Source organism: Mobula hypostoma, chromosome 6 (genome assembly GCF_963921235.1).
Source record: "Mobula hypostoma chromosome 6, sMobHyp1.1, whole genome shotgun sequence".
NCBI lineage: Eukaryota > Metazoa > Chordata > Chondrichthyes > Myliobatiformes > Myliobatidae > Mobula > Mobula hypostoma.
Window position 1 is genome coordinate 24928500 of NC_086102.1, and position 112155 is coordinate 25040654.

The 112155-nt window shown below is 42.7% G+C and overlaps 1 protein-coding gene across 1 annotated transcript; it reads right to left on the minus strand.

The window, feature by feature from the left end:
• Positions 1–13633: 13633 nt before the first annotated feature.
• On the minus strand, positions 13634–108153 carry LOC134347877 (C2 domain-containing protein 2). The gene is made up of 14 exons (XM_063050437.1): positions 107412–108153; positions 91766–91861; positions 86495–86614; positions 79640–79741; positions 78575–78691; positions 74849–74990; positions 74491–74599; positions 69292–69356; positions 61281–61396; positions 53826–53997; positions 51818–51931; positions 22896–23023; positions 20498–20816; positions 13634–17597 (listed from the first exon to the last, which is right to left on the minus strand). Exons 1-14 carry the CDS (start codon positions 107712–107714, stop codon positions 17389–17391), a joined length of 2112 nt encoding a protein of 703 aa, XP_062906507.1. The 5' UTR covers positions 107715–108153; the 3' UTR covers positions 13634–17388.
• Between the last annotated feature and the right edge of the window lie 4002 nt (positions 108154–112155).

The window sequence follows — 112155 nt, forward strand, 5'->3', positions numbered from 1 at the left end:
TGTCACCCATAGTTCAGTCCCTCCCCACCTACATCCGGGATACATCCCATGCACTTCAATAACTTCCAGTTCCCCAGTCCCGACCGCTTCATTTTCACTATGGATGTCCAATCCTTATACACCACCATTCCCCATCAAGAAGGCCTCAAAGCCCTCCGCGACTTTCTGGACAATAGACCTCACCAGTTCCCACCACCACTACCCTCCTCCGGTTGGCGGAACTGGTACTCACACTTAATAACTCTTTTGGCTCTTCCCATTTTCTTCAGACCAAGGGTGTAGCTATGGGCACTCGCATGGGCCCCAGCTATGCCTGCCTCTTCGTTGGTTATGTGGAATAGTCTGTGCTCCAAACCTATTCTGGTACTGTTCCCCAACTTTTCCTTCTCTACATTGACGATTACATTGGTGCTGCTTCCTACATCCATGCTGAGCTTATCAATTTCATCGACTTTACTTCAAACTTCCACCCAGCCCTCAAATTCACTTGGTCCATCTCAGACACTTCTCTCCCCTTTCTCAATTTCTCGGTTTGTCCACTGTCTCTCATAGCTACCTCGGCTATACCTCTTCCCCATAGGTGGCCTTAGCTATGTTTCACCCGTTTCAACGGAGACGGGCCCTGCCCTCCCAGGGGCCCCCGACTGACATGCAAAAATTTAATGCACAGCTCCCAGACGCCACAATATTCTCCTGCTATTGCCAGCCGAACCACCAGTGGGCGTTCGCTGACTGACATCTGAGAAAATATATTAAAATATTTACTTCACTTGTAAACATTGCTCCTAGCAAAGAAGGCTACTTTTCAATGAGAGGAAAATGAAACGCTCCTATCCTAGTGGTGCTGAAAAATGGAAAATATTAGACAACAAAGCAAAACGTCTAAATAGTCTCCCAAAAGTTACATCTTTCTTTGGTCCAGCATCTGTAAAAGGCCGGCCGACTGCAGTTGCTGCTGCTCCATCGTCACAGCGTGGGGCTGCAGTGCCAAGTGACAGTGTAAGTGGTACAGGAGATGTTGATAATCAGAGCAATGAAAATGAGAAGAACAATTCTACTCAAACAGATGGTGATAATGATGACCAAATTTTGTTTGGTGAACAAGCACCACAGCATGATGACAGTGCTACAACTGAGACAGGTGAGGGAGATGCCACCACCAGCACACCAGACAGAGAGAAAGCCCCACTAACATTCACAGAGACCGATCTGGCACGTTGGCCAACGCATATTACCAGTGACCAAAAGATCGACATTGTTCGGAGAGGTCCTGTTCAGTTTGAGGACATTACCTTTCCACAGAGCCAATCACGCCGTCGTTTTACCAAGGACAGATATCTTATGAAGATGAAAAATGGAGAAACCATTCGTAGGTCATGGTTAGTGTACTCAGAATCAACTGATTCAATCTTCTGTTTCTGCTGTACCCTACTTGGCAAGCAAAATCACAGTCTCACTTGCGGATGTTTCAGAGTATGGGAGCGACTCACTCTCACACTCCAGGATCATGAGAAGTCAAAAGCGCACCACGCCAACATGGATAGCTGGCGTGAGCTGGAAATGTGCTTAAGAATAAATAGATAGATATACTTTATTGATCCTGAGGGAAATTTGGTTTCGTTACAGCCGCACCAACCAAGAATAGAGCATAAATATAGCAATGCAAAAACCACAAACAATCAAACAACAAAAATGCAAACTATACCAGATGGAAAAAAGTCCAGGACCAGTCTATTGGCTCAGGGTGTCTGACCCTCCACGGGAGGAGCTGCAAGTTCGATGGCCACAGGCAGGAACGACCTCCCGTGACGCCCAGTGTTGAATCTCGGTGGAATGTGGCCGAAGTCCAACAGTAAAATGTTCAATATCTGGTCTACAAACACATTCCTCGATCGTAATATGACCCGGATTGCACCATCTGTTGTTAACCAGAACAGTAAGCACCCAACTCCTTTACGCTTACCGCTCTCAGTGCACTTCCGGTCAGCCGGAACGGTCTGGAAGCCATCCATGGAGAAGTTTTGATCGGGTATGTCCTCGTGCAGCCCTGTTCCAGTGAAACACATCACACTGCGCTCCTGAAATGTTCTCTGACTCCTGGCTAGCACCGTGAACTCGTCCATTTTATTACCCACCAAACTCCTCTTCTCCATAAGTCTCTGTTGGCTCGACCCGGTCCTCTTTCCTCGACTTGGTGATCCCCCTCTGCATCCTCTGTGTGTTTTCCTCCAGATTTCAGTAGGGGTGTCCACCGCTCTGCTCGCTAAACCGGCCGGTACTAGCGCAAGCAGCTGATCCCTGGAATGAACAATGCGACCATGTTCCTGTCCCGCGTGTCGGGATGTAACTATTTCCAGCGCTAAAAACCCAAATAAAACTCTCTCTACCAGCATGTTAGAGAGGGTGCAGCTTCGCCATGTTACCATGAAAAAAAATGCAAAAGATAACGCAAGTTAAAAGTAAGAAGAAAAAAAGTAAGAATCCGATCGGAACGGCTGTAACAGGCTGCATGCACGACCGGCGCGTACGCACGGTGCCATTGACAGTACGTACCTAGAAATGCAAATGCTGGAAAAAAAAAACACTGGAATGATGTCGTGAAGATGTTCGTTGCCATAGTCTGTCACCTTGCAGAACGAAACCTTGCTTTCCGTGGATACAATTCCACCCTACATGAACCAAATAATGGGAACTTTCTAGGTCTGGTGGAGCTGCTTGCCGAGTTCGACCCAGTGATGAGCGAACATGTCAGACGAGCAGAGAAAAAAGAGATTGTTGACCACTACATGGGGAAAACCAGACAAAATGAGTTAATCACACTTATTGGAGACAAGACACTGGAAGTGATAACAGAGAGTAAAACAATCACGTTACTACTTGGTGATAACGGACTGCACCACAGACGCTACACACATAGAGCAGATCTCTGTGACACTGCGCATTGTCACAGGCCAAGCAAATGTCGGAGCTACTGTTAGTGAGCATTTTGTCGGTTTCCTACCAGTGCTTGACACAACAGGTGCAGGCCTAACCCATGTTTTCTTAACACATATGGAGAAGTTAGGATTAGATATCTCAAAATGCAGGGGGCAGGCATACGATAACGGGAGCAAGATGCGGCGGTAAAATAGCGGGGTGCAGAAGAGTGCTAGATATTAACAAAAGAGCACTGTTCATGCCGTGCGCCAGCCACAGCCTAAACCGAGTCATTGTCGATGCTGCAAAATCAACAATGGAGTCTGTGAGCTTCTCTGGGGTGCTGCAATGTCTATACACACTATTCAGCTCATCGACACAGAGATGGGAGCTTTTCAAGGAGAACGTGCCACAGATGAACCTCGAGGCCATATCCAACACGCGATGGGAGTGCCACGTGGAAAGTGTGAAAGTGCTGCTCTACCAGCTTCCGGGTGTTGGCAATGCGCTCCTGTCACTGATTGAACATGCCACACAGAAAGGTGGCAGTGAAACCTCATCTGCAGCCAGAGGCCGAGACAGGAGATCATGTCATGGAAATTCCTGCTGACTGTTATTATCTGGTCCAACGTTTTACATGAGGTGAATCGTGTCAGCAAGCTGCTCCAGAGCCCACAAGTGGGAATCGATGTGCTACAGCGCAAGGTGGAATATGTTCTGAAATTTCTCAAGGAATACAGAGAGAACGGCCTTTCATCCGCCCAAACAGATGCCAGAGACATAGCTGAAGAGATAGGGATGCCAAAGGTCTTTCTTACTGCATGAATCAGAAAACCAAAGCGCCAGTTCCAGTACGAGTCCCAAAGTGCAGATCCTTCCCTGACAGTGGCACCCGAGGAACGGTACAAGAGAGAAGTTTTCCTTCCACTAGTGGACTCTGCCATCACAGGTGAGTGCTTCAAGCTGATGGAGTCGTTTTACAGTCTGTTTGGCTTCATTTATGGCAGAGAGGAAATGAAAAAAGCCACCCAAAGTTGCACACTGAAAGACAGCTGTGTAAACATGGAGAGGACACTTGGTAATCCAGGGAGCGGGAAGCGCAGAATCAAATATCGCTGTGATGATTGTACGTTCTAGTATAAATTGTTTGGTGACAATAAAGTATAAAAGTGATGTGGATGCTGAGGACCTTTTGCGCGAGGTGTCGGCTGCTGTCAGTGCCGTGCCTGCAAAAGAAACCACTGGCCTGCAGATCCTGAGCTACATTTACAGCAACAGTCTGGTTGAACTGTATCCTAACCTCACCATTGCTCTGAGACCCATGTTGACAGTGCCTGTGACTGTAGCGAGTGCAGAGAGAAGTTTTTCGAGGCTAAAGCTCATCAAAACTCATCTGAGGACAACCATGCTCCAGGAGCGTCTGTCAGCTCTTGCTCAGATATCAATTGAGCAAGATCGCTGGACAAAGATGAGCTCGTTAAAGCATTCTCAGCACTCAAGCACAGGACGGTGGTGAAGTTCTAGTGGTAAGTCTTTTTAACACATTTTTAGCAGAAATAAAGTTTATGATTAAAATAATAAAATAAACCACGTATTTCACTCAAAATGTGTGTAGGCGATAAGGTAGCTTTTCCACAAATCGTAATTTCTCTCTCCCGCTTGCGTCCCCTCTCTCTCTCTCACTCTCCTCCTGTTTGCTCTCCAGGCCTTACGTGAGCTGTCCGTGGTGCTGAAAGAACGTGGGGCGCAGTTTGTTGTAAACTTCCAGTAATTAACTTTCAGACACTATTCATTGAATAAATAAAGTGTGAATTTTCATTAAATATGACATTGCTTTTGTTATTAATTTAATTAGAGGGAAATTGTTTAAGCTGTTCTTATGTCAGCTGATACCTAACACAGACTAGTTGCTGAAAAGGGCGAGGCTTCTCACCCCAAAGCAAAAAATGTCATTGTTTCAGTTTTTAATTAAGAGAATTGTTTGGATTATATTAAGCTGTCTGTCCATTATGCTGAAAGTGCATATAATGCGTCAACGTTTAAGTCTGAAATTATACCATTATTGATGCAAACCAACTTGAATATTCGCTTTTTTTCTTTCTTTGTTTTGAGAAGCGGGGGTAGGGCCCCACATTAACTCTTGAAACGGGCCCCCAGATGCTTAAGGCCACCTATGCTCTTCCCACCCCGCCACATGCAAAAATACCATTCCCTATTCCCAGTTCCTCCGTCTCCACCGCATTTGCTCCCAGGATGAGGCTTTCCATTCCAGGACATCTCAAATGTCCTCTTTCTTTAAGGATCGTGGTTTCCCTTCTGCCGTCATCAATGATGCCCTCACCCACATCTCCTCCACTTCCCACACTTCGGCCCTCACCCCATCCTCCTGTCACCACAACAGGGACAGAGTTCCCCTTGTCCTCACCTACCACCCCACCAGCCTCTGGATCCAGCACATTATCCTCCGCAACTTCCGCCACCTTCAACAGGACCCTACCACTAAGCACATCTTTCCCTCTCCACCCCCTTCGCTTTCTGCAGGGATCGGTCCCTCCCCACGGATCTCCCACCCGACACTTATCCCTGTAAGTTTAAGTGCTACACCTGTGCCTACACCTCCCCTCTTGCCACCATTCAGGGCCCCAAACAGTCCTTCCAGGTGAGGCCACACTTTACTTCTGAGTCTGTTGGGGTCATCTATTGCATCCGGTGCTCCCGGTGCGGCCTCCTCTACATCGGTGAGACCAGACGCAGATTGGAGGACCGCTTCGTCGAGCACCTCCGCTCCGTCCACCAAAACAGACAGGATCACCCGGTAGCTACCCACTTCAACTTTGCTTCCCATTCCCATTCAGATATGTCCATACATGGCCTCCTCTACTGCCATGATGAGGCTAAACTCAGGTTGGAGGAGCAACACCTCATATACCGTCCAGGTAGTCTCCAGCCCCTTGGTATGAACATAGAATTCTCCAACTTCCGGTAATTCCCTCCCCCTCCCTATTTCACTCTGCCCTCTCCCACAGCTGCCTATCACTTCCCTCATGGTTCTGCCTCTTCTACAGTTTGTACTACCCACCGTGTTTTCCCCTATTCTTTCTTCACCTTTCCTGCCGATCCCCTCTCTGCTTCCCCTCCCCCACCCCTTTATCTTTCCCCTCACTGGTTTTTCACCTGGAACCTACCAGCCTTCTCCTTCCCACCCTCCCCTACCTTCTTTATAGGGCCTCTGCCCCTTCCCCCTTCAGTCCTGACAAAGGGTTCCGGCCCGAAATGTTGACCGATCTTTTCCACGGATGCTGCCCGACCTGCTGAGTTCCTCCAGCGTGTTGTGAGTGTTGCTTTGACCCCAGCATCTGCAGAGTATTTTGTGTTTATGATGCAAGACAACAAGCAACAAAGAACTGAAACGTTGACCACCCCTTTGCCTCTGCAGAGCCTGATGCAGCACACATGAAAGTGGTCATCGGGATAAGGGCAGCATCGGGTACACTTTTGCCCAGATTCTCTGGGGATTTGCTCCATCTTGGACCCCCAGAAGACAGGAAGACCGCCAGGTATTTGCTGAGATGGAGGATCGGGGAGCAGGGAGCAGGCCATAGCAGCCTTGAGAGCACAGTGCATCTGATATCCAAGCTCATCCCAGTTACTGACAGAGGCAGCTATTTCCACAGACACGAGCTTTGCTTGACGTTTTTGGTCCGCTCCAGGCAATTCTTGTTACACACCTCAGCTTTTCTGAACCAGATCCCCAATACCTTCATGAAGTCAGACCAGACGGTGAAGGGGATGTGGGATCGGTCAGTTAGTTGTCAAAGAGCGTGGCCTTACTCTTACTGTGATGACTGTGGCCCCCGATGCCAACTCAAACTGGTCATAGATGATGATCAGTCTGAAAACTGAATGTGGATCCGAGCAAAAGACAGCAATTTGACGAATGGTTTTATGAGGCTCATGTTGTCCTTGGGCACAGCTCCTTTTGGGACAAATTACATCACCACTGCAAACCATCAAATACACAAAATCATAGATAGGGTGAATGCAGGCAGACATTCTCCACTCAGGTTGGCTAAGACTCGAACTGGAGGTCCTGGGTTAAGGGCAAAAGGTGAAATGTTTAAGGGGAACCTGAGGAGGATCTTTTTCACTCAGAGGATGGTGAGAGTAAGAGAGTGGGACAAGCTGCCAGTGGAAGATGTGGGTTCAATTTCAACATTTGATCAAAGTTTGGATAAGGGTATGGTGGGATATAGTCCAGGTGCAGAGTGATGGGCCTAGGAAGGGTAATAGTTTGGCATGAACTAGATGGGCCACAGGGCCTGTTTCTGTTCTATTACTCTATCTGGGAGGATGCTCAAAGTAGGACTCTGTAAGGTCAAAGACAGGCCTAGCACCTTAATGTTCCTGGGAACATGTGCTATAGGTAGGATATGGGGAGTTGAATTTTTTATTATTTCTGATTTGCACTATTTTAATCTAACTATTCAATATACATATATACTTACTGCAATTGACGTTTATGTATTGCATTGTACTGCTGCTGCTAAGTCAACAAATTTCATGACACATGCCGGTTATAATAAACCCAATTCTGATTTAGGAGAACATCATAACAGTGGTCTGAGATGAAATTAATGAGGAATCAACCACCATGCTTTATGCGTGGTGGTGAGAAATAAACGGGGGATGATCACCTTGCTGGGATTGTACTTAGGGTTCCCTAGCAGTCTTTACGATTAGTTTTAGTTTTATTTGTCACACATACACCAAAACATACAGTGAAGTGCTTCATCCAAATCAAGTCATCAAGGATCGCGCTGGGTAGCCCGTAAGTGTGTCTCCACACCTCCTGCACCAGCAGAATGCCCACAACTCACTAACCCTAACCTGTACATCTTTGGATTGTGGGTGGAAACCCACACGGTCACGGGGAAAACATACAGACTCCTTACAGGCAGTGGAGGGAATTGAACCCCCATTGGTAAAAACTGGCCCTATAAAGTGCTATACACTGTTACCTTACTGCTCACCGCCAACACATAGTAGAGGAAAATTTTTGCAGGGAGGCTGCGGAGCATTGCAAGAATGAAATATTTGAAAACGTAGTGGATTTGGCACAGTACATCATGGATAAAGCCCTCCCAGCCACTGAGCACATCGACATGAAATGCTGTCATAGGAAAGCAGCGTCCATCCTCAAGGATCCTCACCACCCTGGCCATGCTGCTGCCATCATGTTGAAGATACAAGTACCTCAGGATTTTCACCGCCAGGTTCAGGAACATTTACTACCCTTCAACCATCAGGCTCTTGAATAAAAGAGGATAACTACACTCATTTTACAAACCCCATTTCCAGAAAAGTTGGGATATTTTCCAAAATGCAATAAAAACAAAAATCTGTGATATGTTAATTCACGTGAACCTTTATTTAACTGACAAAAGTACAAAGAAAAGATTTTCAATAGTTTTACTGACCAACTTAATTGTATTGTGTAAACATACACAATTTAGAATTTGATGGCTGCAACACACTCAACAAAAGTTGGGACAGAGTTAAAATAAGATTGAAAAGTGCACATAATATTCAAATAACACCGGTTTGGAAGACTCCACATGAAGCAGGCTAAGCAGTAGCAGGTGAGGTATTATGACTGGGTATAAAAGTAGCGTCCATCAAAGGCTCAGTCTTTGCAAGCAAGGATGGGTCGTGGCTCACCCCTTTGTGCCAAAATTCGTGAGAGAATTGTTAGTCAGTCCAAAAGGAACATTTCTTAATGCAAGACTGCAGAGAATTTAGGTCTTTCAACATCTACAGTACATAATATTGCGAAAAGATTCAGAGAATTCAAAGACATCTCAGTGTGTAAAGGGCAAGGTCGGAAACCACTGTTGAATGAGCGTGATCTTTGAGCCCTCAGGTGGCACTGCCTAAGAAACCGTCGTGCTACTGTGACAATTATAGCAACCTGGGCTCGGGAGTACTTCGGAAAACCATTGTCACTCAACACAGTCCGTCGCTGCATCCAGAAATGCAACTTGAAACTGTATTACGCAAGGAGGAAGCCATAGATCAACTCTATGCAGAAACGCCAGCGAGTTCTCTGGGCCTGAGCTCATCTCAGATGGACCGAAAGACTGTGGAACCGTGTGCTCTGGTCAGATGAGTCCACATTTCAGCTAGTTTTTGGAAAAAACGGGCGTCGAGTTCTCCGTGCCAAAGATGAAAATGACCATCCAGATTGTTATCAGCGAAAGGTGCAAAAACCAGCATCTGTGATGGTATGGGGGTGCATCAGTGCCCACGGCATGGGTGAGTTGCATATATGTGAAAGTACCATTGACTCTGAGGTGTATATTAGGATTTTAGAGAGATATATGTTGCCATCAAGGCGATGTCTCTTCCCGGGATGTCCATGCTTATTTCAGCAGGACTATGCCAGACCACATTCTGCACGGACTACAACAGTGTGGCTTTGTAGACACAGAGTGTGTGTGCTTGACTGGCCTGCTGCCAGTCCAGATCTATCTCCTATTGAAAATGTATGGCGCATCATGAAGAGGAGAATCGGACAACGGAGACCACGGACTGTTGAGCAGCTGAAGTCTTATATCAAGCAAGAATGGACAAAATTTCCAATTGCAAATCTACTACAATTAGTATCCTCAGTTCCAAAATGATTAAAAAGTGTTATTAAAAGGAAAGATGATGTAACATGCCTGTGCACCCTTTGCCATTTACTCTAGCCTGTCCATTAATTGTTCTGTAAAGGATGGCGTCACCTTTCAAGGTTCTAATCTTAACATAGAACATAGAAAAGTACAGCACAGTACAGGACCTTCGGCCCACAATGTTGTACCGATCCTCAAACACTGCCTCCTTTATAACCCCCACCTTAAATTCCTCCATATACCTGTCGAGTAGTCTCTTAAACTTCACTAGTGAATCTGCCTCCACCACTGACTCAGGCAGTGCATTCCACGCACCAACCACTCTCTGAGTAAAAAACCTTCCTCTAATATCCCCTTGAACTTCCCACCCCTTACCTTAAAGCCACGTCCTCTTGTATTGAGCAGTGGTGCCCTGGGGAGGAGGCACTGGCTGCCCACTCTACCTATTCCTCTTAATATCTTCTATACCTCTATCATGTCTCCTCTCATCCTCCTTCTCTCCAAAGAGTAAAGCCTTAGCTCCCTTAATCTCTGATCATAATGCATACTCTCTAAACCTGGCAGCATCCTGGTAAATCTCCTCTGTACCCTTTTCAATGCTTCCACATCCTTCCTATAGTGAGGTGACCAGAACTGAACACAGTACTCCAAGTGTGGCCTAACTAGAGTTTTATAGAGCTGCATCATTACATCGCGACTCTTAAACTCTACCCCTTGACTTATGAAAGCTAACACCCCATTAGCTTTCTTAACTACCCAATCTACCTGTGAGGCAACTTTCAGGGATCTGTGGACATGTACCCCCAGATCCCTCTGCTCCTCCACACTTCCAAGTATCCTGCCATTTACTTTGTACTCTGCCTTGGAGTTTGTCCTTCCAAAGTGTACCACCTCACACTTCTCCGGGATGAACTCCATCTGCCACTTCTCAGCCCATTTCTGCATCCTATCAATGTCTCTCTGCAATCTTTGACAATCCTCTACACTATCTACAACACCACCAACCTTTGTGTCATCTGCAAACTTGCCAACCCACCCTTCTATCCCCACATCCAGGTCGTTAATAAAAATCACGAAAAGTAGAGGTCCCAGAACAGATCCTTGTGGGACACCACTACTCACAATCCTCCAGTCTGAATGTTCTCCCTCCACCACCACCCTCTGACTTCTGCAGGCAAGCCAATTCTGAATCCACCTGGCCAAACTTCCTTGGATCCCATGCCTTCTGACTTTCTGAATAAGCCTAGCGTGTGGAACCTTGTCAAATGCCTTACGAAAATCCATATAGATCACATCCACTGCACTACCCTCATCTATATGCCATCTACATGAAAGAACTCCATCAGGCTTGTTAGACACGATCTGCCCTTCCCAAAGCCATACTGACTGTCCTTGATCAGACCATGATTGTCTAAATGCTCAGAGATCCTATCTCTAAGAATCTTTTCCAACAGCTTTCCCACCACAGACGTAAGGCTCACTGGTTTATAATTACCCGGACTATCCCTACTACCTTTTTTGAACAAGGGGACAACATTCGCCTCCCTCCAATCCTCCGGTACCATTCCCGTGGACAACAAGGACATAAAGATCCTACCCAGAGGCTCAGCAATCTCTTTGCTCGCCTTGTGGAGCAGCCTGGACAATATTCCGTCGGGCCCCAGGGACTTATCCGTCCTAATGTGTTTTAACTCCAACATCTCCTCTCCCTTAATATCAACATGCTCCAGAACATCAACCTCACTCATATTGTCCTCACCATCATCAAGTTCCTCTCATTGGTGAATACCGAAGAGAAGTATTCACTGAGGACCTCGCTCACTTCCACAGACTCCAGGCACATCTTCCCACCTTTATCTCTAATTGGTCCTACCTTCACTCCTGTCATCCTTTTTTTCTTCACATAATTGAAGAATGCCTTGGGGTTTTCCTTTACCCTACTCGCCAAGGCCTTCTCATGCCCCCTTCTTGCTCTTCTCAGCCCCTTCTTAAGCTCCTTTCTTGCTTCCCTATATTCCTCAATAAACCCATCTGATCCTTACTTCCTAAACCTCATGTATGCTGCCTTCTTCCACCTGACTAGATTTTCCACCTCACTTGTCACCCATGGTTCCTTCACTCTACCATTCTTTATCTTCCTCACTGGGACAAATTTATCCTTAACATCCTGCAAGAGATCTCTAAATATCAACCACATGTCCATAGTCATTTCCCTGCAAAAACCTCATCCCAATTCACACCCGCAAGTTCTAGCCTTTTAGCCTCATAATTTGCCCTTCCCCAATTAAAAATTTTCCTGTCCTCTCTGATTCTATCCTTTTCCATGATGATGCTAAAGGCCAGGAAGCGGTGGTCACTGTCCCCCAGATGCTCACCCACTGAGAGATCTGTGACCTGACCCGGTTCATTACCTAGTACTAGATCTAGTATGGCATTCCCCCTAGTCGGCCTGTCAACATACTGTGACAGGAATCCATCCTGGACACACTTAACAAACTCTGCCCCATCCAAACCCTTGGAACTAATCAGGTGCCAATCAATATTAGGGAATTTAAAGTCACCCATGATAACCACCCTGTTATTTTTGCACCTTTCCAAAATCTGCATCCCAATCTGCTCCTCTGTTTCTCTGCTGCTACCAGGGGGCCTATAGAATACCCCCAATAGAGTAACTGCTCCCTTCCTGTTCCTGACTTCCACCCATACTGACTCAAAAGAGGATCCTGCTACATTACCCACCCTTTCTGTAGCTGTAATAGTATCCCTGACCAGTAATGCCACCCCTCCTCCCCTCCATCCCTTTTAAGGCACTGAAATCCAGGAATATTGAGAATCCATTCCTGTCCTGGTACCAGCCAAGTCTCTGTAATGGCCACTACATCATAATTCCATGTATGTATAAACACTCTCAGTTCATCACCTTTGTTCCTGATGCTTCTTGCATTGAAGTACACACACTTCAGCCCTTCTACCTTACTGTCTTTATACCGTTTATTCTGCTTCTCTTTCCTCAAAGCCTCTCTGTATGTTAGATCCGGCTTTACTCCATGCACTTCTTTCACTGCTCTATCGCTCCAGGTCCCATTCCCCTTGCAAATTAGTTTAAACCCTCCCGAACCATGCTAGCAAACCTACCTGCAAGGATATTGCTCCCCCTCGAGTTCAGGTGCAACCCATCCAATCTGTACAGGTCCCACCTTCCCCAGAAGAGATCCCAATGATCCAAAAATCTGAAACCCTGCTCCCTGCACCAACTCCTCAGCCACGCATTCAACTGCCATCTCTTCTAATTCTTACCATCACTGTCACGTAGCACTGGCAGCAATCCTGAGAACGTCACCCTTGAGGTCCTGTTCTTCAGCCTTCTGCCTAATTCCCGAAACTCACACTTCAGGACCTCATCCCTCTTCCTGCCTATGTCGTTGGTACCAACATGTATCACGACATTAAATCATAGTTTAATGTACAGTACCTTACATTTTCGGTCAGGTGCCAGACGCTTGGAGAGATTTGGCGGGGGGCGGGCACCCGGCGCTCGGCTGGGGAACGTGGCCGAGTGGTCGACGACTTGGTCCGGCTCCCCCACCGGACTTAGTCTGGTGAGGAGGGTGTGAGGACACCCAGCAGGGCTAAAAAAAAAACCAAGACCTGACAAAGAGCGGATGAGCTCCTTGTGAGCCAACGGCTATCTTCCGTGGAAGAGATTAAAGCCTCACCATGCTATGCACCTAGTTAGAAGAGACATGATGAACTTGGGCACTGCACCGTGTGCCTGGACCTGCCCAAGGCCTCCGCCTAAGGGAGGGCCGAGCTTGAAGAAACGGCCATGGCTGGAAGCCGACACGGCCTTGGGCTCGAGTTCGGCGGGGGCGGCAGCAGGCGGTGCCAAGGTGGCCAGCGAGAACAAACTGGAGGAGAGGCTGTAATCGGTGCTGTCGCAAGATCGAAGAAGATGGAGGTGCACAGGCACCAGCCCCAAATTCCGGACGGCACCCACTGACTGACTTTACATTTCATATTCCATTTCATCTGTCACAGTACTGTTGCACTGCGAAAGTGCCAACCAGTGAATAAGATGACAAGCTAATGAAATGTGCTCTCACAGCACCCTTTTGTAGAGTTCTGTCCCCTACTACGCGAGATTGCTGAGCATTCATTAAGTTCCATATTGCCTGCAGCAGTACGCTGACCACTAGTTTGGGGTGCACTAAGGTAGGCTGTAAGTGTGCATCCTTTTTACGTGTACCACACTAACATCATACAAGAGGCAGATTGTGCTAAAACAAAGATTTGTGACCCGTCAACAAGTGCTATTGAACAGTACCAGAACTGACCACTGATGGTCTGCCTTTGAATGAGCAAAATCTTCCCAAAGGCACATTTCAGAAGCCTTAGCTTGCTTTGGCAAGCAGGACAATGCAACAATCCCAAAGGACAGGAAAAAAGGCAACAAGCAAATAAAGTCATGGTTCTCAATATTTATTGCAATAGTTATAAGAATTAAGACACTGTAGTTTTAGAAGGCAACTGGGTAACTTCAGTGTTTCTCTTTTTAAGCAAGACCATTAACATGCGGTATTTTCTTTAATTGTCAATAACTTAGTGTGCAATCCATTTTTAGTTTTGGTCCCTGGCTCAGTTCAAAAAACTTCATACTTACTTTTGTTCTTCCTTTACTATTTCTTGGTACTGAGGCAGCACTAAAGGAAGATTCCAGTTATGGTTCACAGGAATAACAAGCTTTATACTGAATCAGTACATTTTAAATACTGATTCTCACAGGTGTTACTTGTGTAGTCAGAGGGTTACGCAGTCCTTATTTCCACTCTTTGGTCATTATTTTATACACTGGTAAACAATGGGATTGACATGCATAGAGACAGAAGGATCGTGTACTTCAATTAACATACCTTTTCCTCTTCTTGTTAAAGCAAGATGGGAAATCTCTACTGGACAATAGTTCAGTTTGAAAGATTGACTATGGAACTGTACACAGTACTTTGATACCACATCATCTCTAAACTTAGAGAAGGTATCAGCATTGAACACCAAAAATCCTGAACTGACAAAGCCCACACAGAAGAGTAGGTCACATACTAAGAATAAGTTTAGACCCTGCACTAGTCGTAACACTTATATTGTCATTTAATAATAAAAATAAGTTCACTGAGTAGCGAGTATAACTGGAAGACAAAGAATAAACAGCATTATGATTTTTCCCAGAACTAACTAAATAATAGAAATAGAAATCATAGGGTGCATTGTTAGTGTGGTGGGCAAGTAATAGGAAAGACTCGTAGCAAAGCCTAAAAGGTCAGAAGTCTCTTGCTTACAGTAGGCAATGGAAGGGTATGGGGCGGGGGGGGGGCGGGGGAATAAAAGGCCAATTAATAATCTTCATCCAGTTCACTAAATAGGCAGCATTGTAAAAATGCAGCATACTGAGTAGATCTGCCCTAGGAAACTGCAGAGTCTTAAAGCTACACGTGGAATTCTGGATGAGTACAAGTCATCTTGTTTTCAGTTACACAGCTCATTATTGACTATGACAGTCAACTTTAGTTTGTGAGAAAGAGCAAAGTTTACCCATAGTAGCTAGATAACTAAAGGGAAATCAATGGCTGAATGAAGAGGCAGATGTGTTAATACAGCTCAAAACCTAAGCAGCACAACATTCCTACAACCCCTGAAACTGAGAACAAGCCAAACACCCTTCTGATTATTATTCAAATGCTCTTAAAAAAATGGGGAAAAATGGCAGTAGAAAATATGAAGCAAGTGCATAAAAAGCCAGTTGTCAACTGGTCACAATCATTATAAACCAAATAAACAGAGGATAACCAAGTAGGGAAGCTCATATGATGATACTAGGCATGTCGAGAATGAGGGGCACACACTCACACAATCCAACAAAACTTCCAGCACAGCCTGGGACTAACAACCCAGCAAAAACCTAAGGATGCTCCTGGACTGCCAGGTAATTGCCTTCCAAGCCAATTGACCAGCTTAATGATAGGGCACCTTCATAGCCCAAATACCAACAGTCCTCATGCCTTTTTGAGACAATTACCATCTACAGATGAAGGGAAGAGCTCACTCTTGGTCAAATATATATAAAACAAAACAGCACAGCAACAGTGATACTAGACTGATGAATAGGAACCTGTGGCAAAATGGTGGACTGGTGTGACTTCTTAATTCTTCAAGTGAAGTTTCAGAAGATTCCTTTGCCCCCACTAAAAAAGTGGCTCGTAAAGTGATCCAGTGCAGCAGCAGGCTCACGTGGCAAATGGAAACCCTCGTTTTTAAGTGTAATTCCCCACAGTGATACAAAAGAATGTCAAATATACTGAATTTATACTACCTCAGATATATTCAGCACAGGGAATATTTCCATACTTGGTCTCATCACACTTTTGCGGTTGGTTTTCCTTAAATTCATACTCCATAATCCTGTATTCCGAAATTGTAAACTATAGAAAAGCCACAGGTAGATTTGCAGTCAGAATATTCACCAATTCAGAGGCCGAGAAATGACTTCAATCCTCTAGCCTTGTAGTGTAAAGCATCAAGTTATTGGCATGACTTCATTTTTGCACATATCGAGTAATGCAAGTATTTGGATAATTTGGGTTAAATGTGATAAAATGGACACAAATTCCCAATTTCAGACTTAACAGCTACATACTCAGGAATTCAAACAATGCTTTTCCAATCAATTTCCATTGGGTTTGCATGAAAGGTGATAATCCGCTTACTTGACTCATTCAATTATCTCTTCTCCGATCAGTCTTACTGGCATCGCAAGGAAGTTCTCACAGTTAGTCAGCATCATTTCACTAGAGAAAGGTTTCAGGAAGTCTCAACGTGATTACTGCCACGATCTAAGAAAAGGACTCTGAGCTTACTGACCCACAGTTGTCACTGTAAAATGAGACTGGTATCATTTCTAAAAAATTACAGAAAAGAGACTGTTTGAATCATTCTGCTCACCAGAACCAACTTCTGAAGTGAAGACTGCTGAGAATGGGGAAAAAAATGACTTCCCTATATTTGGCTCAGGAAGCCTGCCTCGAAGGCTCAGGAACTGTCCCATTTGCCGAGGCCTGGGGAATTGTCTGTGGACCTGTCCCATTTGTTGAAGTTCAGAGAGCTAGCCTTGGAAACCATTTCTTTTGCAGAGGTCTGGAGTCAGTTTTGATGTGCAGAGGAAATGATGGAGGTGGGGAATAAGATGGCAGACAGAAGAGATTAAAGAAAAGCAGACACAGCAGTCGAAAGGAAAACCCTTGGCTTTCAACTCTGCTGCAGCCTTTTAAACTCTAGATGGCAATAATGAATTGAAATTACATTGGACAGTGAACCACACTGCAAAATTATTCTAACCTAGCAACAATCAGGTCAGATAGGCACAAATTTATTCAGGGAAGGGTGTATCCAAAACAGGCTTTACCTGTGTTTGGGATTGGGTGCATGATAAAACAAAGATGCCCTGTCATTTCCAAATTCTTGAACGATATGCAATTCTCATAACTGAGGGAAAAAAAATCCAGAGATTATGGAAGCCCAAATCCCTCCTGGGAAAAATGTTGCAATTTTTCCTCAAGCAAGTGTGAAGTAAAATTTTAAAATACGAAGTTTCCTTCTACACTGGAATAATCCTGATGAAGAAGCCTCTAACTGCAAGTCACATAAAACCTTGAGGCTTTTGGAGTCTGCACATTCCTTAGTCACAGTGCATTGACGTGGGACGGAGGGAGAGAACAGGAATAAAGGGGAGGGCCTCAAGTCCTCAGGAACCTCAGTCTGCTGCAATGCCATTAACTTTAACTTTGCTTTTGGATTTCGGGAAAAGCCTTTTAATTTGCTTCCGGGTCGACTTCCTCTCTTTCTCCAAGGGTGTTGGATGCTCCAGATAAACCAGGTCATTGTGTGACTGGCTCATTCCAGGCTCTTTCTGATGATGTCTGCGCCGGAAAAAGAATTTTGCACTGCTCCGCATAAAGCTGCCTATAAAAGAAAAACAAATCTCTAATGAGTCAGGTATTGCACAAGGAGGCAATGTCGAGACCAAAACATGTGGGCTCCCTTCCCTAAAAAAAAAGTCTTAAAGCACCTGTTGATCCACAATTTCCTTAGTAATTCATTATGGAATCTTTTACACAATGTGACAATGGATAAGAGCAGGATTGGTGCAATTTAACCAGAACTGTAGGTAAAACTGCTGTCGGGTTATGCCCTCTTCTCACTACTACCACTAGTCAGAAGCAGCTTTAATATCATTGATATACATCATGAAATTTATTGTTTTGTGGCAGCAATACAGTGAAACACATAAAAAACAATAAATTACAATAAATACATATATTACTTACTGTAATTTATTGCTATGTACATATAAAACACACACACACACAAATAATAAATAAGCAGTGCAAATAGAGAGAAAAATTAAGGAGGTAGTGTTACTGGGTGCTTCATTGCCCTCTCAGAAATCTGATGGCAGGGGGAAGAAGCTGTTTCTAAAATGTTGAGTGTGTGTCTTCAGGCTCCTGCCCCTCCTCCCTGGTGGTAGCACTGAGAAGAGGGCATGACCTGGGTGATGGGGTCCTTAATGATGGATGCCGCCTTTTGAAGATGTCCTTGACGCTGGGGAGGATAGTGCCCTTGAAGGAGCTGGCCGATGCAGCTTTTTCCAGTCCTGTGCCTCTGCACACCAGACAGTGATGCAACACTTCGACTGCTCTCCGTGCACATCTGTAGAAATTTGCCGGAGGAGACAGAGCTACAGGAGCCGAAGAGCCACACATGATGTTTTACGAAAAAAGCTTCTTCCCCTCTGCCACCAGACCCCTAAAGAATCCATGAACACTATTTCACTCTTCCTCTTTCACACTATTTTTATTGTCATGAATATTAACTTTTTATGTCTTGTACTGGACTGCTGCCACAAAACCACCAATTTCATGACGTATGTTGGTGATAGTAAACATGATTCTGATCTACTCTTTGGATGTGATGGTCAACCTCTCAACTGTAACTGTAACTGTACCAGAGGATGTACTGTAAGATTCTGTTCGTACAGGGTCAGGCTCTCCTTAATACCCTGTTTCCTTTCTTCTGTCTTTAAACACCTTGAAAGCACAGCATGGAAGACGCAGAGTTATACAGTATGAAAGCACCCTTTATCCTCTAACTCATCCATGCTGACCAAAATGTCAACCCAAGCTAGTCTCACTTTCCTGCGTTTGGCCCATATCCTCTTAAACCTTTTCTATGCAGGAACCTGTCCAAGTATCTTTTAAACAATGAAACATTGTTATTGCAGACACCTCTGGCAACTCGCTCCTTACCACCCTCAGTGTGAAAAAGTTTCTGCTTGGAATGCTTTTAAATCTTTCCTTTCTGATGTTAAACCTCCGACCTCCAGTTTTAAACTCCCCTAACATGGGGGAAAAAACCTTAAACATGTGCATGCAAGAGGCAACAGTCCGCGAATCCATGAACACTACCTTAGTATTCCTTTTTTCTTGCAATATTTAATTTTTAGTTTATAGTAATGTTGTCTTTGCACTGTACTGCTGCCAAAAATCATCAGGTTTCAGGTCAATTAAGACAGGAATAATAAACTTGATTCTCATTCTGGCTGTTATAATGGAGAGACCACACATCTCTACCCACCAAAACCTATTGTGTTAATCTTCTGTAGCTTAGCTCTTGGAGCAAAGAAATGCCTACAGGCATTGCTGTCTGATGTACGGAGGGGATTAGATGTCTCCTCGTTGCTGCCATCAGGAAGGAGGTACCAGAGTTTTAGGTCACATACCATTAAGTTCAGGAACTGTTATTGCCCCTCAACCATCAGGCTCCTGAACCAACTTAGATAACTTTACTCACCCCAACAATGAACTGATTCCACAGGCTAGAACTTACTTTCAAGGCCTCGACAACTCATGTTCTCAATATTATTAGTATTATTATTTAGCTTTTCCTTTTGTATTTGAACAATTAATTTTTTTGCACATTGTTTATTTCTGTCTTTTTGTGTAGTTTTTCATTAATTCTATTGTGTTTCTTTGCATATACTGTGAATGCCCATAAGGAAATGAATCTCAGGGTAGTATGGTGACACGTTATGTACTTCAATAATAAATAAACTTTGAACTTTGTACATGTAGTACTTCACCACTCACTACCAAAAAGACGCACAGATCACGCGCATCAGGTCTGTTGACTTGCCCGAGTATGTCTGGTTCACCAATGTGTGGTTAATTCCCAATGCTCAGCAACCCCTTCCTCTACTGTGAGGTCAGGGGAACAACCAGAACGACAGAACGTTGAATGTTATAGCACAGGAAAGGCCCATTAGTCTACAGCATCTGTGCTATCCAAGATGTCAACCTAAATACTCCCTCCTGCCTGCACACAGCCCACACCTTTCCACTTTCTGCTTTCCTTGTATCTGACTTCTACAATTTACGCCATGAACATGCTCCAGACACTTACCACTTTGTAAAGAAAATGGCATCATGAATCTCCTTTAAACCAGCTCCCTCTCCCTTTCACAGAGCCCTCTAGTATTTAACATATCCAACCTGGCAAAAATACTCTGACCACAGACCTTTCCTATGCTTCTCATAAGTTTAGAATAGACGAGGAACAGAATGGGTCACACCTGCATCTATTTCTGCTTCTATTTCATGTGAAGTTCCCAAAAATCCACACAACAAACTTTTATACCAAAAGAGCTCCCCAAGCTTCTCTTTCCACCCCAAAACTTTGAGCATTGGCCAGCAGGAGATAACTTTCAGGACTAACACAACTGGCAATCCAATGTTTCCTTTTGATTTTTCTCTAACATGGGCATGAAAGTAGACATTCCCAGTTTTTGGGACTCAAAAAACATTCACCTCTAGATTTTTTCACTGTTCCAGCTTTTGAGTTGTTAAAGGAACTTGTAGACTTCTGTTCAAAATCCAGGTCCTCCTGAAAGCCAGGGCTGCACTCGCCGAACTGTCCGTCAGCTCCAACTACTGACGGCAATGAAGCTGCTTCTTCAGCAGCGCAAATCTCAGCCTCGGCCACGCTTGCAGTTAGTGTTTTCTCAGAAGAGAGCTCAGTAATGTTGTTGGAGGAAGGGTGAGGTGGAGGTTCCTGTCTCAAGGATGCATCCATCGCAGCTGCATAGTTGGCTGATAAGGTCATTTGATCATCTACAGCCAAGGGAGCCTGGAGATGAAAAATGGAAATGATCTCTTCAAGATAATTCTAACCAATTTAATACGTAAAGACACACACTAAATACTCAGGCAAATCTCTGATTAATGCACAAATTCTAATTTATTTGCAAGGTCTGACCTGTGACATCAACTCTGCCTCTCTTCCTTCACATATGGTTGGACTTGCTATGAACTCCCAGCATTTTGCCTTTTTACTCAAATTTCGTAATACCATAAGACAGAGGAGCAGAACTGAGTCATTCCGTGTGTTTAGTCTGCTTCACCATTCAATCATAGCTAATTCTAAATACTAAATTCTTTTAGAAGCCCTCAGTTCTACATTTCTTTCTTCAGTATTACCTTTGATACTTTAGAAGTGGTGAATTGTGCAATTCACCACAAGTCATTGTGTATACCCAAGGCGAAGGTTGATAGGTTTTTGATTAGTAAGGGTGTCAAAGGTTATGGGGAGAAGGCAGGAGAATAGGCTTGAGGGGGTTAGTAAATCCCATGATAGAATGGTGGTGGACTCAATGGGCTGAATGGCCTAATTCTGCTCCTGTGTCTTATGGTCAATTTCAAGCACTCAGTATTGACAATCCAACTTAAAGCCAAAAGACCCTAGGAGTACAAAGTTTGTATGTGCCTGTCAGAATAAAAGGTAAAGATAACAGGTGTAGGGAACCTTGGTTTTATGAGATATTGAAATACTGGTTAAGAAAAAAAGGAGGTGCATAGCGGGGGAGCTGCAGAGCAGACTTGATGGGCCGAATGGCCTACTTCTGCTCCTTTGTCTTGTCTTGTCTTGTGTATAGGCAAGTAGGATCAAATGAGGTACTTATGGAATATAATAAATGCAAGAGAACACCAGAAAAATCAGGAGGTCTAAATGAAAGCATGATGTTGCTGTAGCAGACAAGGTGAAGGAGAATGCTAAGGGATTCTAAAGATATGTTAAGAGCAAAAGGATTGTAAGGGAGAAAATTGGTCCTCTGGAAGATCAGAATGGTAATCCACGTGTAGAGCCAAAAGAGATGGGGAGGGGGATTCTTAAATGGATTTTTCTGCATCTGTAGCTCCGCATCCATCTTCATTGGGTAAAGAAGATGGACGAGAGGAAAAAAAATACAGCCTGACCAACGGCCTGAAACACACCTTGCCTGTTTTAGTATGTACTGCTTTGAAGGAGGTTTCAGTTGTAGATTCTTCCCAATTGAGAATGGGGGTTGGAGAGGATGAGCACAGAGAAAACTCAGTGGCCACTTTATTAGATACACCAGTATACCTGCTTGTTAATGCAGATATCTAATCAGCAACTCAATGCATAAAAATAGGTAGAATGGTTAAGAGTTTCAGTTGTTGATGTTTGGTCTGAACAACAACTGATCCTCTTGACCATGTCTACAGTTGTTGTTCAGACCAAACATCAGAATGGGGGGGGGGGGGGGAGGAGGGGAGAAATGTGATCTAAGTGACTTTGACTGTGGAATGATTGTTGGCATCCCACAGGGTGATCTGAGTATCTCAGATACTGCTGATCTCCCTAGGATTTTCATGCACAGCAATCTCTGGAACTTACAGTGAATGGTATAAAAAACAAAATATCCAATGAGCAGCAGTTCTGCGGACAAAAATGCCTTGTTAATGAGAGAGGACAGAGGAGAACGGCTGGATTGGTTCAAACTGACAGGATAGTAACTCAAAATAACCACGCATTACAATAGTGGTGTGTAGAAGAGCATTTCTGAAGGCACAACACATTGAATCTTGAAGTGGATAGGCTACAGCAATAGAAGACCATGAACATACTCTCAGTGGCCACTTTATTAGGTACAGGACATACCGAGTGTTTCAAAGATTTGTGCAATACCTTGTTAATTCCTAAGAGCAGAAAAAATGACTGACATGACTGGAAAAAGTGTCCAACCCAGTAATAAAAACAAGCTTTCTCCGGATCAGAATTACCTTATAGGCATCACATTCTACAAGCAATAAATGCTCCCAAATAACATAAAATACTAAATGGTTAATGAAGAACGTTGGAAAATGAATTAAACATGATATTTCAGTGTTAAGGCACAGAACTTACCTTTGCAACACCAGAAATAACAATGGTACTTTTCTTGATGGGCGACTTCAGCTTCTGCTTTGCAGACTCAGTAAGCTGCCGAATTGCAGCCTCGGCCACTGGGTCGGTGCCACTCAAATGCAGGAGTTCTAAAACAATATAAGATTGAACTGAATTCCACACATTACTTCTGACTGGGCTGGTTGATGTATCCAGCAGAAAGGGTTAATGTAAAAGGAATCAGAAGAAAAACTTTGGCCGTTCCAAATTAGTTAAAAAAAAGGAACACATGAAGTAGAATCAGGTTTATTACCACTGGCATGTGTCATGAAATTTGTTAACTTAGCAGCAGCAGCAGTACAATAAATGATGATATGGAAAGAAAAAGAAAGTAAGATCAATTAGATTAAAAATAGTGCAAAACTGAAGTAATATATATTTAATAAAAAGTGAGGTAGTGTCCACGGGTTCAATGTCCATTTAGGAATGTATGGCAGAGGGGAAGAAGCTGTTCCTGAGTCATTGAGTGTGTGCCTTCAGGCTTCTGTACATCCGTAAAAATGAGAGGATGGCATGTCCTGGGTGATGGAGGTCCTTAGTATTGGACGCCACCTTTCTAAAGCACTGATCCTTGAAGATGCCTTGGATACTACGGAGGCTAGTACCCATGATGGAGCTGACTAATTTTACAACTTTCTGTAACTTCTTTCAGTCCTATACAGTGCCCCCCACCCCCATACCAGACACTGACACAGCCTGTCAGAGTGCTCTCCATGGTGCATCTATAGAAGGTGGCAGTCTTAATGACTTTGACTCTCTTACATTTGACAGAATCACATTGGGTCCACTGCCTTAAATCCACTTTTTCAACTGAATATACATTTGAGGAAAATTTTCAAATATTTCTTCAAGTACTAGAATCAGAATCAGGTTTAATTAATATCACTGACAAACGTCATGAAATTTGTTGCTTTGCAGCAGCAGTACAATGCAATACATAGAAAAAAAACTATAAATTAATCGCAAGAAATATATATACAAATTTTAAAAAGTAGTGCCAAAATAGTGAGGTAGAGTTCTTGGGCTGGCTTATTATCCGTTCAGAAACAATGGTGGAGAGGAAGAAGCTGTTCCTAAAATGTTGTGTGTGTCCCCTCAGGCTTCTGTACCTTCTCTCTGATAGCAGCACTGAGAAGAGGGCATGTTTGAGTGATGGGGTTCGTTGATGATGGATGAGGCACTGTCTTTTGAAGATGTCCTGGATGCTGGAGAAGCCGGTGCCCATAATGGAGCTGACTGAGTTTGCAACCCTCTGCAGCTTTTTCCAATCATGTGCAACGACCCCTCTATACTGGACAGTGATGCAACCTGTTAGAATGCTCCCCACTGTACTTCTGTAGAAATTGTTTTCTTACTGGCATCCTTGTAATCTATTTTTCTTACCTGTATTTACGCATATCCTAAACCTACATAATTGGCAATCAGCCTTTGAATGGTCAGTCTTTCAAACCGCCCTCAGAATTCTCTCACTTTCCACTACTCTCAAATTACTAATTAACACCACTTCACCACACCAGATAACTTCCAACACAATTTGTTCCCTAGCTGGCTCCCAAATGTGTAGATTTTTAAAAAAGCATCCAGAATATGTTCTATGAATCCATTCTCCAAGTTAAAACCCCAATTTTATTCAAAACTTTGTTTAAGACGTACAAACAGATGGCAAATGCCACCTACAATAGAACTGGCAGATGCAGTGAATATCCCCGTGTACTTTTTGCATACTGGAAGACTGGCAACTTTTGATGTATTTACGAACAGACTGGTTCTTATGGATAGCGTGTTTTAAAAAACGGGATGAAAGATCCATTTTAATTTCAGATTTCCATCACCTGCAGTACTTTAGTTTTATGCAATATAATTAGCTTCATCCTCAATACTCGATATCCAATATCAATATCTTCTATTTACTTACACACAGCAGCCACTTCATTAGGTACCTCCTGCACCTACTTAAAGTGGCCACTGAGTGTATATTTGTGGTCTTCTGCGGCTGCAGCCCAACAACTTCAATGTTCTCTGTGTTGTGCTTTCTGAGATGCCCTTTTGCACACCACTGTCGTAACACGTGGTTAAATTACTGTCAGCTTAAACCAGTCTGGCCATTCTCCTCTGACCTCTTTCGTTAACAAATTGCTTTTGTCCACAGAACTGCATCTCACTGGATGTTTTTTTTTAGTTTTTTGCACCATGCACTATAAACTCTAGGATTAATTTGCATAGAAATCCCAGGAGATCAGCAGTTCCTGAGATACTCAAACCATCCCGTCCAGCACCAAAAATCATTCCACGGTCAAAGTCATTTAGATCAGATTTCTTCTCTAATCTGATGTTGGATTCAAACAATCGAACCTCTTAACCATGTGTCCATGCTTTTATGCATCGAGTTGCTGCCACACGATAGGCTGATTTGGATAGTTGCATTAATGTGCAGGTCTACAGGTGTACATAATAAAGCGGCCACAGAGTGAGCACGTGTCTTTATCGTGGCAAGATAGTTCTGTGCTTTTCTATCAAATAAGATTTAATACCCAGACCACCGAGGGAACTGGTTTGTAGAGGTTGGTTCAAAGTTCTTGTTTAGATTCAGCTGGTCATGACAAACAGCTACGGAAGCACAGTGAAGAGGATTCTAACTGGTTGCTGCACAGCCTGGTATGGAAACACCAATGCCCTGGAATGGAAAAGGCCACAGAAAGTGGTGAATTCAGCCCTGTCCATCACAGGCAACACCCTTCCCACTATTTACATGGAGTGTTCCCTCAAGAAAGTAGTATCCATCATCAAAGACCCCCACCATCCAGGCTCTGCCCTCCTCCTGTTATCAGCATCAGCAGGAGGTACAGCCACATATCTGGATTTACAGGCTTTGTGGTTTAGAACATAGCCACCAAGGGGGGATTATTAAAATAAGCTCTTGCAAAGAGGCCAGAATGGAGGAATACAGGTAACTTGAGATGGCTCTGTGATGAGAGGCATTACAGAGATAGACAGACAAGGTCACATATATTTCTTTTTAAGTTACCTATCCAGAAGCCAGTATATAAAATTGCAGTCATAATAGGTGGACGGGTTCTGACAGAGGCAGTATTTTGGATGCTTGTATTAGAAATGGGACTAGCTACCCATTATCCCTCAGCCTGGAATGCAAACACCAATGACCAGGAACAGAAAAGGCTATTGAAAGTGGTGGATGCAACCCTGTCCATCATAGGCAAAGCCCTCCCTACCATTGAGTATATTTACATGGAGCACCGCTACAAGAAAGCAGCATTCATTAACGAAGACCCCCACCATCCATGCCATACCCTTTTCTCGTCACTGCCATCAGGCAGGAGGTACAGATACCTTCGGCCCCATCACAACCATAAGGCTCCTGAGCTGGCATGGATAACTTCACTCACCTCAACTCCTCACCCATTCTACAAACTATAGATTCACTTTCAAAGACTCCTTACAACTCATGATCTCGGTATTTTATTTGTACAGTTCGACTTCTTTTGCTTGTTTGCCGATCTTTATCTGCTTATATATACTACTTCATAAAATTCCATTGCATTTCTTTTTTCTTGTTCGAGTTACAATCTCTGCTTTCTAGTATGTATTTACTATTCAATCAATTGGTTACCTCATCATTACAGCCTTGCAAGTTTGAAGACCAATGCCATGTTTAAGTTTGCTGACGCCATCACTGTTGTTGGCTGAATCAAGGGTGGTGACAAATCAGCATAAAGGAGGGAGATTGAAAATCTGGCTGAGTGATACCACAACAACCATCCCTCACACAGTGTCAGCAAAACCAAAGAGCTGATTATTAAGTATAGGAGGAGGAAATCAGAGTTCCACGAACCAGTCCTCATCAGGGGATCAGAGGTGGAGAAGGTCAGTAATTATAAATTGCTTGGTGTTCTCATTTCAGAGGATTTGTTCTGGGTCCAGCACTTAAGTGCCATTATGAAGAAAGCACGGCAGTGCCTCTATTTTATTAGAAGTTTGAGAAGATTTGGCACGTTATCTAAAACTTTGACAAATTTCTATAGGTGCATAGTGGAGAGTATACTGACTGGTTGCATCACAGTATACTGACAGGAAACATCAATGACCTTGAGCAGAAAAAACCTACAAAAAGTAGTGGACCCAGCCCAGTCCATCACAGGAAAAGTTCTCCCCACCACTGAGTACATCTACAAGGAGCGCTGTCGCAGGAAAGCAGCATCCATCATCAAGGATCCCCACCATCTGGGCCATGCCTTCTTCTCACTGCTGCCATCAGGAACGAGCTACAGGAACCTCAAGGTCCACACCACCAGGTTCAGGACCAGCTATTACTCAATTATCAGGCTCCTCAACCAGAGCGGATAATTCACTCACTCCAACGTTGAAGTGCCAATAGATTCGACAACCTATGGACTGTTAATTTTCAAGGACTCTACAACACCTGTTCTCAATTTGCACAATCTGTTGTCTTTTGCACACTGCCTGCTTGTCTATCTTTGTGTGTAGTTTTTCATTGATTCTATTATGTTTCTCTGTATTTACTGTGAATGCACACAAGAAAATGAATCTCGGGGCTGTACATTGTGATGTACTTTGATAATGAATTTACTCTGAACTTTGTACATGTAATATTTCACCTCTGACAAGAAAACGATGCATAGATCACAGATTGTTTTCTATGGTGGGAGAGTCTAAGACCAGAGGACACAGGCTCAGAATAGAGGGGTATCCTTTTAGAATGGAGATGGGGAAGGATTTCCTTAGTCAGAGAGTGGTGGATCTATGGAATTCGTTGCCACAGGCAGCTGCGGAGGCCAAGTCTTTATGTATATTTAAGGCAGAGGTTAATAGATTCTTGATAGGTCAGGGCATGAAGGGATATGGAGGGGAAGTCAAGAGACTAGGGCTGAGAAGGAAAATGGATCAGTCATGATGAAATGGTGGAGTAGACTGGATGGGCCAAGTAGCCTAATTCTGCTTCTATATCTTATAGTCTTATGGTCTATCACATGCACCAGATCTTTAGACTTGCCCGAGTATGTCTGGCTCCATTGCTTCAGTCTGCTGGATTCACCAATGTGTGGTTAATTCCCAATACTTAGCAACTAATTCCTCTACTATGAGGTGAGTCAGAGAGACAGAACATAGAGCATTATGGCCCTTTAGCCTACAATATTTCTTTGTATTTACTGTGTATGCCTGCAAGAAAATTAATATTAGGGTAGTACATGGTGACATATATGTACAGCGCCTATAAAAAGTATTCACCCCCACCTTGGAAGTTTTCATGTTTTATTGTTTAACAACATTGAATCACAGTGCATTTGACTTGCCTTTTTTGACACTGATCAACAGAAAAACTTTGTGTCAACGTGAAAACAGATCTCTACAAAGTGATCTCAATTAATTACAAATATAAAACAAACAATAATTGATTGCACAAGTATTCACCCCCTTTAATATGATACACCAAATCATCACTGGTGCAGGAAACTGGTTTTCGGAATCACATAATTAGCTAAATGGAGATCTGTTTTTGGAGACCTGTGTGCATTCAGGCTGTTTCAATCAATTGAAGTAAAAATACACCTGTATTTGGAAGGTCCAACAGCTGGTGAGTCAGTATCCTGGCAAAAACTACACCATGAAGACAAAAGAACACTCCAAGCAACTCCACAAAAGAGGTTATTGAAAAGCACAAGTCAGGGGATAGAGACAAGAATATTACCAAGTCACTGAATATCCCTTGAAGTACAGTTAAGTCAATCATTAAGAAATGGAAAGAATATGGCACAGCTGTAAACCTGCACAGAGCAGGCCATCGTCAAAAACTGAGTATCTGTTCAAGAAAGGGACTAGTAAGGGAGGTCACCAAGAGACCTATGACAACTCTGGGGGAGTTACAAGCTGACAATTGTTGCCTGGGCATTTCACCAGTCACAGCTTTATGGGAGAGTGGCAAAGAGACAGCCACTGTTGAAAAAAACTCACAAGGAATCTCAGCTAGAGTTTGCCAGAAGGCATGTGGGAGACTCTGTAGTTAGCTGGAAGAAGGTTCTGTGGTCTGATGAAACCAAAATTGAGCTTTTTGGCCTCCAGCTTTTTGGGTAAGCCAAACACAGGACCTCATCAAAAACACACCACCCCTACTGTGCAGTGTCCAGATGTACAAAGCTAAAACAGACTTATCCACACAGACTCAAGGCTGTAATTGCTGCCAAAGGTGCATCTACTAAATACTGACTTGAAGGGGGTGAACACCTGTGCTATCAATCATTTTGTGGTTTATATTTGTAATTAATTTAGATCACTTTGTAGAGATCTGTTTTCACTGACGTAAAAGAGTCTGTTCCTGTTGATCAGTGTCAAACATTGCCAAATTACATCCACTGAAATTCAATGTTGTAAAACAATAAAACATGAAAACTTCCAAGGAGTGTGAATACTTTTCATAGGCACTGTACTTTGATAACTTTGATCAAACTCAGCAGGTCACAAAATGAGCTTTATAGCTCATTTATAGCTTTTCAGATAGTGCGAAGATGGGGAAATTGTGGGCAATTTGCATTCAGTAGAAGCTGTGTAAAGAAAATTATCAGAGAGGTAATTTTTGCTGAGTCACCAAAGTGAATTCTCCTGTCCTTCTTTAAAATGGTACCCTGGGAGTATTGGTCACCATGCAAGGTGGTAAGCAGTTCCTCGACTATAGTCTAGCTGATAATGTGTAGGCCAGAAAATCCCTTATCAAAACTCACTGTCTGCCTCCACCAACCTGTCAGAACTGACTCATTGAGCTCAAGAAAATTCCTACAATCAGGTACTGAAGACGTGACAGCACACCAGAGAGGCGATGGCCTGAGTTTTTTAATGAGCTGGCAAGGGCGATTGACGACAGTAGAGGTCTGCATGGATTTTAATAAGGCATTCGACAAGGTCCCCCACGGGAGGCTCATCCAGCAGATTAGGTTGCACGGGACCCATGGTGAATTTGCTGTTTGGATTCAGAACTGGCTTGCCCAGAGAAGACAGTGGGTAGTAGTTGAAGGAACTTATTCCAGTTGGAGGTCTGTGATTAGTGGCGTTCAGATGTGCAAGGGGGGGAGGGGGAGGGAGGAAGGGGGAGGGGGGGAGGAGTGGGGGGGAGGAGGGGGGGAGGGGGGGAGGAGGGGGGAAGGAGGGGGGAAGGAGGGGGGAAGGAGGGGGGGAAGGAGGGGGGGAAGGAGGGGGGGAAGGAGGGGGGAAGGAGGGGGGGAAGGAGGGGGGGAAGGAGGGGGGGAAGGAGGGGGGGAAGGAGGGGGGGAAGGAGGGGGAGAGACTGTGGAATACTCTAGAAGTAAGGGTAGCCAAAAAAGGGGTGCATCAAGTGAAAGACCTGAAGTAATGGGGGACAACAAATTGAGAAAAATGGGTGAATCGGAGGAATTTATAGTTCTGTATAAAATTAAAGGTCAGAAGGAAGGGGAAGGAGGATTTAGAGCCCTTAATCCTTTGAAAGTGGCAGCAGCATTAGAGAACCAAATAGGTAAAGGATTCCAGGTCAAGATTTTGTCTAATGGATTGCTGAAAATTTGTTGCAAAGATATGGACCAATATAACAGTGCTAAAATGGTGGGAAAATTGGTTGTGAAAGTGGAGTGTATTACTCTGTGTTACATACCTCATGGATATCCTGTGACTGTCTTATGACCATGATGAATTGAGTAGCTGATGAGCATGATGTAATGGTCTTTTGGAGGTCACCTGATGTAATTTTCCCGCCGATGTGTGGTCATGTGATGACATGTTCACCACGGGTACAAAAGGAGACCCCTGGGGTGACGCAGTTAGTTTTCCAGTTGGAACTTCAGCCAGATACTCTGCTCCGCTGCGTATTTGCCTTATGACGTAGTTTTGATTTAAAACGGAGTTTTACATTCTATTGTAAGGTACAAAAGTGTTGGGCCGGCAGTTTAACCAATAGCTGCCAGGTTTGTTGATGCATCTTTTCAGTAATATTGGAGAGTGAAGACGGGAACCTGAAGGAGTCGCTCAGCAGCTTTGGATAGGATTGACCATTACTGAATTCATTCAAGAAAGAGTGATCTGTATGAGATAGCCTCTGCTAAAAGCAGCAGAAAAGGCTGTGCAGTATCTAGTATCCAGAGGGAAAGGTCAGTGCCTTTAAACAGTTTTACTTCCATCATCGTGAATCCTGCGGACAAGGCAGGTTCCAGCTGGGATCGGTAGTGACGTCGTGTTCGAGGAATTCTTTACTTAAGGAAAATCTCTCCTAATTGACTGTATAAATCTCTTGGCCTTTCGAGTTTACTATTCTAAGAACTGTGTTTGAATTTACCACTTTAAGAACTGCTTTCGCATTTATCGCTTTAAGAACGAGTATTGAGTGGTGGTTTGTTAAATGGCCGCATAGCAGTTTACTTCCAATTAAGATTTTTGTGTTTTTTTTAATATTGAGCAGAGTTTAATAAATGTTTGATTGTTTTTATAAAACCTGACTTGATTGATATTCATTGTTGCCGATCACGTGACAACCAAAAGAAAGGAAGGGAGTTACGGGGTAGTGTATGGTATTTGGTCTGGCATGACTAAAAAGGAAATTCTGGACAATATTAAAGGTGGTTGAGTGATTAAATGATTAAAATCGAGAGAAGGCGGTGATTGGGATTCTCCTGTTCTTCTGGTTTTTGCGGTGATGTTCTTCCAAATAGAGTCTATCTTGGGTGCATGTCTTATCAAGTTAGACCTCCCTTGCACTGTTATAATTGCCAGAGATTTGGACACGTTGCTGGTTCATGTCAAGGAAAAAGAAGATGTATGAAATGTGGGGAGGATCATGATATTAAAGCAGGTAAGGCAGCGGTGCCTAAATGCAGTAACTGTGGAGGGGACCATATAGCGGCGTTCAGAGGATGTGAGTATCTTAGTAAGGCAAAGCATGATTTAGGATGTTAGTATCCAACAAAAAATATCATATGCTGAGGCAGTAAAGAAAGTTGATAGAGAGATAAAGAAAAGATTGGAACGATGGGCAGCCAGCACATTCCGCGTTCTCAGACTATGGTTCCTTCAGGCATGTTGTTGATGACTGAAGAATTTTTTGGTGTTTGTTGTTGATGTACTGGTCGGGGCTAAAACTACAGCCAAGAGGTCGGATATGATAAAAGTAGTTGTTGGAGCTGCAGAGAGAGTCCTTGATATAAAACAGATTTCGCCAGAAAAATTACATGAGTATATGACAGACAAACAATCAATCACTGAATACTTCCCAGTTGTCGGGATCAGAGAGTACGGAGGAGCTTTATGTGTATGAAGAGACCAATAACTAGTATTTGGATGTTTTTAATATTACAATGGAATGCAAAAAGTTTATCTGCAAATGGTCAAGAATTAAAAAGATTTGTTGGAACTTTTAAAGACAAGCCTGATTTGATCTGTATACAGGAGGCATGGTTAAAGCCTCATTTAGATTTTGTGATCCCTGGATATGATAGTTTGAGAGCTGAAAGAACAGGTAAATCTGGTGGAGGGTGTGCAACTTTCATAAAAACAGCACTCCAGTTTAGAAGACTTGATTTTAAATCTAACCTTGAAATTGTGGCTGTGGAGGTTTGGAGCTCTTGTGGTCGAATAACTATGATCAACTTTTATAATCCAGGTAATATGATGTTATCAGATTTGGATGAAATTATGAATAAGGTAAGATCCCCAGTAATCTGGGTTGGAGATTTCAATGCCCATAATCCTATATGGGGTAGTGAAAGTAAAGATAGTATTGGAGCGGTAATAGAGGAGTTTCTAGATAAATACAACATGGTACTGCTAAATGACGGAAGGCCTACAAGATTTAATATTGTAAAGAATACTTGTAGTCACTTAGACTTATCTATCACTTCCTCAAACTTAGCTAGCATTGAGGAATGGGATGTTATGGACAGATACACACTAGGAAGTGATCACTATCCCATATTTGGTAGAAATTTGATAGGAGAAGTTGAGGAGAGGTCTGCTAGGTATAATTTTTCTTTGGCCAATTGGGATGAGTACCAGGAGAAAGCTGTGGATATAATAGAAGAGATTACTAGCGAGGGCTCCATAGACAATTGGAATGAATCCCTCTGTTCTATAATTCATAAAGTTGCTCAGTTGACTATTCCACTACGGACTGTACTTAAGGCTCGAGCATTAGTTCCATGGTGGAATAAAAATTGTGATATAGCAGTAAGAAACAAATAGAGCTTACAGGAAATTAAGAAAGTACCCAGTGTTAGATAATGTTATGGAGTATAAAAAGAAAAGAGCAGAAGCAAGGAGAGGAATTAAAAATGCAAAGAGGGATAGTTGGAGAAGATTTTGTGGAACCCTGAGCCCTGAGACACCTATAAAGCAGCTATGGACGGTCATTCACAGAATGTCAGGGATATATAGGAAACCATCTATCCCACCTTTGCTGGAAGGAGATATTGAAGCTGTAAGCAATAAGGAAAAGGCTGATATGTTTGTAGAGGTGTTCCAAGCGTTACACAGTTCTGGAGAGTTAGGTGCTTTGAGGAAGGAAATTATGCTAAAGGAAAGTTGGAAATTGGACAGGAGTTTGGATGATAATAGCTCCATAAATTGGCTTTTCTCCCTTCAGGGATTGCAGGATGCTATCCAATCAGTTTCAAACACTTCTCCTGGTAGGGATGGACTGTGTTATGAATTGCTTAAGCATTTAGATGACTCTGTATTAATAGAAATACTAGCATTGTTTAATTCAGTGTGGAAGAAGAGAAATTACCAATAGAATGGAAGCATGCGGTGGTAGTTCCAGTTTTAAAGCCAGGTAAGGACGCGTCTAGTCCTAGTTCGTATTGGCCTATAGCTTTATCGTCAGTGCTTTGTAAAATTATGGAACGAATGGTCACCAACAGACTTGTCTATTTTTTGGAAAATAAGGGACATTTTGCTGCCTATCAAACTGGTGTTAGAACTGGAAGAACAACAATGGAATCTGTTGCCCTTTTAGATCATGGTATTAAAAAAGTGTTTCAAAATAGAGAAGTAATGGTAAGTGTGTTTCTAGATATTGAAAGAGCATATGACTCACTATGGAAGGATGGCTTATTAATTAAATTCTATGATGCGGAAATTAGAGATATAATGTTTAAATGGATCAGATTTCCTTAAGAAAAGGACAATTCAAGTACGAACAGGTGGAACAAGCTCCAAGTCAGTTAAAATAGGTAATGGTATCCTTCAAGGAAGTGTCATTAGTCCAGTTCTTTTTAATATCATGATAAATGACATCTTTGATCAGGTAGGGACAGAATTTGGGCAAATCATTGTTTGCAGACGATGGTGCAATCTGGAACAGAGGAAGAAACATCAAGTATATTTTAAGGCAAGTACAAAAGGCTTTAAGGTCAGTTGAAAACTGGATGGAGGTTTAGCATTACCTAACTTTAGATTTTATTATTGGGCTATTAATATTCGACATATGAAATTTTGATTACTTGACCGGGACATACTATCTATTCCTAAATGGGTAGCATTGGAATTACAATCTGTTCAGGGTTATACACTTGGTTCTATTTTAGGTTCATCTCTTCCTTTTGATTCGAAACGCCTTAAGCAGGTCTCTAACCCGATCGTTAAATATGCTTTGCGTATTTGGTTTCAATTCAGAAAATTTTTTGATCTTAATCAATTCGGGTTAGCGATTCCTATTTTAGGTAACATATTTTTTCCTCCCTCTTTTACGGATCGCGCTTTTCAAACTTGGAACACTAAGGGTATTTTACGGTTTTTGGATTTATTTTTAGATGGTTCCCTTATGTCTTTTGAACAATTATCTAATAAATATAACTTATCAAGAATACATTTTTTTAGATATTTACAAGTTAGAAATTTCCTAAGTACTATACTTTCTTCCTTTCCAATGCTTCCTCCTATATATATTTTAGATTCGATAATTAACCTTAATCCATGTCAGAAAGGTGCATCGGCTATGATTTATAATATTATTATGAAACTTAGGAAAGCTCCATTTGATAAGATTAGGGTAGATTGGGAACAGGAATTGGGGCTTACCATTTCTGTGGATGATTGGGGGCAGATTTTACAATTAGTTAATACTTCCTCTATTTGTGCTAAACATTCCCTAATTCAATTTAAAGTGGTTCATAGAGCACATATGTCCAAAGATAAGTTAGCGCGTTTTTACACGCATATTAATCCTTTCTGTGATAGATGTTCGGGGCAGATAGCCTCTTTAACTCATATGTTTTGGTCTTGCCCTACTTTGGAAACTTTTTGGAGAGATATTTTCAATATTATTTCTAAGGTATTAAATATAGATATCTCTCCTCACCCTATTACTGCTATCTTTGGACTACCTAAAATTTCTAGTAATCTTTCCCCTTCAGCCCGTAGAATGATTGCATTTCTTACTTTAATGGCGAAAAGATGTATTTTACAACATTGGAAAGAGCTTAATGCTCCAACTACCTTTTTTTTGGTTTTCTCAGACGATTTTATGTTTGAATCTGGAGAAAATTAGAAGTAACCTTTATGATTCTTCATTTAAATTTGAACAGATTTGGGGACCTTTTATTCGATATTTTCATTTAATGTAATATTTACCCTTCTTGTTTTTTTTTTCACTGTTTTAATGGAGGTCGGGATTGAGGACGTGATTTTAAGTTTAACTCTGTTTGGTTTCAAGTTAGCCCATTGCTTTGCTTTGCTTTTAGTTAGTTGCACGGTGGGTTTTTTTTTCTTTTTTTCCATTGATATATATAAAATCTAGTATACTATTATGTTATCTTGGTTTCTTATGCTTAAATTACATTGTTTGTAGTATTTTCTTTTTGGTATTGTTATCTTTTGGAATTTTATTATACTTTAACATTGTATTAATGTTTATATGGCTTACCTTTTTTGTATACTTACTCAATAAAAAGATTTAAAAAGAAAGAAAAGAAAGAAAACTGGGCTAATAAATGGGGTTTCAGGATTTCTGCTTCTAAGCCCAAATATATGATTTTTGACTTTAGAAGAAAGATTCCTGATTGTGAATTGTGACTATATGATTCTCCCCTAGAAAAAGTCAAGGTATTCAAGTTTTTAGGTGTCTGGTTTGATGAAAGACTTACTTGGAGGGTTCATATAGATAAAACAATTGGAAAGTGTGAGAAAGTTTTAAATTTTATGAGAAGTATTGCTGGATGCGACTGGGGAGCAGGGCGGGAAACTATGTACTTAATATATCTAGCTATGATTATAGTCAATAGACAATAGGTGCAGGAGTAGGCCATTTGGCCCTTCCAGCCAGCACCGCCATTCACTGTGATCATGGCTAATCATCCACAATCAGTATCCAGTTCCTGCCTTATCCCCATAAACTTTGATTCTGCTATCTTTAAGAGCTCTATTCATCTCTTTCTTGAAAGCATCCAGAGACTTGGCCTCCACAGCCTTCTGGGGCAGAGCATTCCACATATCCACCACTCTCTGGGTGAAGAAGTTTTCCCTCAACTCTGTTCTAAATGGCCTACCCCTGATTCTTAAACTGTGGCCTCTGGTTCTGGACTCACCCATCAGCAGGAACATGCTTCCTGCCTCCAGCGTGTCCAATTCCTTAATAATCTTATATGTTTCAATCAGATCCCCTCCCATCCTTCTAAATTCCAGAGTATACAAGCCCAATCACTCCAATCTTTCAACATATGACAGTCCCACCATCCCGGGAATTAACCTTGTGAACCTACGCTGCACTTCCTCAATAGCAAGAATGTCCTTCCTCAAATTTGGACTCCAAAACTGCACACAATACTCCAGGTGTGGTCTCACCAGGGCCCTGTACAGCTGCAGAAGGACCTCTTTGCTCTTATACTCAATTCCCCTTGTTATGAAGGCCAGCATGCCATTAGCTTTCTTCCCTGCCTGCTGTACCTGCATGCTTGCTTTCAGTGACTGATGTACAAGAACATCCAGATCTCGTTGTACTTCCCCTTTTCCTAACAACTCCATTTATAATATAATCTGCCTTCCTGTTCTTACCACCAAAGTGGATAACCTCACATTTATCCACATTAAACTGCATCTGCCATGCATCCGCCCACTCGCCCAGCCTGTCCAAGTCACCCTGCATTCTCATAACATCCTCCTCACATTTCACACTGCCACCCAGCTTTGTGTCATCTGCAAATTTGCTAATGTTACTTTTAATCCCTTCATCTAAATCATTAATGTATATTGTAAACAGCTGCGATCCCAGCACTGTTGTTCAAGAGGCTATCTGGCTTAAATTTATTTTGGTTTTCTATTAAATCTTTGTTTGGCCATCAAGAGAACCAACATCAGATTGAAGAGTTTATTATTCAGTTTATAGGTTATAGTCTATATTATATTCAGACTAGGTTATATTGGAGAATTTGAGTTCCTTGAAGTTCTATAATTAATTATACATCCTGCAGAGGGCAGTAATACGCCTAGATGCGTCTAAACTGCTGGAAATAATAATAATAAGAGGAGGAGGGGACGAGGAGGAGGAGGAGACGATGACTTATGGCTGTCGCTAGGAACTGCTGGGTCGGTCAGCGGACTTGGAGGACAGGAAAGACAGCAGTTGGCTAAACAACTATATTGTGAATGGACGGAGGATGGCAGGAAGAAGAGATGGAGGTTAGCGGGAAAGAGGAATGGAGTGGAAAGAGTAAGAAAAGAAGAGGTATGAGATGTCAAACTCTGAGGAATCAGGGGATGATCAAAATAGGATAGCAAAACAATGGAAAGAAGATGAGATTAAAGCAATTATAAAACTGAGCGAACCCAATTCATTTGACAAAGGTAATCAACAAACTTATAGGTGAGGTCAAAAGAGCAAAGGTATTACAAAATGGATCGCTATTAATGATTTGTCGGGATAGTGCTCAGCAAGGCAAAGCGATAAGATTAAATAAAATAGGCAGCAAAAAAGTACATTGTCCAATACCCAACAACAAAGTGGACTAGAGGAATTATTTCAGGAATACCAACAAAAGTTACTATGAATGAGATTAAACAGAACATAAAAAGAGCAAAAATTATTGAGGCCAAACATTTGAAAGTTACAAGAAATGAAAAAAAAGTGTGATAGTTTATCAGTTATGATTAACTTTGTGAAGAGAGATTGCTGACTAAAGTTTATTTAGGGTATATGTGTTATGAGGTCAGGATATATATACCACTGCCTTTACGATGCTTCAAATGTCAGAAATTCGGGCATATTACGGTGGTCTGCAGAGGGGAAACAAAGGTGTGGGAGATACGCTGGAGAACACGAATACCGGAAATGTGAGGCGGGAGCTCGGTTGAAATGCTGCAGTTGTGGCGAGGAACACAGTGCAGCTTATCGAGGGTGCATTAATAGCAGGAAGGCAGCTGAGATACAATATGTAGTGTAACTCAAGAGATCAGTTACGCAGAGGCAGTGAAAGGAGTCACTGAAAAGGAGAAGACCATCAAGCCAACAAATTCAGGGAATAATAAACCTGTGAACTGAGGGGTGTAATATGATAAATAAGGATACACTAATAATGAGTAGAAAGGATTTCGTACTGTTTATGGTAGATGCAATTAACTGTTCAGCACAGACAAGAGAACCTAAAAAATTAAATTTGTAGTCAAGTCTGCAGAAAAAAATCTTGGTATTACAGGGCTTAGGTGGGAAGTAGTTAAAGGAATGCTGAATGGAGGATCAAACAGCTCACAGGCAGGGGAGGTGAGATCTTAATGGCAGTACATATTTTACAATGGAATGCAAGGAGTCTTATCGTAAATGGTCAAGAATTTAAGAAATATGTATCAGAACTTAAGGGAAAACCTCAGATTTTATCTACAAGAAAGATGGTTGAAACCACAATTTTACAAGGATATACAGCTGTTAGGAAGGATAGAAGTAATGGCAATGGTGGAGGAGTAGCAATATTTATAACCAGTGGGATGAAGTATAATATAATCAACATAGGGCAGAAATATGAATCAATAATAATCAAAATGTGGATAGGCAGAGAAAGTTAGGTAATAAAATATTATTATAATCCATGTAGACGATTAAGCAAAGATACATTAAACACAGTGGGTGGTGGGATGAAAGGGAAAATAATATGGTGTGGGGATTTCAATGGACACAGTACACTATGGAGATGTAAAAATACTGATGAAAACAGATTAGTGATAGAAGAATTTATAGATGACGAAAAATTGGTATGTATAAATAATGGAGAAGGTACGAGATATAACATATCCCAGAACACAGAATCCGCAATAGACTTAACATCTGTAAGTAGAGAATTAGCAGGAATCAGTACTTGGAATGTATTAAAAACAAACTACAGTAGGAAGCGATCACTATACCATACTCACAAGAATTCAGATTAAAATAGAACAAAATAAAGGACCTAGAGTGTCAAGGTGGAAACTAAATAAGGCAGATTGGGAGCTATTTCAAAGAAGTGAAGTAAGACGCGTAAAGATTTTCGATGAAAATATATTGGATATAGAAGAAATGAATGATAAATTGGTCACAGCAATTATAAATTCATCATAGGAAAAAGAAAGTGTTCCACGGTGGAATTGTGAATGTTGTAGAAGTATAAAAGTAAGAAATAAAGCATTTAAAGTGTTAAAAAGACAACATTCGATAGAAACATTATTACAATAAAAGAGCACAAGCAGAAGTTCGGAAAATAATAAGAGAAGCAAAGCGAGCATACTGGAGACAATATTGTACAAAATTGGAAGAGAAACTCAACTGTCTGAAATATGGGACATGATAAGGAAAATGAATGGTATAAGAAGTAGTAAAGAGATTTCTGTGCTAAAAAGTAAGGACAAAATGGCAATTAACAATGTAGAAAAAGCAGAAATATTGGCAAAAACTTTTGTTAACATACATAGCTCGGAGAATTTGACGGTTGAGGCTAGACAGCAAGGAGAGGAGAGGCTTAACCAAAATTCAAGAATTACGGACAAAAGAGCAACATCAGAAGTGCTGGATACATCTATTAGCATAACAGAAAGAGAAATCCATTATGAATGCGTGGCCAGCTTCTCCTGGGAAGGATCAAGTATGGGGTATAATGCTGAAGCACTCATCAAGAGGTGCACTTTTAGTTCTACAGAGACTGTTTAATAACATATGGGAAATCGGTAAAATACCATCTGCATGGAAACATTCTATTATTGTTCCAATATTAAAACCTGGTAAAGATTCATCAGACCCAACAAACTATAGACCAATTGCATTAACTTCACAGCTAGGTAAACTTATGGAACGAATAATAACTGACAGGCTTACATACTTTCTAGAATAAAGAATTCTTATTTCTCCCTACCAAAGTAATTTTCGTAAAGGATGAACTTACAGTAGATTCAATACTTAGCTTGGAATCCGAAATCAGGAAGGCTCAAACAAATAAAGAGATGGTCCTGGTGGTTTTCTTCGACATAGAAAAGGCATATAATATACTTTGGAAAGAGGGAGTGTGAATTAACTTGAAAGAATTAGGGGTGGAAGGAAAATTATATAACTGGGTTCTCGACTTTCTTTTTGATCGAACAATTCAAGTCAAGGTGGAAGCAGAGTACTCCTGGACATATTTGGTTGAAAACGGAATACCACAAGGTAGTGTCTGCAGTCCATTACTATTTACCATAATGATAAATGACATATTTGCACCAGTTGAACATAGTGTGGGGAAATCCGTATATGCAGATGATGGTGCTTTGTGGGTAGGGGAAGAAATTTAATTTATACGCAAAGGAAATTGCCAGATGCAATAAATAAAGCGGAGGAGTGGGCAAATAAATGGGGTTTCAAATTGTCTATAAGTAAGTCGCAAGTGATATGTTTCTCAAGAAATCACAAACCAGTTTCCGTGAAATTATATGAACAAAAATTAGAGCAGGTAAAGGTAATTCGGTTCCTTGGTTTGTTATTTGATGAGAAACTTACATGGAAAAAGCAAATCGAGAAAATTACAATCAAATGTTAAAAAAAGCAACTTATTGAGGTGTCTTGTTCGACAGGATTGGGGTGCAAACAGGTTATCACTACTAAATATTTATCAAGCTCTAATGAGGGCTACATTGGATTATAGATGTGTAGCATTCATGTCAGCTGCAGAAAGTAATTTAAAAATGCTGGATGATGAGCAAGCTCAGGCCCTCAGGATATGTAGTGGTGCATTCAGAACATCACCTATACCAGCTCCAAGTCAAAATGGGGGAAATGCCGTTAAGACTTAGAAGATTAAAGCTAATGCTACATTACTGGGTTAACATCATGGGCCATAACTACTCACATCCAGCTAAAGTTATATTAAAAGACTGCTGGGAACATAGTAATTCAAATTATAATATCTTTGAATGGATCGGGGATGCAGCGGCACAAATATATGGTCTACACGAAATGGAGTATAGCCCTACAGTTCCAATATCTGATGTTCCTCCATGGCTCTTTACAATAAATAAAGTGGATATAAATCCGCAACAACTTTTGGGAAAGAAGTCTGACTGTGAAATCAAACTGATAGTACAAGAATATATAGACCTGCATTTTAGAAACAAACTTGCAATATTTACGGATGGGTCAAAAGACTCTAGCTCTGGCCACACAGGTATTGCAGTCTACATTCCTCATTGCAAAACTAGCATTAAGAAAAGAAGATCAAACCATTTATCAGTGTACGCAACAGAATTAATGGCAATATTGAGTGCATTATCTTGGATAGAAGAAAATAATGTCAAAAAGGCTGTAATCTGTTCAGTTTGTCTGCATTAACCTCTATCAAATCAAGAAAATCAGAAAGTAGACAGGATATTTTATTGGAGATTCTATGCAAGTTATATACACTGACCAAAAATGGGGTAGCTTTCTTTGGGTTCCTGTTCATTGTGGTGTGGAGGGTAATGAAAAAGTGGACATTATAGCTAAACAATCACTTAAGTTGTCTATAGTAGAGGTCCAGATCCCTCTCAGCAAAGCAGAAGTCAAAAGCATTATAAAAACACGTATTGAGGAGACACGGCAGAAACACTGGGACGAGAGTGAAACAGGGAGACAACTGTACAAAATACAGAGGCAAGTCAGATACAAAGGAATATCAGGTGGACATAGAAAGATAGAAGTGATAATCAGTCGTTTAAGAATTGGACACACAAGTCTTAATTACACATTACATAAAATAGGGAAACATCCAACTGGGTTGTGTGAATACTGTAATCAACCAGAAACAGTTGAACATGTATTGATTAAATGTAAGAAGTACCAAAGGGAAAGACTGAAGATGACAGGAGCGCTTAAGATAAACAAACAAACTGCTGTGGGTATAGAATACATTTTAAGTGGGATTTCAAGAGAAATACAGACCTATATCATGAAGTATCTGAAAGACACTGGTTTATTATATAGAATTTAGGGAATACAATTGTTTTCATTCCTCCTGTTTATCAAATGATCCACATTGCCATCTAGTAGGTGGTGGTAATGCACCTTAAAGCTGGCGGGGGGGGGGGAGGAAGGGAGATAGAGAGACAAAGAAGGCGGCGGCTTGTCATTTGACTAAATTGTGCTTGAGGAAGATTGTTGGGTTTAATGTTGAAATGTTGCAATCAGTATCTGTAAGTATGTGACTAATAAGGCCATAGGGTATTATGGACAGAAAAAGTTCCTGCGTGTCAACATCATCTCTGAAGATCTGTCCTGGGACCAACATATTGATCCAATTACAGAGAAGGAATGTCAACAGCTGCAGTTCATTAGGAGTTTAAGGAGATTTGGTATGTCATCAGACTCTAGCAAATCTCTACAGGAGTACTGTGGAGAGCATTCTAACTGGTTGCATCACTGCCTGGTATGGAAGGTACACTGCATTATGTCAGACAATGCTGCAAAAGGTTGCAAACTCTGCCAGCTCCAACATAGGCACTATCACCGCACTTTACACCACATGCTGTTGGAGCAGTGCTGCCAGGATAATCAAGGACATGACCCACCCAGCCAACGCACTTTTCATCCCTCTTCCCTCCAGGAGAAGGCTCAGGAGCTTGAACACTCGTATGGCCAGATTTGGGAACAGCTTCTTTCCAACTGTGATAAGACTGCTAAACGGATCCTGACCCGGATCTGGGCCGTACCCTCCAAATATCCAGACCTGCCTCTCGGTTTTTTTTTCCACTACCTTACTTTCCATTTTTCCATTTATGATTTATAATTTAAATTTTTAATATTTACTAATTTTTACTACTTCAATATTTTTAATATTTAACATTTGTAATCCAGGGAGTGGGAAGTGCAGAATCAAATATCGCTGTGATGATTGTACGTTCTAGTATCAATTGTTTGGAGACAATAAAGTATAAGTATCTTCCACAGCATTGATGACATCTTCAAAACATGATGCTTCAAAAAGGCAACATCCAACATTAAGGACCCCCAGCCACTCAGACATGCCTTCTTCTCATTGTCACCATCAAGAAGAGACCCTCCATCTTCCCTTACTCCCATGATCCACTGCTCTCCCTTTTACTTTGGAGTTGGCCAAAGTAAAATGGAAGGTGATGCTGGCAGGGATGTCAGCAGAGCAGCAATGGTGTGAGTTTCTGGGAAAGATGAGGAAGGTACAGAATAGATGTATTCCAAAAACAAAGGAATACTCAATTGGCAGAGTAGTACAGCTGTGGCTGACAAGAGAAGTCAAAACTAATATAAAAGCTAAAGAAAGGACATGCAACAAAGCAAAAATAAGTGGGAAGGTAGAGGATTGGGAAGCTTTTAAAAATCTACAGAGAAAGTAATAGAATCCATTAGGAGGGAAAAATGAAATATGAAAGCAAGCTAGTAAACAATATTGAAGTGGATAGTAAAAGCTTTTACAAGTATGTTTAAAAAAAAGAGAAATTAGAGTGGATATAGGAGCGACAGAAAATGAGGCTGGAGAAATAATAATGGGGGACAGGAGATGGTAGATGAACTAAATGGGTATTTTGCATCAGTCTTCACTGTAGAAGACACTAGCAGTGTGCCAGATGTTGAAGGGTGTGACGGACGAGAAGTGAGTGTAGTTACTATTACAAAGAAGGTGGTGCTCAAAACGCTGAAGGACCTAAGGGTACGTAAGTCACCTGGACCAGATGAACTGCACCCTAGGGTTCTGAAAGAGGTAGCGATAGAGATTGTGAAAGCATTAGTAATGATCTTTCTAAAATCACTGGACTCTAGCATTATGCCAGAGGACTGGAAAATTGCAAATGTCACTCCACCCTAAGAAAGGAGAAAAGCAGCAGAAAGGAAATTATAGATCAGTTAGCCTGACCTCATGTGATTCGGAAGATGTTGGAATCAATTGTTAAGGAAGAGGTTGTGGACTTTTTGGTAACACAGGACTAGCCAGGACAAAGTCACCATGGTTTCCTTAAGGAAAAATCCTGCTTGTTGAACTTGATGGAGTTCTTTCAGGTGATTACAAGTAGGCTAGATAAAGAGGATGCAGTGGATGTTGTTTATTTGGACTCTCAGTAGGCATTTGACAAGGTGCTTCATAACAGGCTGCTTACCAAGTTAAGAGCCCATGGTACTATAGGAAAGTTATTGGCACAGTTAGAGCATTGGCTGATTGGTAGGAGGCAGAGAGTGGGAATAAAAGGATTATTTTCTGGTTGGCTGCCAATGACTAATGGTGTTCCGCAGGGGATGGTGCTGTATATAAATGATTTAGATGGAATGGATGACTTTGTTGCCAAGTTTGCAGATGATACGAAGCTGGCGAAGGGGCAGGTAATGTTGAGGAAACAGGCAGGCTACAGAAGGCCTTAAGTAAATTAGGAGAATGGGCAAGAAAGTGACAAACGAAATACAATGTTGGAAAATGTGTGGTCATGCACTTTGGTAGTAGAAATAAGTATGCAGATTATTTTCTAAGCGGAGAGAAAACCAAAAATCTGAGATGCAAAGGGACATGGGAGTCCTTGTGCAGAACACCCTAAAGGTTAACTTGCAGGTAGTCAGTGGTGAGGAAGGCAAATGCAATGTTAGCTTTCATTTCAAGTGGTCTAAAATACAGGAGCAGGGATTGGATGCTGAGGATTTATGAGGCACTGGTGAGGCCTCACCTTGAGTATTGTGAACAGTTTTGGGCTCCTCATTTAAGAAAAGATGTGCTGGCATTAGGGAAGGTTCAGAGGAGGTTCACAAGGATGATTCCAGGAATGAAAGGGTTATTATACAAGGAACGCTTGATGGCTCCGAGTCTGTACTCGCTGGAATTTAGAAGATGTCGGGGGATCTCACTGAAACCTTTTGAATGCTGAAGGGCCTTGACAGAGTAGACGCAGAAGGGATGTTTCCCATGGTGGGGGAGTCTAAGACAAGAGGGCACAGCCTAGGTATGAACAGGTGTCCACTTAAAACAGTGATGTGGAGAAATTTCTTTAGACAGTGGGTGGTGAATTTGTGGAACTTGTTGCCACAGGCACCAGTGCAGGCCAGGTCATTAGGTGTATTTAAAGCGGAGATTGATAGGTTCTTGATTGGACACAGCATCAATGGTTACAGAGAGAAGACCAGGGAGTGGGGCTGAGGAGGGGAAAAAAGATTCAGCCAATGTTGAATGGCGGAGCAGACTCCATGGTCTAATTCTGCTCCTATATCTTATGGTCATTGGAACAGCCTTTTCCCCTCATCCATCAGATTTTGGATGGACAATGAAACAACCCATAAATTCTCCCTCACTATTTTTTGCTCTCTACTTGTAATACTTACAGCGCCTATAAAATGTATTCACCCTCCCCCCTCCCCGGAAGCTTTCATGTTTTATTGTTTTACAACATTGAATCACAGTGGATCTAATTTGGCTTTTTTGACTTCATATTGATCAACAGAAAAGGACTCTTATAAGTCAATGTGAAAACAGATCTCTACAAGGTGATCTAAATTAATTACAAATATTAAACACAAAATAATTGCTTGCACAAGTATTCACCCCCTTTAATATGACACACCAAATCATCACTCAGGCAATTAGTTTTAGAAGTCACATAATTAGTTAAATGGAGATTTCCTGTGTGCAGTCTAGCTGTTTCAATTGATTGTAGTAAAAATACACCTGTCCAACTGCTAGTGCGTCAGTATCCTGACTAAAACTACACCTTGAAGACAAAAGAACACTCCAAGCAACTCCATGAAAAGGCTATTTAAAAACCACGTCAGGGGATGGATACATAAAAATTTTCAAGTCTCTGAATATCTCTTGGAATACAGTTAAGTCAATCATTAAGAACTGGAAAGAATGTTGTTCGTCCTTCGTAGTCGAAGATGACCATGGCTTCAAAGTCAAATGGGAGATTGGTGGCTGTGGATCCGGAGGTGACTGATGAGGCCAATCCGGGCCCTGAAGGCTCGCCCACATGTGGGACACAAGTGGGTGGGAGCTGTCGTGGCAGTGGATGCTGCTCGGGCCTTGCGCACAGCACGCTTTCGTTGCGCCTCGATGATGCGCCTGACTTCAGCTGCACGGGCTCCTGTGGTGATCTTGCTGTGCCAAGCTGGACGGTCGAGGGCAAGCATCTCCCACATGTTGATGTCCACACCCAGGCCTTTGAGGGACGCTTTGAGGCAGTCTTTGTAACGTTTCTTCTGCCCCCCGACTGAGCGCTTGCCCTGACACAGTTCTCCGTACAGCAGCTGCTTAGGCAATCGGCTGTCTGGCATTCTGACCACATGTCCAGCCCACCTGGCTTGGGTTTTCAGCAGGAGGGTGTAGATGCTGCAGAGCCCAGCTCGTTCCAGGATTTCCGTGTCGGGGACTTTGTCCTGCCACCTGATGTGGAGGAGTCTGCGGAGACAGCTCAGGTGAAAGTGGTTGTGCTGTTTGGCGTGTCTGCTGTAGACAGTCCAGGTCTCGCTGGCGTAAAGGAGGGTGGTAAGGACCACTGCACAGTAGACCTTCAGCTTGGTGGTAAGGCTGAGTCCTCTCCGCTCCCAGACGTTCTCACGGAGTCTCCCAAAGGCGGCGCTGGCTTTGGCAGTCCTGTTGTTGACCTCAGCGTCTATATTCACTGCGCAAGAGAGTATGCTGCCCAGGTAGGTGAAGTTGTCGACTGCCTGGAGGTTCTGGCCCTTCACTGTGATGCGCGACTCCTGGTATGGCTTTCCTGGGGCAGGCTGGTACATAACTTTGGTCTTTTTGGTGCTGATAGTGAGACCGAAGTTGTCGCAGGCTTGTGAGAAGCAGTCCATTTCACGCTGCATCTCTGCAAACACGAAGTCTCTGATGACAGTCTCTCGCACCTTTGTAACTGCCTGCAGGCGCCTAAGGTTGAACAACCTGCCGTCAGTCCTGTACCTGACGTGGATTCCTTCTTTGTAGTTACGGAAGGCATCTGTCAGCATGGCAGAGAATACCATACTGAACAGAGTCGAGGCAAGAACGCAGCCTTGTTTGACGCCATTTGTCACTGGGAAGGCCTCCAACTCGTCGCCGTCATCCAGAACTTTCACCATCATACTGTCGTGGAACTGCCGGACGATTGTGATGAACTTGCTGGGGCAGCCAAACTTCATGATCTTCCACAAGCCTTCTCTGCTGACCGTATCAAAAGCCTTGGTTAGATCGACAAAGTCACGAAGAGGTCGCTGTGTTGCTCATGGCCTTTTTCCTGGAGTTGTCGCGCAGCAAAAATCATGTCCGCGGTCCCACGTTCAGCACGGAAGCCGCACTGGCTTTCTGGGAGCAGACCTTGCTCAAGATGTTGGAGAAGGCGGCTGAGCAGGACGCGGGCCAGAATCTTCCCCGCAATGGACAAGAGGGAGATGCCTCGGTGGTTGTCGCAAGACTGGCGGTTGCCTTTCCTCTTGTAGATGTGGACTATGCTGGCATCTTTCAGCTGTTGCGGGACCTGTCCCTTTTTCCACATGGACTGGAAGAGTACAGTCAGTTTTTACATCATGACAGGGCCTCCTGCTTTGTATACCTCAGCAGGGATTGCATCGGGTCCTGGCGCTTTGCCACAGGAGAGTTGCTTCACTGCCTTCCTGACTTCATCTACCGTGGGGAGGGTGTCGAGGTTCTTGTTGATCTCTACCTGGGGCAGGTGGGCAATGGCCTCGTCGTTGATGTCGGCAGGGCGGTTAAGGACTTTGTTAAAGTGCTCAGCCCACCGATCCAGAATCTGCTTCTTCTCTGTCAGCAGCTGCGTCTCATCTGCGTTGAGGAGAGGTGAGGAGCCGGAGGACTGGGGTCCGTATACAGCCTTAAGCGCATCGTAGAAGCGCTTTATGTCGTGGCTGTCTGCATAGCCCTGGATTTCATCGGCCTTCTTGCTGAACCAGCTGTCCTGCATCTCGAAGTTTTTCTGCACCTTTCTTCTTGCGTTGGTAAAGGCATCTTTCTTGGCTAGCGACGTGGGGTAGTTCTGATGCGCTCTGTAATGTTAATGTTTCTCCGTTAGTAGTGCCCGTATTTCTTCATCATTCTCATCGAACCAGTTTTGGTTTCTTCGGGTTGCTGGTCCGAGATGTTCGAGGGCGGTAGTATAGACAGTGTCTCTGAAGGCCGTCCACTGTTCCTCAACGCTGGTCCCGTCATCCTGTGGTGTGTCAGGCAGTCTGCCTTCAAGGTCATCGACGAATTCTTCTGCAACCCTGCTGCTTTTCAGCTTGGAGACATTCAGCCTCTTTGCAGTCTTCTGCCCTTGGGGTCTTCTCATGGGCAGAATGCCAAGCCTGAACTTGGACACAATGAGGCGGTGGTCGGTCCAGCAGTCGGCACCACACATGGCTCTCGTCACTCTGACATCCATCCTGTCCCTCTTCCTGGTGATGATGTAGTCAATCAGATGCCAGTGCTTCGAGCGTGGGTGCATCCATGACGTCTTCTTACAGGTGGGTAGGCGGGACAGGGTGTTGGTGATGACAACGTCGTGTGTGGCACATGTCTTGAGGAGCAGAAGGCCGTTGTTGTTACACTTGCCAGTGCCGTGTCTCCCAATGATCCCTTCCCAGGTTTGGTAGTCTGTCCCTACTCTGGCATTGAAGTCCCTGAGAACGATGAGCTTCTCTGACTGTGGGATTGCTGAGATGAGGGTGTCGAGTTCTTCATAGAACTTGTCTTTAATGTCATCTGGGTTGGTCATGGTGGGAGCATAGGCACTAATCAGCGTAGCACTCTTCTTGTTTGCAAGTGGGAGCTGAAGTGTCATCAGGCGGTCGTTGTTGCTCTCTGGGTGCTTGGTTAGTTTGCGGGCCAGGTTAGAATTGATGGCAAATCCCACGCCTGCTTCTCGTCGTTCAGCGCTGCTGCAACCGCTCCAGAAGAACGTGTATCCACCACTACGCTCTGTCAGCTGGCCCTTGTCTGGAAAGAATATGGCACAGCTGGAAATCTACATACAGCAGGCTGTCCTCAAAAACTGCAAGAAGGGGACTTGTTTGCATTTTGTTGTTTGATTGTTTGTGGTTTTTGTATTGCTATATTTACGCTCTATTCTTGGTTGGTGCGGCTGTAATGAAACCCAATTTCCCTCGGGATCAATAAAGCATATCTATCTATCTATGTTGTGAGTGAGGCCACTGAGAGTCTTATGACAACTCTGGAGGAGTGGAAGAAGGTTCTATGGTCTGATAAAACCAAAATTGAGTTTGTTGGCCATCAGACTAAATGCTATGGCATAAGCCGAACACCACACATCATCAAAAACCATGAAGCATGGTGGTGGCTGCATCATGCTGTGGGGATGCTTCACTGCAGCAGGCCCTGGAAGGCTTGTGAAGGTAGAAGGTAAAATGAATGCAGAAAAATACAGGGAAATCCTGGAGGAAAACCTGATGAGGTCTGCAAGAGAACTGTGACTTGGGAGAAGATTTGTTTCCCAGCAAGACAACGACCCCAATCATTAAGGCAAAGCTACACAGGCAATGTCTTAAAACCAAAGTTAATGTCCTGGAGTGGCCATGTCAGAGTCCAGACCTCAATCCAACTGAGAATTTGTGGCTGGACTTGAAAAGGGCAATTTCACTCAGAATCCCCATGCAATCTGACAGAGCTAGAACAGTTTGGTGAAGAAGAATGGGGAATGATTGCAGTGTCTAGATGTGAAAGCTGATACAGACCTATTCACATAGACTCAAGGCGGCAATTGCTGCCAAAGGTGCATCTACTAAATACTGACTTGAAGGGGGTGAATACTTGTGCAATCAATTATTTTGTGTTTTATATTTGTAATTAATTTAGATCACTTTGTAGAGATCTGTTTTTACTTTGACATGAAAGAGTATTTTTCTATTGATTAACGTCCACAAAAAGCCAAATTAAATCCACTGTGATTCAATGTTGTAAAACAATGACCATTTATGGTCAACCAGGCCTGTGGAAGCTACAGGCCAACCAAGCAGTGACAACAGTAACAGGTTTTACTTCTCTTGCCAGAATGAAAGTGGTCAAAAGTATTATATCAGCAGTTTATGAAATCACAAAGAAAACAACAGGATCAAGTGGAACGATGATAACATGTCACAACAGTGTGCTGAGAACATTTAGAATTGGATTCTTTTTCCTTTCTGAAAACAGTAAACATTTGGAAGGTTCATTGCCTGAAGGAGAGGATTAAGGTACATGTTTTCCCTCATGATTACAGTTTGAATTTGAACCCAATTTTGTCTATCACCATTGTTCAATACCCGACTTGGCAAATGTAGCATCCGCTTAGCACCTCCCACTCCCCGAACACAATCAGGGTCTCGTGAAGCCACAGGAGCAGATGGTGGATGGTCGTATGAGCAGCTGGTGCATATCACAAGTCCTGGTTATGTGACCACTGACACAAGGCAGATGATCTCCGAAGAGTATTGATGATGGCTAAGGTCACCTGTCTTGTAAAGACACTGTCCAGAAGGCGGCAATGGTGAACCACTTCTGCAGAAGAATTTGCCATGACCGATCATGGCCATGGGACCACGACTGGCCACGTCGCATGACACGGCTCATAATGATGATTACGCCTTCTAGGCTTAAGCTTTTCTGGAACTATGATTCATATCCTTTACACCATTGCCATTCTTACTGCTTTCCCCAGGTGCTTTTGGGTGCTTTTTTTTTGCAAAATCTGCGGGGTTGTAGTCTACAACGATTCTGTACAAAGAGCTCTAAGTTAAAGGGCTTTTGAATCTTTACAAAAGCAGTGCTTGTGTATCATTTATAGCGATTCTGAAAGTCGCAGTCAGATAATACAAAGTGTCTATCTTGCACAAAACAAGGTAATTTAATCAGACAAGCTTGCTTCTTATTGCTCTCCAATTTGGTAACCATATTTGGTTAAATTACAGTGCCCCAGGCTTGCCTAGTACAAGGTTAATACAGAGTGCAGGGAAGCAGTTATTTTTTTCTATTTCTACTGTACTGGGGGCATGTGGCCAAGTGGTTAAGGCATTCGACTAGCAACCTGAAGGTCATGAGTTCGAGCCCCAGCCGAAGCAGTGTGTTGTGTCCTTGAGCAAGGCACTTAACCACACAGTGCTCTGTGACGACACTGGTGCCAAGCTGTATCGGCCCTTGCCCTTCCCTTGGACAACATTGGTGTCGTGGAGAGGGGAGACTTGCAGCATGGGCAACTGCCGATCTTCCATACAACCTTGCCCCAGGCCTGCGCCCTGGAGAGTGAAGACTTTCCAGGTGCAGATCCATGGTCTCGCAAGACTAACGGATGCCTTAACTGTACTGGACCCAAGGGTGCTTGGTACCAATATCATACATAAAATAACCAAACAGTATTCATACCCTCAGATACAATCCCACCTAATAAAATTATTTATAAGCAATGAGATCAAACATGGATGGTATTGTAAAACACGAACAATAGACAGTTTGTACCTGTATCAGATGATGACAGGAGTTTGCTAACAGGTGCACCCTGCTCGGAGTTCTCTTGCACCAAGGATTCCTCCTCTGCATCTTTCACATCTGTAGAGGACTTTACAGGGGTGTCTGTTATTAAAGAGAAAAGTTCAAAGTCAGTCATTATTAGGAAGCTGCCTCTGGCATTGAAATTCTACTGAAAATGGCCCTATTTACAATGTCAGAATGTAATTGCACAGAAGGGACTAGTTACCCAAACAATTCTTCTGCTTGACAGCAGGTTTGATGACAATGTTAGGGTCGGCCCTTTGAGTGAAGTGCAGAAAGTTTACAAGGGAGTAGGTTAAGTAAAGGCAGTGGAAGAATTGAGTGGTCATTGCCTGTCAGTGTTAGCATCAAACTGATTTAAACTGTATAGGAAATCAGAAGAGGCAAGAACTCTGAAGTCAGAAGAAAGTGTCCACAGCCTGGGTGAATACTTATCAAATAGGCACTGAGGCAAAGGCAGAAGAGCTTAATATCATGCTTGGAATCCTGTTTCAGTAACTGTGGTTTCCACTGCAAATCACAGTACTCTCTACCTCTGTCCACTTCCAGCAATTCTAAAGAATGTGGGGAAGGGGAAGGAATTTCATATCAGAGACAGAGTGGACATAAAGGGTATGTTTCCGAAAGTCAGTGAGTCTAGGGACAGAGGGCACAGCCTCAGAATAGAAAGATGTCTCTTACAGAGATGAGGAAGAACTTACTTAGCCAGAGAGTGGTGAATCTGTGGAATTCATTGCCACGGATACCCGTGGTGGACAAGTCATGAGTACATTCAGAGTGGAGGTTAATAGGTTCTCAATTAGCAAGGGTGTTAAAGGGAGAAGGTAGGAAAATGGGGTTGAGAGTGATAATAAATTGGCCATGATGGGAGTGGGGGACCAGGCCAAATGGAGTAATTCTGCTCCTCTGTCTTATGGTCTACAAGCTCCCCCACTCCCTCGCCCACCACATTCAATGAGTATCTTCTACTGTCTTCAGCGTGATGCCACAACCAAACAGCTTCCTTTCCCTTATGTCCTGGTATTCGAAAATGATAGTTGTCCCTGTGACCTTGGGTTCATTTTCCCGTCTCCACTGTTATCACTCCTCTTGCAACCGGGGCGAGGTATCACCTGCCTTTTTACCTTTCCCCTTCCCACCAACCAGGGATTTAAATAGATGATCCGGAAGAATCGGCAACTCACTTGCACTTCTGCCAATTCCATGCAGTACATTCTGTGCTCACAATGTACCCAAACTCAAACCACCAATTACTTTGCAGGATTCCTCCTAACAGTGTGTAACTGTGACTGAACATCCATTTATAGAGTTATAGAATCGTAGAGCACTACAGTACAGAAACAGGCCCTTTGACTCATCTAGTCTGTGCTGAACGGTTATTCCGCCTAATCCTACTGACCTGTACTTGAACTATAGCCCTGCATCCCCTTCCCATCCATGTACTTGTACAAATTTCTTTTACATATTGAAATCAAACCTGCATCCAGAATTTCAGGATTGGGTGTGTCTGCACCCAGACTAACCACCTGCGCCCCCCGCCGCTCCTGGCACTCTTTCTCTGCCACAGCGCTCCACCCTTGCTGTTCCAAACATCCTTTGCTCCCACCAGATTTACAAACTCGCTCCCTGTGCCACAATGACAAATACGGTACTGTGCAAAATTCTTGGGCGCCCTAGCTATATATACGTGCCTAAGACTTTTGCACAGCATTAAATACAGTCTTTATCCCTTCTGCTCTTTCAGCCCAGATGGAGAACCACAGAGGAAAACTACAACTGTCCATTTCCCTCCACAGGTGCCGCCTGACCTGCTGATTTCTTCCTTTCTTATTCCATCACATCACTCCATATTCGACTCTTGACGGAATATGTGCCTAACCAATTAATTTTAGTCCCAGTACACTTGAGTTTTGGAAGCTGGACATGTGTGTATTTTTAAAGAAAGAGTAATCACCAATATTAACCCTTTCATTACCTGAAGGCGACACACCAGGCTTCCCATCTGTTCGAGGCTTGGTCTTAACAGCGGTTACCGTGGTAACAACAGTGCCACAAGGCATGACTGTTCGATCCTTCTCTACTTTCTTTGCCGGAAGCAGAGTGGGAGATTGTCGAGATTTCATTTCATTAGGTTCCATATAACAGAACTGTAATGAGATCAGGCTCATGGTTCATATTCTTGGACTTTTCCATTATAAACCAGCATCCACCAAATGTCACCAAAGCAGATAGTGTGAGACTGAGATACGGGGACTCGACACTGAGTATACACTCAGTGGCCACTTTATTAAGTGGATACCTGCTCATTGATGCAAATGCAGTGGATTCTGGTAAACTGGGACACACGGGGACCAGTACATTTTGGACCAATTGAGTGGCTGTCCTAATTAGCTGAAGTTTCATCAAATTGTTACAAATATATGAACAAGACAACCACCCAAGTAACAATTTCAGTATTTAAATGAAATACAGAACAAAGTAGTACACTACCAAAACAACTACAGTACTGTGCAATTGTGTATTAGTTCCTAATAGTTATTGATAGAGGAATTAATCCAGTGTACGCTGTCATGTTCTTCTGATTGACTGTAAAATGAACAAAATCAGAGGACACACCTAGACACATAATGGACTGCCTTCAAACAATGCTTTCAACAACTGCATCCTCCAAATCTTCATTTTCATTGTAACATCCAAGATGATTGTCGATACTTCAAAATTCTTCGTAGTTCCTAACTTATTGAAGTAGTGAAAGTATTTCACTTGCACTCCTTGCTGTTTCTGGAATTTTCAAACATCAATGCTTGAAACTGCAGTGAGCAAAATAGTTCCGAATTGTCTTACTGCTTATTACTCACCAACTATCAATGACAAAAATCACTGCTTTTTGAACACACACACAAGCAGGCGATGCTATTTAAAAACCGTTTGCTCTAAGCAGTGTGTAGTGTTTAAATGCCACATAACTGATGCTAGTTAGAAATCGTTCAGCAACAGCCTTCGATCTTGACTAAGCGGCATAGTGTCCCAAGTAAACGAAGAGAATCCTGGCTATTTTCTCAATTTGTCTTTGTTCTTTAAGAGTTGTCCCAAATAAGAGTCGTCCCAAATAAGAGTCTGCCCCAATTAACCACAATCCACTGTATCTAAGCAGCCAATCATGTGGCAGCAACTCAAGGCATGAAAGCGTGCAGACATGGTTAAGAGGTTTAGCTGATGTTCAGACAAAACATCAGAATGGAAAGAAATGAGACTGTAGTGACCTTGACTGTGGAATGATGGTTGGTGCCAGACGGAGAGGTTTGAGTATCTCTGAACTGCTGATCTCCTGGGATTCTCAGTCTCTAGAATTTACACAGAATGGTGTGAAAAACAAAAAAGAGCATCCAGTGAGTGGTAGTCCTGTGGGTGAAAATATCTTATTAATGGGAGAGGTCAGAGAATGGCCAGACTGATTCAATAAACAGGAAGACGACAGTAACAAAATAAGCATGCGTTACAGCAGTAGAGTGCAGAAGTGCATCTCTGTATGCACAACACATCAAATATGAAGTGGATGGGCTACAGCAGCAGAAGACCATGAGCATACACTTAGTGGCCACTTAATTAGGTACAGGAGGTACTAATAAATTGGTTTCCGAGTGTAGAGTATCCATCTAAATTCTTGCTCTGTTTAAAGTTAATTTCCAGCAGTTCCCAAATACATGGAGAGCTATGCAGGACGGAAGGGTTAGATCGACCTTAGGTTAAAATATCGTTAGTCCATCGTAGGCCAACAGGCCACATCATCTTTGAAGTGCCACTGGTTAATCTGATCCGTACCTTACAATTTTTAATATTAATGCGCTTTAGTTTGTTATTTAAGTGTGATTCATCCGTAGATTTTATCCTTGCCTTCGTAAGTTATTGTGTGTTATGTGTTTTACCCCCTGATTCAAGAAAACAACATCTCCCTCAATGGTGCAAAAACAAAGGAGCTAGTTGTGGACTACAGGAGGAATGGAGATAGGCTAACCCCTATTGACATCAATGGATCTGGGGTTGAGAGGGTAAACAGCTTCAAGTTCCTCGGCATCCACATCACCGAGGACCTCACATGGTCTGTACACACCAGCTGTCTGGTGAAAAAGGCACAACAGCACCTCTTTCACCTCAGACGGTTGAGGAAGTTTGGTATGGGCCCCCAGATCCTAAAGAACTTTCTACAAGGGCACCATTGAGAGCATCCTGACTGGCTGCATCACTGCCTGGTATGGGAACTGCACCTCCCTTAATCACAGGACTCTGCAGAGAGTGGTGCAGACAGTCCAGCGCATCTGTACTTGTGAACTTCCCATGATTCAGGACATTTACAAGGACAGGTGTGTAAAAAGAGCCTGTAGGATCACTGGAGACCCAAGTTATCCCAATCACAATTTATTCCAGCTGCTACCACCTGGGAAACGGAACTGCAGCATAAAAGCCAGGACCAACAGACTGGTGGGACAGCTTCTTCCATCAAGTCATCAGACTGGTGAACTCATGCTGACTTAAGCTGACTACATTATGCTGACTGTTCTATTTATTATAAATTATTATAAATTACTATGATTGCACATTGCACATTTAAATGGACGAAACAAAGATTTTTACTCATGTATATGAAGGATGTAAGAAATAAAGTCAATTCAATTCAAAGAAATGTTGTCGCATTTCTATATACTACATCTATATCTACATTTCTATACACATTATGCGTTGTATACATCTACTGTATGTAGATAAATGACAATAAACTTCACTTGATTCCAGTTATTTCTGGACACCACCAGGTTAGCAAATGACAAACACAAGAGATTCTGTAGATGCTGGAGGAGCTCAGCAGGTCAGGCAGCATCTGCAGAGAGGAGAAACTAGATGTTGCAGGTCGAGAAATTCATCCCGATGAAGGGCCTCAGCCTGAAATTTCCGGTTCATTCCTCTGCATAGATGCTGCCTGACCTGCTGAGCTCCTTCAGCATTTTCTGGAGGTTGGCTAACTGAATGCTTCGAATTAACTCTATGTGGAGGCAGAGGGTAAAGTGGAAATGTTACTAATCAGTACTGGAATAAAAACATAGAACTTGGCAGTTGCAAAACTTCACTCCGACCTCTCATTTGACTGGTCTCTCTCTCCCCCTCTTACTTGCTGCTACTGGAGGCGGGAGCCAGAATCTTGGGTCTTGGGCAAGATTTGTGGATTGGACTCTGTAGCTCACGTGTTGATAAGTTTCTGGTTACTCCCTTGTTTAAATTGCTATTTTGTGCAATTTTGATCAGGGAGGACTGGGAATGCAGCCTGCAGTCAATGCACAACAACACTAAATTGAAGAGTCCTAGGCTGTTTCAATGACTTTTTTATATCCTGCTTTTCACTTGTTCTTTGCCATTTGCATGATTTGCTCTCGTGCGCTGGGTGTTTGATGTTTTCTTTGAACAGGTTCCATGGTGTTTCTTTGTTTCATGTCTATGTGGGAAGACAAACCTCAGGGGCGTATACTAGAAACATAGAAAACCTACAGCACAATACAGGCCCTTTGGCCCACAAAGCTGTGCCGAACATGTCCTTACCTTAGAACTACCAAGGCTTACCCATAGCCCTCTATTTTTCTAAGCTCCATGTACCCATCCAGGAGTCTCTTAAAAGACCCTATCGTTTCCGCCTCCACCACTGCCGCCGACAGCCCATTCCACGCACTCACCACTCTCTGCGTTAAAAAACACTTACCCCTGACATCTCCTCTGTACCTATTTCCAAGCACCTTAAAACTGTGCCCTCTCGTGCTAGCCATTTCAGCCCCGGGAAAAAGCCTCTGACTATCCACACGATCAATGTCTCTCATTATCTTATACACCTCTGTCAGGTCACCTCTCATCCTCCGTCGCTCCAAGGAGAAAAGGCCGAGTGCACTCAACCTATTCTCATAAGGCATGCTCCCCAATCCAGGCAACATCCTTGTAAATCTCCTCTGCACCCTTTCTATGGTTTCCACAGCCTTCCTATAGTGAGGCGACCAGAATTGAGCACAGTACTCCAAGTGGGGTCTGACCAGGCTCCTATATAGCAGCAACATTACCTCTCGGCTCTTAAACACAATCCCACAGTTGATGAGGGCCAATGCACCATATGCCTTCTTAACCACAGAGTCAACCTGTGTAGCAGCTTTGAGTGTCCTATGGACTCGGACCCCAGGATCCCTCTGATCCTCCACACTGTCAAGAGTCTTACCATTAATGCTATATTCTGCCATCATATTTGACCTATACTGCATACATACTTTGATAATAAGTGTACCTTGAATTTAAATTCATAAATGGACAGCCTACAACATTAACACAGATTAGTAGTAGAGCTAATCATGATTTATAAAACCCAAGCAAGTTGTTGAACCTTAAGGAACTGTAAGTACCAATAACAGGTTTCCGCTACCAAATCCTAAATCTTCATTGTTTCCCTTCAACATATCTAATTTGGTTTTAAAAGGGGTGGGGTTTAAACAGTCAGGAGCATCACATAAAACAATTCAAAGAACAAAGAGGTTATGGTAAAGGCATTCACTCAGTGTACGTTCGTGGTCTTCTGCTGCTGTAACAAAGTTACATGTCAAGGTTCGACATGTGCATTCAGAGATGCTGAACACTGTGTAATCCATGGTTACTTGAGTTACTGTCACCTTCCTGTCAGCTCAAACCAGTCTGGCCATTGTCCTCTGACCTTTCTCATTAACAAGGGGTTCTCACCTGTAGAACTGCCATTCACTAGATTTTTTTTTTGGTTTAAAAAAACCCCAAAGAAGCATCCATTCTCTACAAACCCTAGAGGCTGTTGTTTGTGAAAACCCAAGGAGCTCAGCAGTTTCTGAGATGCTGAAACGACGCCGCACGCCACTAACAATCATTCGGCTGTCAGTCACTTAGATTATATCTCCTCCCCATTTTGATGTATAGTGTGAACAGCAAGTGAACCTCTCGACTATATCTGCATGCTTTTATTTACTGAGTTGCTGCCACATGAGTGGTTGATTAGATATTTGCATTCAAGAGCTGTACAGGTTTTCACCTCATTAACTTCACCATCAGATTTCTGAATGGACAGTGAACCCATGAACACTATGCCACTGGTTTCCCCTTTTTGCACTATTTATTTAAAAAAAATATGTATACTTATTGTAATTTAGTTTCATTATTATGTATTGCAGTGTACTGCTGCCGCAAAACAAATTTCACAATGTATGCCAGTGGTATTAAACTTGATCCTCATTCTGACCTAATAACGAGGCCATTGAGTGCATCTACAGTTTAATTTTAAAAGGCAAGATTGCTTATTTGAAAGTAAGCATAGAGTAGTATTAATGACAAGGCACGGAGTGTCACCGTGATACTGAGATGTTGAGTAAGGGTATGGAGTTATCTAAACCTGTAACATTGCCCCAGAGTTGGGTTAACAAAGTTAAGTGTACATTTTAAATAAAGGATGAAACCTTGACCCATAGTTGACATGCTCAAGAGAAAGGTGTTTGATATTACAAATTGACAGTATAATATTAAGCTGTCACTTTAAAATGTTTTTTTTTCCTGGAGGGTGCAAAGATTGAGGGAAGTGAGAAGGTTGAAGATTTGGAAAGGTTCATACAGAATAATGGGAATACCCAATGATTAGCATGCAGAGTGAGGACATGGTTGTAAAACTGATATGCTTTATGACATAGACAGAAACTGGCAATAGATAGCCAAATTGGGTCTCTCTCATGTGTTAAGCAATCTGTGGCGTGATTGTCATGAAGACGGGGGCTAGATGCTTTGTTCATTGTTCCTACACTGTTTCCCTGTATCAGTCTCAGCAACAAACTGCTTATTCTCCTTCATATCCCTGATCAGCCAATTACTTTCCCAATCAGTGTACTGGTATGTATAAATGAGTCTTCGTTGAGTTTGAAATAAACTTTGTAATAAACTTTGTAATTTGGTTAATGATTGTCTTATGTACTGAGGGAGTGATAAATCTGTCTTGCATACCATTCATGTGGATGAATTCATTACAACTGTGCATTGAAGTAGTACAAGGTAAACACTAACCATGCAGAATAAACTTGTAACAGTTAAAGAGAAAGAGCAGTGCAAATAGTCATCAAGGTGCGAGGTCATAACGAGATAGACAGAGGTGCAGAGTCCATCTTGTACTGGGGAACAGTTCAATAGTCTTATAACAGGATAAAAGCTATTCTTGAGTCTGGCTGGTGATACATGCTTTCAGGATTTGGTATCTTTTGCCCAATGAAAGGGAGGAGAAAAGAGAACTCAAGGGTGGGTGGGAGCTTTGATATATCAAGGCCGCCAAAAGCGCAGACAGTCCATGAAGGGGAGGCTGGTTTCCAAGATGTGCTTAGCTGTGTCCACAGCTCTCCGCAGTTTCTTGCAGTCACATGCAGAGCAGTTGCCACACCAAACTGTTATCCCAATAGGATGCATTGTATAGTGCACTGATAAAAATTGGTGAGGGTCAAAGAAGACATGCTGAATTTCTCTTTTTTTTTGGGGTGTGCCTGCGTGCACGCAAGTCTGCGTGTGCATGCGTGCGCGTCTGTGATGATGGATTTTTCATGGCTTTTTCCAAGGCGCAGAGCGAGACAGAGAGACTGTGTGGTGCGCCACGCCTCACACAGACACTTTCACAGTATTTTCCCTTTGTTTTACGAGGTCGAGTTGTGATCTCAATACTCAACTCGGCACAGATGGAAAGCGTGCTTGGAGGCGGACCCGACTAGTTTCGAACCCGGGAACCTCCGCTCCCGGGTCCAGCGCCGATGTCGTTGTGCCACCAGCTGGTCCAACATGCTGAATTTCTTTAGCCTCCTGAGGAAGTAGAGGCACTAGTAAGCTTTCCTTGGGTATGGTGTCAATGTTGTTGACAAGGGCAGGCTATTGATGATGTTGACTCCTAGGAACTTGAAACTTTTGACCTTGGTACCATTGATGTAAGCAGGAGCATGTGCACCGAGCCTATTCCTGAAGTCAACGACCAGCTCTTTTGTTTTGTTGACATTGGAGGAAAGATTGTTGTCATGACACCATGTCACTAGGTTCTTTGTCTCCTTCCTGTACTCCCAACTCATCGTTATTTGAAATGCCACCCACTATGGTGGTACCATCTAAAAACTTGTAGATAGACTTGGAGCAGAATCTGGCCACACAGTCATAAGTCAACAGGGAGTAATTACATTTATTTTGTATGATTGATCATTTTCTACCAATTGTTTTAAAGCTGTACATCATTTTTAAGCTGTTTCAGCTACAATTTAAAACTCAAAATCGGTTGCAATTTTTCAAGCCTACTAAGCCCCACCCTTGAAAATAACACAAACCAAGAGAGGCACAACTCAGAATGAATGTAAAATATTGTGATGGTTATTACCTCAGCTGTGATGGATCCTGAACTATTCCCGTTCTGTGTGTTTAGCAGACGAAACCTTTGTCTTCCACTGGGCTGCTTCTTGAACAGATCTATTGGTACTGTCACCTCACCAAGGACTGCAACAATGATGGAAAATAGTACAATTAAAATAGAAACCCTTTGAAATGCAACAAAAATCTACAATAGAAAAAAATAGTCTAAACTTTCAAATGGGACCATTCATTAGGTTTCAATGCATCTGTAATTATGCTTATTGATCTTTTATAAACTTTTACCTTTTCCACCTCTTATATGAAACTTGGTATTCCTACCACATACGACCAAACTCAGAGATGTAGCATGCTACAGACACAAGATCAGGAAGTTAAAAATTGGATGTGAACATTACACAAACAGTGAAAACTGTGACACTTAAAGCTCAAGGAAAAGCAGTAAAAGAAAGAAGGCCAAAACCAGGTAGACAGTGCAGTCTCAGTGTACTGATGTAATGAAATAATCTGTATGGTTGGCATACAAAACAAGTTTTTCACCATACCTCAGGGGAAAAAGACAATTTCAAGGTAGGAAACACAAACTCAGCCACTTTGAAATAAGAGAAAGAGTAGTCTCTCAACATGAAGTATTGTGGAGAGGCTAAAAGGGGCATGTTCAGGAACATTAATCTCTAAGTTACAGGACATATAATGAAAGTAAATGTATATTAAAAAAAACTGATGGAGAAATGGCCTACACCCAAGGATGCTGAAAAGTAAAAGGGGAAGAAGTGAAGTTTCAATGGCACATCAGCCCCACCTGGAGTGCATTTTCTCCATAGTATTAGGCACCATATCTCGTGGTACATTTATTTCTTTGGGGGGATATAATCCAGAATTTCCAGAATGAGACCAAAGCTGTGTCAAATTCAGAGGGCATTAAGTTGGAGTTATAGGAAAAGGTTGAATAGATTAGGACTTCATTTTCTGAAGCATAGGAGAATGAGGTGAGAGTTGATAGAGGTAAACAAAATCGATACAGTAAATGCAAGGAGGCTTTTTCCACTGAGATTGGGTGAGACTCTGGAACTAGGAGTCATAGGTTAAGGGTGAAAGGTGAAATGTTTAGGGGTCTATGTCGGGACAATTCTTTTATGTTGTATGTCAATGATTTGAATGATGGAATTGATGGCTTTTTTGCAAAGTTTGCAGATGATATGAAGATAGGTAGAGTAGCAGGTAGTTTTGAGGAAGTAGAGAGGCTACAGAAGGACTGAGACAGATTAGGAAAATGGGCAAAGAAATGGCAGATGGAATATAGTGTCAGGAAGTGTATGGTCATGCACTTTGGTAGAAGGAGTGAATGGGCTGATTATTTTCTAAATGAAGAGAAAAACTGAGGCACAAAGGGACTTGGGAACCCTAATGCAGGGTAAGACTGGTGAGGAAGGCAAATGCAATGTTAGCATTCTTTTCAAGAGGACTAGAATATAAAAGCAAGGATGTAATGTTGAGACTTTGTAAAGCACTGATGAGGCCTCACTTGGAGTACTGTGAGCAGTTTTGGGCCCCATATCTTAGAAAGGATGTGCTGAAACTGGAGGGGGTTCAAAGGAGGTTCACGAAAATGATTCCAGGATTGAATGGCTTGTCATATGAAGTGTGTTTGTCTCTGTGCCTGTGTTCACTGGAATTCAGAAGAATGAGAAGTGACCTATTGAAAGCCATTGAACAGTGAAAGGTTTTCATAGTGGATGTGGAGAGTATGTTTCCTATGGTAGGAGTGTCTAAGACCAGAGGACACAACCTCAGAATAGAGGGGTGTCCCATTAGAATGGAGATGAGAAGGAATTTCTTTAGCTAAAGAGTGGAGTGAATCTGTGGAATTCTTTGGCACAGGCAGCTGTGGAGGCCAAGTCTTTATGTATATTTAAGGCAGAAGTTGATAGATTCTTGATTGGTCAGGGCACAAAGGGATACAGGGAGAAGGCAGGAGACTGGGGCTGAGGGGAAAATTGGATCAGCCATGATGAAATGGTAGAGCAGACTTATTAGGCGAAATAGCCCAAGTGTGCTCCTATATCTTATGGTCTTAAACGAAACATCGCTTCTCTGGGGTCAAAGGTGCAGAACAGAAGCCATATAATGTAGTGACATGCAGCATATATAGTTACAATCCAGCACATACAGATACAAAGTGATATCAGCACAAGTCCCAGAGTGACAGGTCCTGAAGATTGACTGGTTGACAAAGTGTGAGGTGAATGATTATGCAATGTTACTGGTGCTATTACAATAAAACAATAGTTGTATAAACATGTGAAACAGCAGCAATAAAAGATGAAAAAAGTGATCAGTCGATCGGTGCCCAGGGTATTGTAACAGGTTGTACATGCGTGTTGGGTAGCAGCAGGGTGTTAAGTAGTCTAACAGCTTGGGGAAAGAGGCTGTTACCCAGTCTTACAGTCTGCAGTACCTTCTGCCTGATGGCAGGGCAAGGAGATTGTGGAAGGATGAGAGGAGTCTTTGACAATGCTGGAGGCACTACAAAGGCAGTGCTTCTGATAATTGTCCTGAGTTGGGGGGAGAGAGACAACAGTGCTTTTTGCAGCCCTCACCATTTGCTGCAGGGTCTAGCAATCACATCCACAGATGCACTGGGCTGTCCACAACACTCTCCGCAGAATCCTGCGATTGAGGGAGGTACAGTTCCCATATCAGGCAGTGGTACAGCCAGTCAGGATGCTCTTAATTGCACCCCTGTAGAAAGTCCTTAGGATTTGGGGACTCCTGTCGACTGCCGGAGGTGAAAGAGGCACTGTTGTGCTTTTTTCACCACACAGTCGGTATGTACAGACCAAGTGAGATCATCTGTGTTGTGCATACCAAGGAACTTGAAGCTGTTCACCCTGCCAACTCCAGATTTACTGATGTCAATAGGGGTGAGCCTGTCTCCATTCCTCCTGTAGTCCACAATCAGCTTCTTTGTTTTCTCAACATTGAGGGAGAGATTGTTTTCTTGACACCACTGTGTCAGGGTGATGACTTCTTCTCTGTAGGCTGCCTCGTTATTATTTGAAATAAGGCCAATCAATGTAGTATCATCTGCAAATGTAATTAGCAGATTGGAGCTGTGGTGAGAATGTATGTGTGGGGGTGGGGTGGGAGAACATTTGCTTGCATCAGCATTCTCAGGAAGTGATGGTGCTGCTAAAGAGGTATTGTTGAGTGATCAGGTGAGATAGTCAGCAATGTGCATGCCAACATAAGGTGGTCTCTCTCCAAGGAGAACCATTGATGTGCAATAGAGAACGTTCAGGCTGTGCCTTCTTGAGGTCCACAATCATCTCTTTAGTCTTGTCCACGTTGAGACTCAGTTAATTGTGTTTACACTCATCCACAAGCTGCTCTAACTCCTCCCTGTATGCTGCTTCATCATTGTTGCTGATGAAGCCAACCACTATTCTGTCAACAGCAAACTTGATGTGATTAGAACAGGATTTGGCAGTGCAGTCGTGTGTAAGCATTGTGACATCAGTGGGTTCAGCACACAGCCCTGGTGCTCAGCATGATGGAACCAGATGTGATGTTGCCAATACAGACTTTCTGTGGCCTCGTCATCAGAAAGTCCAAAACTGAGTTACAGATGGAGGTGTTGAGACCCAACACGGACAGCTTCACCCACCAGCTTCTGGGGAATGATTGTATTGAGAACAAAACTGAAGTCAATGAACAACATTCTGATGTAGGAACACCATTATCCGGGTGGGACAGACTGGCTAAAGGATGGAGACTATGGCAGTGCTGGTGGCAGATCTGGACAATGTGATTTGGTCCATTGTGGCAGGAAGGCAGGATTTAATGCAGTTCATGACCAGCTTTTCGAAGCAAATCATTATTATTGAGGTTATTGCCATGGGACGGTAGTCATTGAAGCAGGCTACGGCTGGCTTCTTGGGCACTGGGATGATGGTAGTGGGCTTGACACCGGCAGGGTTGGTAGTCTGCTCCAGGAAGATGTTGAAGATATCAGTGAGAACATCTGTGAGCTAGACTGCACAGTCCATAAGCATTCGGCCATCTATGTTGTCATAGTTTTAAGATGGTAATGGAAAAGGTCCATAAGTCAGGGTCCTAAACAGGAGCAGGGCTAATTTTGGGGGAATTAGACAGGATCTAGCAGAGGTTGAATAGGTAAGCCTGTTTGAAAGGAAAGGAATAAATGACAAGTGGGGCACTTTTAAGAATGTGGTATTAAGTATCCAGGAGCAGCATGCTTCCGTCAAAGCAAAGGGTAAATCTGGCAAGTTTAGGGAATCTTGACTGACGAAAGATATTAAGGCTCTGGTCAAGAAAAAGGAAGCATACATTGGGTTTAGGAGGTGGTGATCAAATAACTCCCCAGATGACTAATAAAAAGATTAAAAATAATCTTAAGAGGGCAACGAGAAGCTATAAGATGGATTTGGCAGGTAAGGTTTGGGAAAATCCCAAGAGGTTCCACAGCTATAAAAACAGTGGCTAGGGAGAGAGCAGGTCCTCTTATAGATGTTTTTGTCTTAAGCACAGGAAACTGGTGGGATTTTCAATGCATATTTCTTCTCAGGGTCTACTGAGAATAAAGTTGTGGCTCCTTGAGAGATGAGAATACAAGTGAAGATGTTTTGGTAGACATATGGCTAGTGAGTTTACAACTTTCTGCAGCTTTTTCCAAGACTGTGCAGTGGCCCCTCCATACCAGATGGTGATGCAACCAGTTAGAATGCTCTCCACTATATATCTGTAGAAGTTTGTGTCTTTGGTGACACACCAAGTCTCCTCAAATTCCTAATGAAATATAGACACTGTAGTGTCGCCTTTGTAATCACATCGGTATGTTGGGCCCAGGAGAGATTTTCAGAGACGTTGATGCCCAGGTACTTGAAACTGCTCACCCTTTACACTGCTGATCCCTCGAGGCAGACTGGTGTGTGTTACCTCGACTTCTCCTTCCTGAAGTCTATAATCAATACCTTGGTTGTCCTGATGTTGAGTTCTAAGTTGTTGTTGTGACACCACTCAACCAGCTGACCTATCTCACCCCTGAACGCCTCCTTGTCACCATCTGAAATTCTGCCAACAGTAGTTGTGTTACTGGCAAATTTATAGATGGCATTTGAGCTGTGCCTCCCATGGTCATGAGTGTACAGAGAATACAGCATTGGGCTAAGCACACATCTTTGATGTGTACCAGTGCTGATCCTCAGCGAGGATGAGATGTTACTCTGAACTGCATGGACGATGATCTCCTGGTGAGGAAGTCAAGCATCCAGTTGCAGGGAGAGGTGCAGAGGCCCACGTTTAGGAGCTTGTTGATTAGAATTGAAGGTATGATTGTGCTGAACTCAGAGCTGTAATCAATAAACAGCAGCCTGATGGAGATACTGAATTCTTCAGGTGACCTGAGGCTGAGTGGAGAGCCAGAGAGATTGCATCTGCTGTAGACCTATTGTGCAATAGGCAAATTGCAGAGGGTTCAGGTCCGTGATTAGGCAGGAAATGATTCTGGCCATGACCAACCTCTCAAAGCACTTCATCACAGTAGATGTGTGTGCTACTGTTTGACGGTTGTTGAAGCAGCTCACTCTGCTCTTCTTGGGAACTGATAAGATTGTTGCCCTTTTGAAGCAGGTTCTTCTCCGACTGCAGCAGTGAGAGATTGAACACTCCCACCAGTTGGGTGACACAGATTTTCCGTGCCCTGCCAGGTACACCGTCAGGGCCTGACGCCTCGTAAAGGGTTCACCCTCTTGAAAGGTGCCCTGACATTACCTCCAATGCAGCGATAAGAGGATCATCAGATGTTGCAAGGGTTTGCACATGTAGTTTTACTCTCCCTTTCAAAGCATGCATAAAAGGTGCTGAGCTCACCTGGGAGGGAAGCATCACTGCCATTCACGAGGTTAGGTTTCACCTTGTAGAAAGTAACGACCTGCAAACCCTGCCACAGCTGGTGTGTACGGATCACGTGAGGTCCTCGGTGATGTGGATGCCGAGGAACTTGAAGCTGTTTACCCTCTCAACCCCAGATCCATCGATGTCAATAGAGGTTAGCCCATCTCCTTTCCTCCTATAATCCACAACCAGCTCCTTTGTTTTTGTGACACTAAGGGAGAGGTTTTCTTGACACCACTGGGTCAGGGTGATGACTTCTTCTTTGTAGGCTGCCTCATTATTATTTGAGATTTGATAGTGAAGGAGGTATGAAAGATTACAAGGGAATCTTAATCATATAGGAAAGTGGGCTGAGGAGTGGCAACACACACAAAATGCTGGAGGACCTCAGCCGGCCAGGTAGTATCTCTGGAAAAAAGTACAGTCGACGTTTTGGGCTGAAACCCTTTGGCAGGACTGGAGAAAAAAAGCTGAGGAGTAGATTTGAAAGAAGAGAGGAGGGGAGAGAGAAACGCCAGGCAATAGGTGAAACTTGGGGGTGGGGGGGAAGAGGAAGGGATGAAGCAAAGAGCTAGGAAGTGATTGGTGAAAGAGACAGAAGGCCATGGAAGAAAGAAAAAAATGGGGGGGGGGTGCAACAAAGCACCAGATGAAGGCGATGGGCGGACAAGGAGAGAGGGACAAGGGGATGGGAAACGGTGAAGGGAGGGTGTGGGAGAAGCATTACTGCAAGTTTGAGAAATCGATGTTCATGCCGTCAGGTTTGGAGGCTACCCAAACAGAATAGAAGGTGTTGTTTCTCCACCCCAAGTGTGGCCTTATGCCAACAGTGGAGGCGGCCGTGGATAGACATATCGGAATAGGAAGTGGAATTAAAATGGGTGGCCTCTGGGAGATCCCGCTAGTTCCGGTGGATGGAGCGTAGATGCTCTGCGGTGCGGTCTCCCAATCTACGTCTGGTGTCACCGATATACAAGAGGCCAGACTGAGGGCACCGAACACAGTAAATGACGCCAACAGACTCACAGGTGAAGTGTTGCCTCGCCTGGAAGGACTGTTTGGGGCCCTGAATGGTAGTGAGGGAGGTGTAGGGGCAGGTGTAGCACTTGTTCTGCTTGCAAGGATAAGTGCCAGGAGGGAGATCAGTGGGGAGGGACGAATGGACAAGGAACGATCCCTGCAGAAACTGGGGTGGGGGGGCTGAAGATATGTTTGGCGGTTGGATCCAATTGGAGGTGGCAGAAGTTTCGGAAAATTATGCGCTGGACACGGAGTGGCAAGTGGATTTCAATCCAGGTAAGGGTGAGGTGATATATTTTGGAAAATTAAATTGGTATGGTACATAATGAATGATATGGCACTAGCAAGTGTAATGGAACGGAGGGGCTGAGGTGTGCAAGTGCAGTTTGTTGAAAGTGACATCATAAGTGGAAAAAACGCGTTTAGCACTCTAGCCTTCATTAGTCAGGGCACTGGGTATAGGAGGAGCCACACTTGGAGTACTATGTACAGTTTTGCTAGTCCTGTTATTGGAAAAACATGGTTAAAATGAAAGGCAGAAAAGATTTGAGGATGTTGCCCAAACTAGAGGGCCTGAGCTAAGTCTTTATTCATTGGAACATAAGTGAATGAGGGGCGAGCTCACAGAGATGCTTAAACTTATAGTAGCCATAGATAAGGTGAGCGGTTAGTCTTTTCCCCGGGGAGGGGAGTCCAAACTATAGGACATGGGGTAGATTTAAGTTTAGAGGAGAAAGACTTAAAAGAGAGCTGAGAGGAAACTTTTTTCACACTGAGGATGGCATGAATTTGGAACAAGCTGCTGAATGAATGGTTGGGTCAAGCACAGTTGCATTTAAGCAGCTCTTCCATAGATACATAGAGGGACGGGGCTTAGGGGGAGAGAGGCCAAACAAAGGAAATTGGGACTAGCTGAATGGGCACTGTGGTTGGCACGGACTTATTGGCTGAGTAGCTTGTATCTATGCAGTACTGCTCTACGACTATGACTAAAGTTAAAACACATCCAATTTCACATACTAATGAACACTTAATTACAGAAATAACCAGTTAGCACAACCCTACTCATGGTGTCAGTAACTTACTCTCTGAGGATTTTCCATCCTCCAAAACCTGCATGTGAAGTTTCTTCGACTTGGCACTCAGCTCACTATTAGAGAGAGAGAAAAAAAAAGAGATAATAATAGTCATCAATTCAAGCCTCTGACACAATTGCAAATGTTCTTCCATTTGATTAGGAATATATACCTCCTCCAGCTCCACAAAACTCTGAACAATCAACAATTCCCCCAGCTTCAGCACTCTGCACCTCATCTCTGTAACCTCTCAGAATCTATGTTTGTAAATGCTTAGCACTGGAAATTGACCCACAAAGTCCTACAAAATATATCACTATTAGATTAACTGTTGGAATACCATGTTCAACCTTAGGCATATTTGGTCTGCACAACAACTGAACCTCTTGACCATGTCTCCATGCTTTTATGCATTTCAGTTGCTGCAAATGACTGGCTGATTAGATACTTGCATTAATGAGCAGGCGTACTAGTGTACCTAATAAAGTGGCCACTGAGTGTACATTACCAATCCACGTAAGTTCCTGTTCTGTTACTGAAAGGGAGTGAATTGGACATTAGTAGATGGCAATGAGAGAACAAGAGGATGGAAGTCAGGAAGCAAAGATTCCTTTAGGCTCTTAAATAGGAACATTTTTGGCCTGTTTCCAATGTGGCCAGCTAGCTCAAAAGAAATCTTTGGCACCAAGAATCCATTGAGTGGGGAAGCAGGGCTGGAGGTGTTGGGATGGAGGAAAGACGTCTCAGGGAAGGATAGAAAAGTTTATTGCTGAAATAGGATTGGCTAAACATCTTATAGATGTGCTGGTGAGTTAACTGGCTTCTGTAAATGATGCCTTAGTGTAAACAACTGGCAAAAGAATCACAGGGGAATTAATGGGCAAGATGTAGGGATACAGAGGAATAAGGAGAATGCTGAATCTGTGGAACTCATTGCCACAGACTGCTGTAGAGGTTGTGTGCTTAGCCCCTGTTCTACTCGCTTTGAGTGTGGCTAAGCACAGATCCAATACCATATTTAAGTTTGCTGATGACACCACTGTTGGCTGAATAAAAGAGGCTGAAAAAAATCTTTCTTTCTTTCTTTCTTTTCTTTTCTTTTTAAATCTTTTTATTAAGTAAGTATACAAAAAAGGTAAGCCATATAAACATTAATACAATGTTAAAGTATAATAAAATTCCAAAAGATAACAATACCAAAAAGAAAATACTACAAACAATGTAATTTAAGCATAAGAAACCAAGATAACATAATAGTATACTAAATTTTATATATATCAATGGAAAAAAAAGAAAAAAAACCCCCAAAAAAAAAACCCACCGTGCAGCTAACTAAAAGCAAAGCAAAGCAATGGGCTAACTTGAAACCAAACAGAGTTAAACTTAAAATCACGTCCTCAATCCCGACCTCCATTATAACAGTGAAAAAAAAACAAGAAGGGTAAATATTACATTAAATGAAAATATCGAATAAAAGGTCCCCAAGAAAAAAAAAAAATCAACATACAAAAGGGATACTGAAAATCAGGATGAGTGGTGCCATATTAAGACCTTCCTTCTCAATGTCAGCAAGAACAAAGAGCTAATTATTGACTTCAGGAGGAGGAAACTAGAGGTCCAGGAGCCAGTCCTCATCAGGAATTCAGAGATGAAGAGGGTCAGCAACTTCAAATTCCTCCATTATTATTTCAGAGGACCTCTCCCGGGCTCAGCACGTAAAGGCCATTAGAAAGAAAGCAGAACTGTGCCTCTACTTCCTTAGGAGTTTACGAAGATTTGACATGTCCTCTAAAACTTTTACAAAATTCTATAGCTGTGTGGTATAGAGTATATTGACTGGCTGCATCAGCTTGATATGGAAACACCAATGCCCTTGAATGGAAAATCTTACAAAATGTAGTGGATACAGGTAAAGTTCTCCCCACTACAGAGTATCTAAATGGAGACACCAGGAAATCTGCAGATGCTGGAATTTCAAGCAATACACATAAAAGTTGCTGGTGAACGCAGCAGGCCAGGCAGCATCTATTGGAAGAGGTATAGTCAACGTATCCCTTACAATAGATGCTGCCCGGCCTGCTGCTTTCACCAGCAACTTTCATGTGTGTTCATCTAAATGGAGAGCTGTCACAAAAAAGTAGCATCCATCATCAGGGATTCCCACCACCCATGTCATGCGCTCTTCTCACTGCTGCCATCAGGAAGGTGGTACAGGAGCCTCAGGGTTCACACCAGCATGTTCCGTAACAGTTATTACCCCTTAACTATCAGGCTCTTGAACCAAAGGGGATAACTTTATTCAGCTTCACTTGCCCATCACTGAACTGTTCCCACAACCTGTGGACTCAATTTAAAGGACTCTTCATCTCATCTTCTCCATTGACTGCTTATTTATTTATTATTATTTCTTTTTGCATTTGCATTGCACACTGGTTGTCTACCCCATTGATGCGGTCTTTCATTGATTTTGTTATGATTATTCTATTGACTTATTGAGTATGCCCACAAGAAAACGAATCTCAGGGTTGTATATGGTAACATGTATGTACTTTGATAATAAATTTACTTTGAACTTTGAAGTCAATGGATATATTTAAAGCAGAGCTTAATAGGTTCTTGCTTAGTAAGGAAGGGCACCAAGGGTTACAGGGAGAAGACAGTGGAATGGGGTTGAGGGGAATAATAAATTGATGAAATGGTGGAACTGACTCGATGGGCCAACTGGAATAATTTGCTCCTATGCCTTACTGTCTTATGTTTCAGATGGGATTACTCTGCTCGGAAATAGTATGAATGAATGATCCAAGTGATCTTCTTTTGTACTAGATGAAAGAAAAATCTATAGAAGGTCTTTAAAACACACCAACTGGCGGCTAAAATTTCACCCTCCCCCCCACTTCCTTTCCAAATACCAAAGAGGTATTTTGTTTTCAGCAATCAAATTATTCTTCCCATTTCCTGCCTGCTTCGAAAGCAGATCAACTTTGAACGTGTTTGAAAAGACGGATAGTAGGCCTTTATTACAACACTGGAGCTGTGACAGAGTGGCAGTAGAGCATCAAAAGCTGAACTTCCTCGTTTTGTACTTCAGTGTCATTGCTGAAGTCACAATGCTCTGAGTAAGGAGTGTTCAAGCCAAGCTGATTTCAGTACTGGTCCATCTTCCTACCATTAAGCAACACGCAGAGAAAAGGAAATAAAATATTTTAAATTTATTCCTTAAAAAAAACAGAAATGCTTTTGCAAAATAAAAAGATCAGCAGGACTCCCCAGGGACTGCAACAGGCGAAAAGCTGGCAAAAAAAATAATAAAGGGACAAGAAACTGGAGCAGGATCACGTCGTAATGTCCCCTGAGCCTTTTCTACCAATCAGTATGATCATAGACGACCCTTCACCCCATCTTCTTTCCTGTCCAGTCACCAAATCACGTGTTTTCCTTCAGTGTCCAGAAAAACAATATTTTTCCCCAAGGCTGCAATTTTAAAAACTTCAGGCAATGGGCTCAGATTTACTTTAAAAAGCAAGCAATTAACTATTTAAACCCCCAAAGTATTCTATAGCTCTGATTATAATGTAGTGTTTCCTGTAGTAAAGTGACAAATACTGCACATTTCCTCAGCATCACATTTTGCTTGTCAACTAACAGAAAACAAATTAAAACCAGCTCAAAGGAAAGAGATTCACTGGGAGGACAGATCACCAATTTCAAGATTGCTTCTTGTCATTCATCAGTACATAAGTGTAGAATAGATCAAATTGATTGTTACTGAGAATCTGATGCAACATAAAAAACAGTAAACATAAATACAAAAGCAATCCTATTAAACAATGTACAAGTTACTGTTGAGCGTGGCTCTATAATGTTCTGCCTTGTTCAAACAAGAGAACTACCTAGCAACAGGTGAAGACTCTTGTTTACAAGCTTGGGTAAAATGAATGGGATGTAGAAACCATTAAAAGATATTTACCTCACCTTAGTACGTTAATACTATGGACAAAGGCAGATTGCCATCATTTATTAGGATCAGTCCCCAAGATCACCAACTTCAGATGTTCCAAGATCCAGCTGTTTTCTACATAGGAGAACTTTAATAATAGGGATAGGTTGGATAGACTGGATGTGTTTTCACTGGAGCAAAACGGGCTGAGGGGTGATCTGATAGAGGTGTATACATTAAAATCATGAAATGCACAGATAGGGCAGATGGTAATGGCAGGGGTTTCAGAAACAAGACGGTATAGATTTAAGCATGAGAGGAAGTTGTTTTAAAGCAGATCTGAAAGCTTACACACACACACACACACACACACAGGATTAATATTGGGAACACGTTAATGCGACTTGTGGAATCAGATGCAATCACTAGGCTTTAGAGTAATTTAGAAAGGTACTTGAATAGGTGAAGCATTGAAGTATATGGTAAATGTGATTAAATATAGATAGGCAAAATGGTTGGCATTAATATTGTGGGCTGAAGGGCCAATTTTTGTGCTGTTCAACTCAAGAATGAAGTTCACTGTAGTACATAATAAACTTCAGAAACGGAACAGTGTAAAATTAGAATTAGTGAATTAAAGTTCAAAGTAAGTTTATTATCGAAGAATGTATATGTCACCATATACTAGTCTGAGATTCATTTTCTTTCAGGCATTCACAGCAGGTCAGAAAAATACAACTAATAAAGAACTACAAACAAGGACTGACAAACAACCAATGTACAAAGGAAGACAAAATGTCTAAATAAGTAAATAATGCTGAGAACACAAATCCTTGAAAGTGAGCCCACAGGTTGACAAATCAGTTCAGAGCTGAGGTGAGTGAAGTTCTCTACAATGGCTCAGGAGCCTGATAGTAGAGGGAAATAACAAGAATCCCAAGAAGGTAACCAGAATAATTAAAATAAAAGCTATTTTTGATCATTTCCAAATGGAAGAATCTTGACAATCTGAATAGGCCAAATATCCCAAGAGACATCAACTCTGTAGAGAACATGATGAGAGTATATCATACTTTATGGAGGGTTTTTTTTTGCCAAAGAGGGGGCAGGAATTTAAAGGTGCTCCCACAGGATTACTTTCGATCCAAAGTTTAGAAGAACCACAGAAATCATAAAATCATGACAGCAGGAAACAGCTGCCAGTTTAAAATGAGAGAGAGGAGGGGAGGGGGGAGGGTGGAAGAGGAAGAAGAAAAATCAATACTCACAACACAAACTGCTGGTCCCACAGGGGAATGGAAACACTGCTCATCACTGAACTAGACACCTTCTGCACTGGGTTGTCCAACTCCACGACACAGTATGGATGGATATGTTCTGCCAACACCAAACGCACACAGAACATTGTGTTCAGAACATGAAACCTAACGCTGACTGAAATAGAATTTAAAAACATTACAGCCCAAGGAGAAATTATACAACAGAACTTTGGAAGTTATTAATGGAACTATTATTTTTTAAATGCTAACATTTTAATTGTCTAAGGTTATATTTCAAGTTAAGCAAATGCACTGTGTTCGAACGAACTGTACTCAGTACACTATTTAGACACCATGACGTGATTACCAGCAATATCGGGAGCTGCAAGGCCCTCCACTTTGATGATCTTCACCTTAAGCTTCCGTTCATGAGCTCTAGGTGGTTTGGGAGGCGAGAGGATCTGCGAAGATAACTCTACATTTGACAAATTCTGAGAGATTGGGAAATTCTAAAGTGGGAAGGAAGAATTACACAGGTCAGAATGAATTGGTTACTGCTCAGATCTATTGCAACAGAAATCTAGTTAATTATATCCTGCCAAAGAACATACTCCTCATTAGGATTTTGCTTCTAAATTGGCCCTGTGTAGTCTAGTGGTTTATTTTGTAGACAAATGAGAGACCATGCATCAGATTAGCACCGTACTTAGGCTGTTTAAGCCAGTCATCACAGCTAAAAATAAATCAAAACTTTCATTTGCAAAAATCAAAACAACTCACCTTCTCTACTTAATACACTCTTCTGTGCATTAACCCAGCTTAGATCTTCCTTTGCATTCACTGCTCAGTTATTTATTGGATATGAGACTTGGCAGTGATTGCCTCCAACAGCCACCCAACACCCTCACGAGGCTTCCTTCCCTGTCATTTGCAGTGATTTCAGCTTATATCCAAACTCCTTTAACTAACTTTTCATGACTTATCTGCTTCCAAATCTTATCCAAAACATGCAACCTAAATTTATTAACAATCTTAGTCTCACACAGTCATTCAACCTTCAATACAGAAATAAAATTTCCCTTCAAAATTCCCCAAGTAGCTTGCCCTAAAATGATCAAATCAATCATTACCTAATCTAGTTTCACCAGTGTCAGCTTTGTTTGTGGCCATTGAGACATGTATTGAATTAACTTTTGCTTTACTGGTTTTTCTCTTCATCAAAACTCCATGAAGTCACGTTTGCTTAAAAAGTTGGTTCACCTTTTCAGTCCTGCACTAACCCCTCCAACAATCTCATTGATGGTCTGTCCAAATTCCTCCCTGATGTCACTTCACTGTCTAAACATGCTCCAGATTGCTTTTATCTGCTAAAGTTTCCTGACTAATTCATTCATACCTTCCGCATCTTCACTCATGCCCTTGGAACCTTAGTCAAGTAGGGAAGGCAGGAGAACATGTACCAGTCCTCACTGAGGGGTCAGCTTTCGGGTTCTGGGGTGTCAACATCTCAGATGCTCTATTCTGGGCACAGCACATTGATGCAATTACAAAGAAGGCACACCCATGGCTCTACTTTGCTAGGAGTTTGATGAGATTCAGTAGGTCACCAAAGACTCTTGCAAATTTCTGTGGAGGTACAGTGGAGCATATTCTGACTGGTTATATCACCGCCAGGTATGGAGGCTCTAGTGAACAGGATGACAAGGGTGAAGAGGGTTTAGATTCAGCAGTGCCTCATGAAGGTGACATCCTTCATTAAAGACCCTCACTGTCTGGGACATGCTCCCTTGTTACTACTGTCAGGGAGAAGAAACAGGAGCCTGAAGAGCCCACACTCACTGAATCAGGAACAGCTTCTTCCCCTCCACTCTCAGATTCCTGAACAGTCCATCAACTAATGAACATACTGTGTTAGCAGCACTACTAATTTAATAATTTATAGTAATTTTATGTCTTGCATGTCTTGCTGCCACAAAAGAAATCTTACATCACCTAAGACGTATAATGAACCTGATTCTGAATGGCTAACTTATCTCAAGACCTTTCTTGAAAAGAAACTCAAATCCATTTCCATAGCTTCTTTGACTTTTCCTTTCGTCCAACATTCCATTAAAATTTCTGTTTATCAAGATGAGAATAAACACCTTAACCAGCCAACGAGATCATGCGCATGTCTAGCAATAACATAGTATTCTTAGATAGAACAGTTACTAACTGGACTAGCATCCCATCCACTACTTCTCAGGGGAATGTAATTCTGCCATACATTTCAGTATGGTAGCGTAGTGGTTAGTGTAATGTCATTACAGTGCTGGTGATCCAAGTTCAATTCTGGCGCTGCCTGCAAGGAGTCTGTATGTTCTCCCTGTGACCTAGTGGGTTTCCTCCGAGTGCTCCAATTTCCTCCCATGTTCCAAAGAAGTGCAGTTTAGGTTCATTGGTCACATGGGTGGTGTGGGCTTGTAGGATCAGACAGGCCTGTTACCGTACTGTATCGCTAAATAAATAAACTTTTCTGAACTTAATGTTAGTTCTATATGATGTAGACCACCCTTCCTGCAGTTAAAAATTTCTGCTACCTATCCTACCAGATCTATTCAAAATCCTATAAACTCCACTTAAACTGTGTTGCAGATGCATTAGTTAGTCACCAGTTTTGCCCGCTTCTTGTAATACGACTTCCAAGGTCCAGCTGACATTCCGATGAATACCCGAGTAACACACACAAGATGATGGAGGAACTCAGCAGGTCAGGCAGCATCTATGGAAGCGAATAAGCAGTCAAATGTTTCAGGCTGAGATTCAGTCCCAAAATGTCAGCTGCTAATTCCCCTCCACAGAAGCTGCCTGACCTGCTGAGTTCCTCCAGCATTTGTGTATGTGTGGCTCTGTATTTCCAGCTTCTGCTGAATCTCTTGTGTCTGCTGAATCTCTTGCTGCATTCTTTCCCAAGTGAATACGTATTTTCCATGGTGTGGTGTGGAGCACAGTATCAAGCATTCCAAGCATGAGCCAACACAGGACCTCTCCGGCTGTGGCAAAGATCTACATTAACCTCGTCCTCATATTTTGTGCAAGTACCTCGTATTGTCATTGGTATCAATTTTCTCAGCTCGAAAGAGAAAAACTACCAACAAGCATAACCTTAGCACAGAAAGGAAGAACTTGTATGCTACAGGTATTTATGTGGTACAGTGCTAACAGGGCACAATTTTGATCCAGTCCAATAATTCATAAGACTATAAGAGACATGAGCAGAATTCAGCCATTCAGTCCCAATCCACACTGCCATTCTGTCATGGCTGACTGATTTTCTCTGTCCTGCCTCCAGGGGCGCTGTTCATTTTGTACACAGTTTGTTTTGTATAAACATCACTTTCTGTTCACAAGCTGTTTTTTAAACACTATTTCCTGTGCAGGTTATTTGCCTAGCTTTATACACAACGCACAGTGAGGACAGTACATTCCGTCTCAAGCCCATTTTCCTGTGCTACCCCCATAACCTTTGCCTCCCTTACTATCAAGAACTTGTTAACCTCTGTGTTAAATCTTCCCAATGACATACCCTTCACAGCTGTCTGTAGCAATGAATGCCACAGATTCACCAACCTCTGGCTGAAAAATATTTCTCCTCATCTCTGTTCCAAAGGGATATATTTCTATTATGAGGTGTGCCCTTTGGTCCTAGACTCCCACACTATATAAAAAAAACCTCTCCACATCCACTCAGTATAGGCCTTTCAATGTTTGATAGGTTTCAATGAGATCCCCTTCTCATTCTTCTAAACTTCAGCAAGTACAGGCCCAGAACCAACAAATGCTCCTCACAGGTTAACCCTTTCATTCCCAGGATAATTTTTATAATATACCTCCAAAGCCAGCACATCCTTTTGTTTTAGACAAGGGGCCCAAAACTGTTCATAATTAACCAAGTGCAGTCTGATCAATGTTTTATAAAGCCTTACAATCCTAAGCAAATATGTATCTTGGCAATTTATAATTCTACAGTGAACTGTGAAGGATTCCGACCTCATGTAGTGCAGTTATGTATTTTAAATCTAACACATTGCAGATTTAGTAATTTCATACTTACATTATTTTCCTTTAAAGGTGCAGCCTTCATAGTCAATAAAACCATTGGACGGGCTGAGGTTAGCATATCTTGCAACAGTGTATGAATAGTCTCTTGGTCTGTATCCCCTTCTGCTACCTAAGAGAGAAAAAGAAAAGACTGTGAAAGACGGGGTTCAGAACACAATCAAACGTGCCTTCAGTACCAAGTTTTGGTGGATAGCACCCAAGTAGATCCTGTGAGATCAGGAATTTATCTGGTTTCAGACAAGAGGCTGAAATTTGGTAATAGGCTCACATTTATAGAAAAGTATGGTATGGCATCATTATACCTTCAAACGTCCACCAACTTAAACCAAATTTTGTGAAGAGACTCATTGTAAGTTAATGATGAAATTTATTCACAACTTTGAGAAGTGCATCTGACTTGAAATGGCAAATAAATTGATGTTTTGTTTCAGAAACTGATTTGACTACTGAACTGACTAACTCTTCTGTCTGATCGTATAGTCCAAAAATCTATCCTATTCTTGAATGTACAACTTCGCAGAGTTGAGAATTTTGAAGATTCACAACCCACAGAAGAAATTCCTGGCTTTTAAAATTCAGCTTCAAAGACTTCAGAGGGTGAATTTCTACCCCCTTAAGGTTAGGCAAGTGGCTTCTTGCACAGATGATCATGTTGTAATAGCTCCTTCTTCACATATTACATACAGGTGAAAATAATTTTAAAAGGTGATTAAATAGTATGATTTAACCTATGTGGAACTAAGTGAACTGGATCAGGTTGTCCCAGATTGATTTTTAGGTTGCCTAGGTTTGCCTGAACTCAGCTGACAGTAACATGACAATGACTTCTGTGCCTGTGCTCTTGATGAGGCATTCCAAAATATCCAGAAAAATTTCCTGCTGCTGTAATCTCAAGATGGGAGTGCTTTACCAAATCACCAGATGTCTCTTTTTTAGCTCAAAGTTCAAAGTAAACGGAACCTCCTACTCTGAATTTTACCTCTAGGGTTCGCAATAGCAAAGCTGTAAAGTAACAAGACAAATAAATTAACAGAAAAATCAAAACTTAGTGACTCACTTCCTGCTTAACTTTTGGTGTCACCTTCAGTTTTAAGCTTTGACAGTCCACAAGGCTCCACGTAACTCTTACAACGTCAGTTTCTTGAACGTCAATCTGCAGCTGTGGAAACAAGAATAAAGTTACTGAAAGGTAGGTTGCTCTTATCCTGTTCCAAATTAGGATGTAGTTATACTGCAAATAGTAGTTTGCCATGGTCCTAATAACTGGGGACTGGTAGACCCAAGTTCTACTGACTACCTCATGCAGCATTAATAATGTGCAGTTGTGGTTCACTGCCTCTGCTTGATCTCTCAATATTGACCAAAATGAACCAACTATACTATCCTTTCAAGGTGCCTCTCCTCCAGCTGTGATTTAGGACTGACCTCGCTTGATGCCAACTTTGTGTGCCCAACCATATAACAGTACAGCACAAGAACAGGCGCTTTTGCCTATGCTCCCTGTGCTGAGCAGGACGCTGAAGAAAATGATCAGTATCCCTCCATTCACTGCCCATCAAAGTGCCCTCATGTTGCTGTTCCTCTCGTACCTTGTGGCTCAATGGGCATCAACATTTCCGTTAGCACTTTGTTTTTTCACCAGGCCGATCTGCTAGCTCGACGCTCAACCCAGTACAGATGGAAAACATGCAAGGAACCAGCTGGATTCGAACCAGGACCACTTGCCTTGGAGTACAGTGAAGGTGCCACTATACCACCGGCCAGCAAAGTGCCCATAAAAATGCCTCTTAATCATAGCTATATCTGCTTCCACCACTTTCCCTGGCATCACGTTCCATGCATTTACCACTCTGTGTAATAACAATTTTGCCTTGTAAATCTCCTTTAAAATTATTTCACATTAAAGCAATGCCCATGTGCATTTGACATTTCCACCCTGATAATAAGATTCTGTTTCCCTACCTATTCCTCTCATAATCTTATATACGTTAATCAGGTTATCCTCTGCCTCATGCTCCAGAGAAAACCAAGTTTGTTCAATATTTTATCATTAATACTGTCTAGTCCAGGCAAAACCCAAGTGAACAACTTCTACATCATCTCCGTCACCACATCCTTCCTGTGATATGGCCAAATCATTGTTTTCTAGCATTTACAACCACTTCTTGACCTTATACTGACCTTGGAGACTGTGAAGGCAAGCTCGCCATACACCTTCTCTACCACCCTATCTTTCCACTTTCACGGAGCTATGGACTTGGATCCCAAGATCCACCAATACATTAATCCTCCCAGGTGTCCTGTCAATTGCAGTATACTTTCCTCCTATGTTTCATGTCCCAAAATGCAACATCTCCATGGGATAAATGGAAATACTGCCCATATTTCCAATTAATTAATGCACCAGTATTGATGGCTTCTCTTTCCCTCCCACCATATTTAACCAAGCTTCCCCAGAGGTTCTTGCCACAGCTCCCCCCTGTATACAGCATCCAGTAGTATAGCTTACTCGGTTGGTAGGCCTCATCTCATTCACTCTTCCTCCAGAAACTCCACTGCTCCCCCACCCACTCCCCAACTCTGAGACGCACTTTTATCCTGTAATGGTCACTTTTCACCTTTTATTGCTGTTGTTTTGCATATTTACACACCAACTTGTAATAGTGCCAGTAATATTATGCTGTCTTATATAAATATGCAACTTGCAACTTGTGTCAACCCGTCAATGCTCAGGCCATGACACTCCGGGAGTTGTTCTAATATTATTTTGTGACATTTTATGCTGCATCATAACTATATATGCTGCGTGTGACCGTACGGATGTACGGTGTTTTGCACCTGGCCCTAGGGGAACAATGTTTTGTTTAGCTGTATACATGTGAAAGGTTGAATAATAGTAATCTGGAACCAGAACTACAATTTCAAGGAAACACCTGGAAGTTCAAAGGGCATCGCCTTCAGCCTCCAATTCCACTCTCCTATTACTGATAACAACCTCAGCCATGCCAAATACCTCAGGCTGGAGCATACTATTAGCCATCTTTGCCTGAAGATGATTTTCACACTGCACAATAGTTGTTTAAGAGTCACCACCTCCTTCTTGAAGGCAATTAAGGGACGAGCAACATATCGCCAATCAAAGTTCAACTAAATAACCAGTAATGCCTTGGATTAACCCTTGCCCCCTTTTTAACCAACTGAGCATTTGTGGTCCTCCAATTCTGGTCTTCAAAATAACACTTCTGCCATTTCCTTTGATCAGTCTGCAATGTATTTCCTCCAGGCGTGACAATTTATCCACATTTAAAGCTACGGTGCTGCTGCATACTTCCTTCATTAACAACACGCACCCCCATCCAATATTTAATATGATTCAAAGGTTCATCCTCTCTCTCTTTGAACTGGCATCCCACTCACTATTCTTCACTTCATTCTTATGCTAAAAAAACAACTGCATGTCAAATTAGTGTAAATTTAAACACAAAGAAAACACTGATTGGTATTACCCTACAATTGTTAGACCATACGAACATATTGCATAGGAGCAGGATTAGACTATTCAGCTCAGTGAGTCTGCCATGCCATAATGGCCGATTTATTATCCCTCTCAACCTCATTCTCTTGTCTTCTCCCTAAAACTTTTTACTCCTTTACTAATCAAGAACCCATTAACATCCACTTTAAAACACCCAATGACTTGGAGTCCACTGCTCTTTGTAGTGATGAATTGCAAAGATTCACCACCCTCTGGTGGAAAAAAAAAGTCCCCCTCATCTTTGTTCTAAAGGGATGCCCTTCTATTCAGAGGCTGTGTATGGGCAGGTGCAGAACTTTCGCCGCTTGCAGGGATAAGTGCCGGGAGGGAGATTAGTGGGCAGAGACGAATGGAGAAGCTAACCAAGATCCCTGTGGAAAGCTGGGGTGGGGGTAGGAGGTAAAGATATGTTCAGTGGTAGGATTCCTTTGGAGATGGTGGAAGGTGTGGAGAGTGATGTGTTGGACGTAGAGGCTCATGGGGTGGCAGGTAAGGATAAGGCAGCAAGAAGATGGGGTGAGTGCAAATGTTTGGGAAATGGAGAAGATGTGGGCGATGGCAGTATCAATGGTTTTAGCCCAAAAAGTCAACTGTATATTCATTTCCATAGGTGCTGCCTGACCTGCTGAGTTCCTCTTGCATTTTGTATGTGCTGCTTTGAATTTCCAGCATCTGCAGATTTTCTCGTGTAATGAATGAAAATTCCAGTTTAATAATCAAAGGTTATATTTTGAAGGAATAATGATTTATGGTGAAAATTAAGGTCAACAATTTTCCCATTAATTTTTTAATGTTAATTAAAATGTCTCCCTACAATTATTGCAAAGGCAATAGGCGTCCTTAAATGAATTAATGCTGTTTTAGACCACAGTACTGTGTCCCAGCTAAATATATTAAATTACATTCTATTTGTAGTTATCTGAAATGCACTTTGAAAATTAATGATGCCATGTGACTTGGCATGAGCTGTTATTTATCCAAGTTGAACTCTTCATTTGGTGCTAAAATCGTTTCTCAAAATAAATAGCAATCTAAACTCAGTGGCCACTTTATTAGGAATGGAGTGGAACCCAGTGTGATCTTTTCCTGCTGTAGCCCATCCACTTCAACGTTCTTCAGAGATGCTCTTCTCCACACCACTGTTGTACTCTGACCATCATTGTTACTGTCAGGAAGGAGATACACAAGGTAGAAGACACACACTCAGCAATTCAAGAACAGCTTCTTCTCTTCTGTCACGTGATTTCTAAATGACATTGAACCTATGAATAATGTCACTTTTTTATTATTTCTGTTTAGCACTATTTTTAGTTACCAGAAGGGCATCCCTTTAGTAACTATTTTACATATACTTCCTGTAATTTATTTTTTCTCTATTTATTATGTACTTATTTGTAACACTGCTGCTAAGCTAACAAATTTCAAAACCTATGCCAGTGATATTAAACCTGATTCTGATTGTACCGTGTTTATTTGAGCTACTGTCACTTTCTAGTCTGACCTCTCTCATTAACAAGATGCTTTCACCCACAGAAAAGCCACTCACTGGATACTTTTTATTCTTCGCACCATTCTCTGTGAACGCTAGAGCCTGCTGTGTGTGAAAATCCCAGGTCAACAGTTTGAGCTACTCAAACCTCCCCACATCTGGCACCAACAATGATTCCACAGACAAGGTCACTGAGATCGTATTTCTTCCCCATTTTGACATTGACTCTGAACAACAACTGAACCTCTTGACCATACCTGCAGACTTTTATACATTGAGTAGCTGCCACATGATTTGATGTTGCTGATTAGATATTTGTATTAATGAGCAGGTGTACAGGTATACCTAATAGTGTATAATAAAGTATTTTAAGAACATCCAGAAACATTTCACAATCATTTTATCACTGGAAAACAGAATGAACTTACAAATGCACTGGGACCCTCAGAGAATAGAATGATGAGTACTTTTGGAAGAGAAGTTATTTAGTTGAACAAAATGGCCCATAATAGAAGAAAAGTGGCTAAAAAAAAATCAAGAACCCAGGAATTATTACTGAAGAAAAGAATTAACTCAAAAGTAACAGTCCTGTTATTCTAGAATCAGGTTGAAAGAACAATGAAGAGAATTGTAAGCACGATATACAAGTTCCTAATTATTTCAAAGTTGCATTGCATTTATAATTAATGATCCAATATTCTTATAGCATGTTATAAAATTTGATTCAAAGAAACCAAACTGAACCTCCACAAATCTACCAAGTTTGTGGAGGAGTAACCTTGTGTTGGCTTAAGAGTAAAGCTTATTACTCAAGTACCTATATACAACCCTACACTTTCCTGTGGGCATTCTTAGCATATCTGTAGAATAGTAACTAGAACAGGATCAATGAAAGATCAACTAGGATCTCTATGCAGAATACGAACCATCTACAAACACCCTTTGCCTTCTGTGGACAAGCTAATTCTGGATCCACAAAGCAAGATCTCCTTGGATCCCATGACTCATTACTTTCTAAATAAACCTTGCATGGTTACCCTTAAAGTGCCTTACTGAAATCCATATACACTGCATCCACTACCCTATTTTCATCAACGTGTTTTGTTACGTCCTCAAAGAATTCAATCAGGCTCACAAGACGTGACCTGCCCTTGACAAAGCCATGCTGACTATCCCTAATCAGATTATGTCTCTCCAAATGCTCCTAAATCCCGCCTCTCAGGATCTTCAACAACTTGCCCACCACTGAAGTCAGACCCACTGGTCTATAATTTCCTGGGCTATCTTGACTGCCTTTCTTGAACAGGGGAACAACATTTGCTGCTTTCCAATGCTCTGGTATTTCTCCAATCCCTATTGATGATGCAAAGATTATCACCAGAGGCTCAGCAATCTCCTCCCTCGCTTCCCACAGTAGCCTGGGGTATATCTCGTCCGGTCCCGTCGACTTATCTAACATAATACCTTTCAACAGCTCCAACACATCCTCTTTCTTAAATGTCTATACACTCAAGTGCTTCAGTCCACTGTAAGTCATTCCCACAATCGCCAAGGTCCTTTTCACTGGTGAATATTGAAGCAAAGTATTCGTTAGGTACCTCTGCTACCTCCTCTGGGTTTCCATGCACGTTTCCATTATGGAACCTGATTGGTCCTATTCTCACATGGCTCATCCTCTTGCTCTTGTAGAATGCTTTGGGGTTTTCCTTAATCCTGCTCGCCTTCTCATGGCATTTAAGCTCCTTCCTAGCAACCTTGTAATTTTCTAGAGCTCTAACAGTACCTAGTTTCTTGAACCGTTTGTAAGCTTTTCTTTTCTTCTTAACTAGATTTTCCACATCCTTTCTACACCATGGTTCTTTTACCCTACCATCCTTTCCCTGCCATGCAAATGTTCCCTGAACAACCTGCCACATTTCTGCCATGCATTTCCCTAAGAACATCTGCTCCCAATTTACGTTCCCAAGTTCCTGCCTAAAAGCATCATATTTCCCCCTACCCAAATTAAATGTTTTCCCAAATTGTCTGCTCCTATCCATCTCCAGTACTACGGTAAAGGAGATAGAGTTGTGATCACTACCTCCAAAATGCTCTCCCTCCGAGAGATCTGACACCTGACGAGGTTCATTTCTCATACCAGATCAAGTACAGCCTCTCCTCTAGTTGGCTTATCTACATATTGTGTCAGGAAACCTTCCTGAACACACCTAACAAACTCCATCCCATCAAAACCCCTTGCTCTAAGGAGATGCCAGTCAATATTAGGAAAGTTAAAATCACCCATCACAACAACCCTATTATTGCACCATTCCAGAATCCGCCTCCCTATTTGCTCCTTGATGTCTTTGTTACTATTGGGGGGGTCTGTTAAAAAAAAACACCCAGTAGAGATATTGCCCCCTTCCTGTTTCTGACTTCCACAATGACTCAGCAGATAATCCCTCCACTTCTGCAGCTATGATACTATCCCTGATTAGCAATACCAATCCCCCACCTCTTTTGCCTTCTGCCCTGTCCTTTTTGAAACATCTAAAGCCCGGAACGTTCAGCAGCCATTCCTGCCCCTGAGGCATCGAAGTCTCTAATGGCCACATCATCATATTTCCACATATTGATCCATATGGCTCATCCACCTTGTTTATGATACTCCTTGCATTAAAATAGATACATCTCAAACCATCTGGCTGAGTGCAATAGAAAATAACTTGATTTATTTCTGGAACATTACTGCTGTTTTATGGAAAATTTTGCGCAAGGTGGAAAAGAAAAGCAGGAAAATAAGAGGCAAAATAAATGCTGGTTCAGCAGCAAACCATGAAACATTCCCTGCCGCCAAGAAGGCTTCCCTGAAATAATAATAATTGTGCGTAGAAATTTTCAAGCCATACCTCAATATGAAGTGGAGACACTTGGACATTGAAGGATTCCATTCCCATAGCAACAGGTGACTCCCGTGTCACCGAGATGGAAAATTGGGCGTAGTCTCCGGTCACTAGGCATCTGAACACCTGAAAACAAGTTCACAAGTTTATTGTGGAGCCTGTGCCAGTTTAGGAGATTGACTATCCATCACCTACAGCTCACGTCTCACAGGTTAGTTACATATAGTACACCAACTACCTTGGTCCAAAATGATTAATCACCCAATGATCCCTTTTTAAAAAAGAAAACACAGGTAGTTTTGTCTGACACTGTTCATCACCCGCAAATTCCAGCACAAGCTGGTGTGAGCCTCATCAATCAATTTCTGGTCCCACTTATCCAGCTGTCCGTTAGGCGTTGCTCATGCACAAGCCGAGGAAAGGAGTTCAGTGGAACACGTTAAAGCCAAAGTCAAGTTTATTGTCAGATGCCAAGTACGTGCATACACCATGCCATGAAAGACTTCCTCAAGAAGCATCAGATATATGACACAAGAAAAACAAATTAACAACCATAAATTGTACAAATTTATACAAGAACACAATTGGTAAAATAAAGTCCAATGAAGTGGAAAGTGGTTATAGTGTTGCTATAGTGAGGTAATAATTAGAATTGCGCAGGTTGGTTCAAGAAGAAATAGTTGACAATAATTTATGCTGGAAATGTAAAAATGAGGTGGGCACATATTTTCACATGATTTGGGAGTGTTCCATGGTTCATTCATTTTGGTGTAAAGTTCTCGATCTGTTAGGGAATTGGTCGGGTTCCACACTGCCCTTGTGCCCACGGCTTTGTCTCTTGGGTGATAGGACAATGATACCTAATGTAAACAATGACAAATTTACTATTTTAAAGATGGGTCTCATCACAGTTGCAAGAATTATATTGTCAAACTGGAAAAAACCCAGATGTCCCACTGTGAAGGAATGGACTGAGGAAATGATTAAGATTTCATCATATGAACACATGTTAGGAAGAATTAACAGTGAGGGAAAAGTGCAAGACACGTGGGATCAATTTTGGTTGTATGTTAATTTAAACTTAAATTAGAACTTCTTTTTGTCTCCAAGTTTTATTTGTTTTCCTGTCATGGGATGGCTGTGTAAATATGCTGTATTGTATCTGCTCTGTGATATGCTGTGCTGCTTTGTAAAATAAGAATAAATAATAATAAAAATTTGAATTAAAACAAAAGAAGAAAATAGTTGACGGGAAGCAGCTGTTCATGAACCTGATGGTGTGGGATTTCAGGTGTCATGAGCCCTACAGTCCTTGTATTTGTTAATTATCATCTTATCTAGAGTTATTAAGCCCTTGTACTTCCTGTTTGTCAAGTTTATTTTGACTGGCACAGGTTTTCAGCGTACTGCACTTATTGAAAGCGGAGTCCAAATTAGTGCAGGTCCTTATGTGTTTCGAGAAGGATTCGTCTCACAGAGTTCTTAGACAAGCAACTGAAGTTCATTTGAAATTCCTGAGTAAACTCGTTTCTGTCTTTACATGGGAGTCTGTCATTCCTCCGCACCCGAGTTCAGTCATTTGACAGTGCACACCGTGACATCAGTCTCATGTACCTCCTTCCCAATGACAGCCACAAAAAGATGGCATGACCCAGAACGTTGGTGGTCTTTGATGACTGATGCTGCTGTTTTGAGGCAGTGCCTCATGCAGACACTTTCAACGGTGGGAGAGATTTCCATGTGACGTACTGGGCCGAGGCCACTACACCGCAGCATATTTTCCTGGGCGTTTGAGCCACTGTTCCAAACCAAGTTGCAACCACTTAGTGGTGCCATCAGAACTAAAGAAGTTAGCCAAGCCTCCACATTGCAGATAAAAGGAGATAATTGTGGTTCAGTAGGTAGCAGTTGAACCTGAAACCTTTTGATTGAAAGGCTGTTTCAGCAACTAAAATCAATTTCAAAAGCAAAATCTGGTTCAGTTGAGAGACATCCTAGGTTAAGGGATGTACAGAGGAAATTACAGAGTTCCTTTCTTTAATCTTCCAAGTACTTATAGATTATGCATATTACTCAAAGACTGCAATACTACAATTGTTATAACCCCTTAACAAAAATGTAGCATGGGAACAAATTTTGTAATTAGACCAACTACATTCTCATCCAGTATATACCTGTATATTAGTGTGTGCTTTTCTTACTGGAGGTCTGCAATCATTGCTGGCAAGTGTGCGTGCGTATATATACACCATCAGTTAATCAGGGCAGCCACTTATTTGGGACAACTCTTAAAGAACAAAAACTAATTGTCAAAATAGCCGGGATTCCCTTTGTTTATTGGGGACACTATGCTGTTTAATTAGGACAGGAGACTGTTGCTGAACAGTTTCTAAGTAGCGTTAGTTGCGAGCACTTGTTGTGACCATACTTGGAGCGAACAGTTTTTAAATAATGTCACTTGCACGTGTTTTGTGTTCAAAAAGTAGTGAATTTTGTCACTGACAGTTGGCAAAAAGTAAGCAGAAAGACAATTCAGAACTGCTTTGCTCACTGTGGTTTTAATCATTCAATGCTTGGAGTTGCCAGAAACAGCTGAGAGTGAAAATGAAATGATTTTACTACTTCAATAAGTTAGAAACTACGATGCATTTTTATAATTTTCATACTGTCGCCTTTCCGTGAGCTTGAATCAGTCTGGCCATTCTCCTGTGATCTCTCTCATTAACAAGATGTTTTGACCTTGAACTACCACTCATTGGAGGATGTTTTTTTTGCGCCAATCTCTGTAAACTCTAGACTGTTGTGCATGAAGATCCCAAAAGATCAGCAGTTTCTGAGATACTCAAACCACACCATCTGGTACCAACAATCATTCTACAGTCAAAGTCACTCAGATCACATTCCTTCCCCCTTTTCTAGTGTTTGGTTTGAACAACAACTGAATCTCTTGACCATGAGGTTTTATGCATCAAATTGCGGCCACCTGAATGGCTAATTAGATATTTACATTAGCAAGGTGTATGGGTACCTAATAAATTGGTCACAAAGTACATCGCTGTTAGCAAAAAGTTATCCATTAGACTAGAAGCTACGATGCAATCAATTGCTGTACACACGGGTCATTGATGCAAATAAATATTGACTTAATGGATGACTTCAAGTGGTTTTTGGAGATATTCCTTGAAGTGCATCACATGCTATGAAAAGCAGAGGTGATCTAATAGGATCAATGTTAAGCATGTGGTTAAAAGAGCAAATTCAATGGTCGGATAAAAAGTGAAATAAGATCATTAAAACATAGGAGCAGAATTAGGTTATTTGGCCTATTAAGTCTGCTCTGCCACTCCATCATGGCTGATGTATTATCCCTCTCAACCACATTCTCCCGCCTTCTCCCCATAACCTTTGACACCCTTACTAATAACGAACCTATCAAATGTCCACTTTAAATATACCAATGACTTGGCCTCCACAGCCGTCTGTGGCAATGAATTCCGCAGATTCACCATGCTCTGGCTAAAGAAATTCCTCCTCACCTCTGTTCTAAAGGGATGTCCCTCTTTTCTGAGACTGTGCTCCCAATTATAGGAAACATCCTCTCCACATCCACTCTATCTAGATCTTTATGAGAAGCATGAAAACAACCTGGGGGGGGGGGCTGAAAGGGGTGGTGGTGATGGACCCTCTGAAAGTACTAACACACTCAAGCCCAGCCAGAGCCAGTTCGAGTGTCTCAAGAAGCATACGATCCAGAAAGTATTCACCTTGCAGGGGTGGGGGCCATTGCAGGCATCATGGCAACAGAAAGTTTTCCAAAGCCAAAATAAATCATTAAAGTAGCTACTCTTTCCAAATGTCTCCAGAATTATTAAAAAGACAAGGTTTAGAAAGGTATCAGAATTTAACTTTCAGTAACATGGGGGCAAAGTTGAAAAGGGTGATGAATACGGGCTGAAGTTACCATATTTGAATGCATATGGTATATGGACTAATGTAGATGGATCTTGTAGCATAGTTAAAAATTGGCAGGTATGATGTGGACATCAATGAATCATGGCTGAAAGAAGATCAGGGTTGGGAATTTAACATCCTAAGTTACACATTGTATTGAAAGGACAGGCCTTTAGGCAGAGGAGGTGGGATGGCTCTGTGGGTAAAAAAAATGAAATCAAATCCTTGGAAAGACGTGACATACTCCTTGTGGGTAGAGTTCCAAAACTGAAAGGGTAAAAAGACCCTAAAGGGAGTTATATGCAGGCCTCCAAATAGTAGCTGAGATATGGGGTACAAATTATGACAGGAGTTAGAAACGGTATGTAATATTATGTCAGTCATGGCAGATTTTAATATGTAGGCAGATTGGGAAAAATCAGGTTGGTGCTAGACCCCAAGAGAAAGAATTTGTAGAATGCCTACAAGATGGCTTTTTAGAATAGCTTCTGGTTGAGCCCACCAGGGAAAAGTCAATTTTGTGTAATGAATTGCGTTTGATTAGGAAGCTTAAGATAAAGGAACCCTGAGGAGGTATTGATAATAATATGATAGAATTCACCCTGCTGTTTGAGAGTGAGAGGCTAAAATCAGATGTATCAATATTAAAGGGAATTACAGAAGCATGAGAGAGGAGCTGGCCAAAGATTAATGGAAGAGGACACTAGCAGGGATAGCAGTAGAACAGCAGTGGCTGGAGTTTCTGGGAGCAATTCAGAAGTTGCAGGATAGATCTATCCTCAAGAGTAGGATTCTAACTGGAGGGTGAGGCAAATGTGGCTGATAAGGAAATTAAAGACAGCACAAAAGTAAGAGAGGGGCCATATAATACAGCAAAAATAGTGAGCAGCTAAAGGATTGGGAAGTTGTTAAATCAGCCAGATGGAATGGTGGAGTAGGCTCGAGGGGCCAAATGGCCTAAATCTGCTTATGTGTCTTTTGGTTATATCATGAAACAAAGCGTCTAAAGAAGTTAGAAGAAACAAGTGTATCATCTGCTCTCATATTTCAGACAATACCCACATTGAACCCAGCACAAGGAAAGGTGAGTGAGAATACAAACTAACTTGTACTTCCTGTCAGATAAATATAAAACAATGGGCGACATCAGAAAATTACTGCATAACCAAGTGTGGAGCTTTTGCTCATAAATGTCGAACATGAAAGTGAAATCTTCCCTCAATTCCAAGACTGAGAAACTCTAATGAATATTTCAGTCCCCATCAAGATCACAACAAATCAAGTCAATGAGAATACTGTTACACACAGACACTGCACGGTACTCACCAAGTGTTGTTCTGATTTGATAACACTGGTAACACGACTCAGAGTCAGTGGTGATGAAGACAGAGCTGCATTATCAATAGTCAGCTGGAATGAACTCTAAAAAGAAAAAGTGGAAATAAAATTACTCAATATCAGTTCCCCAAAGTGCAAACTAAAATGGACAGAAAAGTCAAACTGCAAACTCCAACACAGTAGCATACTTGATAACATAAAGAGTACAAATAAAAGACAATGCATGCTGTGAGTAATTTAAAAATTGTACGCAAAAAGTTTAATATGCAACATATACACTCAGTGGCCAGTTTATGTACACCTGCTCATTAATGCAAATATCTAATCAGCCAATCATGTGTCAGCAACTCAATGTATAAAAGCATGCAGACATGGTCAAGAGGTTCAGTTGTTGTTCAGACCAACTATCAGAATGGGGAAGAAATTTGATCCAAGCGACTTTGACCATGAAATGATTGTTGGTGTCAGGCAGGGTGATTTGAGTGTCTCAGAAATTGCTGATCTCCTAGGGTTTCATGCATAACTGTCACAACTGTCTCTAGCGTTTACAGAGAATGGTATGAAAAACAAAAAAAAATCCAGTGAGTGGCAGTCCTGTCGGCAAAAGCACTTTAGCGAGCGGGATCAGAGGAGAATGGCCAGACTGGTTCAAGCTGACAGGAAGGCGGCAGTAACTGAAATAACCACACAACAGTTGTGTACAGAAGAGCATCGCTGAACACACGTGTCAAACCTTGACGTGGATGGGCTACAGCAGAAGACCATGAGTGCGGCCACTTTATTAAGTACAGGAGGTACAACTTTCTGTGGGAGCACAGTTGAGAGTGTCCTGTCTGGCTGCATCATTGTATAATGCAGAAGCTGCAAGACCCTACAGAAGATGGTAAAAACTGCCAAGAGGAGCACCGGCGTCTTCCTCCCCTCTATTTGTGACATTTACCAGCAGCGTCGTAGAGGAAGGACCTGAAGCATTGTTGAGGATTCCTACCATCCATCCACAATCTCTTTGACCCACTACCGTCAGGAAAGCAGTTCGGGAGCCTCATGACTAGGACTGCCAGACTGGGTAACAGCTTCTTCCCCCAGGCTGTGAGACTAATGAATACCCCACCACCACCAAGGTCTCATCGCTAGGATAGCAAGCTGTTTACTGTACTGTTTACTAATGCTGCGTAATGAGGAGGAGAAGATGGCAGCGCATGCGGCCTCTCCGGTGAATGATATCTGTAATCTGTCATGTAGGGTACCGTGCACAATTCTGATTTGATGGAGACAGATGTGAGAGTACGGAGGAATATATGGAGAAACTTCTGAAATGCCCGCTTTGCTGCCGCTGCTACCGAGTGGTAACCGGAATCTCCGGAGCAGAAGGCCCCGAATCCTCGGCTTTGCTTGTTTCAGCGGCCAGAGCGAGGTCGATGGTGCTCGGGAGGCTGTATCAGAGGGGCTGGTTGGAGGCTCGAAGTTTTCGGATGGACGGACTCAGTGTCGGCTGCTTCCAAGACATCAGCAAGATGACGGTGCCTGGAGGTTTATGGCAGTGAGTTTCTCCCTTTTGCCGCCTGCTATTGGGGACTCGGGAGTCTATCGACTCGGGGACTTTGAGACTTTTTTTTTTACCGTGCCCATGGTTTGTTCTTCATCAAATTATGGTATTGCTTTGCACTGCTGTAACTATATGTTATAATCATGTGGTTCTGTCAGTGTTAAGTCTTTGGTTTGTCCTGTTTTTCCGTGATATCACTCTGGAGAAACATTGTATCATTTCTAAATGACAATAAAAGAGGACTGAGTGTTCTCATAATCTAATCTAATGAGTACTACATGCACTTTGAATTATATTTTATTAGCTTATTTATGGTGATATTTTGTTTTTGGTGCTGCATGTAATATATGTTCTGTGGGTGCAGCATGTCCCAGAGGAATGTTGTTTCTCCACAGTCAGATGACAATAAACTTGAACCTTTGTGCTTTCGAGGCAACACATGGCTGAATCTTTAAGTAAAGACTGTTCTCAAATCAATTTGTCTGGTACTTTGAGATATCACATTGAAACGACTAGATCGCTTTTTCATTGTAACTTGTAAATACTGATGCACTTCAGGAAATATCTGCACCAACCTCCACCAGAGTCCATTCCTACTCAAAAGGTATGCCATTTTGCAGAGTGTGCTTCAGTGTACAAGAAAAGAAATATGATGTTATGATGACAAAGACGTACAATATTTTATCTATTTACACTGTGGCCATTTTCTTAGGTACCTCTTGTACTTAATAAAGTGGCTACTGAGTATGTTTATGATCCTCTGCTGCTACATCTCATCCACTTCAATGTTCAATGTGTTGCACGTTTAGAGACACTCTTCTGCACACCACTGTTGTAATGCATGGTCATTTGAGTTACTGTCACCTTGAACCAGTCTGGCATTCTCCTCTAACCTCTTCCATTAACAAGCAACACACATCAAAGTTGCTGGTGAACGCAGCAGGCTAGGCAGCATCTCTAGGAAGAGGTACAGTCGACGTTTCGGGCCTAAACCATCAGGACTAACTGAAAGAAGAGCTCGTAAGAGATTTGAAAGTGGGAGGGGGAGGGGGAGATCCGAAATGATAGGAGAACACAGGAGGGGGAGGGATGGAGCCAAGAGCTGGACAGGTGATTGGCAAAAGGGATATGAGAGGATCATGGGACAGGAGACCCAGGGAGAAGGAAAAGAGGGAGGGAGGGAAAACCCAGAGGATGGGCAAGGGGTATAGTCAGAGGGACAGAGGGAGAAAAAGGAGAGCAAGAGAAAGAATGTGTGTATATAAATAAATAACAGATGGGGTACGAGGGGGAGGTGGGGCATTAGCAGAAGTTTGATAAGTCAATGTTCGTGCCATCAGGTTGGAGGCTACCCAGACAGAATATAAGGTGTTGTTTCTCCAACCTGAGTGTGGCTTCATCTTTATATAGAGGAGGCCGTCGATAGACATATTAGAATGGGAATGGGACGTGGAATTAAAATGTGTGGCCACTGGGAGATCCTGCTTTCTCTGGCGGACAGAGCGTAGATGTTCAGCAAAACGATCTCCCAGTCTGTGTCGGGTCTCGCCAATATATAAAAGGCCACATCGGGAGCACCGGATGCAGTATATCACCCCAGCCGACTCACTGGTGAAGTGTCACCTCACCTGGAAGGACTGTCTGGGGCCCTGAATGGTAGTGAGGGAGAAAATGTAAGGGGACATGTAGCACTTGTTCCGCTTACACGGATAAGTACCAGGAGGGAGATCAGTGGGGAGGGATGGGGGGAACGAATGAACAAGGGAGTCGCATAGGGAGTGATCCCTGTGGAAAGCAGAGAGGGGGGGAGAGGGAAAGATGTGCATGGTGGTGGGATCCTGTTGGAGGTGGCGGAAGTTACGGAGTCCCACTTCCTCCAAACTAAAAGTGTAGCCATGGGCACCCGTATGGGTCCCAGCTATACCTGCTTTTTTGTTGGCTTTGTGGAACAATCTATGTTCCAAACCTATTCTGGTATCTGTCCCCCACTTTTCCTTCACTACATTAACAACTGCATTGGCGCTGCTTCCTGCACGCATGCTGAGCTCGTTGACTTCATTAACTTTGCCTCCAACTTTTACCCTGTCCTCAAGTTTACCTGGTCCATTTCCAACACCTCCCTCCCCTTTCTAGATCTTTCTGTCTCTGTCTCTGGAGACAGCTTATCTACTGATGTCTACTATAAGCCGACTGACTCTCACAGCTATCTGGACTATTCCTCTTCTCACCCTGTCTCTTGCAAAAATGCCATCCCCTTCTCGCAATTCCTCCATCTCTGCCACATCTGCTCTCAGGATGAGGCATTTCATTCCAGGACGAAGGAGATGTCCTCCTTTTTTAAAGAAAGGGGCTTCCCTTCCTCCACCATCAACTCTGCTCTCAAACGCATCTCTCCCATTTCACGCACATCTGCTCTCACTCCATCCTCCCACCACCCCACTAGGAATAGGGTTCCCCGGTCCTCACCTACCACCCCACCAGCCTCCTTGTCCAACATATTATTCTCCGTAACTTCCGCCACCTCCAATGGAATCCCACCACTAAGCACATCCTTCCCTCCCCTCCACTCTGCTTTCTGCAGAAACCGCTCCCTACGCACTCCCTTGTCCATTCGTCCCCCCCATCCCTCCCCATCGATCTCCCTCCTGGCACTTATCCTTGTAAGCGGAACAAGTGCTACACATGCCCTTACACTTCCTCCCTTACCACCATTCAGGGCCCCAGACAGTCCTTCCAGGTGAGGCGACACTTCACCTGAGTCGGCTGGGGTGATATACCGCGTCCGGTGCTCCCGATGTGGCCTTCTATATATTGGCGAGACCCGACGCAGACTGGGAGATCGTTTCGCTGAACACCTACGCTCTGTCCGCCAGAGAAAGCAGGATCTCCCAGTGGCCACACATTTTAATTCCACATCCCATTCCCATTCTGACATGTCTATCCACGGCCTCCTCTACTGTAAAGATGAAGCCACACTCAGGTTGGAGGAACAACACCTTATATTCCGTCTGGGTAGCCTCCAACCTGATGGCATGAACACTGACTTCTCAAACTTCCACTAATGCCCCACCTCCTCCTCGTACCCTATCCATTATTTATTTATTTATATACACACACATTCTCTTTCTTTATTTCTCTCTCCTTTTTCTCCCTCTGTCCCTCTGACTATACCCCTTGCCCATCCTCTGGGTTTTTCCCCCCCTCCCCCTTTTCCTTCTCCCTGGGCCTCCTGCCCATGATCCTCTCATATCCCTTTTGCCAATCAACTGTCCAGCTCTTGGCTCCATCCCTCCGCCTCTCACTTTCAAATCTCTTACTAGCTCTTCTTTCAGTTAGTCCTGACGAAGGGTCTCGGTTCGAAACATCGACTGTACCTCTTCCCAGAGATGCTGCCTGTCCTGCTGCATTCATCAGCAACTTTTATGTGTGTTGCTTGAAATTCCAGCATCTGCAGATTTCCTCGTGTTTGTATCTTCCATTAACAAGGCGTTTTTGCCCATAGAACTGCTGGCCTCTGGATTTTTTTTGCACCATTCTCTGTAAACTCTAGAGACTGTTGTGTGTGAAAACCCCAGGAGATCAGCTGCAGGAGATCAGCTGTTTCTGAGATACTCAAACCACCCTGTCTGGCACCAACAATCATTCCACAGTCAAAGTCACTTAGATCACATTCCTTCCCCATTCTGATGTTTGGCCTGAACAATAATTGAACCTCTTGACCATATGTGTATCATTTAATGCAACGCCTTACAGACAACGGCAGAAATTGAAACAGGGTTGCTGGCATTATAAACAAGAGAAAATCTGCAGATGCCAAAAATCCAAATAACACACACAAAATGCTGGAGGAGTTCAGGCAGTATCTATGGAAAGGAGTACAGTCAACATTTCGGGCCGAGATCCTTCAGGAGTCCTAGCTGCTGAGTTCCTTCAGCATTTTGTGTTGTTGCTGGCACTATAATAGTGCTTCACTAACTGCTATGCTACAGTGCTTGCCCCAGCAGCATCTTCAACAGCATTTCCCAAATTTGATGCAATCTCTACCACGATGGAAGATGAAGACAGCAACCTCACAGGAATAAGAGTACTTGCAGGTTCCCCTTCAAATCACATATTATCCTTGGAATTAGAATCAGGTTTATATCACTGACTTGTATGACATGAAGTATGTTGTTTTGTGATAGCAGTACAAACCTAAATAAATCATGCAAAAAAAAAGTAGTGTTCATAGACAGTTCTGATTGGGGGGGGGGGAGAAGAAGCAGTTCCCGTCAATAGGCTTCCACTAACCGATGGTAGGAATTAGAAGACGGCATGGGCCAGATGGTGAGAGTCCTCAGTGATGGATGCTGCCTTCCTGATGGTGAAGTGGGTTGTACATGTGATGGAGCTGGCTGCAGCCTCTTGCAGTTTTGTGCATTGGAGCTTCTGTATCAGGCAGTGATGGAATTAGTCCTAGTCATACTTTATTGATCCCAGGGGAAATTGGTTTTCATTACAGTTGCACCAGAATAATAAATAGTAATAAAACCATAAATAGTTAAACAGTAATATGTAAATTATGCCAGGAAATAAGTCCAGGACCAGCCTATTGGCTCTGGGTGTCTGACCCTCCAAGGGAGGAGTTTTAAAGTCTGATGGCCACAGGCAGGAATGACTTCCTATGACGCTCTGTGTTGCATCTCGGTGGAATGAGTCTCTGGCTGAATGTACTCCTGTGCCCACCCAGTACATTATGTAGTGGATGGGAGACATTGACCAAGATGGTATGCAACTTAGACAGCATCCTCTTTTCAGACACCACCGTCAGAGAGTCCAGTTCCATCCCCACAACATCACTGGCCTTACGGATGAGTTTGTTGATTCTGTTGGTGTCTGCTACCCTCAGCCTGCTGCCCCAGCACACAACAGCAAACATGATAGCACTGGCCACCACAGACTCGTAGAACATCCTCAGCATCGTCCGGCAGATGTTAAAGGACCTCAGTCTCCTCAGGAAATAGAGATGGCTCTGATCCTTCTTGTAGACAGCCTCAGTGTTCTTTGACCCGTCCAGTTTATTGTCAATTCGTATCCCCAGGTATTTGTAATCCTCCACCATGTCCACACTGACCCCCTGGATGGAAACAGGGGTCACTGGTACCTTAGCTCTCCTCAGGTCTACCACCAGCTCCTTAGTCTTTTTCACATTAAGCTGCAGATAATTCTGCTCACACCATGTGATAAAGTTTCCTACCGTAACCCTGTACTCAGTCTCATCTCCCTTGCTGATGCATCCAACTATGGCAGAGTCATCAGAAAACTTCTGAAGATGACAAGACTCTGTGCAGTAGTTGAAGTCCGAGATGTAAATGGTGAAGAGAAAGGGAGACAAGACAGTCCCCTGTGGAGCCCCAGTGCTGCTGATCACTCTGTCGGACACACAGTTGCAAGCACACGTACTGTGGTCTGCCAGTCAGGTAATCAAGAATCCATGACACCAGGAAAGCATCCACCTGCATCGCTGTCAGCTTCTCCCCCAGCAGAGCAGGGCGGATGGTGTTGAACGCACTGGAGAAGTCAAAAAACATGACCCTCACAGTGCTCGCTGGCTTGTCCAGGTGGGCGTAGACACGGTTCAGCAGGTAGACGATGGCATCCTCAACTCCTAGTTGGGGCTGCTAGGCGAACTGGAGGGGATGAAACTAGTTAGAATGTTCTTCACCATACATCTACAGAATTTTGTAAGAGTCTTTAGTGACATACCAAATCTCCACAAAGTAGAGCCACTGGTGAGCCTTCTGTATGAATGCAATGTGTTGGGCCCAGGACATATCCTCCGAGATGCTGACACCCAAGAACTTGAAACTGCTCATCCCTTCCACTACTGACCCCTCGGTGAAGATTGGCAAGTGTTCACCCAACTTCCCCTTCCTGAATTTCACAGTCACTTCCTTGGTCCTGCTGACATAGAATGTGAGGTAACACTCACAACAGGCTAGAGGAACTCAGCAGGTGGGGCAGCATCAGTGGAAAAGATCGGTCGACGTTTTGGGCCGGAACCCTTCGTTGGCCCTGACGAAGGATTGCGGCCCGAAACGTCGACCGATCGTTTCCATGGATGCTGCCCAACCTGCTGAGTTCCTCCAGCGTGTTGTGAGTATTGCTTTGACCCCACCATCTGCAGATTATTTTGTGTATAGAATGTGAGGTTATTGTTGCAAAAGCAGTTGGCCGATCTCTCTCTTGCTCTGACTCATATAGATCTCTTTGTCACCATCTGAGATGCTGCCAACAACAGTCCTGCGATCAGTGAATTTATAGATGGAGTCTGAGCTGTGCTTAGCCACGCAGTCATGAGTGTAGAGTGAGTAGAACAGTGGGCTGAGCACATAAACGAGGTGCGCCTGTGATGATTGTCACCGAGGAGATGTTATTTCTAATCTTCATTGACTAGTCTCCCAATAAGGAAGTCAAGAATCCAGTTGCTGAGGGACACACAGAGGTCCAGCTTTTGAAACTTAGTAATTAATAGTGATGGTGTTGAACACTGAGCTGTGATTGATAAGCAGCAACCCAACTCTGCAGATGTCTAGGTGCCCCGAAGCAGACCCGAATGCTCGTGGGATTGTGTCCTGCTGCTAGATTGGTCAGTGACTTGCAACTGGTTCGGGTCCTTTCTCAGGCAGGAGTTAATCCTAGCCATAACCAGTCTCTTGCAGAACTTCATCACAGTAGATGTGAACACTACCAGGTGGCAGTAGTTGAGGCAGCTCATCCTGCTCTTCCTGGACACTGGTATGATTGCTACCCTTCGCCTTCTTAAATGACCCTTAAGGACTAGTTTCTACTCTAATTCTGAGGTGGGAAAGCCTGTGAATGAATCCTTGTACCGCATACAAGGTATTTCATCTTCTGATCCAGTCGCTCTGGTGGGAGCACTATCACCACACAGACTGCAGTCTGGTTTGCCCCCACTTTCTCACAAGAACTAGGAATTCGGCAATGAATGCCAGCCCTGCCAGAGATGCTCACGGGTCTTAAGTGAACTAAAGGTACAGGCCATTGCTCCGGGCATTTCGCCTGGGGACCTCAAAGATAAGCTGGTCTTTTGTCAACCAACAGGCTGTTCAGGATTACATCAGTGTGCAATCTATAAACTTTCAGAAAAAATCATGGAAATAAATAACTTTAATTGCATCTCAAAAATTCGATACATTAACAATTCAAAAGAATAGTTAATGTATCTGATGTTCTCTTTTAGAGTCCTGTTGAGAGCCAGAAGTTTTATTAGCTCAGTCAATAAAGAGTAATTTCCAACCCAACCTATTACACAAACACATATTTCTGAATGGAAATATCCAGTCATATACACATACATAACGCATCCAAGTAAATCTGAGTGGAAATTACCTTCTCAAACAAGATATACCAAAGTAGTCTCTGTCTTGTCAAGGCTCATTTCATCACCCAAGTTGAACTTTTCAAAGTTTCCCAAACCCAAAATAAACAAAACACTGCATACTCCAAGCCAGCAAAACTCAAATTTTGGCACGGACATTTCCTGTACATGACATGCAAAGTCATAATGGAATTAAGAGCCAAATGAAAGATTAATAGATATTAATTTATTCTTGGGTTGAAAGATACTCTACAGCTATGCATTCCCTCCCCCCCCCACACATATTTTGTGTTCTAAATACAGTAAGGCACAATTCCACCAGCATTAATGACTATGTGGCATCTTGCCCAAGTGGCCAGACTTTCCACAGCCACTTTGGAAATCAATGCTGAGAAACTGTGTCATTTAATAAGTCTAGGATTTACTTAATGCTTCCCTCGGCCTCAGAATTGCCTCCCTACCACTGAGCACATCTACAAGGAGCACTATCACAGGCAAGTAGCATCCATCATTGAGGACCCCCACCATCCAGGCCACGCTCTCTTCGTGCCATTGCCATCAGGAAGAAGATACAGGAGCCTCCAGAAACACAGCACCAAGTTCAGGAATAGTTATTACCTCTCAATCATCAGGCTTTTGAATCAAAGGGGATAACTTCACTCACTGCAACACTAAACTTTTCCCACAACCTAAGGACTCTTCAACTTGATATTTATTGCTTATTTATTATTATTGTTTTGATTTTATTTATTTTTGGATTTGCACAGATTGTTGTCTTTTGCACATCAGTTGTTTCTTCGTCTTGTTGCGTGTGGTCTTTCATTGATTCTATGGTGTTTCTTTGTAACTGCTGTGAATGCCCACAAGAAAATTACTCTCACGATAGTATATGGTGGCATGTATGTACTTTGGCAATAAACTTACCTTGAACGTGGAAAACTTCTGAAAGCATTTATAGCTGGTGAAACACTTACTGGGAAGTAGTCACTGCTTAATACTAGAAAAGCGACAATGAGAGCTGATAAACAGCACATCCACAACAACCAAGTAACCTGATTTTTGGCTGAACAATAACCTTTGCACAGCATGCCACTCCTCAAATTAAATCTTCCAGGATCTCAAGTTGCCAAGTCAGTAGCATGCAAGTTCAAGCATGTGACAATAATAAATCAATGCCAACAGTATAATGGCATTGCGGCACCAAATAACCCGGGTTCAATTCCCGGCGCTGTCACTGAAGAGTTTGCACGTTCTCCCTGTGGCCGCGTGGTGTTCCAGTTTCCTACCGCAGTCCAAAAACGTACAGCTTAGTACATTAATCAGTCAGATGGGCGTAACTGGGCAGCGCAGGCTCATTGGGCTGGAAGGGCCTGTTATCATAAATAAATCCTCCTGCATGATTAACTTCACACACGTGCATGAAAGCAGATAAATGAAAATATGGCAATAAGTTTAGAATGTGGAGAACAGTGACAGGGAAACAAAGTTAATGAGTCAGGCGAATAAACAGTGATCAGTTCAGAGCAACACACACAGAACGCCGTTGGCTCTCAGCACGTCAGGCAGCATCTAAGGAAAAGAGTAACTAGTCAGCGTTTTGGGCTGAGACCCTTCATCACTAGTGAAGTTTAAGAGACTACTAGACAGGTATATGGAGGAATTTAAGGTGGGTGGGGTTATATGGGAGGCAGGCTTTGAGGGTCGGCACAACATTGTGGGCCGAGATGCCTGTAATGTGCTGTACTATTCTATGTTCTATGTTTTATTAGGACAGAAGTCAACCGTTGACTCATTTGCATAGCTGCTGCCCAACCTGCTGAGTTCCTCCAGCATTTTGTGTGTGTTGCTTTGGATTTCCTGCATCTGCAGACTTTATCGTGTTTGTGATCGGTTGTGGACAAAGTTCCAGATGGGAGTAACAACAGCAACGATAGCCAGCGATTAACCCACCATTAGGCATATCTTTGGACTGAGAGGGAAAACCAGAGCTCCTGAAGGAAACGCACACGGTCACAGCAAGGAATTACAGACTCCTGGCAGACAGCAGTGGGAAATGAACCCCAGTCGCCTGCACTATAAAGCGCACTGCTAACCACTTGTCTACCCTGCCCCCAAGTTCAGTGTTGCACGTGACAAATGAAAGAGCCATCTGGCTGCTCTGCTTTCACCAGACTTACTGCATGAGTTGACATTGCAGCCTTCAGCTCATGATGTTCCAAAGTACATTAGAACCAATTTAACCTTTTTTTGGAATATTGGAACAATAAACATAGGAAGACAAGCAGCCAGTCTGTATGCTGAAAATAAGTTCAAGACTGTTCTGGAGGGAAGGGGGGGGTTGTTACAGAAATAAATAAGCACAACAAGATTGATAGAAACCTTAGCAACACACACAAAATGCTGGAGGGACTCAGGTCAGGCAGCATCTATGGAAGTGAACAGAGGGGGGACGTTTTGGGCCGAGACTCCTCAAGACTTCAGGACGCAGAAACCTTGGTTCTGCTTCCACCCAAGTAACAGAGAGAAGCAAGTGGAGCTGCTGCTTGGGCTCAGTCCTCATCTCCGGAGCTGCCTGTGTGGACATTGCACATTTTCCCTGTGAACACATGGATTTCCCACGGGTATTCCAGCTTCCTCGCACATCCCGAGTCAGGGTGAAAGGTGAAATATTTAAGCGGAACTCCTTCATTCAGAGAGCCACGTGAACGTGGAATGCGCTGCCAGTAGGAGTGGTGGAGGCCGGTTTGATTTCAACATTTACGAGAAATTTGCCTGGGCACATGGGTGGCGGGAGTATGGTCCAGCAGCTGGTCCATGGGGCGAGGCAGAATTATAGCTTGCCATGGACGAGGTGGACTGAGGGGCTTGTTTCTGTGCTATCGTGCTCTGTGACTATGACATGCTGTTTGGCATGTTACTCGCTAGCTGTAAGTTGCGCCTAATGTACGAAATCTGGGATAAGTTGAGGAAAACATGGGGAGAATAAGTGGAAATGGGTGTCTGATGGATGGAGAAGACCCTGTGGTGGAAGTGTGCATCTCCGTTCTCTACATGTCTACAAGAACACTGAGAAAAAAAATGCAACATGCCAAGCAGAAGGCTGAGTTTTGACCATGCAGCCCTCACTCTGTACCTCACCGAAATACCAGCTTACAATCAGTCCCAATGAAGTGTCTTGGCCCGAAACGTTGACTGTTTATTCCTCTCCACTGATGCTGCTTGACTTGCTGAGTTCCTCCAGCAGTGTGTGTCGTTGTGTGTCTGGTGTCTGGGGGCGGAGGGTTCCCTCAAGATTTGTAGCATCTACAGAATCTTTGGTGTTTACGAGCCTGAAACGTGGACTGAATCCACATCTATTCCTAGTAATGCACTGAAATAGGCTGGTTTTACAGCTAATGGTCACTTATTCAGCAAATTAATACATATATTAGCTCCACTACAGTGCTTTCTTCTTATGGCATCTTGGCATTCTAGGAAGTCCTGTGCATACAGCTCTCTAGTTACTAAAACTCCTGTTGGCCATGGCCTTTTGTTTTCCGTCCTGAGCCAATTTTACATTCAGCCTGATTTTCACAAGAACACGAGAGAACAAGAGATGAATAGGCCACCCACACAAAACTTGTCTCTCCATTCAGCCCTGATCGCAACTCTTCTTGTGCTAGTTCTATACACACACACACACCCTTTCTCTACCTTAAATAACTGCCCACTTTTCTTGTAATTTATTAGTTTTGTAACTAATTGTATTGAGACTTCCATCAACTTTATAGAATTAAACATCTTGCTTAAATCAATATGCAATACTGATGCACCTCCTCCCTCCCCGTTCCCCTCGGGTCCACTCTCCTCTCCTATCAGATTTCTTCTTCTCTAGCCCTTTATCTTTCCCATCTAGCTAGCTTCACCTATCATCTTCTAGCTAGTCCTCCTCTCCACCCCCCCCGCACCCTATTATTCTGACATCCATTATCCAGTCCTGAAAAGGGGTCGTGGGAAGAAACATCTACTGTTTATTCGATTCCACAGATGCTGCCTGACCCGAGTTCCTCCAGCATTTTGTATGTGCTACTCTCCAGCATCTGCAGAATCTCTTATGTTTGCCATATCAAACGTACGGCCTTATAGTTGCATGAGCTTCCGCAGCAGACAAGCCCTGCTCCCTATTCTTGTATACCCTCACTCTCGCTAAACATTGACACTCTCTCCCAGAATTGTTTCCTATGATTTCACCCCCCCAAAAAAAAAGTTATTAAGCTGACAGGTACATAATTATCTATTCTTTTCTGCCTTTTAAAACATGGTACATTCCTAGTCTACCTGCTCTTCCTTGTTTTTGCACAAACATTTGCTAAATTTTCACTTTGAATCATACTATCCCTTCTATTTTCACTTTCGGGTTACTCCTGCCCTTACAAAGCTTTATTACCTTATAGCTTTCCTTGACCTTGCCTGTAATCATTTGTTCATGCCCTTTTGTTCATGCCCTTTTATTCCTGTCCTACCATCTTTTTCCAGCTCACTTTTTACTTTCCTTACTCCTCTTGGCCTGCTGCAGATTTCAGCTCGTGGCATCCGTCCAAAGTTTCCTGATTTTTTTCCTTTGTCCTACTGTGCCTCAGAAGGCCGCACATTCTGAATCTGATCTGAAGTTTCAATTCCTGCTCCTGAAACTATGTACTAAAAGCTAAGCTGGGACACCAGCAAGGAACTGTCGTCCAGCTGATAAAGTTAAACCTGACCCCTGTTTTCTGCCGTAGGGTGAATGTAAAGGAAACAGTGTCACTATTTAGTGATATCAGACCTTCATCCCTCTGCCAGCATCACAGAAATCAATACCTGGTAACTTGTAATGTTTTTAAAGAGCTAGATGTGTGCATATCAGTTGCTGAGTTCATAAAGTGTTTCAGTGACTGTACTAAAGTGATCTGGGACGACCTGTCACTAAGGTGCATTGGTCATGTGCATTTTTTTTAAATGAGCCAGTCATCCTAGTTAAACCACAAGGTATAGGAGCAGAGTTAGCCACTTGGCCCAGAGTTTGCTCCACTATTCCATCATGGCTGATTTATTATCCCTTTCAACACCATTCTCCTGCCTTCTCTCCATAACCTTTGATGTCCTTACTAATCAAGGCCCTGTTAAGCTTTGCTTAAATATCCCCAATGACCTGGCCTCCACAGCCATCTGAGGCAATGAATTCCGCAGATTCACCACCCTCTGGCTAAAGAAATCTCATCTCTGTTCTAAAGTTGCCTCTAACACAACAGAAACATCAATGGATAATCATTCTGTGTTTAAAAAAAAGTCATCATATATTCTGAACATGTCACTACTTTACAAACTTTGGGACTTAAGAAATATCCCCACATATTCTTCTATCAGCCGAGATCGCCCACCTAAGTAGCAAGTATTCAAGTGTAGATCACCCACCTAAGTATCTCCAACTCTCCTGCTAAAGGCAAGTTAAAAAAATATTGAGTTCAATCACTACATCAATCTAGAGCCAAGAAACTTGATTTTTGTACACATCAACACACACAGAATGCTGGAGAAACTCAGCAGGCCAGGCAGCATCTATGGAAAAGAGTACACAGTCTTTTTCCCATAGATGCTGCCTGACCAGCAGAGTTCCTTCAGCATTTTGTGTGTGTTGCTCAGATTTCCAACATGTGTAGATTTTCTCGTTTGTGGTTTTATACACATCAAGCTGCTTAGGACCCTGTAGCAAGTGAAGGTGATGTATGAATACTATTCAAGAGTATAAAAGAGTATACATTCTAGTATCAATTGTTTGGCGACAATAAAGTATAAAGTGTAAAACAAAAATCAGAGCAGACCCAGTCAACAGACTTACGTTAAAAAAAACAACCTTTCTCCATGGAGAAAGACCTACATATAAAAACTTTTCTCTACAGATCTGCTGACCCACTGAATATCTTCTGCATTTTCTGCTTTAAAAACAAACATCTTGTCAGACTGAATGCCTATGCCAGGGATCCGATGAAGGATCGTGGCCCAAAAGTTTGACCGTTTATTCCTTTCCATAGATGCTGCCTGACCTGCCGAGTTCCTCCAGCATTGAGTGAGTGAGTGTGTGTGTGTGTGTGTGTGACTGAGTGAGTGTGTGTGTGTGTGTGTGTGTGTGTGTGTGACTGAGTGTGTGTGTGTGTGTGTGTGTGTGTGTGTGTGTGTGACTGTGTGTGTGTGTGTGTGTGTGTGTGTGTGTGTGTGTGTGTGTGTGACTGAGTGAGTGTGTGTGTGTGTGTGTGTGTGTGTGACTGACTGACTCCCGCAACATAACTATACAGAAAAAAATTACTGGTAACTTTGAGGTGCTACCCCAAACTAAATCTTATAAGTGCACCTTAATTTACAACAGATCAATATTCCGCAAAATGTTACACTCCACTGTTTATGAGAAAGACAGAAATGTTGACATTTGAAACAGAAATCCTGTCTGGAAATAAATCACTAGAACATCAAAGGACAAGGTCAGTACTTCCAATCCCACATCCAAGCCCAAGAGATGCTAATTATGTACCGTCAATTCCGTTCACTGTTTTACACATCCTTAGTTTCATTCTATCTAAGACAAGGCTCAAACATACTTCAACCCAAATTCATTCACCCATTCTGCTCCTTTGCTTTCACAGTGTTATCTCTCGTATTCTCTGTTGAGTAAGCTTCAGCTAGAAATGAGAACTCACCGTGTTCTTCGTAGCTGTCTTGTTGAGTGCCCTGATCCAAGCTCTCTGCCACTGACAGTTCCAGCTATCCAAGGACAGCAGCCAGGAGAGGAGAGTGGCCGCCCCATCAGACGGGTCACTAGGAGGAGAATCTGCAGCCCCAAACCCAAACTTCGCTTTAATCCTCCCCCAAGGAACCCCTACGACACAATGAAGCCCATACAGTGCCAAGGTGAGGACTGAGGCCAGGAACAAGGAAACAAGCCCAAACCACCTCAACACATCCAGGAGACCAGACTCCATCCCAAAGTCCACATCAGACATGACTGAAGCTAAACCCTCCAGGCCAGTCCCAGAAAGGGGCAGGATATAGGAATTTAAAAAATATATATTCACAGCATATTTTAAAAATCCATTAATTGTAAATAGTTTCCTATATTATATTTCCTAACATATTTAAAATCAGAGCACATTTCCTAACTTATTACGATTAACAGGAAGCGTGGATAATGTTAATTCATTTAGAAATGTTGCTTATTTAAGCCTGTTCAATGCAGCGTCCTCAATCCCTCCATGGCCCTAGAGGTGAGCAGGGGCCTAAGCACGGCTCAGTCCCCGGCCTCAGCAGCGATCACAACCGCTTCCTACCCACATGCACTCTAACACCGCACAACATCCAGCCGGTCAGAAAGCCAAAAAAAAACACCACCACCACCGCCCTCTCGCCGCTCTCACTCAGGGCACTGACGGAACCGCAGCCTGCGGCTGGGAAACGGCTCCCATCCGCTCAACCCCGCCCCCAGGGCTTCTTAAAGCGGCAACGCTTTCACAGGAAGTGGGGCCCAACACATAGCTCCTATTACACTATTTCTGCCCGCCTTACAAGCCATCTATGTCCCAGAGCTTAGCAGTTTCATCTCTCAAGCATAAAAGCTGTGAGTTCTAATCGCGCACGAAAAATCTGGACCTGTTGAGTTCTACACTGATAGAGGTGGTAACTTCCGACCCAGTGTTAAACTGATCCCGGCATGTTAGAGATCCTGTTGCCCTATTTCATATTACAGCAGGGGACTATTCTGGCTTCAGCCAACTTCTCTAGAATAGATCTTTTGTTTCTGACCACGTCTATCTGCTTCTCTTTCCACACATGCTGCTGAATGTTCCCAGTACTATCATATGGTTGTTATGAGAACGTGCTGTACCCAGTTTTATTGCTGTTCCCTACACATCACCACAGTGACCTTACTTCAGCAAACAGAATGTAGAACACAGAACAATACAGCACAGCAAAATGGCCCTTCTGCCCACAATATGTGCCAAACTAATTAAATTAAATCAAATACCCAACAACACTAATCCCTTCTGTCTACATAATGTCCATTTCCTGCACATTCATCTGCCTATCTAAGAGCTTTTTGAATGCCCCTATCGAATTTGCCTCCACCACCAGCCCTGGCAGCACATTCCAAGCACCCAACACTCTTAGTTGTAAAAAAAAACTTGCCTGCATACCTCTTTTAATCTTACCCGCTCTCACCTTAAATGCATGTCCTTACCCTCCAGTGTTAGACATTTCAACCCTGGGATAAAGATACCAGCTGTCGATGCCTCTTGTAATCTCAAAAGCCTCCATCAGATCTTCCCTCAGCATCTACCACTTCAGAGAAAACAATCCAAATTTTCCCAACAAACACACATTGAAGTTGCTGGTGAACGCAGCAGGCCAGGCAGCATCTCTAGGAAGAGGTACAGTCGTCGTTTCAGGCCGAGACCCTCAGGAGGTCTCGGCCCGAAACGTCGACTGTACCTCTTCCTAGAGATGCTGCCTCGCCTGCTGCATTCACCAGCAACTTTGATGTGTGTTGCTTGAATTTCCAGCATCTGCAGAATTCCTCGTGTTTACAAATTTTCCCAACCTCTTGTTTAGAACATACCTCTAATCCAGGCAATATTCTGGTAAATCTCTTCTGCACCCTCACCAAATCCAACACACCATTCCTATAATGGAGAGGCCAGAAATGAATGCAATATTCCAGATGCAGCCTAAATAGAGCTGCAAACTAATTTCCTGACTTTTGATCTCATTGTCTCGACTAATAGAGGCAAACATGCCAAATGCCTTCTTAACCTCTCTATCAATCTGTGTACCACTTTCAGGGAGCTATGAGCTTGGACCCCAAGATCCTTCTGCTCATCAACAATGTTGAGTGTCTCGCTGAGCCAATAGGCTTGTCCTGGACTTATTTCATAATTTACTGGCATATTTTACATATTACTACTTAACTATTTATGGTTCTATTACTATTTATTATTTATGGTGCAACTGTAACGAAAGCCAATTTCCCCCAGGATCAATAAAATATGATTATGACTACGACTATTAACAGTGTACTGCCTGTTTACATTTGATCTCCCAAGGTGCATCACTTCACATTCAGCTGGGTTAAACTCTGACTGCCAATTCTCTGCCCATATCTTCAACCCGCTGTATCTTTTACCAATCTTCCATGCTACCCACAACACACCCAATCTTTACATCATCAGTATACTTAATAAAACCACCATTTATGTTTTCATCCAGGTCATTCATATATATCACAATCAGCAGAGGTCCCAGTGTGGATCCCTGAAGAACACCATTAGCCATAGACCTCCAGCCAGAATGAGTCCCGTTGACCCACTATCCTCTGTGCAGCACAGTATGGTAGCATAATGGTTAGCACCATGCTTTTCGGTGCCAGTAGTAAGATCAGGGTTCATTTCCTGCTGCTGTCTATGAGGAGTTTATAGGTCCTCCCCATGAATGCTTGGGTTTCCTCCAGGTGCTCCTATTTCCTCCCACTTTCCAAAAGATGCATGGCTAGGTTTAATGAATTGTGGGTATGCCATGTTGGCGCCAGAAGTGTGGGGACACTTGCATGATCTTTGCTGATTTGATTTGAGGCTAATGACACATTTCACTGTATGTTTTGATTACATGTTACAAATAAAGCTGATCTTTTTAAAAATATATTTAAAGTACAAGTACTCCATGTTTTAAAGAAGAAAAGAAAATTGGACGGCAGGAGAAGTACAGGGAGGGAACTCTGGATCTCAGGGTTGTACATGGTGACATATGTACTCTAATAATAACATTTACTCTGAACTTCAAACCAGTGGCAGGGACAGCTAGCAGGAATGGAGTAATACTCAAGGGTCCTCTCACAGCGAAGCCATTGCAAGAAAAATAACAAATAAAAATAATTGCTGTATTAATCTACAAGTTCACTTCAAAGTTATTGAATGTGAAGTCTTTTGGATTCACAGGTAAGATATTATTAAACACTAAAAAAATTCAATTAGTTTCGCAAACACTAGGAAATCTGCAGATGCTGGAATTTCAAGCAACACACATAAAAGTTGCTGGTGAACACAGCAGGCCAGGCAGCATCTATAGGAAGAGGTACAGTGGACGTTTCGGGCCGAGACCCTTCGTCAGGACTAACTGAAGGAAGAGCTAGTAGGAGATTTGAAAGTGGGAGGGGGAGGGAGAGATCCAAAATGATTGTGGTTTGCTGCCTTCCTTGTTCCCTCTTTCCTTCTATCATCCCTTCCAATAACAATCTCTGCAGTCCACCACCTCTTAACAAGTGCCCGGCATATTCCAGCTTCCTTTTCTGCACGTTCTTCAACTCCTTTTCTCTCCTCGCTCTCTTCAACACTTCCATATTACTGACCTTCATCACCCATCTAATTTTCTGCATTCTCCATAAACACCACATTTCAAATGCCTCCAGTCGTCGTTGCACTTCCTTGCATATGGTCCACGGTTCGACTCTATACAACAGACTGCTCCAGACATAGCATTTCCAAATTCTACAACACAGCCCAAAGTCCAACCTCTTGCCACACAGCACGTCACTCAGGCTCCAGAACGTTGATCTTGCAATCTCAATTCTTCATCGAATTTCTGTATCACATTTCCCATCCTCTGTGACCATCTGTCCCAAGTACACAAACTTCTTGACTTGCTCTATGCCTACACCATGAATTGTGATACTGATTTTGGGGACTTCTTTCTTCTGTGATACTACCATCATCTTCACCTTTGTATCATTTATTTTCATTCCAAATCGTTCTCCTTCAGCATTTATCTTATCTACTATTCTGAGTAACTCATCTTCAGTCTCCGCTAACAACACTGAATCATCTGCATACCTCAAGTTGTTCACCGTCACTACACCAATTTGGACACCAGCTTCATCGTTCAACACGCTGAAGATTACCTCTGAGTAAATGTTAAGTAATAAACGGGAGATAATGCATCCCTGGCGAACCCCTTTTTGGATCTCAACTTCCCGTGAATTCCTACCACTAATTCTTACGACTGCCTTCTGATGCCAGTACAGACTCGCAATCAGTCGAACATCTTTCCCATCCAGCCCCAATGAGTTCAGGCAATTTACCAGCTGTTCATGATTAACTTGGTCAAAAGCTTTTTCGTAATCCAGGAAGTACATGTAAGTGTCTTTTTTTTTCTAGACCTCGTTCCACAATCATTCACAAATTGAAAATCCCTTCATGGGTACCCATACCTGGTATAAATCTGCTCTGGCACTAATTAATTTCATTAAGAACTGTCCTTTTTATTCTGCTTAGGAGATTAGTGTGCAAACTTAAAGCACATGGTATTGGGGGTATGGTATTGATGTGGATAGAGAATTGGTTGGCAGACAGGAAACAAAGAGTGGGAATAAATGGGACCTTTTCAGAATGGCAGGCAGTG

Coding starts and splice junctions, on each gene's coding strand:
- LOC134347877 (XM_063050437.1), bottom strand. CDS start 107,714: ATGTCTGATGTGGACTTTGGGATGGAGTCTGGTCTCCTGGATGTGTTG. Junction 51,932..53,825: donor GCCTGGTGTGTCGCCTTCAG/GTAATGAAAGGG, acceptor CTTTAATAACAG/ACACCCCTGTAAAGTCCTCT. Junction 23,024..51,817: donor CCTGTCATCATCTGATACAG/GTACAAACTGTC, acceptor ATATTGTTTTAG/AACTCCTGCATTTGAGTGGC.